This window comes from Manis pentadactyla, chromosome 10 (genome assembly GCF_030020395.1).
Source record: "Manis pentadactyla isolate mManPen7 chromosome 10, mManPen7.hap1, whole genome shotgun sequence".
Lineage (NCBI taxonomy): Eukaryota > Metazoa > Chordata > Mammalia > Pholidota > Manidae > Manis > Manis pentadactyla.
In genome coordinates, this window is record NC_080028.1 from 86494509 (window position 1) to 86638687 (window position 144179).

Below are 144179 nucleotides of genomic sequence, written 5' to 3' on the forward strand. Positions count from 1 at the left end.
TCAGAGCTAGAAGGGTCATGCTGGCCATACAATTTAGTGGTATTTCTTGTTTCTTCTGAAGGATCTAGGGATCCTTCTCTCATATTTGGGTAGAAACTTCTTTACCAGCCATTCTGAAAACTCTTAAGTCAGGGCTGATCACTCAGGGCTCTTTGTCTTCCCCAGCTGGGCGTGCTTGGGACATTGTTATTCTTCAAGGAAGAACAAGTGAAATGACCAAGTCCCCAGTAGGGAACAGTTTCCTTTGCCCCTTCTTAAATGCCATGTTATTTGCAGATAATTGAAGTATTTTTTTCCTTTATCTGTGTTTTCTATGCCCAAGAAGGTTCTCTCTGTATCTTCTAGTTTATTTATAGGCATGGAAGTAAAGACAAGCTTTCTCACATTTGTTCACACCTCCATAAAACATTGTCACTATAGGGAGCACATTTAAAAATAGGACACATTAATATTTCTGTTTAAAGGTATGTTTTCAAAGACATATGGTCACTTCCACAGCCCTATAGACAGTCCATTTTGATAGCTGCTCCAGGAAATTGAGCCTTTCCTGGTGGAAGAAGAAAGAACACTGCAGAGTGAAGAGCCCTTTTCCTATTTTCATCATTTGCCTCGTGTTCCCATATTCACTCAACATTCACCTATTTAATAAGTTAGCCACTAATGGCATTAGCATGATCCTGGGTAGTTCTTGAATAATTTCCTATGAACCCAAAAAGAGGAACAAAAAATTCTCTAAGATATAGTTCTTGTCATTAAATTACTTGCTGTCTCTTTGGAAGTTAAGTTCTAGATACAAATAAAAGTAAAAATTGTTAATTTGCACTGAAAAAATATTTAAGTAACACAAAGGTATGCAGAGTAAAAATATGAGTGAAGGAGTGTGCTAAGGAGGACTTACCGAGTCAAAGAATGCTTCCTGCAAGATGTGAGCTATACCTGAAAGACAAGTAAGGCTTAAGAAATTAGAACAACTAAGGGAAGGCCTTCTCAGGAGAGGGAACATCTAAAGCAAAGACAAGGTTGGAGTGTACATGGCATCTATGGGCATGACATCAAAATGGAACATGAGAATTCCCAGGTACTGTTCTTGACCTATTTCATAGATCTATGAATTCCTGTGAGTAGGCCAGTCTGGCTGGAATGAGGAGTCCAAAGTGGTGCACAGGGAGAGGCAAGAGTGACTGTGTGAAGTTAGGCCAGACCATAGAATCTTAAATCCCAAAACATTTGACTGGAACTTAGTCCTAATGACAATGAGAGTCAAACAGTATTTTGAAAGTGAGCTTAGTATCATGAAATTAAGGTTTGGAAAGAAATGATGGTTAGCTGAAAATAGAAGAACCAGAGGTGGACCAAGGACAAATGGCATATAGTTTCCCCCTATACTTCCAGCCCTAATCATTTGATAAATTTGTCTACAAAAAGAATGTTGATGTCATTGCCTAGATACGAAAGAATGTCATAATCAATTTGAGATGTTTGCTGTGGTCAGGGAGTACTGGAGGCACACAGGCCATGAATGAGTGAAGACCAAGAGATCCTTGTGAAAATGATTATGGCTGATAGCCATATCTTATCCATGACATCAAAATGGAACATGAGAATTCCCAGGTACTATTCTTGACCTATTTCATAGATCTATGAATTCCTGTGGTGACCCCAATTCTTTTTAGAAAGGTATCATTATTTGGGAAAATGGCTTTGCTTGGTCTGATTTATCTCAGCAGCCCAATGTTGCAGATTTGTGGCATTTTCTAAGTTAGAGATTTAGATTTTTATGGATAAGAAACTAAATACCAGGGAGGGAAAGACGGGGGCATTATCTGACCCAATTCTGTTTAAATCTAAACACATGAGTTTTGTTGACCTTATTGTGCCAAAGTACAGAAGGTTCAAAAGTACTTGTCAAGTTCAGAGGCACTTAGGCCAAGGTTTCCATAAATATATCAAGTTTATAAAATCTTTATTCCTTAACAAGGATTCTGATTTCTAGAGGCTTTGGGAGAAAATAGGCACCCCAGCTCACTAGATTTCTTCATATTTCATTAAATATTCTGGTTTATGATTTATATTGTATAATAAAATTCAAATAATCACAAAATCTGGCTTCAATAGGGATAGTTTCACGTGGGTTGAGAACAAAAACCTTAGACACTCTATCATACTACTTTTTACAGAGAGCAAAGTCATAAAGAGAATCCCAATTACTCAACTGTTACCAACCAAAAATACATTTATCACATAAGAAATCTATCCAAATATATGATCATCTCTAGGGTAAGAATCTACATTAAGAGTAAAACCATAATCTTTAAGAATTTCAAAGATTAAACCAGTGGAGCTGATTATTTGTGGGGGGAGTGTGTTCAAAACAAATAGTTTAAATTTAATCATATAAAGGTTTTTTAAATTCAATTCACCAAATCATAAATAGCAGTTTCTAAATTATAATCTGGAATCTGATTTACTAGAAAGTGTCTTCTCTGGATTCCCATTGAATACAGATTGTGTTGTCTATTAAGCCAAAATCAGATCCATTTCAGACTAAGAGCAGTAAATTCCAGCATATGGTCAAACTCGTTAACTGCATTATACTTTAATCCTAACTAGGTGTGTGATGTTGAAAGAAAAGCTAAAATTTATTTAGAATTTACTGTGTGTGACTGGCTAGGCACCTTCACATATCCGCACAGTCTTACAACTTTTCAACTATGTGATTCCTATTTTTGTATTTTAGAAACCAAGGCACAGAGAGATTAGGTGACCTCCAGAGGTCCACACAACCCTTAAATTGCAGGTCCAACATTAAAACCCAAACCTGTACGATTCTACATACGCTGAGAAAATCTGAAATAGTGCTATAACATTTATTTTATATTTTATCCTTATAAAAATTTTGAGAATCTGGACATTTTATATATGCCATTTTATAGATGAGAAACTCAAGTAATTTAACCAAGATTTAGAGGCTAGAAATGTTTTGAGTGAGGGCTCCTGCCTCCTAGGCTAGGATCCTTGGATTCTTACCCTGAGTGTGGCCTTTACCTGGGAGTTTGTTAAAAATTTTTTTTTAAAGTACGTTCTTGTCCAAGAATGGACTAACAGTTACCAAAGAGAAAAGGACTGAGGAGGATGGGTGGGAAGGGAGGGATAAGAGCGGGGGAAAAAGAAAGGGGGCATTATGATTAGCATGTGTAATGTGAGTGGGGGGGTAGCACGGGGAGGGCTGTACAACACAGAGAAGACGAGTAGGGATTCTGTAGCATCTTACTACGCTGATGGACAGTGACTGTAATGGGGTTTGTGGGGGGTACTTGGTGAAGGGGGGAGCCTAGAAAAAATAATGTTCTTCATGTAATTGTAGATGAATGATACCAAAAAAAAAAAAAAGTACATTCTTGTCCTCACCTTTATCCTTCTGAATCAGAATCCCAGGGGGGAAAGGGAAAGAGTGGGAAGGGAGAGAGAATAAGGTGGGAAGTAGGGAAGAGGTTGGAATCTGTGTCTTAAGCCCTCCTTCAGGGACCCTGACACAAGCTCCAATGTGAGAACCACCAGTCTGCTGCACATTAGGGGACAAAGGGCACTTCCAATGGAAAATCTATAGGAAGATCTGTCCCTTTACAAACTGAGGGTTGAGAATTAGCAACTCACATTTTAAAACCAAAAGGAAAGAAAGAAGTTTCCAAATTTTAAAATCATATAAACCATTCCCCTTTCCAATTTTACTAAATACATTTTTAGATCACATTTAACCTATTTTTCTCTAACTTAACAGTTGCCTCTTCATTTTCCTGTACATCACTTCTAATTGTTTATTTTACCATGTTTGAGTTCTGCAGTGGTTTTGCTTTTAAAATGAGCTGCATTTACCAATGAATGGCTCCAATGACACCATAAGGATGCCATCCTTCTCCCTTCTGTGACTGTTTTTGCCCATGTTGCTTTTATTCTTAGAGAGGCTCTTCAATTGTGATGGCAACTTTGTGGTGGCTTAGCAGAAAAAGAGCTTCTTTTTCTCAACAGTTCTAAATAATAGTCCTAAAACTGAGTCTCATTGACTTGACTTGGCTCACATCAGACCAGCCCTTTATGGAAAGTTAATAATCCTTAACACACCTGTGGTGATACCAGCATCATGGTGACACAGACATCCCTCTTTTTGTCCCCTCTTTTTAACAATTAATTAGGCAACCATCCGTGAATAAAAGTACATCTGCGGGAGTTGTGGGATCCAGCACCATACACCAAGGCCCCTGGAAGGAGTCTTGGGAGGACCTGCAGAGCCAACAGGAGCTTGTGAATCAGCCATGGTCATGGAAAACCAGAAGAGTGCTGACTTGGGCAGACACCTACAGATAAGAGAAACTTTGCAGAAGTACAGCTTTCCCAAGGAGAGATTCTAGTACTTTTTTGGAGCAAATATGTATATAAAGTTTGGACACATTGGAGGAAGTAAGAGAAACTTTGCCAGTGACACTCTTCCCCAAGGTGGCACATTGTAGGGCTGAACCAGCTGACATCAGCCTCTCCTATGAGGGAAAGGGAGGGCAGTGAATGAGTGCTGGCTACACCAGCTGTATGGGATGCTACTGGAGAAGACTGTTTCTCTACCACAGCACCTAGAGTATTGAAGTGGGGCCTCTAACTATGAGGAGGGAGGAGATGAGGAAAGAGACGGATACGAATATCAAAGGACATTTTAAAAATGTGGTTTCACTTGATTGTTTTCAGGACACCGGAAGGAAGCTAGCCCACAAGCCACTGGGAGAACCTCACATGAGGATCCCCCCACCTGGTCTGCAGGCACCCCAAATATCATGAATGCAAAACCCACACTTCCCCCAATTTGGCAGCTAGCTCCAATAAACAAGGAGTCCCTCAGAAAATAGACTACGATCTGTGGTCTAGGGAGAAACCCAAAATTTGACCTGTAGCACCACCTTCTGGAAAATAAGAGAGGTTACCAGCAACCAGCCTGATAGGCTGTAAAGACCAGAGAAGACATACAAGCTTAAGAATTCTGTTACAAGAGGAGGGGTTTTAATATGAGGTTGGAGAACATCCCAGATATAAGCAGATCTGTGAGAAATAGCTACCACCCAAAGACAACAAGAAAGATTAAGGAGGTGTCTGCTACTTCAAATGTAAAAAAAAGCAATGCAAAACTCCAAGGAACATGAAGAATCAAGGAAACATCATCACCAAAAGACAATCCTCCAATAACTGGATCAAAGACACAGAAATTGCAATTTATCTGATAAAGAAATCAAAATATCTGTTTCAAGAAAACAATGGCTAACAAAATACACATCCCAGAACAAACAAAAGTCAAAGAAGAAATCAAACGGGAAATAAAAAATATCTTAAAACAAATTAAAATGGAAATATAACATTCCAAAGCCTATAGGATGCAGCAAAAGCATTCCTTAAGGGGAAGTTTACACCAACAAATGCATATATTAAGAAAATAAAAAGATTTCAAATAAACAACCTAATATTATACAACAAAGAACTAGAAAAAGAAGAACCAAAGTTATCTCAAAGTTAGAACAAGGAAAGAAATTTAAAATATCAGAGTGGAGATAAATGAAAGACAGACCAGAAAAAAATAGAAGGGACCAGTGAAACTAAGCTATTTTTTAAAAGATAAACAAAATTGACATCCATGTAACTAGATGAGAAAAAACAGAGAAAACTCAAATAAATCAGAAATGAAAGAGGATACATTACAACTTATACCACAGAAATACAAAGGATCATGAGACTGCTTCAAATTATATTCCAATAAACTGGGTATCCTAGAAAAGATTGGCTAGTTTCTAGAAACAGACAATCTACTAAGACTGAATCTGGAAAACAGATAATCTGAAGAGATCAATAATGACTAAGGATATTGAATCAGTAATCAAAAACCTCCAAATACAGAAAATTCCAGGACCACAAAACATCACTGGTGAATTCTACTAGACATTTAAAGAAAACTAATGCCAATAACTCTCAAACTCCTACAAAAACTACAAGATGAGGGAACACCATGTACCAATGCCAGATGCTAAGATACTACAAGAAAAGAAAACTATAAACTGATACCCCTGTAAGATACAAATGTAAAATTCTCAGCGAAAGTCTTAGCAATCTGAATTCAACAACATATTTAAAGGACCATACACTGTAATCAGGTGGTATTTGTCTCTGGGATACAATGATGATGCAGCACAGACAAAATCAATCAATTTAACACATCACATCAATAGAATGAAAGATAAAAATCACATGATCTGCTCAATATTTGCAGAGACAGCAATTGACAAAAACAATGTCTTTTCATGGTAAAAACCTTCAACCTGTTGGGCAGAAAAGTTTCATAACATAATAAAGACCATATGACAAACCCACAGCTAACATTGTTCTCAATGATGAAAGGCTGAAAGCTTTCCCTATAAGATCAGAAACAAGAAAAAGGAACCCCCTCATCACTCTTATTCAACATTGTGCTGGAAGTCCTAGCTAGGATAATCAGCCAAGACAAAGAAATAAAAGGCATTCAAATCAGAAAGAAGGTAAAATTGTCATTATTTGCAGGTGATATGATCTTCTATATAGAAAATCCTAAAAACTCAACCAAAAAACTGTTGAAACTAGTAAACAAATTCTGTAAAGTTGCAGGGTATAAAATCAGCATACAGAAATCAGTGGCATTTCAATATATCAAAAATGAATATCTGAAAAATAAATAAATAAAACTATCCCATTCACAATAGCATCAGAAATAATAAAATACTTAGGAAAAATTTAACCAAGGAAGTGAAGATCTATACAATGAAAACTATAAGACTTTGATGAAAGCAATTGAAGAAGATACAAATGGAAAATATATTCCATGTTCATATATCAAAAGAATTAATATTTTTAAATGTTCATACTACCCAAAATAATCTATAGATTCAATACAACACTCATCAAAATTCCAATGGCATTTTTTACAGAAATAGAAAAAAAAGTCCTAAAATTTGTATGGAACCACCAAAGATCCTGCATAGCCAAAGCTATCTTGAGAAAGAAAGAATGCAAATCAGAACCACAGTGAGATATAACCTCACTCCTGTCAGAATGGTCACTATCCAAAAGACAAGAAATAGCAAGTTTTGGTGAATATGTAGAGTAAAGGGAACCCTCCTACACTGTTGGTGGGAATGCAAATTGGTGCAGCCACTATGGAAAGCAGTGAGGAGATTCCTCAAAAAAACTAAAAATAGAAATACCATATGACTCAGTAATTCCACTTCTTGGAATTTTCCCAAGGAAAAAAATCTCTGATTTGAAAAGATATATGAACCCCTATGTTTATTGCTGCATTATTTACAATAGCCAAGAAATGGAAGCAACCTAAGTGTCCATCAGTAGAAGAATGATTAAAGAAGAGGTGGTACATATACACAATGGAATATTATTCAACCATAAAAAAAGAAATCCTGCCATATACAACAACTTGGATGCACTTGGAGGGTATTATGCAAAGTGAAGTAAGCCAGGCAGAGAAAGACAAATACTATATGATTTTAATTATATGTGGAATCTAAAAACAGAACAAAATAAAATGAACAAAACTGCAGTGGATTCATAGATACTGAGAAGTGACTGGTGGCTACCATGGGGGAGGTGTTGGGGTGGGTGGGTGAGGTGGGTGAAGGGGATAAAAAGGCAGAAAACATCAGTCATAATATAAATTAGTCATGGGAATGAAAGTATAGCATAGAGAATATAGTCAATAGTTCTGTAACATCTCTCTATGTTGACGGTAACTACACTAGTTGGGGTGAGCATTTAATAATGTATAAAACTGTTGAATCACTATGTTGTATACTTGAAACTGGTATAATATTGTATATCAAGTACACTTCAACAAAAATATATTATAAATAAATAAATAAAATAAAAAAGAACAATCCTGTAGACTTCAGACTTCTTGGTTTCAAAATATATTACAAAGCTATAGCAATTCTAACAATATGGTATTAGCATAAAAATAGACACACAGACCAATGGAACAGAATAATAAACTCAGGCCCAGAAATAAACTCATGCATATAGGGTCAACTAATATTTGACAAAGAAGCAAGAGCACTCAATGGGAGAAAGATAATCTTTCCAACAAATGATGTTGGAAAAATTGGATAACCACATGCAGAAAAATGAAAGTGGACTCCTATAGCACCCCCGAAAATTAACTCAAATAGATTAAAGATTTAAACAAAAGACCATGACACCTTAAAACTTCTAGAAGAAAACATAGGGAGGAATCTCCTTGGCATTGTTCTTGGCTATGATTACTTGGGTATGACACCAAAAGCACAAGCAAAAAAGGCAAAGATCAACAAGTAGGACTATATCAAATTAAAAAGCAAAAAAGGCACAGCACAAAAAATCAACAAAATGAAAAGGAAACCTACAGAAAGAGAGAAAACATTTCAAACCATATATCAGATAAAGAGTTAATATCCAAAATATATAAAGAACTCCCTTTTCCTTTTGCTGCTGTGGCCACAGCCATGAGTTCACTCGGGCTTCAGTAGAGGCTTGCCTCCAATGTCCTCCACTGTGGTAAAAAGAAGGTCTGGTTGGACTCCAGTGAGACCAATGAAATCACCAATGCCAACTCACATCAGCAGATTTGGAAGCTGTTCAAAGATGGGCTGATCATTTGGAAGCCTGTGGCTGTCCATTTCCTAGATCAGTGCCAGAGAAACACCTTGGCTTGCCAGAAGGACACAGGTAAGTGAAAGGGTACTGCCAATGCTCAAATGCCTGAGAAGGTGGCCTGGATGAGGAGGATGAGAATTCTGCATCTGCTGCTCAGAAGATAATGTGAATCTAAGTAGATTGACCACCACATGTATCACAGCCTGTACCTGAAAGCGAAGGGTAATGTGTTCAAAAACAAGTGGATTCTCATGAAACACATCCATAAGCTGAAGGCAGACAAGGCCTGCAAGAAGCTTCTGGCTGACTGGGGTGAGGCCCTCAGGTCCAAGAATAAGGAAGCACACAAGCACCATAAAGAGTAGCACCAGGCCAAGAAGAAGGAATTCATCAAGACTCTGTCCAAGAAGGAAGAGACCAAGAAATAAAGCTCCCTCTCTCTTGTCTGTACATAGTGGCCTCAGCAATTACATAGATCAAGCATTCAATAAATCAAGTTGTTTCTGCCTACAAAAAAAAAAAAATCCATACAATTCAATGACAAAATAAATCCAATTTAAAAATGGACAGAGAAAGTAAATAGACATTCCTCCAAAGACATTCAAATGGTCAGCAGGTAATGAGAAGATGGTCAACATCACTAATCATCAGGGAAATGCAAATCAAAACTGCAGTGAAATATCAACTCATATCTATTCGAATGGCTATCACTAAGAAGTCAAGAGATAATGTTGGCAAGGATGTTGAGAAAAGGGAACTTTGGGCACTTTTGTTGGACTATAAATTGGTGCAGCCACTATGGAAAACAGTATGGAGATCCTCAAAAAATTAAAAATAGAACTACCATATGATCCAGCAATTCCACTTCTGGGTATTTATCCATAGGAAATGAAAACACTAACTCTGAAAGATATATGCTCCCCCATGTTCATTGCAGCATTATTTACAATAGCCAAGACATGAAAACAATCTGTGTCCATCAATGAATGAATTGATAAAGAAAATGTGGTATGTATATACAATGGAATATTATTCACACACAAAAATGAAGGAAATCCTGCCATTTATAGCAACATGGATGGACTTTGAGGGCATTAGGCTAAGTGAAATAAATCAGACAAAGACAAATACCCTATGATATCACTTATATATAGAATCTAAAGAAACCAAACATAGATACACAGTGGTTGTCAGATGGGAAGTGGGCAAAATGAACAAAAGGTACAAACTTCCAGTTATAAAATAAGTCCTGTGGATATGATGTACAGCCTGTTGATTATAGTTACTATTTGAAAATTGCTTAGAGAGTAGATCTTAAAAATTCTCATCACAAGAAAAAAATTGTAACTGTGTGGTTATGGATGTTAACTAGACTTATGTGGTAATCATTTCACAATATATACAAATACTGAATCATTATGTTGCACACATGAAACTAATATAATGTTATATGTCAATTATATCTCAAAAAAAGAAAATACCACCAAAAATTAAAATAGAACTACCAAACAATTCAGCAATCTTGCTTCTGAGTATATATCCAAAGGAAATGAAAACAGAATATCAAAACATTATCTGCACTCTTGTATTTGTTGCAGCAACATTTACAAAAGCCAATATATGGAAATAACCTTAGTGTCCATCCATAGATGAATGGATATAAAATATGTAAGATATATATATATATTTATAATAGAATATTATTCAGCAGTAAGAAAGAAGGAAATCCTGCCATTGAGATGACATGATGGACCTTGAAGCCATTATGCTAAGTGAGGTAAGTCAGACAGAAAGACAAATGACATCACTTACATGTGGAACCTAAAAATTCCAAACTTATGGAAATAGAGAGTAGAATGCTGGTTACCAGGATCTGAGGGTGAGGCAATTGAGATGTTATTTAAGGGTACAAATTTGCAGCCAGTAAATAAATAAGTTCTGGAAATCTAATGCACAGCAGATTCATTAGAGTCAACAATACTATATTATAAACTACAAAGTTGCTAAAAGACTATATTTTAATTGTCTCACCACAAAAAAGAAGTGATAATTGTGTCATAGAGATGTTAAAGCTACAGTGATGATCATATTGCAATACATAAGTATATCAAGTCAACACTTTGTACACCTTAAACTGACAATGTTTTATATTAATTATATCTCAATTTTTAAAAAATCCCCAACAAATACATTGAGCATAGGTTTAAGAAGAGGAAAACATTAGAAAATGTCATTTGGAAAAATTAAGGGAAAATGGAAAACAGCATGCAGCCATCAGTAGTGTAAGACATGTATTAGATGCTTCTGGAAAGGAGTAACACCTCCCCCCCATGTGATGAGCTTATTCATCAGCCATACAATTCCCTAACCCATTACACATCATTCATTCTCCTGTTCAATCTCTCTCTCTCATCTTTTCGTCTATTACCTTTCGTTGTCATTTTAATGGTCTGAATGTCCCCCAAAATTCATATGTTGAATTTTAACCTTTGGGAAGCAGAGCCATCAGGAATGGGTTTTAGTGCCCTTATTAAAGGAACCCAAGAAATCTCCCTTGTCCCCTGCCATCATAGTAGGACAATGATAAGGCACTGTCTCTGAACCAGGAAGTGGGCCCTCATCAGACACTGAATTTGTCAGTGATCTTGGATTTCTCAGCCACCAGAATGTGAGCAACAAATTTCTGTTGTTAATAAGCCACCCAGTCTATATTTTATTACAGCATCTCCAACAGAACTAAGACAGTCACATCTGAGAATTCTGCTGGGTAAGATCTCCTTTCTGAACCTATGCCTTCAAATTCAACAAGCCTACTTCCTACTGTAGAAATACTGCAATTCTCCTGACTGCACAACTCTTAGAAAAGTAGCAGTCTTCCCTTGTATTTGTATTCAGTCAACTGAGTGACTAATAAGCAAAGTCTAAAAGGTTACTGACTCACGGCCCTTGCATCTGGAACTCAGCCTGGGTGTTAATGACTTGTAGCTATAGTCTTAAGGGCTCTGCTCAACCTCCTTAACTTAGCCTCCATCTTGGCCTCTGTCTCAGGACAATATAAAACAAAATCCCAGAGAGAGGAGGCATTATCAATCTGTCTCTTGCCCACAGAGATATCAAAGAATTCTTCAAAACATTTATCTTACCAGTAGCATACAGGTATAATTACATGAGAGGAGATGGAAATGAGTCTCTTCTAGATCCCAATATCTTATCTCTTCTACTTTGCTTCCAGACTTCCTCCCTTTACTCTCCCAAAATTTTACTAGGACAAAAAAATCTGCCTTTCAAAACTGAAGACACAAGATTAGCTAATTTAAACATCTTGGATTGCTGGCCGTAGGCAAAAAAAGTCCTCTCTTGGCCAAGTTGAATATTCTTCCCTCTCTCCTTTTTTCAGATGAGCCAACTTAAACCAAAGCTGCATGTTTCTTGCAAGACATTCCATAAAGCTACAAGAAGTAGCCAACCACATGCCAACATCCTAATTTTTCTATCAACCTTCCTAAAATTCCACTCCCAGGTGACACAGAGTCTGAGATCTAAGATACTACAAAGGGCAGTTTATCAGCTTTTGGCTCAGCATAACAAATATTGCCAAGTTCCTAATCAATGAACATCTGTGTTGTTTCACAAGCTCTTCAGGAGCTTCCCAAGTATAATCTGAAACAATACCCCATAAGTAGAGGGCAGGGAGAGGCCAAAGAAAAAGGTGACTCAGATTGGTAGGCGGCAGCTTTGATAAGCAAGGGAACTTCCAAGGGCTTGTTTTGGGGTTGCTGTAAAATGATTAGATCTCTGCACCCACCCACCAAATCTTAGAAGTTTATATGGAGGCCTTAAGTAGATTCAGTCATGTATACTGTCCAGATGGTCTCAATACCACATCACTATCTCAGGTTATGTCCTTGAGGCAGGCCCTGGGAGCTAGGAAGGAAAGCATAACCCACATTCCAAGGAGAGGGAATCTCCAATTGCTGGGGTACAGCCCACAGGTCACCCAGTGGTCTTGTCTTCTTGATGACCTCACCCAACAAGTGGACTTGATGCTGATGAAGCAGAACCTTCCTGACCCAGGACTCAGTCCTTTTCCTGGATAGCATCTGTAACAGCTCCATGAGCCTCTTACTTTGGAGGTCTTGAGTTTTTTATTTTTCACCTTCTTCTGGGAAATCTTCCTTTCTTGACTTCCCCAGCTTTGTCAATCTTTGCTTTCTCTGAATTTCCATTCCCTTTAGAGACTATCCCTCACCATAATGAGTTTTTTACTACTGCTTGTATTGCTTTTTTATTATTTTTCACACTTGGATTTTAACATTATAGGAAAAAAACCCATGTCTTTTAACTCCTGTCTACAGTTCTGGTCACAAAATAGGCACTCAAACATTTGAAAAAGTTCAAGTTCCAGTTCTTCAACCTGCTGGCTTTGGGGCCTAGAACAATTTATTTAACTTCTCCCAGCATTGGTTTCCTCATTTGTAAATGGCAACAATAGTAAAACCTGCCTAATAAAATTGTAGTAAAGATTAGATAAGATGAAAAAAAGTGTCATGTTGCCTAGTATATAATAAGTAATCTATAAACACTCTCTTATTACTATATTTAATGAGGATTTCTTAAATGTCTACTGGAAACCATTCAAATGATGTAGACATACAAGGGAACTAACATTTGTTGAGCACCTAATCTGTGTCAAATATTATGCTGAGTACTTTACAGGTTTAGGTAAGAGCAATAACCGAATTTTACAAATTACAAGCCTGAAGGCAGAGAAGCTAAGTAATTGACCACAGGTAATATAACTCGGTAACTGGCTGAATTAGATGATAATGATAGCAATCAGAATACAGAAGAGACTCTAACCTTAGATCAAGACAGCCAGAATTCATTTTCTGTGCTTGGATTTTATTTTATTTCTTTTTTACAATTTTTTTTATTAAGGTGTTTTTTTCAATTTTTTAATTTTGATATCATTGATCTACAATTACAACGTTTTTTTTGGTTTTGTTTTTTTATAACCTTTTGAGTTTGCATAGGAAACGCATTCAAGGGTTTTTCAGCAGCAGAATAACATAGTTCAGGGGCCTTCCCAGCTGTCAGCTGCCTCTCTCCCTAATCTCCTAGAATCAGTCTTAATAATAATCTGTTAAGCTGTAGTTTGAACCTGATATTATAGTCCATGTTGAAAAATCACAAAGCTTGCCAGTTGAACACCACTGTTCTCCCCTAACTAGATGAAAAGGATCAGAGGAGGAACTCTGAGGAATGGAAAAGACCTACCCAGGAAACTGCCTGAGACTACTTAGAATATACCGTCAGTGAGGCCATAGCTCGGGGTTACAGTATGGTAAAGTGATTTGAGGCCTCCTTTAAGCTTTTTTTTTTTTTTTTTTTTTTTAGTATCATTAAGGTATTTCTTTTTTACAATTTTTTATTAAGGTATTATTATTAAGATGTACACTCTTATGAAGGTTTCACATGAAAAACAATGTGGTTGCTACATTGACGCATATTATTGTCCCCCCTCCATAGCCATTGCACACACTGTCAGTGTAGTAAGATGCTGCAGAGTCACTATGTGTCTTCTCTGTGCTACACTGTCTTCCCCATGATCCCGCCCACACCATGTGTACTAATCATAATACCCCTCAATCCCCTTCTCCCTGCCTCCCCACCCACCATCCCTCACCCCTCCCCTTTGGTAACCCCTAGTCCCTTTTTGGAGTCTGTTGCTGTTTTTTTCCTTCAGTTTTTGCTTTGTTCTTATGCTCCACATATGAGTGAAATCATTTGGTACTTGTCTTTCTCTGCCTGGCTTATTTCACTGAGCATAATACCCTCTAGCTCCATCCATGTTGTTGCAAATGGTAGGATTTGTTTCTTTCTTATGGCTGAATAGTATTCCATTAAGGTATGTCTTTTATACAATTTGTTTCATTGAGGTGTATATATACATCTTCTTTATCCATTCATCTACTGATGGACACGTAGGTTGCTTCCATATCTTGGCTATTGTAAATAGTGCCATAATAAACATAGGGATGCATGTGTCTTTTTTTTGCTATCATTAATGTACAATTACATGAGCAACATTAATGGTTACTAGACTCTCCCCATTATCGAGTCTCCACCACATACCCCATTAAAGTCACTGTCCATCAGTGTAGTAAGATGCTATAGAATCACTACTTGTCTTCTCTGTGTTGTACTGCCTTCCCTGTGCCCCCACCCCTACATTATGTGTGCTAATTGTAATGCCCCTTTTTCCCCTAATCCCTCTCTTCCCACCTATCCTCCCCAGTCCCTTTCCCTTTGGTAACTGTTAGTCCATTCTTGGGTTTTGTGAGTCTGCTGCTGTTTTGTTCCTTCAGTTTTTGCTTTGTTCTTTTACTCCACAGATGAGTGAAATCATTAGATACTTGTCTTTCTCCACCTGCCTTATTTCACTGAGCATAATACCCTCTAGCTCCATCCATGTTGTTGCAAACTGTAGGATTTGTTTCTTTCTTATGGCTGAATAATATTCCACTGTGTATATGTACCACATCTTTATTATTCATTCACCTACTTATGGACACTTAGGTTGCTTCCATTTCTTGGCTATTGTAACTAGTGCTGCCATCACCATAGGGGTGCATGTGTCTTTTTGAATCTGAGGTCGTGTTTTCTTTGGGTAAATTCCTAGGTGTGGAAATCCTGGGTCAAATGGTATTTCTATTTTTAAGTTTCTGAGGAACCTCCATAATGCTTTCCACAATGGTTGAACTAGTTTATATTCCCTCCAGCAGTGTAGGAGGCTTCCCCTTTCCCTGAATCCTTGCTAGCATTTGTTGTTCTAGTATTTTTGATGTTCACCATCCTAACTGGTGTGAGGTGATATCTCATTGTGGTTTTAATTTGCACTTCCCTGATGATTAGTGATGTGGAGCATCTTTTCATGTGCCTTTTGGCCATCTGAATTTCTTCTTTGAAGAATTGTCTGTTCATATCCTCCACTCATTTTTTAATTGGGTTATTTGTTTTTGGTTGTTGAGGCATTTGAGTTCTTTATATATTTTGGATGTTACCCCCTTGTCAGATACATCATTTCCAAATATATTTTCCCATACTGTAGAATACCCATTTGTTCTGCTAATGGTGTCCTTTGCTGTACAGAAGCTTTTTACCTTGATGTAATCCCATTTACTCATTGTTGCTTTTGTTTCCCTATCCCAAGGAGATGGCGTTCAGGAAAATGATGCTCATGTTTATGTTCAGGAGATTTTTGCCTATGTTGTCTTCTAATAAGAGTTTTATGGTTTTATGACTTACATTCAGGTCTTTGATCCATTTTGAGTTTGCTTTTGTGTATGGGGTTAGACTATAATCCAGTTTTATTCTCTTGCATATAGCTGTCCAGTTTTTCCAGCAGCAGTTGTAGAAGAGGCTGTCATTTCCCCATTGTATATCCATGGCTCCTTTATCATATATTAATTGGCCATATATGCTTGCATTTATATCTGGGTTCTCTAGTGCATTCCATTGGTCTATGAGTCTGTTCTTGTGACAGTACCAAATTGTATTGATTACTGTGGCTTTGTAGTAGAGCTTTAAGTTGGGCAGCATAATTCCTACAGTTTTATTCTTCTCAGGATTGCTTTGGCTACTCAGGGTCTCTTGTGATTCCAAAGAAATTTTAGAACTATTTGCTTTAGTTCATTGAATAATGCTGTTGGTATTTTGGTAGGGATTGAACTGAATCTGTAGATTGCTTTAGGCAGGATGGCCATTTTGACAATATTAATTCTTCCTATCCATGAGCACAGGATGTATTTCCATTTATTGGTATCTTCTTCAATTTCTTTCATGAGTGTTTTATGGTTCTCAGGGTATAGTTCTTTTACTTCCTTCACTAGGTTTATTCCTAGATATTCTTTTTGATGCAATTGTGAATGGAATTGTTTTCCTGATTTATCTTTCTGCTAGTTTATCATTAGTGTATAGGAATGCAACAGATTTCTGTGTATTAATTTTGTATCCTGCAACTTTGTTGAATTCAGATGTTAGATCTAGTAGTTTTGGAGTGGATTCTTTAGGGTTTTTTATGTACAATATCATGTCATTGGCAAACAGTGACAGTTTAACTGCTTCTTTACCAATCTAGATGCATTTTATTTCCTTGTGTTGTCTTATTGCTGTGGCTAGGACCTCTACAACTATGTTGAATAAAAGTGGGGAGAGTGGGCATCCTTGTGGCCATTATTATATTGAGGTACCTGCCCTCTATACCCATTTTGTTGAGAGTTTTTATCATGAATGGATGTTCAATTTTTTTAATGCTTTTCAACATCTATGGAGATGATAATGTGGTTATTGTCCTTCTTTTTCTTGATGTGGTGGATGATGTTGATGAATTTTCAAATATTGTACCATCCTTGCATCCCTGGAATAAATCCTACTTGATCTTGGGTAGTTTTTTTTATTACTGATTCACTTTCATTGCTGGTACTTGGTCTGTTTAGATTTTCTGTTTCTTCCTGGGTCAGTCTTGGAAGGTTGTATTTTTCTAGAAAGTTGTCCATTTATTCTAGGTTATCCAGTTTGTTAGCACATAATTTTTCATAGTATTATCCCACAATTCTTTGTATTTCTGTGCTGTCTGTAGTGATTTCTCCTTTCTTGTTTCTGATTCTGTTTATATGTATAGACTCTCTCTTTTTCTTGATAAGTCTGGCTAGGGATTTATCTATTTTGTTTATTTTCTCAAAGAGCCTGCTCCTGCTTTCATTGATTCTTTCTGTTGTTTTATTGTTCTTGATTTTATTTATTTCTGCTCTAATCTTTATTATGTCTCTCCTTCTACTGACTTTGAGCCTCATTTGTTCTTTTTCTAGTTTTGTTAATTGTGAGTTTAGACTGTTCATATGGGATTGCTCTTCTTTCTTGAGGTAGGCCTGTATTGCAATATACTACCCTCTTATCACAGCCTTCACTGCATCCCACAGATTTCTCAGTTTTGAATTATTTTTGTCATTTGTCTCCATATATTGCTTGATCTCTGTTTTTATTTGGTCATTGATCTATTGGTTATTTAGGAGTATGTTGTTAAGCTTCCATGTGTTTGAGGGATTTTTCATTTTCTTTGCATAATTTATTTCTAGTTTCATACCTTTGTGGTCTGAGAAACTGGTTGGTACAATTTCAATCTTTTTGAATTTATTGAGGCTCTTTTTGTGGCCTAGTATATGATCTATTCTTGAAAATGTTCCATGTGCACTTGAGAAGAATATGTATCCTGCTGCTTTTCAGTGGAGAGTTCTGTAGATGTCTGTTAGGTCCATCTGTTCTAATGTGTTCTTCAATGCCTCTGTCTCCTTACTTATTTTCTGTTTGGTTGATCTGTCCTTTGGAGTGAGTGGTGTGTTGAAGTCTCCTAGAATGAATGCACTGCATTCTATTTCCCCCTTCAATTCCTTTATATTTGTTTCACATATTTAGGTGCTTCTGTGTTGGGTGCATAGATATTTGTAATAGTTACATCTTCTTGTTGGATTGACCCCTTTATCATTATGTAATGTCCTTCTTTGTCTCTTGTGACTTTCTTTGTTTTGAAGTCTATTTTGTCTGATATAAGTACTACAACTCCTGCTTTTTTCTCCCTATTAGTTGCATGAAATATCTTTTTCCATCCCTTCACATTTAGACCATGTATGTCTTTGGGTTTGAAGTGAGTCTCTTGCAGGCAGCATATAGATGGGCCTTGTTTTTTTTTTCATTCAGTGGCTCATTGTCTTTTGATTGATGCATTCAGACCATTTACATTTAGGGTGATTATTGATAGGTATGTACTTATTGCCATTGCAGGCTTTAGAATTGTGGTTACCGGAGATTCAAGGGTAACTTTCTTACTATGTAAGAGTCTAACTTAACTCACTTAGTATGCCATTACAAACACAATCTAAAGGTTTTCTATTATTTCTCCTCCTTTTTCTTCCTCCTCCATTCTTCATATATTAGGTATCATGTTCTGTACTTTTTTTCTATCCCTTGACTGACTTTGGTGGTAGTTTATTTAATTGTTCATCTGCTTAGTGATTAATTGTTCTGCTCTCTTTACTGTGGTTTTGTTTCCTCGGGTGACAGTGATTTAGCCTTAGGAACACGTTCATCTATAGCAGTCCCTCCAAAATACACTGCAGAGACTGTTTGTGGGAAGTAAATTCTCTCAACTTTTGATTATCTGGAAATTATTTAATCCCTCCTTCAAATATAAATGATAATCTTGTCAGGTGGAGTACTCTTGGTTTAAGGCCCTTCTGCTTCATTGCATTAAATATATCATGCTACACTCCCTTCTGGCCTGTAAGGTTTCTGCTGAGAAGTCTGATGATAGCCTGATGGGTTTTCCTTTGCATGTGATCTTTTCTCTCTCTCTCTCTGGCTGCTTTCAATAGTCTGTCCTTATCCTGGATTTTTGTCATTTTAATTATTATATGTCTTGGCATTGTCTTCCTTGAGCACCTTGTGTTGGGAGATCTGTGTACCTCCATGGCCTGAGAGACTATCTCCTTCCCCAGATTGTGGAAGTTTTCAGCAATTACTTCCTCAAAGACACTTTCTACCCCCTTTTCTCTCTCATCTTCTTCTAGTACCTCTATAATGCTAATATTGTTCCATTTGGATTGGTTACACAGTTCTCTCAGTATTCTTTCATTCTTAAAGATCCTTTTTTCTCTGTGCCTCAGTTTCTTTGTATTCCTCTTCTTTAATTTCTATTCCATTTACCGTCTCCTCCACTATATCTAATCTGCTTTTAAATCTCTCCATTGTATGTTTCATTTCAGATTTTGTATTCCGTAATGATTGAATCTACATCCAGAATTCTTCCCTGAGTTGTTGAATATTTTTCTGAACCTCCATGAGCATGTTTATGATTTTTATTTTGAAATCTCTTTCAGGAAGACTGGACCTTTTCCTGGTATTTGTGGGATTTGGGTTTGAACCAGGTTCCTTTGACATTTCATATTTGTATGTGGCACCCTCTAGTGCACAGAAGCTCTACCCTCTGGAGCCGCTCAGCCCCTGGAGTGATGGTGGGAGTGTCAGAGGAGTGGCTCTGGTGCCTGGGGTAAAGAAAGAGATGTTTCCTGCTTCCAGGCTGCTGTGCCTGTCTCCACTGTCAGAACCAGTGGGCCAAGCACACAGGTGTAAGCCTCTATGCTTTGTGTTTGTAGCTGCCATAGGTGGGGCCTCCTTCTGGTTGGCATGACATCAGGGCAGGGGCTGCCAGTTTGTGAGCTGGTGTGGGCTGGCTGGGAGGAAGGTGTGGCAGGCTCTGTATCAGTGGGGGTCCTTGGAGCTGTGCAGCTAGCCAGGGGGTGGAGCGCCTGAAGCTTATGAAAGTTCCCAACCTGCTGGGCAGAGTGCACCCAGACAATTTTGTCCACCTGTCCTTTCTCCTGAGCAGTAAGCTCTGTAGAATCCTTGCCCCTTGAGCAGCCCTCTCACTGTTAGGAAGTCTCTCAGACTACCTGCATTTCTTTTTTCCCAGAGCAGCTAGATTTGGATCCCTGTTTTCCACAAATGGCTGGAATCTCAGTCTCTCCAGGTATTCCTCCTGTCTTACCTTTCAAACCCCACTAATTACCAGAGCACCATACCATGTAAGTTCATGCTCCTAGAGCAGATCTTCAGGGCTGGGAGTTCAACAGTCATAGCCTCCACTCCCTTCCTGCTCTGTTTCTATTCCTCCTGCTGGAGAGCTGGGGTGGGGGAAGGGCTTGAGTCCCGCTGGTTCATGGCTTTGGTCCATTATCCTGTTCCATGAGGTCTGTTCTTTTCTCCAGGAGTTATGCAGTCTGGTGTAGCCTTCTTTGCTGTTGCTTTTTCAGGATTAGTTGTATTAATTATATTTTCACATTATATGTGGTTTTGGGAAGAGGCCTCTGTCTCACCCCTCATGCCACCGTTTTAATCTCTCTCCACTCTGGATTTTCTTGATTACTGGTGTATGTATAAAAAGTCATTGTAGTTGGATGTAGGAGTTCTAACTATTTAAAGTGAGAGTGACGGTACAGCTGAAGATACAGAGACATCACAAAATTGGAAAGATTAACATGATGATAATGTTTTGGTTAGATTTAAATCAAGAGTCCAAAGCAGCTGTAATAATAATTAAGAACTATTTTTAATGATCTGGGTATAAAGCAGTAATTTCTTAATTTGGGGGGAGCAGGACCACAGACTTCTTTGAGAGTCTGAAGAAAGTCAGAATATCTCCCTGCAAAAACCTACATATACAATGTTGTGGAATTCAGCCCCCATAAAACTCTTTCCATACCAACCTTAGATTAAGAATCCCTTGAATCAGATTTAATGATCCAGACGGCAGAATCTGATGTCTTTCAAACCCAGTCCTTTGGTACTCAAAGCCCATGACCTCTTTTTAGTTTACTTAACCTTTTCTCCATTCAATAATCCTCTCTTTGTTCACCTTGGACAATCAAATGGAAACATGATTTACATTCCTCTTTGTACTCTGCTCACAGGTTCTTCTCTTACATTATTTCCCTGGGTTTCAGGATCATGATTGGGCCATGTTAGGGTGGTTATGGAGGGACCACATATTCATTGTAAAATCTACTATCAGTCTTCTTCTTTTTCCAAAGAAGTGTTTCTCACAACCTAGGGGTCTAGAACTGAATTTAAAAAACACTAAAGTTCAAAACTGATCATGAAAAGTCATCTCACAGCATAATAATGCAAAGATTGATGAGGGATAATCTACACTGGGACAGTCCTAGAATGTCCCAAGAAAACTGTGATGGGTTCTGGAATCAAGTTGTCTAGATCCACAGAAAAAACCCTTATTCATGAGAAGCATGATTAGAATGAACCCAAATGACATTGTAGCCTGAACACAAATCTTGTTATATAAAACAGGCCTATAAATGCCAAGACCTTATTAAGTATGACATGAAGGGAAAGACCACAAGCAAAACTCACATGTAACTCACCGTAAGAAATGCCTTGAAAGGACCATGGTAACCAGTCTTCAAAAATGACCCCCGTGAACTGATATTTATGCATTTGTGTAGTCTCCTCATACATTGAATCTGAGTTAGATTCTGACTTACTTTATCTAATAGAAAATTTTTAAAAAGTGATGTTCTGTGACTTCTGAACCTCAACATTAAGGTCTGGAAGCTTAAGATATGATAACCTGGGGGGTCTGTAGAAGTTATACACACTCCTGAAGTCTGTGAAAGTCCTTACACAAACAGAGAAGGGGTATTTGACATAATAAGCTGTTTAGTAAAGGATTAATCTTACATAAAGAAAGGTTTGGCCCTTTGCTGTGGATGCTGATAGGTAACCTTGTAAGTCCTTGGAATGTCCTGCCTGACACGTGAGTCCTTCTAATGATTTTTTGAATTGAGGGTGATCTTGGGGACCTCCTGAACTTACACATGCTTTCCCAAGGCCAAATTTCATAAACAATTTTACTATATCCTATTGTCTATGCTTCCTGATGTAGTCATGCTACTAATGTACACTATCTCAGGGCATTATTGGGGGCTGGGAAGAGGCAGGGAGGTCATTTGAGCAGAGATTTTGCTTATTAATGTGGCCACTGTCTTCCATTTTTTTCACATTTTTTATTGAAGTATAGTTGATATACACTCTTATATTGGTTTCAGGAATGGTTCAACAGTTACCCATATTATTAAATCCTCACCTTCACTCATGCAGTTACTATCTGTCAACATAGGAAGATATTACAGAATTATTGGCTATATTCTGCATGCTGTACTACCATTCCTGTGACCAACTTATAATTATAATTGAGAATTTTTGTGACCCTTTATCCCCCTCACAATCCCCACCCAGCCACCCAAACACCTCCCCCCATGGTAACCATCAGTCAATTCTCAGTGTCTATCAGTCTACCACTATTTAATTCATTTTGCTTTATTTTGTATTTAGATTCCACAAATAAGTGAAATCATATGGTATTTGTCTTTCTCCACTTGGCTTATTTCACTTACAATAGTACCCTCTAGGTCCATCCACGTTGTCACAAATGGCAGGATTTTTTTTTATGGCTGAATAATACTCTCTTGTGTATGTATATGTGTGACCTCTTCTTTATCCACTCCACTGCTGATGGAAACTTAGATTGGTTCCATATCTTGGCTATTGTAAATAATGCAGCGATAAACATAAGGGATTTTGTTTTCTTTGGTTAAATTCCTAGAAGTGGAATTACTGGGTCATATGGATTTCTATTTTTAGTTTTTTGAGGAATCTCCTTACTGTTTTCCATAGTGGCTGCACCAATTTACATTTCCATCAACAGTGCAGGAGTGTTCCCTTTTCTCCACATCCTCACCAACACTTGTCATTTCTTACCTTTTGGATAGTGACCATTCTGTCTGGTGTAAGGTGATACATAGTTGTGGTTTTGATTTACATTTTCCTGATGATTAGTGATATGGAGCGTGCATATACAGTCAGCTAATATAAAATAAGGAGCCATAATATACAATGGGGAAAAGATGATCTCTTTTTATGTGCCTGTAGGCCATCTGTATTCCTTTTTTGGAAAAACTTCTCTTCAGGTCTTCTACCCATTTTTTAACTGGGTTATTTCTTTTTTTGGGTGTTGAGTCCTGTGAGTTAACTCCTTATGTTAGCCCCTCATCAGATAAATCATTTATGAATGTATTCTACCATACTGATGGTTCTCTTTCTGTTCTGTTGATGGTGTCCTTTGCTGTACAGAAGCTTTTTAGTTTGATGTAGTCCCACTTCTTTTTTTATTTTGTTTTCCTTGCCTAGGGAGACCTTAGGTTTTTAATCCATTTTGAGTTTACATTTGTGTATGGTGTTAGACAGTAATCATTTCATTCTCTTGCATGTACCATCCAGTTTCCTCAGCACCAGTTACTGAAGAGACTGTCTTTTCCCCCATTGAATATTCATCATGGATCCTTTATCATGTATTAATTGGCCATATATGCATGGGTTTATATCTGGGCTCTCCATTCTCTTCCATTGATCTATGGGTGTGTTCTTGTGCCAGTACCATACTGTTTTGATTACTGTAGCTTTGTAGTATAGCTTGAATTCAGGGAGTGTCATCCCCCAAGATTTGTTATTCTTTCTCAGGGTGGCATTGGCTATTTGGGGTCTTTTTTTTTTGAGAGGGTATATCTTATATTTATTGATCAAATGGTTGTTAACAACAATAAAATTCTATATAGGGGACTCAATGCACAATCATTAATCAACCCCAAGCCTAATTCTCAACAGTCTCCAATCTTCTAAAGTATAACGAACAAGTTCTTACATGGTGGACAAATTCTTACATAGTGAATAAGTTCTTACATGGTGAACAGTGCAAGGGCAGTCATCACAGAAACTTTCGGTTTTGATCACGCATTATGAACTATAAACAATCAGGTCAAATATGAATATTTGTTTGATTTTTATACTTGATTTATATGTGAATCCCACATTTCTCCCTTTATTATTATTATTTTTTTAAATAAAATGCTGAAGTGGTAGGTAGATGTAAGATAAAGGTAGAAAACTTAGTTTAGTGTTGTAAGAGAGCAAATGTAGATGATCAGGTGTGTGCCTGTAGACTATGTGTTAATCCAAGCTAGACAAGGGCAATAAAACATCCACAGATGCAGAAGATTTCTCTCAAAACGGGGGTGGTGGTGAGGTTCTAAGCCTCACCTCTGTTGATCCCCAATTTCTCACCTGATGGCCCCCCTGCGACTGTGCCTGTCTTAGGTTGTTCCTCCCTTGAGGAATCTTACCCGTCTCTGGCTAACCAGTCATCTTCCGGGGCCATACAGGGAGATGTAAAGTTGGTAAGTGAGAGAGAAGCCATATTGTTTGTATTTGGGGTCTTTTATGGTTCCATATAAACTTTGAGATTATTTGCTCTAGTTCATTGAAAAATGCTGTTGGTCTTTTGATAGGGATTGAACTGCAACTGTGAATTGCTTTGGGCAGGATGCCATTTTGACAATTTTAATTATTCCCATCCATGACCATGGCATAGATCTCCATTTATTTGTGTCTTCTTTAATTTCCCTCATCAGTGTCTTATAGTGTTCAGAGTAGAGGTCCTCTCTGGTTAGGTTTCTTCCAAGGTATTTTATTATTTTTGATGCAATTGTAAATGGAATTGTTTACCTAATTTCTCTTTCTGCTAGTTCATTGTTAGTATATAGTAATGCAACAGGTTTCTGTGTATTAATTTTGTATCCTGCAACTGCTGAATCCAGTTATTAGTCCTAATAGTTTTTTGGTGGTCTTTAGGGTTTTCAGTATATAGTATCCTGTCATCTGCATATAGTGACCCTTTTACTTCTTCTTTACCAGTTTGGACGGCTTTTATTTCTTTTTCTTGCCTGTTTGGTATGGTTAGGACTTCAAGTACTATGTTGAATAATAGTGGTGAGAGTTGGCATCCTTGTCTTTTTCTTGATCTTAGAGGAAAAGCTTCCAGCTTTTTGCCACTGAACTGATGTTAACCATGGTTTGTCATATATGGCCTTTATTATGTTGAGGTACATAGTTTCCATATCCATTTTGTTGATAGCTTTTGTCATAAATAGATGTTGAATTTTGTCAAGTGATTTTTCAGGATCTATGGAGATGATCATATGGCTTTTATCCTTTTTTGTTAATGTGGTGTATCACATTGATTCATTTACAAATATTGTGTCATCCTTGCATCCCTGGAATAAATCCCACATGGTCATGATGGATGATCCTTTTAACGTATTTTTTTATTGGTTTGCTAATATTTTTTGAGGATTTTTGCATCTATGCTCATCAGAGATATTAGTCTGTAATTTTCTTTTTTTTTGTAGTTTCTTTGGTTTTGGTTTTGGTTTTAGAATGATGTTGGTTTCATAAAATGAGTTTGGAAGTATTACCCCCTCTTCTACCTTTTGAAGTACTTTAAGAAGGATGGATGTAAACTGTTCTTTAAATGTTTTTTGGTAGAATTCAGCTGTGAAGCCACCTGGACATGGGATTGTGTTTATTGGGAGATTTTTGATTACCAGTTCAATTTCATGACTGGTAATTGGTCTGTTCAGATTTTCTGTCTCTTCCTGTGCCAGTCTTGGGTTGTACTTTTCTTTTCTTTTTTTTCTTATTGAAGGGTAGTTGACACACAGTATTACATTAGTTTCAGGTGTACAACACAGTGATTCAACATTTATATACATGATAATTCTAGGTACCAGCTATCACCATACCAAGTTGTTACAATATTTTGACTATATTCCTTATGCTATACATTACATCCCGTTTACTTATTTATTTTACAATTGGAAGTGCATATATATATATATATATATATATATATATATATATATATATTGTGTGTGTGTGTGTGTGAGGGCATCTCTCATACTTATTGATCAAATGGTTGTTGACAACAATAAAATTCTCTATAGGGGGGTCAATGCTCAATGCACAATCATTAATCCACCCCAAGCCTAATTTTCATCAGTCTCCAATCTTTTGAAGCTTAATGAACAAGTTCTTACATGGAGAACAAATTCTTACATAGTGAATAAGTTACATGGTGAACATTAAAGGGGCAGTCATCACAGAAGCTTTTGGTTTTGCTCATGCATTATGAACTATAAACAGTCAGTTCAAATATGAATATTCATTTGATTTTTATACTTGATTTATATGTGGATACCACATTTCTCTCTTTATTATTATTATTTTTAATAAAATGCTGAAGTGGTAGGTAGATACAAGATAAAGGTAGGAAACATAGTTTAGTGTTGTACGAGAGCAAATGTAGATGATCAGGTGTGTGCCTGTAGACTATGTGTTAATCCAAGCTAGACAGGGGCAATAAAACATCCACATATGCAGAAGATTTCTCTCAGAACGGGGGGGGGTTCTAAGCCTCACCTCTGTTGATCCCCATTTTCTCACCTGATGGCCCCCCTGCAACTGTGCCTGTCTTAGGTTGTTCCTCCCTTGAGGAATCTTACCCGTCTCTGGCTAACCAGTCATCTTCCGGGGCCATACAGGGAAATGTAAAGTTGATCAGTGAGAGAGAAGCCTTATTGTTTGAAAAGGTTAGCTTTTTACTTCTTTGCATATTTATGCCCTGTGGCTTCTATGGCCAGTATTTGTCTTGAGGTGTCTTTACCCCTTGGAAGAATTATGATACTTGGTAAATTTGATATATGGCACAAATTCTATTTAAGGGTTGTAATTAGGAAGGAAGAAGAAAAGCTATAGAAGTAGCAGGTGGAAGAAAACCTGGGGAGATTGATTATTTCTTTGACGCATGTATAGTTTTTAAACTACTAAGTAAATTGTGCACGCACATTAACATAATAGGAGTACAGTTACGTAACCAAAGCATACCTGTAATTACCAGCCATCTCCAGTGAAACCAAGAAAACCAGTTAGGCACCTTAGGCATTTGTGAAAACTTATCTATGATATGGTGGATAATGTCCAACTGAACTTGAACAGTCTGAGAGAATTCAGATAAATTAAAACATTGGGTTGTACTTTTCTAGGAATTTGTCCATTTTTTTCTAGGTTGTCCAATTTATTGGCATATAATTTTTCATGGAATTCTCTAATTCTTTGTATTTCTGTGATGTCAGTTGTAATTATTCCTTTTTCACTTAAAATTTTGTTTATTTGTGTCCTCTCTTTTTCTTGATGAGTCTGGATAGGGGTTTGTCTATTTTGTTGATCTTCTCAAAGAAGCAGCTCTTGGTTTCAACTGATTGTTTTTCTGTTGTTTTATTTTTCCCTATGTTATTTATTTCTGCTCTGATTCTTTACTATGTCCCTACTTCTACTCCCTTTGGGTTACATTTGTTCTTATTTTTCTAGTTTCCATAGTTGTGAGTTTAGACTGTTTATTTGGGATTGTTTTTTTTCTTGAGATAAGCCTGTATTGCTATGCACTTCCCTCTTACAACCACTTTTACAGTGTCTCACATATTTTGAATGTTGTATTTTATTTCCTTTTGTCTCCATATATTGCTTGATTTCTTCTTTGATTTGTTCATTGATCCACTTATTATCTAGAAGCATGTTGTTTAGCCTTATTTGTCTGTGGAGGTTTTTTCATATTCATGTTATTGATTTCATTTCATACTATTGTGATCTGAAAAGATGCTCGATACAATTTCAAGCTATTGAGCTTATTGAGGCTCTTTTTTGTGGTTTTTGTCTTTGGTTACTTTGTTTTGAAGTCTATTTTGTCTGATACAAGTACTGCTACCCCTGCTTTCTTCTCCCTATTATTTGCATGAAATATCTTTTTCCATCCCTTGACTTTTAGTCTGTGCATGTCTTTGGGTTTGAAGTGAGTCTCTTGTAAGCAGCATATATCTGGGTCTTGTTTATACATTCTGCCACTGTATCTTTTTATTAATACATTCAGTTCATTTACGTTTAAGGTAATTATTGATAGGTATGTACTTATTGCCATTTTATTAACTGTTTTACGGTTGCTTGTGTAGCTCCTCTCTGATCCTTTCTTCCTTTTATACTCTTATTATTTGGTGGTTTTATTTAGTGTTGTGATTGGATTTTTAAAAATTTCTTGTGTACTTATTATAGGCTTTAGATTGTGGTTTACCATAAGGTTCATGGATAGTTTCCTAAATATATAACAGTCTATATTAAGTTGATGATCACTGTGTTTCAAACAGAATCTACAAGTACTCTTTTTTATTCTTCTTTCTCCTTCATACTTTATGTATTAGATATCATCTGCATTTTTGTGTGTATTCCTTTACTGATTTTGTGTATAGTTGGTTTTACTACATTTGTTTTGTTTTGTTTAACTTCATACTGGCTGGGTAAGTAACTTGTCTACTACATTTACTGTGGGTTTATTTTCACTGGTGAAAAATATTTAGGCTTAACATTTCCACCTGCAGAAGTCCCTCAAACATATCCTGTAAGGCCAGTTTAGTGGTAGTGAATTCCTTCAGCTTTTACCTGGGACAGTTTTATTCTCTTCTTCAATCCTGAATGATAACTTTGCTGTATAGAGGATTCTTGGTTGAAGGTCTTTTTGTTTCAATACATTAAAAACTTCATGCCACTCCCTTCTGGTCTGTAAAGTTTCTGCTGAGAAGTCTGCTGATAGTCTGCTGGGATTTCCTTTATAAGAATTTTTTTTGCCTCTCTCTAGCTTCTTTCAATACACTCTCCATATCCTTAATCTTTGTCATTTTAATTTTTTTATGTCTTGGTGTTGTCTTCATATGGTTCCTTTTGTTAGGAGCTCTCTATGCTTTCAGGACCTGGCATCTATTTCCTTTCCCAGACTGGGGACGTTTTCAGCAATTTTTCCTTCATTGAGACTTTCTACTCCTTTGTCTCCCTCTTCTCCTTCTGAGACTCCTATTATGCAAATATCATTTCAGTTGGAGTTTTCATACAACTCTTTTACTGTCCTCTCATTTCTAAAGATTCCTTTTTTCTCTCTGTTCCTCGGCTTCATTGTTTTCCTGTTCTCTAATTTTCATCTCATTGGCTGTCTTCTCTACTTGAGGCAATCTATTATTCATACCCTCCATTGAATTTTCATGTTAGATATTGTATTTTTCAGCTCTGGTAGATCTTTTTCAACTCCTCTATCTCTTTGTTGAAGTCTTCCCTGAAATGATCAATACTTTTCCGCAGATCAATGAGCATATTTATGACTATTTCTTGGAATATTTACCAAGAAGATGGGTGGTCTCTGTTTCATTGAGCCTTCTTTCTGGTGTCTTATCCTATAGTTTTCTTGGGAACATATCCCTCTCTCTCCTCATTTTTTCAGGGTTTCTGTGTTTTCTTCCTTTGTATTGGATAGTTCCACTATTCTTCCTGATCTAGAGAATGATGGCTTTATGAAGAAGTCATCCTGTGGTGACCAGAAGCTTAATACTCTTTATACACCAGTGCCTGGTTCTCCTCTGTGCTAGAGACCCAGTTGTAGTGGGCTATGGGCAGGGCTGCCTTTGTCTGCCAACAGTGGTTTCTGTCACAGAGGCACTTTGTGAGCCAAGCAGTGGTGCTTCTGCTCAGACTGTGGGAAAGGCTGCCCTCTGCCTGCCTTGCAGCAATGGCAGCACTACTGGGCTGTATGTGTGGGTAGGGTGAGTTTTCAGGGGAGTGAAGCATAGGGCTAGACCACCAGCAGGTAGAAAGGAGCCTAGGAGCTGGTTCCTGCAGGCACTTCCCAAGCTGGGCTGAGAAAGGGCCAAGAAAGTTGGGAAATACTCCCTCCACCTGCTAGGCAGCAAAGTCTGTCTGCTGCAGGGCAATGCATGCCTGGCAGGCATGTAGGTTGGTGTGCTGGGAGTGCTGGGAGTGCTGGGAAGCCCCTTAGGGCTGAGCCACCATGAGGAAAATGGAGTGTTTGGAACTCCCATAAGAGCCCATCCAGTTGAGCTAAGAGAAGGCTCAAGAAGCATCATCCACCTGTCCTTTCTCCTGTGGAGAGAGCTCTGTCCAGCCCTCACCCCTCTGGCATGCTTTCCACTGCTGGTAAATTTTTCAATCTGTTGCCTCTGTGTTGTGTCTCAGAGGGACCAATGGAGCATGCCTGTCCTTCACAAGTGTCATCTCCCAAAGTGCTCCAACTCTCCCTGGTATCCAGCCCTATTAATCACCAAAGCCCACTGCAATATGGACTGTATTCCCAGAGCAGATTTTCAGGGCTGGGTGTGTAGAGATCCTGAGTGCTTATCCCCTCCCCACTCCATTTCTGTCCCTTCCACTTGTGGGCTGGGATGGGGGAAGGACTTGAGTCCCAGTCATTTGTGGCTCTGCTCCTCTACTCTTCTACGTGTGGTCTTTTCATCACCAAGTGTAGAAGGACTGTTCTTCAGTCTTCAGGTCATTTTCAGGGTTAGTTTTCTTTGCTGTAGGTGCTTCCTTGGTGTACATGTGGGGGAAGAGGTTTCCACCTTGCCTTCCTACTCTGCCATCTTTTTTCTCTCCCAGCTGTGACTACTTTTTATGCATTAATTTTTTATGTATTAATATTTTATATATAATGCTGTGTACTTCCTTTGCCTTTACATCAAAAGGTGTATAATCTAAAAAAATGGTGTATAATGTCTAGTTGACTCACTTATACTGATGCTCAGATTAATCAGAGGTTCAGGTGGTATTAGTCTGCCCCTTTTATCATAAAGTTCCCCCTCAATCTTTCAACCCATAGTTTTGTTAACCACGTTGATATTCATTATTTCATTCATGGTTGCAAAAAAGTTATTTTCCAATTCTGTCATTCTCATGCATCAATTATTTCATCATTCTGAGATGCACTTTCTATCATTGATTATATATCAGGATATGTGGATTCTTTCCTCTTGTTGTCAGGCAATCTAATCTGGGGCAATCTCCCTGTCACCAGATGAGACCTCAATCTGTGGGAGGGTTCTTGACTCTGATTGAGAAATAATTCACTAATAGGTTGAGCAGATACAAGAGTAGTTTAATAAAGCAAAGTACACACTAGAGTCGAGAGTGCAGGCATACTCCAGAGGTGAGCAGGACAGTGGGGATTAGTTGAGTGGTCTTATAGCTAGATTTTAAGTAGGGGTGGAATATTCATCAGATTAGGTAGGGTTTTCTCAGAATAGGTTTGGGATATCTGAGAAATAGGGTGACACCATCTTTTTGTCCTTAGAGCGTCTTCCTCAGAACTGTAATGGTGCCAAGTGGTGGGATTTTAGTATGCTAATGAGTGTATAATGTACTTTGATGTGAAGTCAGGGTCAACCTGTCCTCCATGTCGGAACCAGTCAGTTTTAGCAGGTCTGGTATCTGTACCCTCCCTCCCCACATCCTGAGAGAACAGTTTACATGGAATATTTAGATACAAATAAGCATCTAACTCAATGTAAACACCAGCCAAAGTTCCCAACTCCCTCCCTGCTCATGTCTGCTATCCAACTATTATAACACTTTTATTTATCAAATTTGACTTGGTGCCCTAGGACTCTCCAAATATAATCAGTAAAATTTACTTTTAAGTACAATTATGAACTCATGGATTTTTAAGTATTTCATGTTTTTCAGTCCACTACAGTTACTCTTTTTAGCCTCATACAATCTCATCTTAGTTCAGTGGGAACTCCTTCAGATTGAGTTTTGACTTAACCCCATGAATCTTTAATAGCTCCCCTGATTTCTGACACAGATGTCCCTACTATAAAATCCCATAGGTTTCCTGCTCCAGACCTGAAGTCAGCCATTTCTCAAGTATCCTTGGTTCCTTTCAGAGAGAAATGGTATGTAGATATCACAATCTGGGTGCTTGGTATACTGATTGCTACTGGGTTGTCATTGCATCTAGGCTTTCTAGGAAAGGCTTTTTTTTCTGTTTTTTGAGAAAAATATATCATGAGTTCATACTGTATGAACTAGGTAGAGGCCTATATCTGCTCAACTTCAATCCCTGCCACTCTTCTCCTCACCATGTATTCTAACAATATTGGACTCCTGCTCATCATACTGTCTCTCACAGCCCAGCTCTCTTCACATATTTTCCTTTCTGCCTCAAATGCCCTCCTCACATCCCTTGTCCCTCTCCTCCCAAGCTAAGGCCCCTGGCTAGGGGCTATGTATTGATTAAGTTTCCTTTCTCCACAGTTAGTCACTCCTTTCTCAAGGCTTTCATTACCTGTGCTCATTTATAATTGTTTCTTTACTCACCTGTCCTTCCTAGACAGTAGGCTTTTTGAGAGTGGGGATCCCCTTTGGTTCATCTTTTTGCCCCAAGTGCTTAGCATAGTCTGAGTAAGTGTTCCATAACTGTTTGCTAAGAAAGAAGAAAGTGTTAGAATAATGCATTGATGAATTCTTTTTTTCCTAGAGTTCCCTCACCAGTAGCTAAGCTTTTTCAAGGGTCAAAGGTGACTGGCCACACCCAGATCTTGCCTCTCAAAATAGCCTATTGTTTTCTATTCCTCTAAGCAATTTCCAAACAAGAGCCTAATACATTTCCAGGCTATCCGAGAAAGCATCATCAAGCAGCCTGCTCTTGACCCATCTAACTCCTTTGTAATTGGCACACATAAATAAGTATGGATGCTGATCTTCTCTCCATCTCACAGATATTGAGATATAACACCTAAAATCATACTGAACATAAAAGTATACATAACTTTATCTTACAAGCTGCTGTGTGGGAATTAGCACATGTCTTAGCATGTGGCAATCTGATGCTTAAGTGCTTGATGAACGAATGGAGTTCCTTTGATTTTTAAGGCCTTGTCCAAAGCCTGAAAGCCCAGCAGAAAAGAAATGTAATAAAAACAGGAAAGGAAGATGGCAGCTTGAGTAGAGCAGCGGAAATTTCCCCCGAAAACCATATATATTTTTGAAAACACAACAAATACAACTCTTACTAAAAGAAAGACCAGAATACACAGGACAACAGCCAGACTACATCCACACCTGTGAGAACTCAGTGCCTCACGAAGAGGGTAAGATACAAGCAGTGGTCCGGGGGGACCCAAGCACCCCACACCCCAGCTCCCGGAGGGAGGAGAGGAGTCAGAGCGGGGAGGGAGAGGGATCCCAGGACTGCTAACCATCTGCACCAGAGCACAGACACAGACTGCATGCGTGGGGTGCTGGAAACTAGGGGAACAGTACAGTAAGACCTGTGAGTGGGTCCCCACAGCCGGTGGCCCTGGGACAAAGAAAAGCAAGTGCTTTTTAAAAATCTTAAAGAGAAAGGAACCCCACAGCTGGATGGAAGCATCCTGGGACACTTAGCCTAGCAGCTGGGAATCCAGGGGAATTCCGGGTGCCCTAAACCCCTGGGAGGCACTGCAGCTTGGAGGCCCCTCACAGAGATAAACAGCCTCCCGGCCGTTTCCCCTCCAAAATGGCTCTGCCATATCAGAGCAGCAGCCTGAGGCAGGCCCCGCCCATAGCAACCATGGAGCTTAACTCCACAGAAACCGCGGAGCTTAACTCCACAGCAACTGCAGAGCTTAACTCCATAGCTGCCAGGCAAGAGTCAGAAGCCCCATCTGTGCACAGCTTCCTAGCACAAGCCACTAGAAGTCACTGTTCTCCCAGGAAAGGAAGGCGACAAAACAGCAAGAAGGGACGTTCTCCCAGACGTCATACATGCCAGTTCCGCAAACTATCTTTATCGCTATGAAAAGGCAAAAGAATTTGATACAGACTAAGATCACAGAGTCAACCCCTGAGAAGGAGATAGACATAACCAGTCTTCCTGAAAAAGAATTCAAAATAAAGGTCATAACCATGCTGACAGAGCTGCAGAGAAATATACAAGAGCTAAGGATGATGTCCAGAGGGAGATTATAGAAATGAAACAATCTCTGGAAGGATTTATTAGCAGAATGGATAAGATGCAAGAGGCCATTGATGGAATAGAAACCAGAGAACAGGAACGCATAGACGCTGACACAGAGAGAGATAAAAGGATCTCCAGGAATGAAACAATGTTAAGAGAACTGTGTGACCAATCCAAAAGGAACAATATCTGCATTAGGGGTACCAGAAGAAGAAGACAGAGAAAAAGGGATAGAAAGTGTCTTTGAAGAAATAATTGCCAAAAACTTCCCCAAACTGGGGGAGGAAATAATCGATTAGACCACGGAAGTACACAGAACTCCCAACAGAAGAGACCCAAGGAGGACAACACCAAGACACATAATAACTAAAATGGCAAAGATCAAGGACAAGGACAGAGTTTAAAATGCAGCTAGAGAGAGGAAAAGGTCACCTACAAAGGAAAACCCATCAGGCTATCATCAGACTTCTCAACAGAAACCTTACAGGCCAGAAGAGAATGGCGTGATATATTTAATGCAATGAAACAGAAGGGCCTTGAACCAAGAATACTGTATCCAGCACGATTATCATTTAAATATGAAGAAGGGATTAAACAATTCCCAGACCAGGAAAAGTTGAGGGAATTTGCCTCCTCTACAGGGTATTTTAGAGGGACTGTTCTAGATGGGAGCACTCCTAAGACTAAATAGATGTCACCAGAGAAAACAAAATCACAGCAAAGAAAGGAGACCAACCAAATACTAACTAAAGGCAAAAAATAAAACCAACTACCCACAAAAGCAGTTAAAGGAAACACAAAAGAGCACAGAATAAAACAACCAACATATAAAGAATGGAGGAGGAGGAATAAGAAGGGAGAGAAATAAAGAATCACCAGACAGGGTTTATAACAGTTCAATAAGTGAGTTAAATTAGACAGTAAGATTCTAAAGAAGCTAACCTTGAACGTTTGGTAACCAACCACGAATCTAAAGCCTGCAACGGCAATAAGTACATACCTTTCAATAGTCACCCTAAATGTAAATGGACTGAATGCACCAATCAAAAGATACAGAGTAACAGAATGGATAAAAAAGCAAGACCCATCTATATGCTGCTTATAAGAAACTCACCTCAAACCCAAAGACATGCATAGACTAAAAGTCAAGGGATGGAAAAAGATAGTTCATGCAAACTACAGGGAGAAAAAAGCAGGTGTTGCAGTACTAGTATCAGACAAAATAGACTTCAAAACAAAGAAAGTAACAAGAGATAAGGAAGGACATTACATAATGATAAAGGGCTCAGTCCAACAAGACAATATAACCATTATAAATAGATATGAACCCAATACAGGAGCACCAACATATGTGAAACAAATACAAACAGAATTAAAGGAGGAAATACAATGCAATGCATTTATTTTGGGAGACTTTAACACACCACTCACTCCAAAGGACAGATCCACCAGACAAAAAATAAGTAAGGACACAGAGGCACTGAACAACACACCAGAACAGTTGGACCTAATAGACATCTATAGAACTCTACATCCAAAAGCAACAGGATACACATTCTTCTCAAGTGCACATGGAACATTCTCCAGAATAGACCACATACTAGGCCACAAAAATAGCCTCAGTAAATTCCAAAAGATTGAAATACTACCAACCAACTTTTCAGACCACAAAGGTATAAAACCAGGCAAGGACACCACAAAAAAATAAAACTACAGAACAATATCCCCAGTGAATATACATGAAAAGATACTCAACAAATATTAGCAAACCGAATTCAAAAATACATCAAAAGGATCATACACCACGAAAAGTGGGATTCATCCCAGGGATGCAAGGATGGTACAACATTCAAAAATCCATCAACATCATCCACCACATCAACAAAAAGAAGGACAAAAACCACATGATCATCTCCATAGATGCTGAAAAAGCATTTGACAAAATTCAACATCCATTCATGATAAAAACTTTCAGCAAAATGGGTATAGAGAGCAAGTACCTCAACATAATAAAGGCCATATATGATAAACCCACAACTAACATCATACTGAACAGCGAGAAGCTGAAAGCTTTTCCTCTGAGATCGGGAACAAGACAGGGATCCCCACTCTCCCCACTGTTATTTAACATAGTACTGGAGGTCCTAGCCATGGCAATTAGACAAAACAAAGAAATACAAGGAATCCAGACTGGTAAAGAAGAAGTCAAACTGTCATTATTTGCAGATGACATGATATTGTACATAAAAAACCCTAGAGACTCCACTCCAGAACTACTAGAACTGATATCAGAATACAGCAAAGTTGCAGGATACAAAATTAACACACAGAAATCTGTGGCTTTCCTATACACTAACAATGAACCAATAGAAAGAGAAATCAGGAAAACAACACATTCATAATTGCATCAAAAAGAATAAAATACCTAGGAATAAACCTAACCAAAGAAGTGAAAGACCTATACCCTGAAAACTATAAGATACTCTTAAGAGAAATTAAAGAGGACACTAGCAAATGGAAACTCATCCCATGCTCTTGGCTAGGAAGAATTAATATAGTCAAAATGGCCATCCTGCCCAAAGTAATATACAGATTCAATGCAATCCCTATCAAATTACCAACAACATTCTTCAATGAACTGGAACAAATAGTTCAAAAATTCATATGGAAACACCAAAGACCCCAAATAGCCAAAGCAATCCTGAGAAAGAAGAATAAAGTTGGGGGGTATCTCACTCCCCAGCTTCAAGCTCTACTACAAAGCCATAGTAATCAAGACAATTTGGTACTGGCAATTAATATTTGATAAAGGAGCCATGGACATACAATGGGGAAATGACAGTCTCTTCAACAGATGCTGCTGGCAAAACTGGACAGCTACATGTAAGAGAATGAAACTGGATCATTGTCTAACCCCATAAACAAAAGTAAACTCCAAATGGATCAAAGACCTGAATGTAAGTCATGAAACCATAAAACTCTTAGAAAAAAATATAGGCAAAAATCTCTTGGACATAAACATTAGAGACTTCTTCATGAACATATCTCCCCGGGCAAGGAAAACAAAAGCAAAAATGAACAAGTGGGACTACCTCAAGCTAAAAATCTCCTGTACAGCAAAGGACACCATCAATAGAACGAAAAGGTACCCTACAGTATGGGAGAATAGATTCATTCATAAATGACAGATCCGATAAAGGCTTGACATCCAAAATACATAAAGAGCTCACACACCTCAACAAACAAAAAGCAAATAATCCAATTGAAAAATGGGCAGAGGAGCTGAATAGGCAGTTCTCCAAAGAAGAAATTCAGATGGCCAACAGACACATGAAAAGATGCTCCACATCGCTAGTTATCAGAGAAATGCAAATTAAAACCACAATGAGATATCACATCACACCAGTAAGGATGGCTACGATCCAAAAGACAAACAACAACAAATGTTGGCGAGGTTGTGGAGAAAGGGGAACCCTCCTACACAGCTGGTGGGAATGTAAATTAGTGGAACTATTGTGGAAAGCAGTATGGAGGTTCCTCAAAATGCTCAAAATAGACTTACCATTTGACCCAGGAATTCCACTTCTGGGAATTTACCCTAAGAATGCAGCAGCCCAGTTTGAAAAAGACAGATTCACCCCTATGTTTATCGCAGCACTATTTACAATAGCCAAGAAATGGAAGCAACCTAAGTGTCCATCAGTAGATGAATGGATAAAGAAGATGTGGTACATATACACAATGGAATATTATTCAGCCATAAGAGGAAAACAAATCCTACCATTTGCAACAACATGAATGGAGCTAGAGGGTATTATGCTCAGTGAAATAAGCCAAGTGGTGAAAGACAAATACCAAATGATTTCACTCATATGTGGAGTATAAGAACAAAGAAAAACTGAAGGAACAAAACAGCAGCAGAGTCACAGAACCCAAGAAGGGACTCACTCACAGTTACCAAAGGGAAAGGGACAGGGGAGGATGAGAGGGTAGGGAGGGATAAGGGCGGGGAAGAAGAAAGGGGGTATTATGATTAGCATGTATAATGTGGGGGGTGGGGGAAAGGGAGGGCTGTGCAACACAGAGAAGACAAGTAGTGATTCTACATCTTACTATGCTGATGGACAGGGACTGTAATGGAGTTTGTGGGGGGAACTTGGTGAAGGGGAGAGCCTAGTAAACATAATGTTCTTCATGTAATTGTAGATTAATGATAACAAAAATAATAATAATAATAAATTAATTAATAAATAAATAAAAACCAGGAAACGCAATAATGCCCCCGCACTCCCGTCGCTGTTACCAAGAGGAAATGAAAGGCCAAAGTATGCGGGGTGATCGATGGGCTGCGGCTCCTTTTACGCCGGAGTGGGCGGGACCCTGCTTTTAGCCCCGCCCACTGTTAAGGCGATCTGCGGCCAATGAGAGGGACGGACCGGATGGAGCGATGCGTATGACGTGACTCTTATCGCTTTCCGGCCAGCGCACTGCAGGTTGCTCACCAGGGTAGTAGATTCGGAGGTGAGTGTTGGGTGCGCTCAGCAGCTGCGGAAGGTGGGTCAGCGTTGCGGGATGCATGAACTCACTATTAAGTGGTTGGGAAAGCAGTCCCGCGTCAAGGTCTCCCTCAATGAGAAGGACATCCCGGCAGCTCCGCCTAGGCGTTTGCCGCGCGAGTAGCCAGACTGTGAGCTGTTGGGGAGAGGCAGCCCAGCGGAATGGCGAGTAATAAGGGACGCCAGTAAAGGCCATTGTTATTCGCGCTGTTGAGCCTTACAGATAAATCCATAAAGCTCTCCTGTGAGTAGGACCTATAGTTACTTCCATTTTGCTTTGGGGGAAACTGAGTTTTAGGTTAAAATTACAGTTTTATAAATGGTATTAAGATGTGAGGTTGGGCAGTTAAGAAAATAATGAAACGTGTAAGCATTTCTAACGTGGTGATTCCAGAAGGTCAACAAAAGCTGTTTCTGAACTTGGTGAGTTCTAGTGACAGAATTGGCGAGTCATAACCAACGGAATGTTCAACTTTGAAATTTGTTTTTCAGGTGACCAAAGTCACATAATGTCAATAGCTCGTTCATCCGTCCATGCCAAATGGATCGTGGGAAAGGTGATTGGGACAGCAATGCAAAAAACTGCCAAAGTCAGAGTGACCAGGCTTGTTCTGGATCCCTATTTATTAAAGGTGAGGAACATCCCTGTTTTTAGGTGTCATTAATAAATCACCAACATATTCTGGGTTCTGAGCTGAAAAAGACTTCTCTGTCAGTGAGGATGCACTGAATATGTGCTGCGAACCAGGCACAGTACTGGTCTGTGGGTATAATAAAACGAATTAGTCATGGTTCCTACTCCCATTCTAGGGACACATAGAGTTAATTACAGTTTAGTCTGGTAAGTGCTGTAGTTTTATATGCGAAGTACTGTGGCAGAAGAGAGCAGAACATCTCATGCGTTCAAATTGCCAACGGAGAGCATCCTTGACTAAGAGACATTTGAGCAGAATCTCAAAAAGGATTTATCTGAAGGACCAGATTGGGGCCGGGAAAGTCATTCTGGCCATGATAAGTAGTTCGTGAAAATTTTTTTAGCCATGAAAGGGTGTGACATAGTACAGGAATAGCAAGTGGTTGGGCAAGGTTGAGCCCAAAACTTGGCACTAAGTAGGCACCGTTGTTAAATGAATACAAGAACAATTGGAAATGAATTGAGAAAGACCTTTTATGTAGGATTTTTTACTTCATCCCATAAGCAAAGGCAAAACAGATGAGGAGACAGGGCTAGAGGTCAGGAAGTGGGTAAGAGGCTATTGCAAAAGCTTAGGATGGAAATGATAAGGACTTGAACAGTCTTGGAGCATTGGGGTAGAGTGGGAAACATGGAGAAAGAAAGAAGGGATGGAGTCCTGGATTTGTTAGATGTGCAGGGGAGGGAGAAGGGAAGTGCCAAGGATGTTTCTGCATTCAAGGTTGAGCACACAGGTAAGTAGAAATGCTGTTTGTTATTTAGGATCAAAAACCCAGGAGCAAGTTGAAGTGATGGCATGATCATTGGACCTAGAATCAGAAAGCCTTAGTGTGAATACTGATTCTGTTGTTTACTATCTGTGCACATTACTTAACCTACCTGAGTCTGTTTTTCTAATCTGTAAAATGGGAATACCTGCTGTGGCAGGGTTGTTAGGAGGAACAGATGATTCTAGTTATCATCTGTGGCTTGTTTGCAATACTTTGAGCCAGGCATGGAGCTAAGTGCTTTATATATGTTATGGCATTTAATTCTCTTGATAACTTTAGAGGTTTATTTTATGATAGAAAAAAACTGAGCTTGGAGTGGGTAAGTGACTTATCCCAAATCCCACAGCTAGTACTCAGAGTAGTATGTTACAGTTTGGAGAGAAGGCTTCACTGGGAAGGAAGACCTTAAATAGTGGTAGAGAAGGGTGATAATTTATACAGCAAGGGTACAGAAGATAACAAGCTGGAGAGCTCAGGGACAGGATCAGCTCTGAAAAAGTCATTGCTAATTTCCATAAATAAAGCGGGTGATTTTTGTATTGAAGGCCTCCTTTAAATGTATTATCTTTCTCCCCAAGTCACAGCTGGTTTTCTGTACATTATTTTTTCATATTCTATACTGCACTAGCAGATCACGGATAGGAACTACTGATTTGTTCCTCTTTCTCGCAACAGTATTTTAATAAGCGAAAAACCTACTTTGCTCACGATGCCCTTCAGCAGTGCACAGTTGGGGATATTGTGCTTCTCAAAGCTTTACCTGTCCCACGAACAAAGCATGTGAAACATGAATTAGCTGAGATCGTTTTCAAAGTTGGACAAGTCATAGATCCAGTGACCAGAAAACCCTGTGCAGGAGCTACCTATCTGGAGAGTCCAGTCAGTTTGGAAACCACCTACCTAACCAAAAATCTGAAAGAACATGATAGCTCTTCAACACAGTGAAGGACGATTGGAAGAAGGAACCAAAGGGAAAGAGTTATAGGTTTGCTTTATGAGAAAAAATTTTTTCCTGAGTCTCACCACAAACTGTCGAATATCTCTCCTGGTATTTATGAAATAGCTGAAAGTAAAGGAAATAAAGGCTTTGTTACAATTTTTCATAAAGATTTATGGTCATGTTTTGGATTTTTTTTTCAGTGAACGTACTTAACTGTTACACTAAGTGTGCTTAGTAGTCCACTGTTCTATTTTGTTAGTGCACTATTTAGAAGGTGTACTTTTTTTTTCATTCAAAGCATCTTGAATTTATCTTAGAATCTTTATTTTGGGAGAAGAAACCTTTTGATACCATGAACAGATAACACATCAAGTGAATATTTATTTTTGATGGTATACATTCAAAAATTTAAATCTTTACTCTGATTTAACTAATTCCAAATGAAAATAAGCAGCATGCTTGAGGTCAGACTTTATCAGATTAAAGTCTGTAGAGAATGTTGACAGGTAGAACAAAAAACTAAGAATTTGTGTCACTTTTATTCTGTATCCCAGGCTAGATTAAATAATGAGTTCTTGTTCGTTATGCTTCAGAAGATTGGAGACTGACGAAAATTAGGCTTGGGGTGGATTAATGATTGTGCATTGAGCATTGACTCCCCTATACAGAATTTTATTGTTGTTAACAACCATTTGATCAATAAATATGAGAGATGCCCTCTCAAAAAAAAAAAAAAAAGTACACACTTCCAATTGTAAAATAAATAAGTAACTGGGATGTAATGTATAGCATAAGGAATATAGTCAAAATATTGTAACAACTTGGTATGGTGATAGCTGGTAGCTAGAATTATCATGTATATAAATGTTGAATCACTGTGTTGTACACCTGAAACTAATGTAATACTGTGTGTCAACTACCCTTCAATAAAAAATAATTATCTACAAATAAATAAATAAATAAATAAATAAATAATGAGTTCTTAAAATCTGATATATTGAGGAAGTTGTAGAGCTTCTTACAGGTGTATTTGAGTTGGAGAGTTTCAGTTTTGTTGCTATTCATTAATAAACTGTGATAACTTAGAGACTTGGAGCATACATACTTAAACTAATACATTGTATTAGTACAGGGTTTCAACAATGACCACAGGTACTGTCCACCCTCTCAGGGCTCATACTCTAAAGGAAGAGGTATGCATAGGGGCCTTCATGGCAGGGAAGGACATTCATGGGGGGAAATTAGGGTAACTTCCCAGAGAGATGAGATAGGGCTAGAACTGAATTTTGAAGAAAGTCTTCAGGCTAGTACGTGAGAGATGTGGAAAGAGCATTCCAAGCAGAAGGAAGAGAGTGTAAAGTCCTCAAAGTATGAGAGAGGAGCATAACCAAGGGCTTCAGGAAGCTGGTCAGGATTGCTGGGCATTTCATGAGAGGGGAACTCAGAGTAATAGACAGGAAGTACACTGTAAATGGTGGTGGGTTATTTAACATTTTTAAAGAAAGTGATGTAGATTCATATTTAAATAAAAGTAATAGCATCTGTGTCGAGAATGGACTATAAGAGGAAAGATTAGAGGGAGGGAGACAATGACCTGTTCGAAGACTGATCCTAAGACTTACAAACTGAATTGGTCAGGAAAGATGAAAAGTGGTTGAATAGGTGATGTACCATATTAGAACTCAGGGCTTGATACAAGAGAGGGTGAACCAAAGGGAAGCATGGAAGAGTGTCTAGGTCCCTGGCAGGTGGAGCTATCTGATACCAATTATCCTGGAAGGGACAGGACACCAAGACATCTCTAAAAGCTTTAATATTTTAAATGTTTGCATGTACTCTATAATGTATCATTTTTACCTAACATTTTTCCTGAAAATACTGGTGTAAAAACTACACTCCAGGAAGATGCCCCATATTTATTCTTGTGGCATTAAATAAACCACACACCTGTAAAATAAAACTCCCTAGTAAAAAGCACTGAGTTTATGGAACTCCAGAGCAAATGATAGCAGAATTAAAAATGTAGAATGAGAGGCCTAATACTAAATAACATGAAAGCAAGGTCAGCAAAGAAATGTCTGTCAAGTTAATATTTTCAGGAAAGTAGATTTGAAAGCATTTTTCTCAAGTAGAGCTGAAAAGTTCTGAGAATGTGTGAGAAAGTCCCAAGGGCACATTGACACCAGGACATCCTTTCTGCCCTGTAGAGAGCTCATTTCAACCTCCCTTTTGGATCTACAGCCTCATTAAGCATCAGCCACATACCCTCTGACCTGTCCTTGTGCCGCTTGACCTGTTCTCCACTGGCCTTTAAGTGAAAAATGCATCTCCCTGGTCTGGGGCAAGTCCTTGTTGCCACTCATTGATCTACAGGGCCCATAGAAATGTCTGTGCTCCCTCTTGGCTCCTTGCCAGATTAACATGGTCAACTACTACTCTAGTCAGAAAACTCCTATACCTCTTGAACCCTAACGTTTCGTTCACCTTCAAAATTGCCAACTTCAGAGAGCCCCTAAGTATGCAAGCCCAGTTCCTGTGCCACCTGTCCTGCAAAGACGTGCCTGGGTAACAGACCTCCCAGCTACCCAGTTATAATTAAGGTAATTTTCCTGTTGGCCTCTGCAGATTCACAGTGGTCTTGAAATGCTTCCCTTGGTGGCTGAGGCTTCCATTCCTTCCTGTTTCACCCCATTCTCTGTCTAGCTCCCTTTCTGCCCTGTATTGCAGGACAGTTTTTTCATGCTTACTTTTGTGCTGCTTATCTTACTGCAGGGTACATTTTCTGCAGACAGTGCCATCCTAACCCACACCTTTTAAGTTGTTTGCTCACTGGAGATGTCCTCCGTCTAACATTGGTCAACTCCGCATCCCTTAGGGCTGCGCTATTTCGCCAGCTACTGGGGGCTTAGCCTCCACTTCACAGCCACCCCCCAGTTACAGGCTCTCTTGTCCGTGCTCCCTCTCGACACATTCCATCCATATCATTTCACATCCTGCCCGACTTGACTGGGACAGCTTGAGGGCAGGGATGGGACCAGCGAAATGAAAAGAAACAATGTAGTACCGAGACTACGAGAGAACTTGTTATGTTTCCGTCCAAAATGATTTCATTAAAGTGTTTTTGGTTTGTTTTTTTTTAAAGGAATATACTCACATGGTACAAAATTCAAAAGGTATTGGGGGACAAGCCCACCTCCCAGCTTTGCCCCCCAAGACCCTGCATTCCCCCAGCAAAAATATTACTCTTCTTGCGGCTCTTTCCAAGTGCATTCGAGCCTTGCCCATGTTCCTTTGGTACACCCTGTTCCGAGCACCGAGACCCTCTCGCAGGACATTACTGTCATGCCACTGACCCCTCTGGGGCTTCCCACTCCTTTCTCCAAGCTGCGGGGCCTGCCCGCGCCGGACGTACCGCGAGCCGGGCCGTGGCGGCCGCGCACCTGCTCCCCCTGGCGGCAGTGCCCCGCGCTGCAGTGGCCGCGCGCCCCACCCCGCGCCAGCCTGGCGGGCCCGGCCGGGGGAGGGGTCGCGGCGGCGTCAACGGCGTCAACGGCGGCCCCGGCGGTGGGGGCCCAGGCTCCGGAGCAAGATGGCGGCGCGAGTGCTGCGTTCCCGCGGAGCGGCCTGGGTCGGCGGCCTCCTGCGGCGGGCCGCCCCTTGCAGCCTCCTACCCAGGCTCCGGTAGGCAGCGCCGCCCTTTCCGGGAGTGGCCGGGGAGGGGCTGCCGCGGGGCGCAGGGCGCCTGGTCTCGGCGCGGGGCAGGGCCGCCGGGGTGGCGGGGTCCGAGGCCGCGGTCGGCGGGGACGGTGCGGACCGGGGCACGGCGGGGTCGGAGCGCCTTCCCAGCCAGCGAGGCTCAAGGTCACGGCGGTGTCGGCGCCCTAGGCCACGTCCGCTCGCCATGCCGCGGCTCTTGGGAGACCTTGACCCGGCGCGAGTTGGGGTCGTGGCCGCCGGCAGGCATGCGGCTAAAGCCGCAAGCCGTGGACTTGGCCCGCCGGGTCCCGACTGCGTCCTGGGAAAGCTATTCGCCCGCGCAGGACCTAGGCGTCTGCATCTGCAAATGGCAGAGGAGATACCGGATCTCTCTTAGGTTGTGAGAAAGAAGAAAATAACGCCTCGACCGCAATGAGCCCTCGTTAAGGGCAGGGGGACAAGTGAGGAGGTCGGCACTAGGAATAGTATTTGGCATTCAAAAGTAGGTAATGGATCAAACGGTGCCTACGCTTATCATCATTAAATAGGCATTGGGTTCGTTTTTAAACTTTTTTTCTAACCTCATTGGACTTAATGTTAGGTTTTTTGACTCCATCATCTTGACATATTCATGTACCATTTTCAACACACAAAAACCAAAGTTTACTACCACAAGTAGATTTGCTTTTTCAGTTTCTTTACATTGGGTACTTTAAATGTTGTCTTGTTTGTTTTTACTTAACGAGCCTCTAGAAAATAACACTTGGCACTTAAAAACGAAAGTGCAAAGGAACTACCGTTAGTAACAGTCTCTTACTCTGGGCCAGGGAGACTTATATAATATGGCTTATTTACTTAATCCTAGTAGCAATCTTAAGTAAGTAATAAGATTTGCATTTTAGAGATGAGATGGAACCTCAAAGGACATTAGACACAGCTAGGGAAAGACATTTAAGCCCAAGTTTGTCAGATTTCAAGCTCAGCGCCCTTCCTAGGACTGATGCTCAACTTGTATTTCCAAATCCAGTGTTTATGTTTCCAAGTTAATTAAAAATCAACTTCCTTTTGTTTTTATTCTGTTATTGAGCATCTACTGTCTGTCTTACTTTTTTTCACACAGGTGATATGAACCCATGAAAGTCATTTTCTTTACAAAAAAGACAGCTAAGACTGAAGGTGTTCACCCAACATGTTCACTAAAGTGCCTAAAGTCAAGAAGCTAATAAACTGGAGATTTTCACCTGGGTCTCCCCACTTCCTCCTGAGGCACGTGCTCTTGACACTAGAGTCTTTATTTCCACCCAACCTGTTGGCTCTTGGCTCTCTCAGGTCCCTTGTACCTTCCTAGGCTCTAGTCTGCCTTAACTGTAGGTGTCCTTTAGAATATTCAGTATCAAATGTTGAATGTATATGATGTCTTTGAAGCCCTGTGAAACATAGCAGGAAGTTATGGCAGGGACAAAAACCCATATAGACTTACAGGTTGAGGTAGGTGCTGTCAGAGAATATCAGGGAACCTACCACATGAGATAATGGAAGGCTTTTCTGAAAAGGTGATGTTAAGCTGAGACCTGAAGAATCAGTGGGCATGAAAGCCCTGAATGGGAAGAAGTCAGGCATACTGGGAAACCCCAGAAAAATCTAGGAGGCTGGAGCACAAGAGTGAAGGGAAGACTGCCTAGAAGACAGGTAGCAAGGAGTGAGAGCCAGATATTTCCAGGCCTAGCAAGTCATCTTTAGAGAGCTTGGATTTTATTTCTAAGAGCTATGGAAGACACTTAAAAGTAAAAAGTCTAGTGTGACATGATCTGATCTGACTTTGGAAGGGAGACAGAATCAAGGGTAATGGGCAACTGGATGCTGGAGACAATTACTGAGAGGCATTCCATAGGCATATGAATGTACACCATATGCCTGGAGGTGTTGGGAACATCAGTGAATAAGGTCCTTGCCATCCTGGAGTTTACTGCTAATTCAGAAAAGGAGGAACAGTTATGGGAAGTGAATAGGTGGAGAGAACGGATCCAGAGCAATTTTAACCAGAAAAAGTTTGAGATGGCTATGAGCTATTCAGATAGAAAGGCCAAGTAGGTAGTTGGCCCACTTGACCTCAGTGGAAATGTCTGGACTGTAACATCTGGGAGTTGTCAGTATATAGGAATGCTACATGTTGATAGGTACTTGGGTTTCATTATACTGTTTTGTGTTTGATTTAAATTTTTCATAATAAACCATTTTTTTAAACCATAGGAGTGATTGAGATTGCTTGAGTAAAGAGTGTGGATAGAGAAGGCGCTGCGAAACAGTTCCTGGGATATGTTAACATTTACAGGCTAAATACAGGAAGGAGAGACAGCAAGGGAGGCTGGGAAGGAGCAGCCAGTGAGGTCACTGTTATGTGACTGTGCCCAGGGAGAGGTATTTCAAGGAGGGAGTGGTTAACTATGCGAGATGCTGCCAGAAGGTGGCTGACCTTGCAATAAATGTTTCAGAGGTGAAGGAGGAAGTCTTCCCAGGAAACATTTGCCAGCATCTCTTACTTGCTCAGCTCAGTTCCAGGTCTAGAGTTACAGCTGATAGTGGACATGGCTTTAGTGTCTTGCAGGTTCTTGAGACTCAGCTTATGTATTCAGAATTTAACTCATCTTCTTTTCACAAAGCCTGCTTGCCTCTCCTGGGTTCTCTGGTCATGAAGGCACGCAGCCCACACCCACCTGCTGCTCCCTCCCATCTAGTCAGTTACCAAATCTGTCAGTTCTGCCTCCAGCTGGTCTCAATTCTACCTTCTCTATCACTACTCCCCTAGTTCAACTCTTAGCAGCAATCATCTGGCCTCCTACAAGGAGGGTGGACTTGAACCTTTTGGTGAGGGGAACGACTTAAGAATTCTAACAGAACATTTTCTTATTAGAAAAGTATCAATGATATGAACTTTGGATTCTAACCTCTCTTCCCTCCAACCCTGTCCCACCCCACCCCTGCCAAGAAAGCTGTAGATGACATTTTGGGAACAATCGGGGACATATAAAATGGAGTGGATATTAGCATTATTATTTTCCTTAGATGTGAAAATAGTATCATGGTTTTGTCTTAGGAGATGCGTGCTGAAGTATTTAGGGATGAAGACTCATAATGTCTATACTCTACTTAAAAATGGTTTGGTAAAAAAGCAAAAATATATTTACAGAAAGATGAAAAATGACAAAACATTCATCATTTTTTCACTGATGCAGGACATAGAGGTCTTCATTATTCTTCCATCTTTTCTGTGTTTGAACTTTTTCATACTGAAATGTTAGAGAACAGCTTTCTATAGCAATGTGGAAGACAGATTTATTGGGGTCAGCAGTTGGGTGGGGTCAGCAGTTGGGAGGGGAGTTGGGTGGTTAACTACTCTAATGGAAGACACTTCTTTAGATCTGGCCCTTTGGTCTCCTCTGTTCCCATCCCTCCACCATATTTGCACACTCCTGACTTTGGCAGGCATAGTTCAGCTTCTTAGAATGTCCTTCCTCTCATGGGCATCTGCCTGACATATGCCTGTCATCTTGTAAGTCTTCAGCTCACCAAGTGCTTCTGCAGAGACCTGCTCCACGTCTCCCCAGGCCAACTTAGACTCCACTTCCTCTATTCCCACCCCTACCTTACATCTCCGTCAAGAAGCTCATCTCACACTGGGCTGTGATCATGTTTTTGTCCATCGGCTCCCACCAGCAAACAGCTCTGAAGTCAGGGCCGTGATTATTCATCTTTGTATCCTCAGCTGGCCCAGTACCCAGCACATGCAGTGCAGTCAGTAGATGCTTGATGACCAGGTGATGAAGCCCATTACACTACTGCTGCCTAATCCTGGGGTCTCAGTGTTCAATGCATTTACCGTCCGTGATTTGCTCCAGCTAAACTACAGTACCATCTTCCACACCTAATCAGGAACTGTGTCTTTTCATATCAGGATTATCTTTTAAAAGAATTCCTTCCCCGAACAAAATGACAGCAGACTCAGAGACTCCAAGAATGATTTAATGGTTACCAAAGGGGAGGGGTGTGGGAGGGTGAGTGGGATAGGAAGGAGAAGGGGATTGAGGGGTCTTATGTTTAGTACACATGGTGTGGGGGATCACAGGGAGGGAGTGTAGCACAGAGAAGGCACATAGTGAATCTGTGGCATCTTGCTGCACTGATGGACAGTGACTGCATTGGGGTATGGGTGGGGACTTGATAATATGGGTAAATGTAGTAACCACATTGTTTTTTCATGTGAAACCTTCATAAGAATGTATTATCAATCATACCTCAATAAAAATTAAAAATAAAAAAGAATTCCTTCCCATTCATTCCCACTGCCATCATTCTAACCCAGGACCATCCTTTGGTCCATCCAGTGACTATTGAATGCCTCCTGTGTGCCTGGTACTGCTAGGCATAACAGCCAGCAGGAGCCCAAGAACCATGCTCCCTGCCTTTATTGCTGCAGATCATCCCCCACACCACTGCCAGGCTGCTTTTTACACCTAGATTTTTTTCAGAAACTTGCTAGCATTGCACTATGTACAGGATAAAGTCCAACTGATGTGCACGGTGCACAAGAGCCTAATCACCCTGTCTCCCTTGCCCTATTATCTTTCTTGCCATCCTCCCACCCTGTCCTCCTACCTTAGTAAAGTCGTTGCTGTTCCAGAAATATGCCATACAGTTTCATGATTCCATGCCCCTGGACATGTTCCCTTTGACTGGAATAATCACCTGCCTTGTCTTGCTTGTCCTCCAAGACAGGGCCGGAATGTCTCCTCTGGAGTCCTCCCTTACCATAGGCCAAGCCTGTGTGTGTGTGTGTGTGTGTGCGTGTGTGTGCGTGTGTGTGTGTGTGTGTGTGTGTGTGTGTGTGTGTGTGTCCTCTGGAGTCCTCCCTTACCATAGGCCAAGCCAGTGTGTGTGTGTGTGTGTGTGTGTGTGTGTGTGTGTGTGTCTCCTCTGGAGTGCTCCCTTACCATAGGCCAAGCCAGTGTGTGTGTGTGTGTCTGGAATTATCACCTGCCTTGTCCATCTGTGTGTGTGTGTGTGTGTCTGGAATTATCACCTGCCTTGTCCATGTGTGTGTGTGTGTGTGTGTGTGTGTGTGTGTGTGTGTGTGTGTGTGTGTCTGGAATTATCACCTGCCTTGTCCATCTGTGTGTGTGTGTGTGTGTCTGGAATTATCACCTGCCTTGTCCATCTGTGTGTGTGTGTGTGTGTGTGTGTGTGTGTGTGTGTGTGTGTGTGTGTGTGTGTGTGTCTGGAATTATCACCTGCCTTGTCCATCTGTGTGTGTGTGTGTGTGTGTGTGTGTGTGTGTGTGTGTGTGTGTGTCTGGAATTATCACCTGCCTTGTCCATCTGTGTGTGTGTGTGTGTGTGTGTGTGTGTGTGTGTGTGTGTGTGTGTGTGTGTGTGTCTGGAATTATCACCTGCCTTGTCCATCTGTGTGTGTGTGTGTGTGTGTGTGTGTGTGTGTGTGTGTGTGTGTGTGTGTGTGTCTGGAATTATCACCTGCCTTGTCCATCTGTGTGTGTGTGTGTGTGTGTGTGTGTGTGTGTGTGTGTGTGTGTGTGTGTCTGGAATTATCACCTGCCTTGTCCATCTGTGTGTGTGTGTGTGGTGTGTGTGAGTCTGCAGTATCCATGACCACTGTGGCTGTTTGCTAATAGCCTTCTCTCATGAGACTGAATGAGCTAGGTATCTGGTTCATCTTTACATCCACACTGCGTGGCACATAGTGCTTATTCTATTTAATGTCTTGTGTTTTGTAGAATGTACTGTCCCCTATCCACCCTCTAAAGTGCCATACAACATATATATGATGTTACCGAGATAACTGATGGTGATGTTTGTGACTCTCAATAAAGAACCCCACTCATTCTTACCATCCTGGCAGCTGTTAGCATAGCTGCTTCTCCCCCGTTCCATGGTGCAGCTTGGACAGCTACATGCACTGAACATATTAGACAGCTTTGGTAACCTGACAGTCAGATTCCAGAGTTGGACAACCAACTGAGGGTAATGCTGGGATAGACTGCTTTTAACTTATCAAGACAGTGACTACCCAAGTTCTCAAGAAAACACCACTCAATGCAACAACATGGATGGAGCTAGAGGGTATTATGCTCAGTGAAATAAGCCAGGCGGAGAAAGACAAGTACCATATGATTTCACTCATCTGTGGAATATAACAACAAAGCAAAAACTGAAGGAACAAAACAGCAGCAGACTCACAGAACCCAAGGATGGACTAACAGTTACCAAAGGGAAAGGGACTGGGGAGGGTGGGTGGGAAGGGAGGGATAAGGGGATTAAGGGGCTGATTGGCACACATAATGTAGGGGGGGCAGGGGGAAGGAAGTATATATAGCACAGAGAAGACAAGTAGTGACTCTATAGCATCTTACTATGATGATGGACAGTGACTGTAATGGGTTATGTAGTGGGGACTTGATAATAGGGGAATGTAGTAACCACAGTGTTGCTCATGTGAAACCTGAGCATAAAATTGTATATCAGTGATACCTTAATAAAAAGAAAACACCACTCAGGTTTTTGTGTGTGTCCTGTAATGATGACTATTTCTTAGGCTCATCTTTAGTTCATGGAGCATTTCCATATCCCTTAATTCATTTTTCCCATCCCCAAGTAAATCCCTTTGTTGTTATTAAAATCTGGAACAAATGCTCCATTGTGGAGATTTGTGTACAGGAGACATTCCTTACTAATGAAAGTATTTTGAACTTTATAGTTAGATCTGGGTTCATATTTCATTTTGCCATTTCTTAGGTCCTTTAACCTCTCTGAACCAAGCTTTAAAATGCAATAATGCCTACCTTGCTAGATTGTTCCAAGGATTAAATGAGAATGACATAGATAAACTGTCTAATCTAGTGCCTAGCCAGAAGTATATTCTTAGTAATTTGTAATCCCCTTACATTCTAAAGAGGACAAGAAAAATTACTTTGGATTCCCCAGCCCCCAGATTTAGGCTGCCAATAATTCTTAATTCTCCTATTTTATAAGGTATTAAGTGTCATAGAAATTAAGTATCAATATATGCACACATGATATATGCTTGTCTACATTCCTGGAAGAACCCATTTAAAACTATTAGTAGTAGTTATTGTGGTATTTCTTACTTTAAGTGAAATTCCCTAGTGTTGGTATACACTTTGTACTTTCATTGTACTCCTTTCTTAAATTTAATGAACTTAAAATCTAAAATACAGAAAAAACAGGAATTATACAAAGTCTCATTAACAAGTCTTAAAACTTTCTTTTGTGTATCACCAGTTGTATATGCTTGCCAGTTTGCCTCATGATGTTAATAAGCAAATATCCCAAAATGTGGTATGTTTACAACACTTAAACAAATTGACAAAATTTTTTATTTTTGTTTAAATAAATTTTACCATGATTAATTTGGAGAACTGCCTTCTTCAGAATTAGTTTATTTATATATTCAAAGAGTGAATTGAAAACAAATAACATATGATTTTGGGTTTTGCTAAGGAATTAATAGCTTTTATGTAAAATTTTATTTTTAAAAGTTTGTTTTATTGAAAGAGTAGTTTTAAAAACTTAATTTTTACACCATTTGTCAAGTCTGTTTTAACTGCTTTAAGATATTTTACTATGGGGTTAAAAATGTACTTAAACATACACAGAAGTGAAAAGCACAGTCATTATAGACATTGTGTTAAGGAAAGCTGTTTCTCTTCTACCTTAACTCTTTGTACCTACCTCATGGCTCCCACCATTAATAACACTTAATTCTAAGGAGTTTTAACTTGTTAACTTACAAAAGCAAAATAGAAGAGTTTCCAACTTCTTTGTACAAATGCTGTTTAGGATTATGTATTTTTGTCCTGTGTGCTTAAAAAAATGGCATGTTTCTGGTATTGTTAATTTGTTTATGAGCTTGCTGCTTTTTGATCTTTGAAGGATCTGAAAAAACAGTTTCATATTTATTAATTGTTCATAGAAAACAGTTTGTAAATTTTGTATTTGAATATTTTATGTCTGTATATGCGTAAGTTTACATCATTCAAGTCTTTTTATCTGGTTTCTAGCTACTTGTGACAATAGCCTATGAATTTGGTTTTAAATTTAAAGAACATCTTATGGAGAGAAAGTTGCATTGTAGTATTTGTTCATTAAAGCAGCTAGTTTATTTTTTTAAGCAAAAAAAAAATGTTACCAATATAACATGTGAAATTTAGAGTACTATTAGTTCTAAACCACCATAGTTGAATAAGTATAGGAATTTATATTACTGTAATGTGGAATCCACATGTTCATCTCATGCGCAATGGTGAATATGCACTTTGTGAGAGTTTTTCTTGCCTCTTGTTTAAATTCCAAACCCCTGTCCCTAATACCTGGGGTCACTATCTCTTTTTCTCTTAATTTGCATGTGCTGTCTGTGTCCTTAAGGAGCCCTATAAACAGATTGGAAACAGTCTGTAGATAAATCATCTCGTGTTTCCATACAGATCCCCCAGAAATGGCTCATACTGACCTGTTAGCATACTGACCCTATTTTGAAGCACTGGATAAGATCCTGAGCATTTATACTGGCCATTGAAATCCCAGTATGTTACTCTAGCATGATCTAGCAAGGGACAGAAAAGATCACTTAATGTGTAGAGCAGTTAAAGATCAAAACTGTAAAGTATGCTTTAACAGCCCTGGCCAGCAATGATGGTCATCAGTTTGAAAAGGGATTGTGGAAAAAGAATGGGCACTGACTCAAAAAGGTATGTTCTGTGTGATTCCGTATATAAGATGATCTAGAAAAGGCAAAAAAGGTAGGAACATAGATCAGTGGTTGCTAGCTGTTGGGAATGGGGAAAAGCATTGATTACAAAAGGAGGAATTTGAGGGAGTGAAGGAGCTGTTCCATCTTATTGGGGCGGTAGTTACATTACTTAATGCATTTGTCAAAACTCAGAATTATATGCCAAAAAAAGTAAATTTTACTGTGTGTAAATTTGAGTTAATTGAATTAAAATGAAGATGAAGGGACATGGTTTGTCATTTGATCATGGTTATGTGAGGTTAGGAGAGGATGAATCTCAAGTGGGTTCTAAGTTTTTTTGATAAAGTATAGTTAGCATACAATATTACGTTAGTTTCAGGTGTACAGCATTGTGATTTGGCATTTATGTACATTACGAAATGCTCACCATGGTAAGTCTAGCTCCTATCTGTCATCATGCAAAGTTATTACATTATTATTGACTATATTTCCTATGCTTTACTTTACATCCCCATGACTTACTATTTTCTTATTTTCTAACTGGAAGTTTGTACTTCTTTATCACCTTTACCTGTTTCACCCATCTTTCCATCCTTTCCCCTCTAGCAACCCCTAGTTTGTCCTTTGTATTTGTGAATGTTTCTGTTTTTGTTCATTTGTTTAATTATAGTAGGTTTATTCACTTATTATACATATATATAAGTGAAATTGTACGGTACTTCTTTTTCTCTTATTTCACTTAACATAATACCCTCTAGGTCCATGTATGTTGTCACAAGTGGCAAAATTTCACCCTTTTATGGCTGAGTAGTATTCCATTGTACATATACATCACATCTTCTTTAACCATCCATCTATCAGTGGACACTTAAGCTGCTTTAATATCTTGGCTATTGTAAAAAATATTGCAATGAACAGGGATACATATATCTTTTCAAAATAGTGTTTTCGTTTTCTTTGGATAAATAACCAGTGGTATTTATCCAAAGTGGAATGACTGAATTAAAATGGTATTTCTAGTTTTAATTTTTTGAGAAACCTCCATACTGTTTTCCATAGTGGCTGCACCAATTTACATTCCTATCAACAGTTCATGAAATTTCCCTTTTCTCCGCATCCTCCCCAACACTTGTTATTTTGTCTTGTTGATACTAGCCATTCTGACTGGTTTGAGGTAACATCTCACTGTGGTTTTGATTTGCATTTTAGTGATCTTGAGCTCTTTTTATGTGCCTGTTGGTCATCTGTATGTCTTCTTTGGGGAAATGTCTGGTCAGGTCATCTGCCCATTTTTTAGTAGAATTATTAAATCAGATACATCTGTCAGATACACTTATTCTCCCATTCAGTAGATAGCCTTTTTGTTTGTTGGTTTCCTTTGCTGTGCAGAATTTTTTTAGTTTAGTTTGATGCGGTCGCGTTTATTTTAGCTTTTGTTGGCCCTACCTGAGGAGATAGATCCAAAAACATTGCTAAACTGATGTCCAAGGGTCTATTGCATGTTTTCCTGGAGGAGTTTTATGGTATCAGGTCTTACATACAGGCCCTTAATCCATTTTGGGTTTATTTTTGTGTATAGTGTAAGACGGTGATCCAGTTTCATTGTTTTGCATGTGGCTATCCAATTTTCCCAGCACTATATAGAAGAAACTATCCTTTCCCCATTGTTTGTTGTTGCCTCCTTTGTTATAGATTAATTGACCATATAAGCATGGGTAATTTCTGAGCTGTTTACTCTGTTCCATTCACCTATGTCTGTTTTTATACAAGTACCGTACTATTTTGATTACTTCAGCTGTATAATATAACTTGAAGTTTGGGAGTATAATACCCCAACTTTGTTCTTTCTCAAGACTGCTTTGGCTATTGCGGGTCTTTGGGGTTCCATATAAATTCTCCGATTATTTGCTGTAGTTCATTTAAAAATGCCATTGTTGCTTTGATATGGATTGCACTGAATCTGTAAATTGCTTTGGGCAGGATGGCTATTTTGACCATGTTAATTCTTCCTGTCCGTGAGCGTGGGATAGATTCCACTTATCTGTGTCGTCTTTAGTGTCTTTCATCAGTGTCTCATAGTTTTCTGAGTACAGGGCTTTCACCTCCTTGGTTAGGTTTATTCCTAGGTATTTTATCCTTTTTGATGCAATTGTAGATGCAATTATTTTTCTTGATTTCTCTTTCTGCTAGTTCTTTGTTAGTATATAGAAATGCAACAGATTTATGTATACTAATTTTGTATCCTGCAATTTTACTAATTCAATATCAGTCCTAATAGCTTTTTGGTGGAGTCTTTAAGGTTTTCAGTATATAGCCTTTCATATATGGCCTTTATTATGTTGAGGCACATACCCTTTTACACCCATTTTGTTGAGAGTTTTTATCATGAATGGATGTTGAATTTTGTCAAGTGCTTTTTCAGCATCTATTGAGATGATCATATAGTTTTTATCCTTTTGTAAAGGTGGTGTATCACATTGATTCATTTACAAATATTGTACCATCCTTGCATCCCCAGAATTAGTCCCACTTGGACATGATGGATGATCCTTTTGATGTATTTTTGAATTTGGTTTGCTAATACCATTGAGGATTTTTGCATCTATGCTCGTCAGGGATATTGGTCTATAATTTTCTTTTTTTGTAGTGTCTTTAGTTTTGTATTAGAGTGATGCTGGCCTCATAGAATGAGTTTGGAAGTGTTCCGTCCTCTTCTACTTTTTGGAATACTTTAAGAAGGATGGGTATAAACTCTTCTTCAAATGTTTCGCAGAATTCAGCTCTGTAGCTGTCCGGTTGTGGACTTTGGTTTATTGGGAGTTTTTTGATTACCAATTCAACTTTGTTACTGGAGATTTGCCTGTTGAGATTTTCTGTTTCTTCCTGGGTCAGTCTTGGAAGATTGTATGTTTCTAGGGATTTACACAATTCTTCTAGGTTATCAAATTGGCATATAATTTTTCATAGAATTTTCTTATAATTCTTTGAATCTCTGTGTTGGTTGTAATTTCTCCTTTTTCATTTCTGATTTTGTTTATTTGTGTACTCTCTTTTTTCCTTGATAAGTCTGGCTAGGGGTTTTTTATTTATCTTCTTGAAGAACCAGCTCTTGGTTTCATTGCTTTTTTTCCTGTTCTAATATTATCTACATTATTTATTTCTGCTCTGATATTATGTCCCTCCTTCTACTGACTTCAGATTTCATTTGTTCTTTTTTTTCTAGTTTCTTTAGTTGTGAATTTAGACTGTTTGTTTGGGAGTGTTCTTACTGAGGTAGGCCTGTATTGCTATGTACTTCTCTCTTAGAACTGCTTTTGCAGCATCTATATGGAAATAAATGTTTTTCTGTTTTCATTTGTTTGTACATATTGTCTTATTTCCTGTTTGATCTGTTCATTGATCCATTGATTATGTAGAAGCATGTTGTTTAGCCTTATTGTGTTTGTGGGGGGCTTTTTGTTTTCTTCATGTAATTGATTTCTAGTCTCACACCCTTGTGATCCAAAAAGATGCTTGATATAATTTCAGTCTTTCTGAATTTATTGAGGCTTTTTCTGTGTCCTAATATGAGCTCTGTCCTGGAGAAAATTCCATGTGAACTTGAGAAAAATGTGTATTCTTCTGCTTTTGGGTGGAACATTCTATATATCTGTTAAGTCCATCTGATCTAATGTGTTTTTCAATGTCTCTGTTTCCTTATTTATTTTATGTCTGGATGATCTGTCCATTGGTTTAAATGGGCTGTTAAAGTCTCCTAATATGATTGTACTGCTGTCTGTTTCTCCCTTTAGATGTGTTAGTATTTGTTTTATATATTTAGGTGCTCCTATTTTGGGTGCATAGGTATTTATAGTCATTGTATTTTCTTGTTAGACTGATCCCTTTATCATTATGTAATGTCTTTGTCTCTAGGTCTCTAGTTACTTTCTTTGTTTTGAAACCTTACTTGTTTTGATACAAGTACTTCTACTACTGCTTTTTTCTCCCATTTATTTGCATGAAATACCTTTTTGCATCCCTTCACTTTCAGTCTGTGTACGTCTTTAGGTCTGAAATGAGTCTCTTGTAAGGCAGCATATAGATGGGTCTTGTTTCTTTATACTTTCTGCCTCCCTAGGTCTTTTGATTGGTGCATTCAGTCCATTTACATTTAAAGGGAATTATTGATAGGTATGTACTTATTGCCATTTTACAAATTGTTTTTTGGTGCTTTCTGTAGTTCCTCTCGGTTCCTTTCTTCCACTGTTATACTCTTATCTTGTTATTTCATGGTTTTCTTAATATTATGCTTGGATTTCTTTTTTAAAATTTTCTGTTTATCTTTTACATGCCTTAGGCTTGTGATTGACATACGGTTCATAGTTTCCTAAATAAATAACAGTTTATATTAAGTTGATGGACATTGTTTTGAACACAATCTAAAAGTACTACTTTTTTATTCTTCTTCCTCCTGTGCACTTTATGCTTAAGATGTCATAATCTATATCTTTTGTGTATCCCTTGACTGATATTGATTTTACTACTTTTGGGGTTTTTTTTTAACTTCATACTTGCTTAGTTAAGCAATTGGTCTACCTTTAATGTAGGTTTATTTTCACTGATGAAAAATATTTAGGCTTAATAACATTTCCATACACCCAAATCCCTTTAGCAAATCCTGTGAAGGCCAGTTCAGTGATGGTGAATTTTTTTAACCTTTGTTTTTCCAGGAAACTTTTAATTTGTCCTTCATTCTGAATGATAATCTTTCTGGTAGAGGATTTCTGGTTGTAGGTTTTTCCCTTTCAGTACACTAAATATTTCATACCATGCCCTTCTGATCTGTGAAATTTCTGCTGAGTAATTTGCTGATAGCCTTATGGAATTTCCTCATTATAGGTAACTGGCTGCCTCTCTCTTGCTGCTTTTAAGATTCTCTCTTTATCTTTGCCATTTTATTTACTATATGTCTTTGTGTTGTCTTAGGATTCCTTTTTGTTAGGCATTCTCTGCTTCCAGGACCTGTGTGTCTATTTCCTATCTCAGATTGGGGAAGTTTTCGGCTATGTTTTCTTAAAAGAGACTTTCTATGCCTTTGTCTCTCCCTTCTCCTTCTGAGACCCCTATTATGCGAATATATTTTGTTTGAAATTGTCACACTTCTATCTTATCTTCTCATTTTTAGAAATTCTCCTCAGCTTGGTTGTTTTCCTGTTCTCAATTTTCCATCTCCTTGCTTTTTTCCCTCTACTTCCAGCAGTCTACTATTCATTTCTTCTGTTTTTCACTTCAGTAATTATATTCTTCAGCTCTGACTGGCTCTTTTTCAGATTTTTCTGTCTCTTTGTTGAGACTCTCACTGAGATCATCAATTCTTTTCCCCAGGTTAGTGAGCATCTTTGTAAGTGTTGCTTTGAAATCTTTATTGAGAAATTGGTGATCTCTCTTTCATTTAGCCTTTTTTCATATCTTGTCCTTTTTTGGGGAGTATATTTCTCTGCCTCCCCATTTTGTCTGGGTTTCTGTGTGTCTTTCTTTCTATTGGGTAGATCTGTTATGCCTCCTGGTCTATGAAGTAATGGCTTTTTGAAGAAGGCATCCTGTGGTGTCCAGAGTTCAAGACTCTGCTCACCAGTGCCTGAGTCTCCCTTGTGATGGAGCCTCATTTGTTGTTGGTGGGCAGTGAGCAGTGCCACCTTCTGCATTTCCACCAGCAGTGGCTGATGATTGTCAGCAGAGGCTGACAGCACGCCTCTGCATGCCCTTTGTGACTGTGAGGTGCTTCTGCTGGGATTCATTGTGGGCAGGCTGCCCTCCCTCTGCTGGTCGGGGTATGTACTATGGAGTGGGATGCAGGGATGAGTCACCAGTGAGGATATGGACAGTTTAGAGCTGTCTCCCTCAAGAGCCCCACCAGTTGAGCTGAAGCAGGCCTGGAAGAGTCAAGAAAGTGTCCTTCCAGCTTCCAGGAAGCAAAGTCTGACTGCTTCTGGGCCAGGCAAGGCAGGACATGGGGGCAGGGAAGCATGCTGTGGGGCTGAGCCACCAGCAAGGGAGATGGAGCGTTTGGAGTTGGCTCCTGAGATTGCCTGAGCACTTGGGTGGAGGGAGGGCTGTGGAAGTGTTGTCCACCTGCCCTTTTTCCTCCAGAGAGAGCTCCCTCTTACTCCTGCTCCTGACACACTTCCTATTGCTGGTAAATCTTTTAAAGTGATACCTCTGTTTTGGGTTTCAGCAGGACCAACAGAGTGTGCCTGTCCTCCATAAGTGACAGGAGTCTCAGCCTCCAAGAGTGCTCCACAACTCTGAGTAGCGTCAAGCCCCATGAATCCTCAAAGCCCAATGCAATGTGGACTCATGTTCCTGGGGCAGATCTCCAGGGCCAGGTGTACAGAGTTCTTGAGCATTTATCCCCTCCCCACTCCATTTCTGTCTCTCCTGCTTGTGGGCTGGGATCAGGGTAAGGCTTGGGTCATATTACTGGTAAATCAGTTGTGCTCTGCCACTTTACCCTTCTTAATATGGCCTTCTCTTCTTTTCCAGGTGTGGATGGTCTGTTCTTCAGTCTTCAGGGTTAATTGTGTTTGCTGTGGTTACTTCCTTGGTGTATATGAGGGAGGAGGTTTCCAATTTACCTTACCTTACTCCACCATATTTTTCCCTCCTTCTCTCTTCCTCATTCTTTTTAATGATTGCATTGTATTCTGATTTTGGATAGTCCCTAATTTGTTTGACCCCATTAATGGATATCCAAATTACCTGTACCAGGACAAATCTGGAGACAAGGCAGTAATGTTCTTATACATTCAACTTTGTGCACTTATATAAATATAGCTGCCTGTGGGATGTAGCTACAAGTGATTTATTAGGCTGAAAGGCCTATGCAGTTTTAATTTTGATATAGATAATACCACACTGCCCTCTAGGGAAGTTACACAAATTTGTAATCCCACTAAGCAAGCACATTTACTTAAAATTTCATGGTAAAAGTGCAATTTGTTACTTCAGTGAACTTTACCTCACTCTCTGACAGCATGTATAATAGAAATTCAGTTACATGATGAAAATTAGCAAATTATGCTTTAATAAAGTTTGTAATCCTAGGTTTTTGTGACAGTTAAAAGTCTTGATTCTAAATCGATTTAGTTAAGGGATGAAATGATTTTCTTTTCACATTTTTTATTGTGGTAAAGTACATGTAGCATAAAATTTGTCATTTTAATCATTTAAGTGTATATTCAGTAGTGTCTTTAAGTATATTGATATTGTTATACAACCATCACCACCATCCACCTTCATTTTCCCAAACTGAAAGTCTCTATCCGTTAAACAATAAGTCCTCACTGTCTTCTCCTCTGAGCCATTGGCAACCACCATACTACTTTCATTCACCACGATTTTGACTACTCTAGATTTCCATGTATATTTTTTTCTGTCAGAAATTGCTTTGGAAGAGGGAAAAACAAACAGTGAGAATTGCAAAGATACACACAAAAACTTTCTTAGGAGAGCCACGAATTACATATCTTACACTTGTTCCTGCTGTTGAGAGTGCACATTACCATAATGGAAAGAGGACATCTTATGGTACCCCAGGTTCTAGAACAGCTCCTGAACTAGGTGTTCAAGGTATGTTTGCTGGATGGATTGATGAATTTATGAAAGCAGTGTACTATATGGCACTACCTAAAGACACTGAAATCTTGGTACATCTGATGAGATTCACATTTTCGTATTTGTTATTCCATAGGACATTGACATCTTCTGATAACAGACCTCGAGAAGACAGCTGGTTAAAATCTTTATTTGTCCGGAAAGTTGATCCAAGAAAAGATGCTCACTCTAATCTTCTAGCCAAAAAGGAAACAAGCAGTCTATACAAACTACAGTGTGAGTGATAGGTTTGTTACTTTCATAGTTGACTTTTTTCCCTTTGTTTGTAAGTTTATCGTTGAATTTTCTTTTGTTTCAGTTCACAGTGTTAAGCCGGAATGCCTAGAAGCATACAACAAAATTTGGTGTGTATACCAAACTGTCCTTTACTTGGGGAAAAATAAGAATTTTAAAATTTGTTGGTTCAGCTAACACTTGATAACAGAATGAGATCTTTGATCCCTCTTCTCAAAGCTGAATGTTTAGAGGCTCTTCAATTGAGCTCTATGTGGGATTGCTGAGAGCATTTTGATTTTAAGCATTTATACAGTTAAATCATCATCTAAGCTATTAGAGTGTTTCTATACTATTAAGGTAGAAGAAACCTTGCAAGGCCATCTAGTCCATCTGCTGACTGCCTTTGCTTCGATACATTCATACATTTCATCTCTGAACAGCTTTGAGTGTTAGGAATTAGAACTCACATCCCTGTGACCTCCAGTTGTTTCCAATTTTACTCCAAAGTAAAACTGCCATGTGAAAGTGCCCTATGTATTAGAATGTGGCTGCCATTTCTTCCCAAGTCTTCTATTCACCAGGTTTCAAGTCCCTTAAGCAGATTTTCATATGAAAAGAGATCCTCTTACAGAATTTGTAAACTTTAAGACTAAAGAGAGAATTAAGTGTATTCTTAATTAAATTATTAACAGAAATGGCATTTTGATTATCAGTTTTGAGCAAATGTAATTAAAAAGCATTTTGTTTACCTTTAATATCTGCTACTTTCATGAGAAAGCAAATGATTTTGCCACCAGAATCAGCATAGTTTCCAGAAGCAGAAATCTGTTATTTTATTTTTGGAGGTGGTTCATGAAATGAATTACTAGCATAGAATGTCTTATTCACCTCTGCAGTTTTCTTTATTTAAAAACTCCCTAAAACAAAGCAGTTGCCTATTTCTAAATCTTTTTCATAAAATGAAATTTTTTCTCTATGCTCATGTTTCCCTGGATTCTCTTTCCTGTCCTATTTTTTTTTACTGTCTCTTCTGTCTCAGATTTCTGTCTATTCATATTTCTATATGGATGTCTTGCTCTCCCTTCACACTCAACATGTAGACCATTTGCTCTTCCAACTTCCTCATATGTGTAATTCACCATGATTTTATTGAACTCTTTCCTTCATTCTTTGTGATTAGTCAGCCACTAGGTTCTTTGTGATTAGTCAGCCACTAGGACTGTGGATTTTTCATTTGACATGTATTTTGGTTCATTTTTCTTGCTTCCATCTCCATCTCCTTCTCCCAGCCTGCTTAGCCCAATTTCCAAATATCTTCCTTTGTGACTGCCTTTCCAGGCTCAAAGCTTCACCCAGTCCTGCAGTCCATTAGCCATAAGTCTGTCAGATGGATCTGCTTACATTCTGTTTTCACTGTCATCGTGTTTTTCTTTTCTCTGAAACTTCCAGCAGCTCCCTGTTTCTAGTACATAAAGGCTTAACTCCTGCCTGGTTTTTATAACCCCAATAATGAGGTTCTGCCCAACTCATCTCATTCTGGATACAAGTACTATCTACCTTACAACCTCCATGCAGGTAAGGCCAGAGCTTCCAGGAGCAGGTTTGGGGCTCCCAGCAAAGAAGATTGTCTACAAATCCATATGACTTTGTATTGGTAAAAAGCTTAGGCCCCATTGTCAGGCGCCAGCTCCTTTCTGGACCCTACCTATACAAGCTTCCTTCTTCCACATTGGATCCAGTTCAGGATTGTTTACTTCCTGCTTATGTCATGTGACAAAAAGGAAACCCCCTTCCATTTCCCTAACATAATGCCTCTTTTTTCACCTCCAGTTTCCATCAATCTCTTATTATTTCTGCACATAAGTCCTTATGACCCAGTATAATGACCATACCCCATGTATTTTCTTAAGGGTAGCATTTACTTTTAAAATTAAGATCTGATGTTAAAAGTAAAGTCCACCCTTCAAAAAAAAAACATGGTGCGGTATTGTACTGGATCATAGAGGTGTATGGATTTTCAATTAAATATAAAACCATTTAAGCTTTTTTCTGAACTATGCATATATGCCCAGTCTTGGTGCCCCAGCATCTGGTGGTAATCACTAGCTTAATAAAGCTCACTGTCAACAAATAGTTTGAACAGATTCCATTTCTGACCCTTTATCCTTTTGCATCCATTGGTGAATCTGTGTTATACTTTTTTATCATAATTTCTCTATTCAAAAAAGTATGCAGGTTCTAGCTTTTCTCTTGGTATGGCAGTTATGCCTCTTCCCTTTGCCTTTCCCTGTACATTAGACTCTGTACTACAGGAAGGTTTCCATGGAACCAAGTTCTGACATCTCTTGGCTTTGCTACTACCATACAATCAATGGTAATGAACTAGATGGTGTGTTCAATGTGAGATTATATGATAACTCTCAAATCTCCTCAGCTATTTAATTTATGTTTCATGTTGTGTCTTTAATTAGTGTTTTTCTGCCACTTTCATGCCCTTGTGGACTGTTGGGATTAGGACTGTTGGAGTTGGGTTGCTTCCAGTCTGTTATGTTCTAATGCTGTCTTCCTCCTCCTTCCTTAAGGCCAACTTGTTCTCTGCCCCTGCTACCTCTGCCTGCTCATGCCACTTCTGTTGTCTCCCCTATCTGAAACACTTCTTTCTTCGTTCTTACTTCTTTCGTGTTCTTTTTGTACTCTTCCCATTTCTCTCTTTCTTCCTATCTTTGGAACTAGCAGAACTTAGCTTTTATAAACTTGGCCATTCCTAAGTACTTCTTTTTTTTTCTGAAATGGCAAATAATAGACCCAGTTCCTGGAGTCTTGGGACCTTTGGCTCTTCTTTATCATTTTTATCACTATATTTGAGTTGCTTACAACTGTTCTAGACAGTTGGGGTATCAGAAACCTACGCTTCTGATAAGTGGGATATTAGACTAACACAGAATTCAGCTAAAAGGTCAATTCTGCATGCCATTTATCATAAATACATTCTGAGGTAGTTGTTAGAACACAGAGGAGATGGCTTTTTTCCTGTTACTGATCGTGTGTTTTACACCTGGTATAATTTTGTTGGTTGTTTAATTAGTGTTGCTATTTCTTCTCTTTAAGTCAAGAGGTGTTGCCAAAGATTCATGAAGATAAACATTACCCTTGTACTTTGGTGGGGACTTGGAACACGTGGTATGGCGAGCAGGATCAAGCTGGTAGGAAGCAGAAGTCTTTGGAATAAACACTTATTCCTTAAGCCTTTACTGAAATGACTTAAATAAGTAGTATTTAATTTAATGCTTGTTTTGTAATCAAAGCTTTCCAAGTCTCAATCTAGTTTTATGGTTAAAGTAGTCTTTCCAGTAATTCACTGCAAAAACTACTTTTTTATTGTTTTTAATGTTTGACTCTATTACTAAAACTTTATGGTGTAACTCATAGACTGACACATGTCGCATTAGTTTTGTACTGTGTAAACATTATTCATATCTAGAATATTTTCAAGTTAAGAGTATCATGAAACTCTAAATGTGTATTATATTTTAAAATATATTTCAGTCCACCTCTGGAGGTATGAAGGAGGCTATCCAGCGCTCACAGAGGTCATGAATAAACTCAGAGAAAATCAGGTAATGATTTTGAAAACTGTTTACTTATTCAGACTAATGACAGAGTAGATGTTAGTACAGAATTAAAGGACTCTGCTATTGTCATTTTTTTTTAACATTTGCAAACTTTGTTATAGCAAGAATTTTATTATTTGGACTCATGAAGTTGTATTTAAACATTAAGTAACCAGTTATAATACTATCGAAATAACTTGTACTTTGAAACTGATAAGCTGGTACTTTTAAACCAGTAAGTCAGCATGGTAGACACAATCAGCCCTGGATTACCTCACATCGACCTGCTTCAGGAACTGCCAGCCACACAGTTTTTAGCTTGCGCTGACTTTATTCTCCTCCCCCTCCCTTCACTAATAGGTGTGGGTTAGTGGAGAGATTTTTAACAGCCATACATTATCAGGAAAGAAAATTTTTTATATAGCTTGCCAGTCCAAATATAAATTATTTTAGATTACAGGATGTTTTGTGCTGTCCATGTCACCTATTAATATGCTGTCAGGCACTGTTAGGAAAATCTAAAAACTTAAAAAATCAAATTTGTTTACATTGTCATTTAAATAATTAGGATGACCATGTAGTTTATCATCTAAACCTGGACACTTAAGAGAAGGGGAACGCTAATAGTTGTTACATTGGTTCAACAAAATGTCAACTGGGACTGTCTCAGCCAACTGGGACCCTATTTATAATAATAATCCATTATAGGAGGAACATAAATGCTACTAAAGTAGATTTATATATAAATATTAGAAGATTTCATAAGCACATTTTTTTCACTTAAAGGAATTTGTGGAATTCCGTAAGGCAAGAAGCAACATGCTTCTGTCTAGGAAGAATCAGCTGCTATTAGAGTTCAGCTTCTGGAATGAGCCTGTCCCACGGTCAGGACCTAATATATATGAACTCAGGTCTTACCAACTCCGAGTAAGTACTAAAATAGGAGTTAACTGTCATTCTTCATGAAAAAACATGAGCAACCCCTAATGAAAAGAAAAGTTAGATGTACATTATACAATATGTTTGTCGTTATATTTTGATTGGCTTGTTTTCTCCCCGTCCAGTTCTTCTCTTATTTCCTTTTTTTTTTTAATCTTCTTTCTTTTTCATTCCTTTTCTTCTGCAAAGCTCTTTTGTTTTTTATAATCTTGTATATAATATTTATTATTTGACATTTTTCCATATAGCATTTCTGTTTCGAAAGGAAAGGCCTAAAATGCAAGACTAGAAATGGTATATAGCATCTATTATTTATTTTTGTTTTTTAATTAATTTATTCTTTTATTTATCAAATGTACATAACAGTGGTTCAGCACTCCCCCCCCCGACTCCCCTGCCCCCATACGCTCCCCTCCACCTTGGTAACCACCTGTCACTTCTGTCTAATGTATAGCATCTATTATAATTGAATTAGAACAACCAATAAATATATGCCTATTCAATAAGTTGTACAGCATTGTAAGAGTAAAAGGGAATAATATTTTTAGACTTCCTGGTATTTCCCCAAGTGACTACTAGAGAGAAAGCCCCAGATAACAACATTATTAAAAGGAATACATATCAGTAGATCTCAGTGCTCTAATACCATTATACTGCAAAAATAAAGTGACATCCTTGTTAAGTTTACTTAAATTGAATTTTTTAAACATTTCATAATAAAGTCTGAATGGATATCAACAATTTAATGATCCCTTCAGTACATTTGGATGGTAGGCCTAAGTACAGTTTTGATAACCATAATTGGATGACTTAGATAATTGTCATCTTATATGAAGCCCGTTATGGGATGGATATGACCAAAGTGAATAATATTTTGTTACATTTTTTATTTGTTAACATCTCACATTAATAAAAGTTAATTTTTAAGTTAGTTTTGTCACTAGATATTTTTTATACTACTGTTTCCATATTTCTTCATAGAAAAACTAATAAACCAAAATTCAAATCTCTTTTCAGCCAGGAACTATGATTGAATGGGGCAATTACTGGTAAGTATGTTACCAAATGCTGAATTTGTTAATCTTATTACTAGTTTATTTTATGCCATAGTGTTAATTCTAGGAATGAAATATGGGTATAATTTAATACTACAATGTTGTTTTCTTAGATGTTTTTATTATGAAATTTTTCAAACATATGCAGAACTAGGGAGACCAATACTGTGGATCTCCACCCCACCTTTCTCATACCCTTTACTTTAGTAATCAACACAGGGCCAATCTTGCTTAGATCTAATTCCCATAACCCAGAAAATTTGGAAGTACATCCAAAACAATATACCATTCATCTATAACATTTTAGTATGTATCTCTAGGAGAAATAAGTACTTTTTTTTTTTAAACCATATCAATGTGGCATGAGATTATTACCTTTCCTGAAATGTTGCTTTCATTACATAAATGGAGCACCACATGATACTATTGCTTTTTTTTTTCTTCTTAGTTAAAATGACAAAATACCAATTTTTCCCAAAACTGATCTATAAATTCAGTGTAATTCCAGTGAGGCTCCCAGCAGGCTGTGGGAATGCACAGGACCTAAAAGAGCTAAAACCACCCTGCAAAAGAACAAAGTTGGAGGACTCACACTTCTCAATTTCAAAACTGATTAAAAAGCTGGAGTAACCAAGACAGTATGGAACTGGCATAAGATCAGGCATATAAATCAGTCTAACAGAATTGAAAGTCCAGAAATAGACTTTCACATTATGAGCAATTAGTTTCCAACAAATGATGTACCAAAGCAAATTCAGTGGAGACAGGTAGTCTTTTTGACATAGGGTACTGAGACAGCCAAACATCTTTGCAAAAAATAGATTCAGACTGCTACCTCATATCATATACAAAAATTAACCAAAAATGAAATGTAGACCTAAATGTAATTTACCAAATTTTTTCTTTTGTGGATCACAATTTTGGTGTTAATATCTAAGAACTTTTTGCCTACCCCAAGTTTGCAAAGACTCTCTCCTATGTTTTCTTCTAAAGTTTTATAGTTCATCAAAATGAAAAAGCTTTGTAATTCAAAGGATATTATTTTAAAAATTAAAAGACAAGTTGCAGATTGGGAGAACATCTTATAAATCATGTATCTCGTAAAGGGCTTGTATCCAGAATATATAGAGAAATACTACAACTCAGTAAGACTAATAACCCAACTAAAAAATGGCCAAAGAACTTGAATAGATAGTTCTTCAAAGATATGCAAATGGCTAAAAAGTTGAAAAGATGCTCAGCATCACTAATCATAGGAGAACCGCAAATCAAAATTCCAATGAGGTATTATCTCACATCCTTTAGGATGGCTATTATCAAAAGAACTGAAAATGACAAGTGTTGAAGATACAGAGAAATTGGAACCCTTGTGCCCTGTTGGTAGGAATGGTGTTGCCATTATGGAAAACAGTATGGAGGTTCCTCAAAACATTAAAAATAGAATTACCATATGATCCAGCAGTCCTACTTCTGAGTGTATATTCAAAAGAGGTTAGAAGAATAAAGTATATATATATAAAATATATGTATATTTTTTATATATAGATTTTATTTATATATAGTGGTTAAAGTAAAATATGTACGCATGCATTAATCTTGAAAACACCAAGTCAAGGAGAAATAACTGAAGAGGAATATGTACAGCATGATATCTTTTATATAAATTTTAAAAAGATACAGGAGAGTTATATAAACAAGTTAAATACAGCAAGAACTACATAAAAACATATAACTGTTGTTCGTGAATGCATATTAAGTAGAAATATAAAACCATGGACAGGAAGACTTGTCTTCAAAAGAGAGGTAACTGCTTCCTAAGAGTGTTAACTGATAGGGAAATTAGGGATGAGGAATACAAAAAAGATGTAAAGTATTCATGTCTTAAAAATCTAGGTGATTAGAATGTTTGAAATCATCATTAAAAGAAAAACAGTTTAAAAGTTATCTTAATGCATGTTCAGAAGACACCAGTTTTATTAGACACTAATTTCTGATTTTTAAAAAAATCAGAAATAGAGAATATTTAAAAATCAAAAATAGAAAATACTTTGAATCAGAAGTTGACAAACTTTTCTATAAAGGACTACACAGTAAATAAATACTTTAGGCTTTGTGGATGATACTACGTCCATCACAATTACTTAACTGCTGTTTTAGTGTGAAAGCAACTGTGGGCAATTTGTAAGTGGATGAGCATGGCTGTTTCAACAAAACCTTTATTTCTGGACACCTATATTTAAAATTCATAATTTTCATGTGTCATGAAATGATTACTGATTTTTTATCCAAGCATTTAAAAGTGTAAAAACCATTCGTAGTTCCTGGACCATAAAATAAAAATAAGCTGCAGAGGGTGAGATTTAGCCTGAGGGGTGTAGTTAGCTGGCCCTGAGTTAAATGATAAAACTACCATGTCTTCCATTTTAACAGCTACATTAAACAGCTACAAGAAGCATGCTCATTACCCACCATTATAACAACATACAAACTTTCATCATTATAATTTTATATTGTTTTTGGAAATCCTGACTAGTGTAACGAGAAAAAACAAAAGATCTAGTAATATAAAGCTTTAATAATAGGATACAAGAATGGATTATTGGCTATTAGTCAGCTATTGACCCTTGGTTTCTTTATCTATAAATGAGAACCTATAACTTTTTACTCACTTTCAACTTATATATATTCTCCTTTATTTCGTTATGAAATGTCTTGCTTTGAACTAGATAATTTCTAAGATCTAGCTACAAAAAAAACTGTTCTTTATTTTTAACCAGTCTTTTCTTCTTGGGTCATCAAAGGCTAAATAATGCAAGTTAGAATTTCTTTTATTTGAGAACTAAGAAATACAGGTTTAATTGTATACTTCTATATTATAGGCACCACTTTATTAAAGAATTTTTTTTAGGGAGGGGCCTTATACATATAATTTAGTTGCCCCTCAGAATAGGATCACTCATTAATTTTGTTTTTGCATCTTGCTAACTAAGACTTGCCCACAATGGAATCCACAAAGAAGTATTGAGGTCATTCTTCAATTGTTTTAAAAATTATTTATAAAGCCAGTTCAGCACTCAATTTATATTTTGGCACATAGGTAATTATTTAAGGTGGTGATCTCCTCTTCAGTACATACTTCTGCTTTTTACGAGGCTAAGGCAAGTATGTTTTCTTTGCCTACTATAACTGAATTAGAAAAATTCATAATGAAATGAATAATCCTGAATATTTATCACTATCAATACAAGATGGTTTTTCCTCCAAGTAGTTAGAATGCACATTAAAGTAATTTGCTTAATTTCAGTAATTTACCAATCAGATTTGTAAGTTTTGTGAAGATTTTGATCACTTAATTTTAAATATAAAGGTTAAAGAATTTAATATTGTTTGGGAGTAACTCATGGGGGCAATAGCAAGAGATCCCCTCCTTCACCACAAAAGAACCTGAAGGCTCGGGTCAGCCTCATGGAGCAGAGCTCATGGTGGACAGAGCCAAAGATGTACGTAGGGATCTTGAGGAGGTGAGCTTCCACATTCCCAGTGCAGGTTGCCCTGGCTCGAATTCAATACCTGCCACTCCTTAAGATATTCTGACTCAGTTATTCTGGGGTTTGCCTCCTGGAAGAGAATGCCCTAATCAAGCCAACTCAAGTATCTTGTCTCTTGAGAGTTGTAGCTCACTGTAGATATTAGTGGGTTAGTATCCTTGTTCATATGCCTCCAGCTCTTTCAAATGAATTCAAATGAATCCACCTTCCCAAGTCCTGTCAATTCTGATGGGACAGACTTCAGGCCAGAAAAGTATTTAAAGAGCCAGTACCTTTTGCAGTGGAAATCTTAAAAAGTTTAAGACAAGTGCCCATTTTTAACTAATTTATCACAATTTCATGTTATACACATAACACATGTATATACACATAGTATATAGTACATAGAGTCCAAGCATAGTATGGAATGAATGCTCTTTGGTACTCATTACCATTTGCTCTGGTAAGAACAAAACCTGAGGGGCAGCATCAGTTTGACAAATGGTGCATTACCAGGAAGCTCCACATTCATGGTTCTGTGTGCTGTCCATGAGGTTTGCAGAATCTCTGAAAGTTCAGAGAGCTCTCAAGCTTTTGAGGGTTCACTGTCTGCGACTGCTTTGAAGGTGTGCTCCCCTCGCCTCTGCTTTACACCCCATTTTCATGGGTGGTCTCAGTCTCCCTTGGATATGGTGCTTGTGGCATCTTGAGTGTTCTAGTATCCAGGTTTGCCTCTCTCTCTCTCAGCATGTTCTTGGAGAAGCAATTCTTTTTAAGTTGACAGGTCCTATTCTTGCCAGTTTCTTGATTTATGTCAAGAATCAGAAGTACAACCACATATTCTCACATTTTTTAGTTTGTCATTAATTATTGTCCTCAGAAAAATGACTAGTCTAGCTGTAGAAAGGTATATTTACATCTTAGATTAAAATACTTTCAATTGTATTTGATAATTAAAAAATAGTCTTCTGAACAGTTTGCTCTGAGTATGGAGGAAATCTATTGTTTCTTTTTAACATACCTAATTAAATATCTGAACTTTTTTTTCTTAAAGGGCTCGTGCAATTCGCTTCAGGCAGGACAGTAGTGAAGCAGTTGGAGGATTCTTCTCTCAGATTGGGCAGCTGTATATGGTGCATCATCTTTGGGGTATGTGGGGGGAGGTTTTCCTTCATTTTTGTGTTAAGTGAGATCTCAGAGTTCATTACCAAGTAAGTTGTACTAGCTGGTAAGCATATACCAAGCCAGTACCCTTAAACACTAGCAAATCTGAATGTCACAGATGGAAGGTAAGTTGCTGGACTATCTAGAATAAAAGAGGTCTGCAGTGAAAGGTCCATAGGCTCGTGACCTGTGAGTTAGCTGATAGCAAGAATGGAGATGATGGGAAAGAAGTAAGGAGTGAGCAAACATGGGAGGAGGAGGATGGGAAAGCCGGTGAGTGCATTGCATAGAGCAGTCCCAACCAACCTTCTAGACACATCCTTGCTCCCTCCTGGACAGTCCTGCAATTGCCTGGGAGGCACTTCCCCACATTTACACTCATTCCCACCTTGGGTCTGGTTCCATCATCCCACAGGCCCTTCTCCACTCACCTTTTCTGTCCCCACCCACTTTTGTTTGGTACCATCTTTGGCATCTTTCAGGGCCTAACTCGGATGTTCACCAACCCCCAAGTGACTGTCATTCTCCTCCTGAGCCCCCAGAGCCTAGTATTGGGCAGATTGTCACAGTTGTGGCTATTTTTATCTGTCTTCCTGAGAGAACAGGAACTGGTCTCACTCATATCTGGGTATATTCTGGGCACATTTGTAAGTGGCTATTAACGTTAAAAAGAAAAAAAGCATAACTCATTTCCAGACCATATTAACTAAGGTGTTGATATGACCTGTTTGGTCCCACCAGGTGCTGTATCCTGTCTATCTGCTGCTTATAAAATAAGGTGATAGGACTAACAAGGGCTAAAACAACACAAATGACATGCCACGAAGGCAGTGTGTGATCGATCAGTTACATAAAGAGTTACATTTCAGGTCTCCTTTCACTTAAAGGGATATAAAGTTACATATTTGGGGAAAATTAGTAAAGGTGAAATATGAACTAGACTTCAGGATCTAGATGGGTTGACAGGTAAAGTCAGAAGGAAGGGCTGAAACAGTCATGGAGGCACAGGAGATCATAAAAAGTGCTCAGAAAACTACAAATAGTGCAGACTGGCTAAATGGTAGGATGTCTGCTGGAGACCTAAGTCTGAATGGGTAAATTGAGGCCAGAAAAGAAGTTTTTACATTTTGCTCCTGGAACCCTCCCCAACAGACCTTCGGGTCTCAGGGAGGAAACCCCCATTCTCATACCCACCAGTCACTGCTTTGCCTGGGCCTCATCACAGCTGCACACACTGAGCTTCCCCAGCATTTAGGAGATTGAAAACTCTGCACCCTATGAGGGATGCTGCAAATAACCTCAGCTCCCCAGAACAGCAGAGGCAGCATTGTCCTTTAGTTTCAGTTTTCAGATGTAGTAGATTTGGAAACACATCTTTTAAAATGTGTTCTGTAGCCCTCCCTTTTGAGCTTATCCAAAATGTAGTTTAACCTTTATGGGTTTGAGATAGGGTAGTAGTAGTTTTTATTTTTATTTTTTTAAATAGTGTATGATCTGTCCAGAGGCTTAAACTGAGAAGTCAGACCTCTTCCTTTCTCTCCCCTTTCTCAGCCTGAGGGGCCTCTGAGGGTGGCTCCTGCATTCCAGACATCCTCTGGTGTGAGCATGGGGACTTGATGGGTCAGGATCACCACATGCTTTGGCTCACAGGCAGAGAGAGGACATGCCATGCATACACTTGGTTCACATCAGCGCCTGGATAGGGACTCCCAGGTGAAGGGCTCTGGACTTGCAGACAGGCATCAGTGGGTGTGAGTGGCAGTACTCTGACAGGGGCTGTGGGTAGCACAGAGTAGAGCCCTTACCTCTGCCCTGTGGGTGGGGGGAGCTTGAGGCTTCACAGAGCAACAGCAAGATGAGGAGGAGTCCACCAGAGTCCTCCTCCATGGAGACACACAGAAGCGAGAACATCTGAGGGTGGCCAGATTGCAGCACGTCTTTTCTTTGCGACTGCCCTTCTCTACCTGCTTTTTTTTGTCCCCATCAGTGTCCCAAGTGTCCACTGTCCACTTTCTACTTTATAGAGAGTATTGAGTTATGCAGAGATGAATCCTCATTTGCCTGCCCCGAAAACTAACTCTCACTTTTCCATTTTTTTAGAGAAAGAGAACCAACACTTACCAAGCATCTCAGTATGTTGATTATTTTATGAATCATTCCCTTTAATCCTTACAACTGCATACCACAGATGAGGTACCTTTGACTCATAGGTGGTAAATAAATCACCCAGGAGCCACAGCTGGTTAGTATCTGACCCAGGCTCAGACCTCGGCATGTCTGGTTTCAAAGCAGGTCTCTCCACAGCACAGCACCCCTTCCTTTTATCCTTGCACTTGAGGCCATCCTTCCCTGACCTTCCTTAAGACCTTCTCCATCAATTTGCTCCATCACCACCCAGCCTGTGGGCTCCTTCCCTCAGTATGTGAAAATGCTCAAGTGCCTCCCATCTTGAAAAGCCTCCCCAAACCCAAGTATCCATTGACAGGTGAACAGTTCAACAAAATGTGGTATGTACGTATAACATAACATTATTCAGCCATAAAAACGAATGAAATTCTAATACATGCTACCATATAGTTGAAACTTGAAATAAGCCAGACATAAAAGGAGAAATACTGTATGATTCCACTTATGTGAGGTACCTAGAATAAGCAAATCATTATAGAACAGAATGTAGAATAGAGGTTACCAGGGACTGGGAGACGGATGAATGGGAGTTATTGTTCCATTGGTACAGTTTTAATTTGGGCTGATGAAGGTTTAGAGATGGGTGGTAATGATGGTGGCACAGTGTGAATGTACTTAATGCCACTGAACATTAAAAATGATTAAAATAGTATATTTTATTATGTATATTTTACCACAGTAAAAATTGTTTTAATTAAGAAAATTTAAATTAATTTTTAAATAGGAACACAGGCATCTCCAGCCTGTGTCCCCTACAAGGGGGCGTCATCACACCATGCACTAGTCATACACCTGACCTCAGGGAGAACGCTGCTTCTTGTCATATGAATTTAACTGTTTTCTTCTGGGTAGTGAGAGATAAAAGTCTTCTTTTTCCTTCTGTTTTTCAGCATCTTCAAAACTTTATGGATAAATTTTTACACCGTAAGAGAATTTTTGTCATTTGATGGTTAAATTGTTAGGCCTGCAAGGTTAGATCTTCTCATAGGGAGAAGGAAGTCACATGGGGAAACGGGGTGTGTCCCAAAGAGAAAATAGCAGTGAGGGGGTAGCCCTGGGTCTTGGCCAATGCCATGTCGAGGTACCGAGGACACATTTCCCGGGTAAGTAGTTGGAAGTATTTTGCTGAGGTGGGAATCAAACCAAGGCACCTCAGTGACATATCTGTGCATTGTACCACATGACAGCAAGGAGTCTCTGATGCCTTTGACCATGTTCTTCCCTCCACCTGGAGTGCCTTTCTCTTCCATTCTTATGTCAGAAACATCCTCTTCAGCCTTTATGACCCACCTGGTCAAATCATGCCTTCCAGGAAGCTCTCCTGGTATCTTCCCTGGTCTCCTGAGGACACCTCAGTTTTCAGCAGGGGTTGACTTTGCCTTTACTTGTCTTTTTGTCCTCCTGCATTGAAAAGAGCCTCCCCAGATCGTTTTAGAGCTTTGTAAATGTTGAGCAAAATGGAATCTAATACTGCTTATCTATAGTCTGACAGTTTCTGGTTATGAATTTAACATTATTGAAGAAGTTCACTTGGTTTATAAAGGTATGTCTTGGATCCACTAGACTGTAAAACATAAGAATGGATTGTTTTGCTTCTCCCACAAGGCCTAACATACTTTTGCTTAGAATAACCAGCTCACAGTAATCCCAGCTTAATACTAAATTCCCAAAGTAGTTCTTTGAAATGACCAGCTGAATCAATACTTTATACTAAATAGAATGGCGGGCATTATGTTTGGTTTAAGTCTTGCTTCTTCTGTGTGGTTATTTTTAAGCTTATAAGAATCTTCAGACTAGGGAAGACATACGGAATGCGGTATGGCATAAACATGGCTGGGAAGAATTGGTGTATTATACAGGTAATATTTTAATAGGCATAAAACATTTCTTCTCATCTTATTGGTTTACATTTTTTCACCCTGAAGCTAACGTGTGTGTATATATATATAAAATTTTTAATGGTATGTTGCTCCATACATACCATTAAAGGTGAATAGTTACATGACATTGTTTCAATAAAGAATATTCTTTCAAGTATATATGTTGTCTGGTATAGTTTTCACACCCTTGTATGCTATAAATTTTACATCAATATCTTTTTTTGTGTATTTCTGTATTCTCTGAAAATTTATTACACAAATTTTTTTCTAAGCTTTCCTATTCCCATCAAAATTGTCCAGTCCCAAAAACATTACAATTTAATAGAGCAATTAAAAAGTAGTTTTGAAAATTAATTTGAAATTTAGACTCTCCATGTGTACATGTGTAGAGCTTTGTAATGTTGAACAAAATGCATACATATGTATTATGAAATCCTGGTTGCTTGGTTTTGATAAAACACAGACTGAATAAAACCCAGCAATACCAGTACAGGTAGTAGGTACCAACAATGTTCCATGTCAGGTATATTTAAGCCCATATACTACCAAGTAATCAAAGAGCAATTTGTTTGAGAAAATAAGTATTGTCTTTTAGTGCAAAAAATCCTTATACTCTCATCAGTTTCCAGAGTTTTACTTAGCAATGACGGTTTTTTTTGTTTTGTTTTAATTAAGGTATCATTGACACACAATTCTATGAAGGTTTCACTTGAGCAACATTGTGGTTACTGCGTTAGCCCATATTACCAAGTTCCCTGCCACACCCCATTGCAGTCACTGTCCATTAGCGTAGTAAGATGCTATAGAGTCGCTGCTTGTCTTCTTCATGCTATACTGCCTTCCCTGTGAGCCACCTACATTATGTGTGTTAATCATAATGCCTTTTAATCCCCTTCTCCCTCCCCATCCCCTTCCCTTTGGTAATGGCTAGTCCCTTCTTGGAGTAGTCCGTGAGTCTGCTGTTGTTTTGTTCCTTCGGTTTTCAGCAGTGACAGTTTTACAAATGTAGTATATCTGTTCCTTTATACAGGATACAGTCAAATATACCATTATTTGATTTTATGTGTACTTATTTTAGTTCAAAAAGCCTTTTGAGAAAGCACCGTTTTTCTCATAATATGGCCTTTCCTAATTTCCTACAAATGAAACACATCCCCAGACAGAATCTGTTTATTAACATCTTATAGGATGTTAGCTGGTCTATCATTAGCTTACATATTTCTACCCAAGATGAGTCCTGTATTTCCCAGTACTCTATTCTGATTTCAAATAGTACATCTTCTGAACATTCTCAGCAATCTATTTGTTATAATTAAGTGTATATTTACTTCCATGTGTTTAGAAAAGAACAAGCACAGTAATCTTGATCCTTGTTTTCAGTCCCACTTATTCAGGAAATGGAATCCAGAATCATGATCCCACTGAAGACCTCACCCCTCCAGTAAAGCTATGGAATTTAGATGTGCCTACATAAATTGATGTGACAAGTATTTGTCATAAGTTAATTTTAATTGTATATAAAGTGAAAAAGAAAAAAGTGTACACTGCTGTATATAGCTTATGAGAGAACCTCTTTTCTTTAAAATCTACATAATCACAAGAAAGGAAACTATTACAGTTTGGTTGTAACAGTGCTCTGTAGTCCTCTTTGAAACATCCCTGTGTTTGTCAAATATACCTTGTAATACTGAGCCACCACCCCTCCTCACCCTCTGGAAAAAAAGGGCCCAAATTAAAATTTGAATAATCTCCAAACAAGAATATAATCTTGGGGGGAAAAGTTGCTATTTCCTTATAAAAAGCAAATCTGTTTTATAATTACAGATTTTTAGACAAATTTCTTGTATCAGGAAGAAATATAAATTTTGTCATGTTTCTCTAACAGTCTTTCTGAGTCTCAGACTGGGAACAAATTATGAGTGTATGCACTACCTGAAAATGTTTTAATTCACTCTCATTTTTAATCAGTCAGTGTCCATTACTCAGCTGGTGTGGTTGCCAGGGTACATTTAATTCAGTCATCACAGTGTATTGTGATATCTCAGTATGAGGGGGGAAATGGCTTGAACCTGTATATCATGTGATTTTGAAGTGAACACCTTGAATAGCACTAATTTTTATTTGTAATATTTTTCTATAACAAAATGAGTAGCACTAGGAAAAGAGGTTTTATTTTGTAAACAATCATTTGTGATCTCAGACGTTCTCTAGTTAATATTTTAGTAAGCTCACAGCATATACTTCCAAAATCATGGATGAAGGGTGGTGCATGTTGACATTTAAATTGGCATAAAGCTGCATACTTTATCTAGCTGTTTGATTTTGTTTTTTAATACAGTGTGCCAATTTTGTGAATGTAATCATGTGAAAGTCCTGTTGAAATGAAAAATTATATATGACCCCAAATTAAAGAATTATGTGTAAATTGAATAAATCTCATCAAATGTCAAACTTTTACATGGGAATGGTTTTCTCCAAGAACATACAAAAGTCAATAAAATATTCTTAATTTTCACATGTTTGCAATCTTTTCTTAAAGAACTTGTGCTGAGAATGATTCTGTCAATCTTGAAAAATAGCTTGTCCCAGTTAAGTGAGCATATGTGAGTCTATAAATATATTAAATAAGGTCATTCGCCTTTTCCTTTGGCCATTCGGTAGGGTGTTATGGGGAATGTGCCAGTCCTGGGGTTTGAGGTTTGGGGTTCTCAGCACAACAGGACTTTGTAGTCAAGGCTGTGCTCCTTTATGAAGTATTTATCCTCTTGGCATTCATATCCTTAATCTATAAAATAGGGAGGTTGAATCCTAAGGCCTTTGAAGTCCCTTTAGCTCTGGATTTCTGTAACTGGCTCTTCTTGGTGCCATTGGGAGCAGTAGGAGAGAGTATAGTGAAAACATTTTAGCACCAGCAATTGTGATTGGATGCTCAGAGTATGTTTGTAGGATGTGAATGAAAGAACTATTCTATGAAACTACTTTCTAAAGAAAAATGATAGAATTAGTATTACTAGTAAAGTTAATCTAGCTATTCAGAACTGGAAAAAAAATTGCTGAGAACGAGAATTTTCACTTACAAAGTAGGTGGACTTGTAAATGAAATGAACCCTGCCCAAGTCAGGAATCTTCTATCATTTACTGGTATATTAGAGTTCTCCAGAGAAACTAAACCAATATATCTAGATGCAGAAACATATGAGGAGATTTATTATAAGAATTAGCTCACACAGTTAATGAAAGCCAAGAAGTCCTACAATCTTCCATCTGCCAGCTGAAGAATCAGAAAAACTAATGGAATAATTCTGTCCAAGTCCAGAGGCCTGAGTCAGGAAGCCAGTGGTATAACGCCCAATCTGAAGTCAAAGGTCCAAGCACAAGAGCTCCAGTATCTGAAAGCAGAAGAAGGATGACTCAGCTCAAGGAGAGAGTGAATTTTCCCTTTGCCTTTTCCATTCAGGCCCCCAGCAGATTGGATGATGCCTACCCACATTGGTGAGGGTGGATCTCTTTACTCAGTCTGTTGAATCAAATACTTACCTTACAGAAACACCCTTTCAAATACACCCAGAAATAGTGTTTCACCAGCTCTCAGGGCATCCCTTAAGCCAGTCAAGTGGACACAAAGTTAACTATCACAACTGGGCTCAAGGACCTCCCTAAACTGCTTCATCCACCAATTACCCATCCCCAGGCTATTCAGTATCTGGTGAGCAGCAGAGTGTCCAGGTGCCAAATAGAATATGTAAGAATGTTTTCCTTTAGAAATAGTTTGCATCTTTTTATTTGCTTCCTTAAAGGATCTTTTTGTTCAGAAAAGGATAGAGCAGTGAACTGAATCACTAAAATGGAATTCTTTCAGAGTACACCCTACTTTAGGAGAAAGAATTTCTGTCCTACTTAAGTCATTGGATTTCACAAGTCAGCCTGCCTCACACTGGGCTTTAGTCTTTATTCAGTTCAACAAATACTAAGTTTCTGTTATGTACTATAAGCACTAGGCACTTGGAACAAAACATGATCCCTGCCCTTGGGAAGCTTACCGTCCAGTGAAAGACTGGCAATTAAAATATAACACTGTAAGTTATATGATACGGTAGACGTTGATAAATGCTACAGGGGAAGACAATAAAACAGGGAAATGGAAGTCAGGAATCTAAGGGTGGGCTGGGAAGGGCAGTATGTTGTACTAAACATGTCAGAGTTGGCCTTGATGAAAAGCCGAGATTTAGGCAAAAAAATTGAAGGAGATAGGGAAGTTAGCCAGTCTTGGGTCGGGGTGGGGGTGAGAAGGTGGATCCTTCCATGGAAGGGAATGGCTACAGGGCCCTAAGGCAGGGTCATGCCTGCTGGGCACTGGAGCAGCAGAGACCGCTGTGGCTAGAAGAGGTGAGAGGGACAGCTTGGTGGAAGAAGAGGTCAAGGGGGCACAGGGCTGGATCAGTAGGGTCCATTGGGAAGACCCTGGCTTCTACTCTTAAGTGAGATGGGATATATGGGGAGGTTTTAAGGAGAGGATGGTATGATCTGACTTAGTTTTAAATGGTGGCTTAGACTAGGGATAGCAGTACAAGTAGAAAGAATGGTCCTATTCTAAATATAGTTAGAGCCAACATGGTTTCAGTTGGAACAATTGATTGTGGAGTGTGAATGAATGAAAGAGAATCATCAAAAGTGACTAAGTTTTTGGCCTCAGCAACTAGAAGGAGGCGAAGACTGGAGGGAATGAAGATCAGGAATTCTATTTTGCTCGTGTTGAATTTGAGATATCTATGCAGATAACCAGGTAGAGATGTCAGGTGGGTAGTTGCATATATGAGTCTGAAATTGAGGAGAGGGGCATTACGTAGTATTAAATGTGTCTGGTCCAAGTTGGCACATCTATGAATTGTCTGCATGTAGGATTTAAAGTCTCACAGGGAGTGAGTGTATGTAGAGAAGAGGACCAGGGTGAGGAGGAACCAGGAAGAAGGTGAGAAACCACCAGGGAAATAGGAAGAAACTCAAGGAAGTGGATTATCATGAAAGCCGAGTAAAGAAAGCCCATCAAGGATGAGGTCACCTGGGTTAGTTACTGTGAAGCTGGGTTAGATGAGGTCTGAAGATTCATCATTAATTTGGTAACATGGGGGACACTGGCAACTTTGACAGGAACATTCTATTATTAAACTATCAAATGATCACTTTATTTTAGCTATTCTTGCCAATATGTCAAGTCCCTTAGTAGAATGAATTGGGTTATTTTGTCCCACTATTAATTTTCACAGGCAGTAATCAAAATTCCTTACTTTCCATTCATGGGGAAAAGTCTGGTGAATATTACTTCAACAGCCAATTCATGTTTATCATTCACCCCTACTACCTTTAAAAGCTCTCTTGGGCCCACACTTTGCTTCTAACTAGCACTTGATAAAACCTGCTTCTTTTCCTTATCCTCATAGCTGCCTGTGAAAGATTCTTTTCTTCAATTGTACGTTAGCCTTCTTTATTTCTTATTAATCTATACTTTGAGTTTCTGTCTGGGGCATAATAGATGCTCAACAATATGCTTGGTGAAGAAAGAGAGGGGGAAATAAAAGGGAGGGAAAAAGGGAAGGAGGGAAAAGAGGATGGAGACTTGTCAGTTCTAGTGATAAAATACATGGGACCCTCAGCAGGACAAGTGTCTTTATTCATAGTGTTTTTGATGCAAGTTCTAGAACTCCTAAGAAATTAATAGGATATGCCTAGATAAGCTCAGTAAAAACAATTCAAAAAACTATGAACACATACAGAAATATGCTCAGAGTTTGAAACCATGATCAGCAAAATACTAAACAGTCCTCTATTAACTAGTTCTAAAAGTAGTAATTTCTCCAGAATTGACTATTTAAAATGAAACCACTTGCAGTTTTTGCAAAACTTGCCCTTCCATCCTCAGGAGTAAAATTTCCTATACTGTATTAATATACATTAACACATGTGATCAAAGTGTTAATAAGTATTAGCTTTAGGTGGATTCTCCTGGCCCCAGTAAATTGTTAACTCTCTAGTAATGCATAAGATAAAGAACGCCATGGAAATCATTGGCTTGGATTCCAGCTCTGAAAGTGACCTTGTAGCAGTCATTAACTTGTATGAGCTTGTTTCCCATCTGTTAAAAAAGAAGACAGAGGTATCTATACTGCTGACCTCAGGGTTGTGAGAATCACATGAGGAAACACGTGAAAACACCTTGGAAAATGTGGAAATAAGCAGTGTGACTTGTGGTCATATCCCTCCCCAAATTTTCTGAACCTGATCATAAAGATTCTGAGGGTCATAGAGGCAAAAGCCATCATGTTTATGCCATCACTTCCTGAGCCCACCCACTTGATTCTGGAATCTCTTGCTTACTCCTACCCCAGGACTTGAATGCTGTCCCTCACTCTTGGGGTGGCAGCTGGGTGAGCCTCTGTAGATGTCATGGAGAAACATTTGTCTCCAGTAGAAGAGAGAGAATCACTATGACAGCAGCCAAACCAGAAAGGGGTTGGTGAGGAGCAGCTAAAGGCCATAGGGTTGTCTTTTTTTTTTTTTTAAGGATATAAAAGCTTTGAGAGATTTCTCTTTCAATTACTACCATGACAAATTTCGGTTCTTAAATTATGACCCCAATTCTTAACTTTTTCTGTTTACGTAAATGTTCATATCAGACTGAAAAGTGGTGACACAAGGATAGGCAGCCATGTAACACCACCACCACTTTCTGATCCTGTTCCAGCGCAACCATGTCCATAACTTCTGGGGAGCCGTTCTGTCACTGGGTCAAGTTCAGAATTATAAAAACATGAAAGAGGTTAGCACAGTTCCCCAACACAACAAAGAAGGATTGTGCATGCTGTCTTTGCAGCTTGCTGCGAGCTGGGCAGCCTATGGGCCAGAGGGGTTGTATAAATGGTATAAAAGGTTCAAGGCAGGTATCACCATTTCTCAGCAGATCAGACTCCTCTGAGCCAAATTCAACATGCACTTCCTGCCCAGGCCATTGCCCAGTGGATCGCAGGCTCTGACATCCTCCACCTACCCGCAGGCAGCTTGCTCCAGCTCATGCACACTGGGCGATGGCCAAGGCAGAGGCAGTTGGGAGCACTCTCAGACCTGGTGTGCCTGGTGCTGCCAGAGCACAGCATGGACAAAAGTACAAACATCACAAAACCACTTCTAGGAGAGTTGCCAGTGAGCGTTCATGGTCATGAAACAGCCACCTCATTGTTTGTGGTCTCATTTAAATGTTGCCAAACTTATTTCATGTCTCTCCTACAGAAGGAAATATGATTCATCTGATTTGATTAATTTGACCAAGTAATTACCTGATTATTTGGCCAAATTTGATTATTCGGTTCAATTATAAATTTTTCAAATAATTTCCAATATTAAAGCCTCCCAGCCTTTTCTACAGATTTATCCAACAGTACCCACTGCATTCCTCTTCCTGAACTCTTTATCCTCCCCCACTGCTCCACCATGGAGGATATATAATCTTATACTTTCAAAGCATGTTCTGAAATTCCCTTCTTAGCACTGCTCAGAATAAAAATGAACCTGGCTTTCAGGTCTTTCCAAGTCACCTTAAGAAAGAAATGGTTCATAAATGCTATTAGAAGTTCTTAATTGATTTAGGGGAAAATGCTTTTTTCATTTGGGATGAGTAAAGTTTTTAGTTCTTTTACTTCAGGTAATGATCAATATCCATATTTGTAAGGCCAGCACATTTGTTTAAGGCTCCTTTTTTCTTAAGCCTTGGGAACATTCTCTATGTTGTGGTTCCAAGTGGTAATAAAAGCACTTCCATCCCCCTAGTCCAGCACTGCACTCAGAGCAAAAGTTGGTGGGTACTTGTGATGAGTACTATGTCCTGTGCTCAAGGGAATCTCAGCTCCTTATTTCCTGCCAGGAGGTTGTTTCCACTCAAACACTTAGAATACTTAAAACATTGGATACTGAAATACATGATAGGCAGAATTGAAAACTCCACAAATCTGCTGATACATAAACTTTTATTTATATACCAGAGGGCAAACCAATATTCACTTGAAGCTGCCTAATCCATATTTCCAATAGCGAAGGTATTTAATTTATGATCTACCTTTAAAAGGCTTCAAATAAAATACAGTTAGGCAAATACATAACAAATTCAGATTATAAAACTCTCCTCTCCAGGTAATTAGTAGTCATAATAATACTGGAACTACAGTTTAAAAAAGCTTAGAATAGTCATAATAATACTGGAACTACAGTTTTAAAAAGTTTAGAAATTTTCTAGGAGCCCTGACTCTTGTTTACTTGGAAGTACACATACTCAGTACCAAATGTATACATTAAGGTGTAATAGGCAATTGCAAGCAAACAGTATCAAACTGTACAATTTTTAAAAATTAACCTTAAGTTGTTATGAGTTATATAAAAAGGTGTATTATTCTTCTAGTTCTCCCAAAAGCTCTGCAAAATCAGTGATGTACCATTCCGCATTTTCCTTCACTTGCTGCCTGATCACATTTCCTCCAAATCCAACAAAAACATCCTAAGGAGGAAAAAAAGGAATTACTTTTTTTTTAAAGGCACAGCAGCAGCCTGGGGCAGTAAATGTTTGAAAGAATAAACTGCAGATAAGTGAGCCAGGCTCCCCTGTGCCTCCCCAGCCTTCCTGCCTCTTCCTGCCGGTGAATGAATGACTCAATGCACTGAGTCCTGGGCTTCAAGGAGAGTTTAAACCCTCGTAAAACCAATACAATTGCTTACAAAGACAAAAATCACACCAAGTGGTAAATATCTGAGTTCTGTGTATGATGCAGTCACCCCCGGGCTGGGCTGTTGCCAAGAGGGAATATCAAAGAGAAGCCTGTGGTGCCTCAGGAATCCCCCTGACCAGGCATCAGGACCAGGGCAGACAGCTCAGAGCAGTGCCAGGGCGGCCCTGGTGGCCCTGGGTGCCCAGGGAGCTGTGCTGTTCTGGCCTGAAGGAGAGGACAGCCCCAGTAATTTTGGCAGTACTCTAGTTTTCATCATTAAAATTACCCAAAGTTGCATTGGTTCATTAATTTCTATTAAGTGATACCTTCTTTTAGTCAATGATCTTTTCAAACAGTATTTTGTCTTTTCTGCCAGGATATAAACTGTATATATGTATATACACACACACACACACACACTCTCTAATTTTGGAAGGACAAATTCTCTTCCTCATCCTTTTTTTGCTTTTATATTTTCATACCACACACAGAGAAAGAAAAACTAGATTCCCAGTTAAAATTAGCTTCCTAACTGAGCTTCCTGCCCCTGTGGCTGAACTTTCTGCATGCCAGCGCCAATTCGGCAGTCCTAACACTTTGACTATTTGCTTCTCTGTCCAGGAGCCTTCCGGGGCTTCCAGGACCTAAAGGAAACATGAAACTGTCTGGCAGGCAGGTCTTCAGCAATTGCTGGAGAGAAAGCCCACTCCTGCTCATCCTTGTCCACTGACCAGTCCAGGACTACACCTAGTTCACCCTCACTCTGCTCTGCTGCCTCCCCACCCTCCAGAAACCTCCTAAATCTTGCCAGGCCTTCACATGGTGGCTAACCTTCCTCTACATCACACCTTCCTCTGACCATCTTCAAGGGTTACACACCTGCGTACTCACCACTTTTCTCAGTTCGGCCAGGCCGTGTCAGCTGACTGGTATGGTCATCTAGAGTTTATAACTTTGTCATTTCTTGACATCGAGACGGGCTCTGCATTGTATTTCTATGTATTCCCCATTAAACCAGCCCTATGTTCATTACTTAGTCAGCCTCAGAGTTGGTTGCAAATCATCTAAGAACATGTCATTTTGAACTGACTCAAGTAATGTTAAAAGGATTCAAAAGATTCTTTAACCACATATAATTAGTCATTTACAAAGGCAATTACTATTTTTAGATCTCAGGAAACTAGGTAACAAAAAGTTCACCACTATATTTTTGTTTCAGTTTTTCTTAAGTTAGAATGAGACAATAAAAGCAAAGTCTTATGTGAAATGAACACATTTGATATTTAAGACACTGACTGCATAGCATTTGTTTCCTGCTATTCTCAGAAAACAACATTAATTCAGAAGAATAAAATGGTACAGGTACCAGCCTCTGTCTCCCATTCAGTAAAAAGGAGAAGATAATATTTTACCTAACAGGCTATTATGAGAATTAAATGAGATAACATATGATGAAATAGTGTATCAAATACAAAAGAACATGAAAATTTCTGTTGCAGTTGTTAAGAGCTGTCTGTGATATTATTTGGGGAAATGAAGCTGAACTTTGTTGAGCAAACACCTGGGCTAAGAGGTGGCAGCCGTGCTACAGGTACAGGGGTTGTAAAGTTTTAAAGGTTTTTTAGTTCCCTATTCACAACCTTTCTTGGCTTTGCAAAAAGTCACTTGACTTATTGAAATTGAATTTATTTATCTTATTTTTTATTTTACAATGATAGTTAGATGGTTTTAACTCTCACCAGTCTTACTGAGTTCTAAATCAACTATCTAAAACAAAAGTACAATTAGAAAAAACAGCATGCTTAATACATACAGCAGGAGGACAGGCTTCCATGTCTGTGGCTCCATCTCCAATCATGACTATTTTCTTAAAATGAAATTTGTCCTTTAAAAGTTTAATAACTTTTCCTTTCCCACCAGATTCAGCTGTTGGCTGCATCTCATCAAAACCTGCATATTCACCTTAAAAGGGCAGTTAAGAAAGTGTTAAGGATTCACAGAATTTTATCCACAGGGCCGGGTCTTTGCAGAGATGATATCCTCACTTAAATGTCACTAAAAATGCCCTGTGTAAAGTGACACAGCCTGGACTTCCACACCTATTCTTCAGAATGCACAAGCTTTGCTTTTAAATTAAAAATACCTCTCCTCAAGCTGCCTCCTTTAGGTTATAAGTACCTTGGGGTAAATTAGTGTAGTAATTCTCAAACCTTGGTGAGGTGGCAGAATATCATGAACAGTTAAAATAAGTTCATTTTTAATTTTTTTAAAATAAGTTAATTTTTATTTAATCTAAGAGGAGATTCTAACTTATATTTGATCAGTCATTTTAATTCTTACAGTAACCACCACACTCATTCTCTACTTCTGTTTTTAATTATCTCTATCTATTGACCCTTCAAAAGTGCTGTATGAACATAAATAAAAAATTTCAAATTAATATTATTTGGTCTTAAGAATGTCAGCCACCCCGTGATGTGACTGTAGACATCTTGAGATCACAGAAAACTACAGCTTCTGCTGTGTGGTGGTCCAGAGGGGCCAGGAGGCACCTCCAAGGCCAGCTACAATGTAGTGACTCTGGTTCAAATACATGAGAGCTCTCATAAAGCTGAAATACAATGAATAACAAAGTAAGTCATGTGGTGGTTACATAGGAATTAGCATTTTACAAAGTGCAGACATTTACACACAGAGATGGTTGTGTGGACACTAAAGCTAGAAGAGATGATGACCTTGTCAAGCAAAAGATGTCAATCAAGAGAATCCTTTAGCTCAATGTTTTACTCTGATGCCACTTTGGTTAAGTTGCATTCTAAGAGACATTACCTAGGATATTTGACACTAAAATTATTAAGAAAGGGAAAATGTTACCATTAAAGTCTTACCATTAAAGTAGAACTTCAGCCTATTGGCAAATACATTGGTTGATGGGATATTCAGCTTTGAAGCAACATGCTCTACAATGCTCCTAAAACCACCAGATATTAGGAAAACCTGAATGTTTCGCTCTTGTAGGCTACTTACTAGCTCCCTGCAAAAATGAAATATAGAGTACAAACACTGATTAGTATAAAAGAGGAAACATGAAACATGAAAAGGAAACTAAAATGTTTGTTTTTCTCCTATATATATTTGCCCGACATACATTGGACAAGGTGTACTGCCTGGTAAATGTTTCAAATGTTTTTCTAAATGTACTTAGAAATTAATGGGTGGAGTTTGACTGCTTTAGGAAACCATTCCGTGGCTCTGTTCTGCCCATGGGCCAAGAAACACTTGATGATGGGGAGTCTAGCTTTCCCGGGGTAGAGAAGGAAGGCAGACATGGTCAGGACCAACCAACCAGACAAGACCATATGGAAGTGCTGAAATGACCACACAGAGGGGAGCACTAAAGCAATGGTGACACACACACCCCAATGCAGGCACTGCCAGATGACACCCAGACAGTGCTCTTACCTTATGCCAGGAGTTAGGTGTGGGGGGTGCTCTGCTAGGAGCCTTTGCACCTGTTCCCTGGAGGGCTGGATCAGAGCCAGGCGCTCGGTGAGGGCAGCCTTGAAAGGCACTGCCCCACCCATGGCTCGCCGTGTCCTAGGAGGAAGAGCTGACTGTCAGGCCATCCAAGTCAGTTGTCCTGGGAGCTTACCTGCTTGACCCCCCAACTCCTTCAACAGGCACCCACGCAGAAGGGGCTGCCTCAAACCGCACTGCATGAGTGATAAGCTACAACGCCATGAGGGCTGGGCTGGGGATAAGCAACTGAGAGTTTGCTTGAGAATCACATTACTATTTTGGGGCCATGTCTCACACCAAATGCAGCTGAACATGAAATGGTCCATGGCCTGGTGACCGCAGGCAGCACTAGGGAGAGGGGGGAGGAAGGGCATCTACCAAGAGACCGAACCAAAGCTAACTTCCCAGCAAACTGCCTAAGCCACATTTTCAACCATGACATGAAGCACTGGATGAAATGCAGGACTTGGTGACCCCTCCAGATCATCTTCTTTGGTTAGTTATGCTCACCATTCCCTGACCAGGCTAACAGCATGTCACCCAGATTGGTTTGTCAGAGGCAACCATTTTTTTGCCATAAATATTTATCAAAGGGTGGATTGGATGATATACACACATTCAGTTCTAAGAGACAGAAGAAAAAGCCTAGTGCCCATGTTTCATAGCCAGGGACTGAAAATGAAGGAATTGTGTCTTTGGTTCTGCATGTCATCCAAAAGTCACTCTCCTTTGCCATTCTGTATCATTAAAGTGAATAAAAATTGTTCCTACATTTCTGACACAGCATCCTCAACTCCACAGAATTTGGCCAGCTCATCAATTCCTTCTTCTCTGATGACTGTGCTGTCAACATCAAAGCATACAGCATCAGCAGAACAGAAAAGTTTTCTCAGCTCCGAATGGGATACCATCCTTGGAAGAATTTTCCTCCTACAATAGCAAATGATAAATATATTTAAATAACCATGATCATAAAAATGTCCAACACTGCCTACTGATACCAAAGTACTTTGATCAGTATCAAAGTCAGTGTAATCCACATTAACATGTACCCATGGACTCTCATTTTTTAACACAAATTAAGCACCTTCTATATGTCAGGCTCTGGGACCAAAAGATGAACAAGACCAAGCTCTGTTCCCAGGATCTTAGTGTAGTGAAGGCACCAACCTGTAAATACATTTATGTTCACCAATGTTCAACTATTTTTGACTAATAATTATAGCAAAAACAGAAATGTGCATACTACTATGGGCATACAGAGAAAATGTTTAACCTTATCTATGAAACAGGGCTTCCAGGAGGCACAAGCGTATAAGCTGAATCTTACAGGGTAAGTGGCCTTCTGAGAGGGATCTCAAAGGGCAGGATATCAATTTGGTGTTCTCTGGGAGAAGGGAGAGAGATGGAGGCCAGAAAAAGAGGGTAGGGGTGGCAGAGAGAAGAGCATGGGAAGAGTGGTGAGAAGGAAGAATGAGGGGTGACATGCTGAAAGCTACCTCTGGGCTTAGTCCAGCTGTTGGGCAACACACAGAGAGTTCATCCCAAGTAGGGCCTTGAGCCAGGCCAAGGCCTTAGGATTTTAACTTCTGGGTAGTGGGAAATCTTGGAAGGTTTTATGCCTTAGAAGAGAGGTCAGCACTAAAAAACGTACTTTTTGTTTGAGGGCGTGGTCCACAGAAAGTCACCAGAGAATGTGGAGAGAGGGGAAAAAGAAGAAGGTTGAGGACTGAACTTACAGGAATTGAAACTTCAGGTCAGGAGCCTGGGAAAGGAAGTGAAAAGGAGAGGTCACAGGAGGAGACTCGGAGAGACCACAATATTGCAGAAGCTGTAGAAGACAGAGTTTCAAAAGGAATTTTTAGGGTACTTTTTATTTTTAAAGGAAATCATTGCATGAGAATCATGGAGGTGAACAGGATCCAGAGATCGCCTAGACTAGTCCCACCCAAGAGACTAACAGGTCATGTACAAGGCCACACAGGTGATACAAATAATCTACATTTAGAATAGACATTGACTGAAAACACGCTCAAAGAAGCTGGCCAACCCACTTCACAGCCGATTCCTAACTAACCTGCATTTGACAGAATGATCCAATTCTACACTGACCTAGAAAAAAAGTCTTTTAAACCAAGGGTTGGCAAATATAGCCTGTAGGAAGAAATCCAGCCTGTCACCTGTTTTTGTAAGGCCTATGAAGTAAGAATGACTTTTACTTTCTAAATAATTGGAAAAAATCAAGAATAAAATACTGTGACACAAGAAAATTACATGAAATTCAAAATTGAACATCCATAATAAAGTTCAAGTAGAACACATCCATGTTCATTTGTTTGTATGTCTATAGCTGCTTGCCCACTACAACAGATGAGTTGAGTAGCTACAACACCACTGTATGCCCTACAAAGCCTAAAATATTTACTATCTAGCCCTTTACAGAAAAGATTGCCAACCCTTGTTTGGAGCTCTTACAAGAAAGTATTCCAAATAGGAAAATATGAGTTTCATTGGATACCCACTAAAAAGGGGAAAAAGAAGGTGAAATTAATAAATTCAGTTAAATAATATCATCTCAAATGCTGCACTAACATTATCAATCTAAACATGAAAGAAGTTTCCATTTAATAGAAAACTATTTTAAAAAACATGAATATGAAATATATATGCTACTGGTTATCTACAATCTGTAATTTTCCTCCATCATCATGCTCTTGTTCAAGCTGATCCCTCAACTTAGAGGACTGACTTCGCAAGTTCATATATTGTCCCCTCTCTGAGACTGAGTTCCATTGGTTGGTTCTCTTCTGTTCTCTTAATGTTGCAATGACAGCCAGATGCAAGAGATGCACTGAGTAAGGTTATGTAGGAAAAGGCTTAGAGCTTCCATGCCCTCTCCAGACATGCCACTCAACTTGCACCTCCATGCAAGGAAGCTTCCAACCTGAAGTTCTCCAAACCCGATCCTTTTGGGATTTTTATGAAGGCCTGGTTGATTAAATCACTGGCCATTGGTGACTAAACTGAACCTATAGCTCCTCTGAAAGTTTCAACCCTCTAATACCTGGTTGGCTCTCCCAGCAAACAGGCACCATCTTTACTGTGATCCAAAAGTCCCCTCAATAACATAACAAGAGACACATTTATCGCTCTCATCACAGGAAATCCCAAGGGTTTTAGGAGCTGGGTGCCAGAAATGGGGACAAAACCAAGTATGTTTTTTTTTTTTTTTTTTTTTTTTTTTTCACAAGTAACAATGGTATTTACTGAGAAACCTTGAAAAGGGTGAATATTCACACAGATACTTTTTTTTTTTTTTTTTTTTTTTTTTTTTTTTGAGGGCATCTCTCTTATTTATTGATCAAATGGTTGTTAACGACAATAAAATTCTGTATAGGGGAGTCAATGCTCAATGCACAATCATTATTCCACCCCAAGCCTAATTTTTGTCAGTCTCCAATCTTCTGAGGCATAACAAACAAGTTTTTACATGTAGAACAAATTCTTACATAATGAATAAGTTACATAGTGAACAGTACAAGGGCAGTCATCACAGAAACTTTCGGTTTTGCTCATACATTATGAACTATAAACAGTCAGTTCAAATATGAATACTGATTTGGTTTTTATACTTGATTTATATGTGGATACCACATTTCTCTCTTTATTATTATTATTTTTAATAAAATGCTGAAGTGGTAGGTAGATACAAGATAAAGGTAGAAAACATAGTTTAGTGTTGTAAGAGAGCACATGTAGATGATCAGGTGTGTGCCTGTAGACCATGTGCTAATCCAAGCTAGACCAGGGCAATAAAACATCCACGTATGCAGAAGATTTCTCTCAGAACGGGGGGGTGAGGTTCTAAGCCTCACCTCTGTTGATCCCCAATTTCTCACCTGATGGCCCCCCTGCGACTGTGCCTGTCTTAGGTTGTTCCTCCCTTGAGGAATCTTACCCGTCTCTGGCTAACCAGTCATCTTCCGGGGCCATACAGGGAAATGTGGAGTTGGTAAGTGAGAGAGAAGCCTTATTGTTTGAAAAAGTTAGCTTCCCACTTCTTTGCATATTCATGCCCTGTGGCCTCTATGCCCAGCATTTGTCTTGAGGTATCTTCACCACTTGGAAGAATTATGATACTCGGTAAATTTGATATGAGGCACGAATTCTATTCAAGGGTTCTAATTAGGAAGGAAGAAGAAAAGCTACAGAAGTAGCAGGTGGAAGAAAACATGGGAAGATTGATTATTTCTTTGATATATCTTCTTGTAGAGTAACTTCAGCATGTATATGTTTTAAGCTACTACTTAAATTGCACACACACATTAACATAATAGGAGTACAGTTACACAACCAAAGCATATCTGTAATTACCAGCCATCTGCAGTGAAACCAAGAAAACCAGTCAGGCACCCCAGGCACCTGTGAAAACCTATCTATGATATGGTGGATATTGTCCAAATGAACCCGAACAGTCCGAGAGAAATCAGACAAATTAAAACAACCCATTCCTGGGGACTGTTCACATGCCATATGTTCTTTTATCAATAAACAGTTTGTAGTTGTAAGACTTTGGAGCGCTACAATTTGCACTTCTCCAAATTCTTGGTTGAGTTCAAACAGTATAGATCCAGTCAAATTTGTTGTTTTACTGTATGCACAGGCCAGCTTAGATATCTCCTTCCTCATTCCCATGGCAGGTCCAGGAACCGGTGGGATGAGTGCATCCACAGCTGTAGCAGTGCGTGGATCCCCGTTGGGGTTTTTTGATGACCATCTTCCGGCATGAGTCCTCCAGAGGGTGCAGATGTTGGAAGTTCTTTTTCATATCATATCTTAGTTCATTTTCGGGGTAGCCCAATTAGGCTTTGATCCTCTGTATAAACACAAACAGACCCTTTGCCTACTCTTTTATATGCCCTTTATACCCTTGTGTAGAACTCGTTGGAGGTTACCACACAGGAACTGCCCTTTTTTTTTTTTTTTTTTTTTTTTTTTTTTTGCTATCACTAATCTACACTTACATGACGAATATTATGTTTACTGGGCTCTCCCCTATACCAGGTCTCCCCTATAAACCCCTTTACAGTCACTGTCCATCAGCATAGCAAAATGTTGTAGAATCACTACTTGCCTTCTCTGTGTTGTACAGCCCTCCCTTTTCTCCTACCCCCCCATGCATGTTAATCTTAATACCCCCCTACTTCTCCCCCCCTTATCCCTCCCTACCCACCCATCCTCCCCAGTCCCTTTCCCTTTGGTACCTGTTAGTCCATTCTTGAGTTCTGTGATTCTGCTGCTGTTTTGTTCCTTCAGTTTTTCCTTTGTTCTTATATTCCACAGATAAGTGAAATCATTTGGTATTTCTCTTTCTCCGCTTGGCTTGTTTCACTGAGCATAATACCCTCCAGCTCCATCCATGTTGCTGCAAATGATTGGATTTGCCCTTTTCTTATAGCTGAGTAGTATTCCATTGTGTATATGTACCACATCTTCTTTATCCATTCATCTATTGATGGACATTTAGGTTGCTTCCAATTCTTGGCTATTGTAAATAGTGCTGCGATAAACATAGGGGTGCATCTGTCTTTCTCAAACTTGATTGCTGCGTTCTTAGGGTAAATTCCTAGGAGTGCAATTCCTGGGTCAAATGGTAAGTCTGTTTTGAGCATTTTGATGTACCTCCATACTGCTTTCCACAATGGTTGAACTAACTTACATTCCCACCAGCAGTGTAGGAGGGTTCCCCTTTCTCCACAGCCTCGCCAACATTTGTTGTTGTTTGTCTCTTGGATGGCAGCCATCCTTACTGGTGTGAGGTGATACCTCATTGTAGTTTTAATTTGCATTTCTCTGATAATTAGCGATGTGGAGCATCTTTTCATGTGTCTGTTGGCCATCTGTATTTCTTTTTTGGAGAACTGTCTGTTCAGTTCCTCTGCCCATTTTTTAATTGGGTTATTTGTTTTTTGTTTGTTGAGGCGTGTGAGCTCCTTATATATTCTGGACGTCAAGCCTTTATCGGATGTGTCATTTTCAAATATATTCTCCCATACTGTAGGGATCCTTCTTGTTCTATTGATGGTGTCTTTTGCTGTACAGAAGCTTTTCAGCTTAATATAGTCCCACTTACTCATTTTTGCTGTTGTTTTCCTTGCCCGGGGAGATATGTTCAAGAAGAGGTCACTCATGTTTATGTCTAAGAGGTTTTCGCCTATGTTTTCTTCCAGGATTTTAATGGTTTCATGGCTTACATTCAGGTCTTTGATCCATTTTGAGTTTACTTTTGTATATGGGGTTAGACAATGGTCCAGTTTCATTCTCCTACATGTAGCTGTCCAGTTTTGCCAGCACCACCTGTTGAAGAGACTGTCATTTCGCCATTGTATGTCCATGGCTCCTTTATCAAATATTAATTGACCATATATGTCTGGGTTAATGTCTGGATTCTCTAGTCTGTTCCATTGGTCTGTGGCTCTGCTCTTGTGCCAGTACCAAATTGTCTTGATTACTATGGCTTTATAGTAGAGCTTGAAGTTGGGGAGTGAGATCCCCCCTACTTTATTCTTCTTTCTCAGGATTGCTTTGGCTATTCGGGGTCTTTGGTGTTTCCATATGAATTTTTGAATTATTTGTTCCAGTTCATTGAAGAATGTTGCTGGTAGTTTCATAGGGATTGCATCAAATCTGTATATTGCTTTGGGCAGGATGGCCATTTTAACGATATTAATTCTTCCTAGCCACGAGCATGGGATGAGTTTCCATCTGTTAGTGTCCCCTTTAATTTCTCTTAAGAGTGACTTGTAGTTTTCAGAGTATAAGTCTTTCACTTCTTTGGTTAGGTTTATTCCTAGGTATTTTATTTTTTTTGATGCAATTGTGAATGGAGTTGTTTTCCTGATTTCTCTCTCTGTTGGTTCATTGTTAGTATATAGGAAAGCCACAGATTTCTGTGTGTTGATTTTGTATCCTGCAACTTTGCTGTATTCCGATATCAGTTCTAGTAGTTTTGGGGTGGAGTCTTTAGGGTTTTTTATGTACAGTATCATGTCATCTGCAAATAGTGACAGTTTAACTTCTTCTTTACCAATCTGGATTCCTTGTATTTCTTTATTTTGTCTGATTGCCGTGGCTAGGACCTCCAGTACTATGTTAAATAACAGTGGAGAGAGTGGGCATCCCTGTCTAGTTCCCGATCTCAGAGGAAATGCTTTCAGCTTCTCGCTGTTCAATATAATGTTGGCTGTGGGTTTATCATAGATGGCCTTTATTATGTTGAGGTACTTGCCCTCTATTCCCGTTTTGCTGAGAGTTTTTATCATGAATGGATGTTGAACTTTGTCAAATGCTTTTTCAGCATCTATGGAGATGATCATGTGGTTTTTGTCTTTCTTTTTGTTGATGTGGTGGATGATGTTGATGGACTTTCGAATGTTGTACCATCCTTGCATCCCTGGAATGAATCCCACTTGGTCACGGTGTATGATCCTTTTGATGTATTTTTGAATTCGGTTTGCTAATATTTTGTTGAGTATTTTTGCATCTACGTTCATCAGGGATATTGGTCTGTAGTTTTCTTTTTTGGTGGGGTCTTTGCCTGGTTTTGGTATTAGGGTGATGTTAGCTTCATAGAATGAGTTTGGGAGTATCCCCTCCTCCTCTATTTTTTGGAAAACTTTAAGGAGAATGGGTATTATGTCTTCCCTGTATGTCTGATAAAATTCCGAGGTAAATCCATCTGGCCCGGGGGTTTTGTTCTTTGGTAGTTTTTTGATTACCTCTTCAATTTCGTTGCTGGTAATTGGTGTGTTTAGATTTTCTGTTTCTTCCTGGGTCAATCTTGGAAGGTTATATTTTTCTAGGAAGTTGTCCATTTCTCCTAGGTTTCCCAGCTTGTTAGCATATAGGTTTTCATAGTATTCTCCAATAATTCTTTGCATTTCCGTGGGGTCCGTCGTGATTTTTCCTTTCTCGTTTCTGATACTGTTGATTTGTGTTGACTCTCTTTTCCTCTTAATAAGTCTGGCTAGAGGCTTATCTATTTTGTTTATTTTCTCGAAGAACCAGCTCTTGGTTTCATTGATTTTTGCTATTGTTTTATTCTTCTCAATTTTATTTATTTCTTCTCTGATCTTTATTATGTCCCTCCTTCTGCTGACCTTAGGCCTCATCTGTTCTTCTTTTTCCAATTTCGATAATTGTGACATTAGACCATTCATTTGGGATTGCTCTTCCTTTTTTAAATATGCTTGGATTGCTATATACTTTCCTCTTAAGACTGCTTTTGCTGTGTCCCACAGAAGATGGGGCTTAGTGTTGTTGTTGTCATTTGTTTCCATATATTGCTGGATCTCCATTTTGATTTGGTCATTGATCCATTGATTATTTAGGAGCGTGTTGTTAAGCCTCCATGTGTTCGTGAGCCTCTTTGCTTTCTTTGTACAGTTTATTTCTAGTTTTATGCCTTTGTGGTCTGAAAAGTTGGTTGGTAGGATTTCAATCTTTTGGAATTTTCTGAGGCTCTTTTTGTGGCCTAGTATGTGGTCTATTCTGGAGAATGTTCCATGTGCACTTGAGAAGAATGTATATCCCGCTGCTTTTGGATGTAGAGTTCTATAGATGTCTATTAGGTCCATCTGCTCTACTGTGTTGTTCAGTGCTTCCGTGTCCTTACTTATTTTCTGCCCAGTGGATCTATCCTTTGGGGTGAGTGGTGTGTTGAAGTCTCCTAGAATGAATGCATTGCAGTCTATATCCCCCTTTAGTTCTGTTAGTATTTGTTTCACATATGCTGGTGCTCCTGTGTTGGGTGCATATATATTTAGAATGGTTATATCCTCTTGTTTGACTGAGCCCTTTATCATTATGTAGTGTCCTTCTTTATCTCTTGTTACTTTCTTTGTTTTGAAGTCTATTTTGTCTGATATTAGTACTGCAACCCCTGCTTTCTTCTCACTGTTGTTTGCTTGAAATATGTTTTTCCATCCCTTGACTTTTAGTCTGTACATGTCTTTGGGTTTGAGGTGAGTTTCTTGTAAGCAGCATATAGATGGGTCTTGCTTTTTTATCCATTCTGTTACTCTGTGTCTTTTGATTGGTGCATTCAACCCATTAACATTTAGGGTGACTATTGAAAGATATGTACTTATTGCCATTGCAGGCTTTAAATTCGTGGTTACCAAAGGTTCAAGGTTAGCCTCTTTAGTATCTTACTGCCTAACTTAGCTCGCTTATTGAGCTGTTATATACACTGTCTGGAGATTCTTTTCTTCTCTCCCTTCTTGTTCCTCCTCCTTGATTCTTCATATGTTGGGTGTTTTGTGCTGTGCTCTTTCTAGGAGTGCTCCCATCTAGAGCAGTCCCTGTAAGATGTTCTGTAGAGGTGGTTTGTGGAAAGCAAATTCCCTCAGCTTTTGTTTGTCTGGGAATTGTTTAATCCCACCGTCATATTTGAATGATAGTCGTGCTGGATACAGTATCCTTGGTTCAAGGCCCTTCTGTTTCATTGTATTAAATATATCATGCCATTCTCTTCTGGCCTGTAGGGTTTCTGTTGAGAAATCTGACGTTAGCCTGATGGGTTTCCCTTTATAGGTGACCTTTTTCTCTCTAGCTGCCTTTAACACTCTTTCCTTGTCCTTGATCTTTGCCATTTTAATTATTATGTGTCTTGGTGTTGCCCTTCTTGGATCCTTTCTGTTGGGGGTTCTGTGTATTTCCGTGGTCTGTTTGATTACTTCCTCCCCCAGTGTGGGGAAGTTTTCAGCAATTATTTCTTCTAAGATACTTTCCATCTCTTTGCCTCTCTCTTCTTCTTCTGGGACCCCTATAATACGGATATTGCTCCTTTTAGATTGGTCACACAGTTCTCTTAATATTGTTTCATTCCTGGAGATCCTTTTGTCTCTCTCTATGTCAGCTTCCATGCGTTCCTGTTCTCTGATTTCAATTCCATCAATGGCCTCTTGCATTCTATCCATTCTGCTTATAAACCCTTCCAGAGTTTGTTTCATTTCTGCGATCTCCTTTCTGGCATCTGTGATCTCTTTCCGGACTTCATCCCATTTTTCTTGCGTATTTCTCTGCATCTCTGTCAGCATGTTTATGATTCTTATTTTGAATTCTTTGTCAGGAAGACTGGTTAGGTCTGTCTCCTTCTCTGGTGTTGTCTCTGTGATCTTTGTCTGCCTGTAGCTTTGCCTTTTCATGGTGATAGGAATAGTCTGCAGAACTGGGACGAGTGACGGCTGGAAGGACTTCCTTTCTTGTTGGTTTGTGGCCCTCCTCTCCTGGGAGAACAGCGGCCTCTAGTGGCTTGTGCTGCGCAGCTGCGCGCAGACAGGGTTTCTGCTTCCTGCCCGGCTGCTATGGAGTTAACCTCCGCTGTTGCTGTGGGCGTGGCCTGGCTCGGGCAGCTACTCCAAAATGGTGGAGTCGCGTTGGAGCAGGAGCTGCTGGGAGGCTATTTATCTCCGTAAGGGGCCTCCCTGCTCCCTGCAGCCCAGGGGTTAGGGTGCCCAGAGATCCCGGATTCCCTACCTCTGGATTAAGTGGCCCGCCCTGCCCCTTTAAGACTTCCAAAAAGCACCCGCCAAAACAAAACAACGACCACAAAAAAAAAAACAAGAAAAAAAATTTTTTTAATTAAAAAAAAAAAAAAAAATTTTTAATTATAAAAAAAAAAAAAAAGGTGGTCGTTCGTTTTTCTTTATTCTCCGGTGCCAGCCTCAGGCCTCTGCTCACCGGTCTTTCTGCCCTGTTTCCCTAATATTGGGGTCCCTGTCCCTTTAAGACTTCCAAAAAGCGCTCGCCAAAACAAAGCAGCAAAAAACCAAAAAAAAAAAAATGGTCGCGCGCTTTTCTTATGCCCTCTGTCGCCCAGCCTCCAGTGCCTGCTCACTGTTCTTGCTGCCCTGTTTTCCCAGTATCGAGGGCCCTGCACTCTGGCCCGGATGGCTGGGGCTGGGTGTTCGGCAGCCCTGGGCTCCGTCTCCCTCCCGCTCTGCCTGCTCTTCTCCCGCCGGGAGCTGGGGGGAGGGGCGCTCGGCTCCCGCGGGGCCGGGGCTTGTATCTTACCCCCTTCGCGAGGCGCTGGGTTCTCTCAGGTGTGGATGTGGTCTGGATATTGTCCTGTGTCCTCTGGTCTTTATTCTAGGAAGGGTTGTCTTTGTTATATTTTCATAGATATATGTTGTTTTGGGAGGAGATTTCCGCTGCTCTACTCACGCCGCCATCTTCCGCCCCCAAGTATGTTTTTTATTAACAATATCATAATGACACCCACACACTTCCATCTTCCCTCATATCTCAAAGCAAATCATATCATTTCATACAAAAATATTTCAGTATGCAATTTATAAAAGGTAAAGACTTCTTTTTAACATGGTCATTTGCATTTTAATTTTAACTGTACTATATCTGCCTGTATTCAGGTCTGGCTGCTGAGGATTCTAGAATCAAATCAGGTTAAAACTTAATGATATCAGATCTTACGATGCCCTTGCCAATCAAGCTGATCCCTCAACTTAGAGGACTGACTTCACAAGTTCATATATTGTCCCCTCTCTGAGACTGAGTTCCATTGGTTGGTTCTCTTCTGTTCTCTTAATGTTGCAATGACAGCCAGATGCAAGAGATGCACAGAGTAAGGTTATGTAGGAAAAGGCTTAGAGCTTCCATGTCCTCTCCAGACATGCTCAAACTCATACATACTCAAAATTCTCACCCCATCATTAGCATATATAAATTAGCATAATGTCTCTGTTATTCAGTTTGTGTATATGCCCTTCATGATTTGGATCCTACCTATTTCACCAATCTATTCTCATTGCTCTTCTCCCCCTACAAATACGCACATACTCACACAACTTATGCTCAAGGAATACAGAAGACTTCTTGTTCCTTAAATGCGTCATGGTTTTTCATTCCTCTAAGTCTTTGCAAATGCTGTTCCCTCTGCCTGAAATCACCTAATCCCTCATGTCTAATGAGCAAAATCATATTTATTTTCCAAATTAAATGCCCTTCTCTGTACTACACTATTTCCTTCCTATGCCCCCTTACTCAGAGAATCAATTAATCAATCACTTCTATTCCTCTCCTAGGATGTGAGTTCCTTCAGGATAGGGACCATGGCTGAATTATCCATCTCATTTTCCAGCACTCAGTAGGTGTTAAGTAAATGTTTCAAGAAATAGAGCTGAATCTAAGCAGTTTTTGAAAACTCACCATGGAACTGAGTAGATTATCATCCTCAAGAAAATTCCAATTTAGTGTCCTGTTAGCCTGAAATTAAAATCCTTAGCCAGTAATGATGTACTATACTAAAGAAACAAAATCAACATCATAGATCTTGAAGTTGGAAGAAACAAAGCCATCATGAGTCTGATCACATGCCTTTCTGCAAGAATGATACTAATGTACCCATTTCACAGATTACCTAAAAGAGGTATAAGGAGTGAAATGCTTTACCCAAGAGCACACAGCAACTAAGTGATGGCTAAAGGACAAAACTTGAATCTCAAATGCATGAGACAGCATAAAAAAGGTGGATAAATAGAGCAGAACTAAATAATGTTAAGCATTGATAAGAACCTAACACAGATCCAGGAAATGTCAGATTTTCATCAAGAATTCAGACCAAAGTTCTGCAAGCTGGACAACACTAGATGATGATTCACTAACAGTGAAAGAAGAAAGTCTGCACATTCTTTGGGAGACCAGCAGATAGAAACAGATTTCAAAAATCTTCACATTCCCAACCAAGGCAGGGAACTCCAAGGAGTTCATGTAATACTCTCTCTCTCTGTGGCTCAGAAACCACCTATTTGGCTCTGGCCCAGAAGAAATCAACCTAATTCACATTACATGGTTAGGCAGGCTCACCTATAAAAGCCTAGAAGACCGCAGTCTATCAGCAGAGAAGCAGTGCTTAATGTAATGCAATTCCACTGAGCACAGACCCTATGTAAATGTAGAGAAAGCCAGGAACAGACAAATGATGTACGAGGAGCTAAAGTGAGATAAACAGGATCGGCTGAAGAATCTTTTAAGAATGTGCATGAGTTAATACAACATAACAAAGATGGGCAATTTTCCTGCGAAGACTGACAGGCTCCCGGAGCCTCAACATTAGTAAGAAAGCACTGCCAGCCCATGCTGCCACCTGTGCCTGGCACAGAATCTGAGAAGTACAGAACGGTCACCATCTTCAAGAGGTTCCCAGGCTCACTGAGATGATCAGACAAATCACTATTGCCCATGTTGAAAAAGTGACTTGAGCCTCTTTCAAACCACTGATACCAGCTATAGTTATAACCAGACATCAGCCTCGAATATGAAAGGGAATGCACATTTCCTCAAATAAAATAAGGAATGATTTCCATCTCCCCCAGTGAACACTAGTGGCCTGCTCACTCATGACCCAGAATTGCCAGCACGTGACTCCTGAGCTGCACTGTGGTTCCTAAGGCAAAAAAAATAGGATGTTCGAGAGAAACATTACATTGGACTTACTTGGAAATCCGATACATTCTCCACACCCTTCCTAAGAGACAGAACTGGATTGCATGACCTTAACTTTTACCCACGAAATGCTCATTGCCAGGAGATATGCCCTCTGCCCCTCCGGTGACTCAGATTCCAACCCCCTGCTTAGACATCAAAGAAAACTCATCCTTAGTCTCTTTCAGCACTTCCCAACCAGCACTGCTACACCTTCTGCCTCTGTTCACTTCTGGGTCCCTCTTTTTCCCATGTTCTCCACCAGGAGTGACTCACAACTCATACATACTCAAAATTCTCACAGGTCCAGGGGGAAAAAATCTGTTGAGTAAGTTCAGTTGTTTCAAAGTAAATTGTGTACATAAGAATTTCACACAAAGAAAAATCTTTGCTAGAGAATGGACTCTGGATCCCTCACATCTGGCCCTTGGGGGCTGGGGGACAGGACTAGGGGTGGAAGAAATCCTGGTAGAAGGGCCTGTGCTTAGACATGGCAGCTCTGAGGCCCCATTCCGACCTCTGAACCACTGCTTTCAGTGGCTCACAACAGGACTCTTGCCCGCTGGGCACCCAAACTGGTCCATCTTAGGAAAGCAGAAGGCCAAATGGTAGAGAAACACTGCTAACCACCCCTTCTCGCCCCCAGCTCCAGAAGTAAAAAAGTAAGTTTTCCTCCAGGGGCCAGTCTTAGAAGGTCTGATTTTAGATAAAAGGACAAAACCTCCTCACCCAAATTCTCTCTTAACTTCTCTATCTACTGTACCTCACAAGCAGCATGATGGAATCTGAGAAGCTTCTAGATCAGAGAAGAGTCAGACAGCCTCCCTGTAACTAGGACTAGGGTTCCTAGCCAGTACATTTATTAAACATTTTATGATTAAAAAACAACAGCTATTCTTTGGAAAACCTGAGATTATGTGTATGCCACATAGGTTACAGTGATTTTTTTTATTCAGGTGAAGAGTAAACTGCTAACCAATGGACATATAACAATGACAACCACAACAGCAAAAGACAAATCAGACTCGTGTTTCTCCAGTGCTGGACACCTAGGAGATGATGCCCTGTTCCTGCTTCTTCCCTAAATAAAAATGTAGCATCAAGTTCTGACTATAAATTTCTTTTGAAAAGATCTTATGAGTTCTGCAAGAGCAATAGCCTAGAAAGAGAGAATGAGGAAATGGATATCAGGATCCAGGCAAATGAGAAGAGGGAAACTGTCTCCCTCCTAGAAGGGCTGGTATGAGGAAGGGTCAGATGCAAAGTCCCATTAGACCACTTCCCCTGGGAAACACTTGGCTTCTGTGTCCTTCAAGCGCAGCAGAGGAAGAAACACACTCTTTTGTGGCTTTAATTCTGTAAAAGCTTTAGGTCTGACAGGAAATCAGCTACACCTAGTTAGCAGAGCACAAAGGAAAGGGAAATGGAAGAGGATCCATTGGGAAAATTAAATGCAAATATAGAGAAGCCACTCAGGTCCGTTACCGACTCTACAAAGCTGTCCGTGCTGTCTTCAAAACAAGGGGACAAAGTCAAAGACGCTCCCCAAACAGAGAAGTCCTGCTGCCTGATAACAAGGGAACAAAGCCAGTAACTTTAAACTATGATCCTGATAATTAAAACTGTAAATATAAGTGGATAACAGTGCTAAATCTCAGAAGAAAAATAAAGATAAAATAGTTAAGGACATGAGGCAAGAAAAAGCAAACTAGACATTGAAAAGAAAGGGAGCCAGAATAGAAATAAATAATTCTCAAGGTTCAAATGCAGTCCATTCTGAACTCAGAAAAGGTTCAATGTACCTTTTTCTCACCATGTCACACACGACAATTCTCCTGTGAAGGAGGAACAGTATGAGGAGGTGCAAATCCAGCATTTCATTCCCACTCTTTTGGGCATCGCTGACTTCTGCAGGTGTTCTGAATCCCACCCCATCACCAGCCAGAGAGAGCTGCAGCCCAGAGGCGCCACCCCCAAAGCTGCTGCTGCTAGGAGAGAAACCACTGTCCAGAATAACAGGATGTGTTTCCAATTTGCTTCTTTAATACAGTTCACTCTACCTCCTTGGATGCCATTTACATCTAAGAGATAATTGTTTTAATTACAAAGGCCTGCCCTATTTCTCTTCTACTTGGGAATTCGTACATTGCTACTTGGCTTCTTTTCAATCAGGCATGTATTAAATCATTTGAAAATTTAAGAAGTTGTTTTGTTTCATCAAAATGAAAATGACAAGACTATAATCATTATTATACTGAAATCATACCTGGTAGTTGTAATAAAATGTAGAAATCTTCGCATTTACATTCTTCCCTAACTTGCAGTCCAATGCCAAAAATGCACTCGAAATGAATCAACCTAAACACAAAAGCTAAAACTATAAAATTTCTGAAACACAGGAGAAAATTTTTACAACTGTGGTAGGCAGACTCTAAAATGGCCCCCAGTGACTGGCCTCATGGTGTTCCATCCCTTCTGTGACCTCTTGCCATTGACTGTGAGCTGGATTTAGTGACTCTCTTCCAGTAAATAGAATGATGCAGAGGTGATGAAATATCACTTGCAAGATTATACTGTGAATCAAATAAGTGCATGTATAACTGTGCTCTCTGAATAGCTCTATGGATTGTGCCAGTGTCAGTTCCTTGAGACACTGGCCTCAGGGAAAGGGACATGGGGGAAGGAGGAGTGCATGAGACTTCCCTTTATATTTCTTTCCAATTTACTATGAATCATTAATTTTTCAAATTATTTTAAAATAAAAACAGCTGCTTTTTTTTCAAGTGAATTAATCTCAAAAACAAAACAAAAGAAGAACATGGCTTCCATCTTGTCCACCGCTCTCACGCTTTGCTCTGAGGGAAGGCAGCTGCCATATTGGTAGCTGCCCTATGGAGAGGCACATGTGGCAGAACTGAGGGGGCCTCCAACAAACAGCCAGTGAGGAACCCAGGCCCACAGTCCAACAACCCACAAGGAACTGAATCCTGCTGACGACCATGGGAGTGGGCTAGGAAGCAGATCCTCCCCAATGAAGAATTCAGAGAAGTTGATCTTGGCCAACTGCAACCTCTTAAGAGACTATAAACCAGAACCACCCAATCAAGTTGCTCCCAGTTTTTGACCCAAAGAAACTGAAAAAATAAATGTTTGTTGTTTTAAGCTGCTAAGTTTTGGGGTAATTTGTCATACAGCAATAGAGAGCTAATGTAACAACCTTGAGGTAGGCAAAATTTTCTTAAAGAAACCCAAAAGGCATGAATAATAAAAGGAAAAAGTGATAGACTGGACTTCATCAAAATTTTAAACTTTTGCTCTTCAAAAGATACCATTATGAAAAAAGAAAAAGAAAAGGCAAGCCACAGAATGGGAGAAAATGTTCACAGTATGAGTATTTGTAAAAGGACTTGTACTCAAAATAAAGAACTCTTACAACTCAATAATAAGACAACCTGTTAAGACATGAGCAAATGATTTAAATAGACATTTCAAAAAGATTACAAAATAAACTCAAGAATGACTTAAATAAAAAAAGATTGACAATATCAATGATTGGTAAGGACATGGAACAATTGGAACTCTTCTACATTGCTGGGAATGTAAAATGGTACCAAGGTTTGGAAAACAGTTTGGTGATTTTTTATAAAGTTAAACATATACTTACCATAAGACTCAGCAATCTCACTCCTGGAGATTTATCCAAGAGAAATGAAAATATGTTCATAGCAGCTTTATTTGTGATAGCCCAAAACTAGAATGCCCATCACAGATAAATGGATAAACAACATGTGGTATATCCCTACAACAGAACTCAGCAAAATGGAATGAATTACTGATACACTTTATGATATAGATAAGTATAAAAAACATACTGAACATAAGAAGCCAGACTTAAAAGAGTGCATAAAATATGATTCCATTTATATGAAACCCTAGAAAATACAAATAAATGCTATAATAAAAAAATCAGGTCACTAGGGATACGGGTGAGGAACCTGACTATACAGAGGCCCTAGGAACTTTCAGGGGTGAAGGAAGTGTTCTATTCTGGTGGTGCTTATAGGTGTGCATAAAATTGTCAAAGGTCATCAAAACGTACACTTAAATTGGGTGTATATTACTGCATTAAATTACACATCAATAAAACATCAGCTTAAAAAATGTTGTTAGGCAGGACACTAACAAATGGAAACTCATCCTATGCTCTAGGAAGAATTAATATTGTCCAAATGGCCATCCTGCCTAAAGCAATCTACAGATTCAATGCAATAGCTATCAAAATATCAACAGCATTCTTCAACGAACTGGAACAAATAGTTTTAAAATTAATATGGAACCACAAAAGACCCCGAATAGCCAAAGCAATCATGAGAAGGAAGAATAAAGCAGGAGGGATCTCACTTCACAACTTCAAGCTCTACTACAAAGCCACGGTAATCAAGACAATTTGGTACTGGCACAAGAACAGACCCATAGACTAGTGAAACAGAATAGAGTCCAGATATTAACCCAAACATATATGGTCAATTAATATACGATAAAGAAGCCATGGACATACAATGGGGAAATGACAGCCTCTTCAACAGCTGGTGTTGGCAAAACTGGACAGCTACATGTAAGAGAATGAAACTGGATCATTGTCTAATCCCATACACAAAAGTGAATTCGAAATGGATCAAAGACCTGAATGTAAGTCATGAAACCATAAAACTCTAAGAAAAAAACATAGGCAAAAATCTCTTGGACATAAACATGAGCAACTTCTTCATGAATATATCTCCCCAGGCAAGGAAAACAAAAGCAAAAATGAACAAGTGGGACTACATCAAGCTGAAAAGCTTCTGTACAGCAAAGGTCACCATCAATAGAACAAAAAGGCATCCTACAGTATGGGAGAATATATTCATAAATGATAAATCCGATAAAGGGTTGACATCCAAAATACATAAAGAGCTCATGCACCTCAACAAACAAAAAGCAAATAATCCAATTAAAAAATGGGCAGAGGATCTGAACAGACACTTCTCCGAAGAAGAAATTCAGATGGCCAACAGACATATGAAAAGATGCTCCACATTACTAGTCATCAGAGAAATGCAAATTAAAACCACAATGAGATATTACCTCACACCAATAAGGATTGCCACCATCCAAAAGACAAACAACAACAAATGTTGGCGAAGATGTGGAGAAAGGGGAACCCTCCTACACTGCTGGTGGGAATGTAAATTAGTTCAACCATTGTGGAAAGCAGTATGGAGGTTCCTCAAAAAACTCAAAATAGAAATACCATTTGACCCAGGAATTCCACTCTTAGGAATTTACCCTAAGAATGCAGCAGCCCAGTTTGAAAAAGACAGGTGCACCCCTATGTTTATCGCAGCACTGTTTACAATAGCCAAGAAATGGAAGCAACCTAAGTGTCCATCAGTAGATGAATAGGTAAAGAAAATGTGGTACATATACACAATGAAATATTATTCAGCCGTAAGAAGAAAACAAATCCTACCATTTGCAACAACCTGGATGGAGCTAGTGGATATTACGCTCAATGAAATAAGCCAGGCGGAGAAAGACAAATATCAGATGATTTCACTCATCTGTGGAGTATAAGAACAAAAAACAAAAACTGAAGAGCAAAACAGCAGCAGACTCACAGAACCCAAGAATGGACTGACAGTTACCAAAGGTAAAGGGACCAGGGAGGATGGGTGGGAAGGGAGGGATAAGGGGGCGGGGGAGAAAGGGGGCATTATGGTTAGCATGTATAATGTGGGGGAGGGGCACAGGGAGGGCTGTACAACACAGAGAAGACAAGTAGTGATTCTACAGCATCTTACTATGCTGATGGACAGTGACTGTAATGGGGCATGTGGGGGGGACTTGGTGATGGGGGGAGTCTAGTAAACATAATGTTCCTCATGTAATTGTAGATAAATGATAGCAAAAAAAATTGTTAAGCATATATCAAATTATTTGAAAGTTTAAAACATTCAGACTACTTTATTTCACCATCATGAAAGTGACAGGACTATGATCTTTATTATACTGAAAACATACCAGGCAGTTGTAATAAAGAGAAATCCTGATTTTATTATTTTCTTCTCTGATCCTCATTTCAGTACCGGTCAGTCAAATATTTAAAGTGCAAACTACAATGCGCAACTCAGATGTAAGAAAATAAAGTAAGTAACTTTAATGAATGAATGATTTCTCTAGTTGAAGATGTTTACAACAATGTATCTGGTAAGTACTTTTGGAAATTCTAATTGAAAAGAAGATAACAAAATCAGACACTCCAACTCTAAATTTCGGAGATACTCCTAATCTCATACTAATGCAGGATTGCATCATTCATTCATGCTGTTTGGTAACAGGCAGCAGTGGAATAAAACAAGTGAAAACTACTCAGAAGTAAGTCGATAAAAAAGCCTTGAAGTCCCGTGAAATAGTTTACCTACCCCTATTAAGACAAATACATGTAGAACCACAGAGGCCCCCGGGTGTGGGAAAGGCAGACGGTAAATCAGAAAGTCGGGTGTTTGGAGATAAACGCATGCCCGGACTTACCCGGGCGCTACTCCTTCCTGGGCCGCCGTCACCGCCTCCAGCGCCCCCGCGACTGCAACCTTCCGACTGCAGGGCCGCGGTCCGCCGCGACGTTCGGGCGCGGAGTTCCGAGGGCGGCGACTTGTGCAGACCCGCACAGCCTTTACCAAACAGGAGCAGGAGACCTGCTGATGAGTGCGGCGGCTTCTGATCGGTTTTGCAAGTGCTTTTCTAACCTAGAGACTGCAGATCTTCGCTCTGCAGAGCCAAGCTGGGAAGAAGCCTGGGCCCCGCCCCGGGGCCGGGCTCACTGGGCCCGCCCCATCCTCCCTCAGGGATTCGGGCCGGCCGACCGAGACGCGCTGTCGACTGAGGTCGCGTCATGGCAAAGCCGCGATCGCACCTCCTCAATTTAGCCAAGGAGCAAAAGCGCTGCGGACCTTCAGAAGAGCCCTCTACCGCCCCCACCGCTGGGGGTAAGGATAAGTGAGAGAAGCTACGGAACTCTCCGCTGATTTTGCAAGTAACGAAAGCCCCTGAGGTGCCTTTTTGAAATCCACGTTTGACATTACGGTCTTATAGAAATGTATGTCCCAAGAGAACCTCAGAAACTACTTATATTCGCAACTAAAATGCAGATAACCATGAGTGACAAAATGAGTCTTTGCACACACACACACCCTTTTCTGTCATCTTTTTTTTTATAGGTTCATTTGCAGAGCTGCTTTAACGTCGACTACAGTAAATAAGGGGTGATTGCCCCCAAACATTTATTTACCTTTGGGTGCAGCGGCTGGAACTGGGCAGTGAAGTCCCACCCTAACCCAACCCTGCAACCTCAGATGCTGCCAATTAGCTCTGTAGACTCCCTCCAAGCTGGTTCCTCAGGCTCTGGAGATGCAACTGCTGGAACAGGGCGCTTGGCCGCAGCACCTGCCCTCTGTCACAGAACCTCAAAAACCACAATTCTATCAGGAAACAAGAGTCCTGATGCTCTTTGGTCAGATGTACCCTTTGCAGTTCAATATTCTCAGATTTCACTAGTAAGAAAATGGTTGCGGGTTTGGGGCACAGCCAGTTTAATTTCTCCCAGATATGCCAGAGTATTCTGATGAAGGATAGAGGAGAAATTTTGATGTTTGAAATATAAGGCAAAACATTAAACAATTAATAGGGGAGGGAAAACAAGGGGGTCTGAAATAACAATCTAGTCATGAACTTCTTGTATTTCGTAGTAATTTAGAAACAAGTATAATAAAGGAAACAAGATGTTAAACACCAAAAGTTAAGTATAAATGGTAATTGAGAGTTTATTTCAATGGGAAAAAAAACAAGTACAATAAACTGAAAGAGTATAAAAGTTCATTTTTATTATTCATATTTCACAGATGTTTAATATTAAATTGATTTCAAATAAAAAATTTATACTGAGCAAAATCTTGTCTGCTACTCATGGTCCTTGTATTCACCTCACATTCACACGTGTACTTACCCATGTGGGCTCCAGGTGGCAGTGTTGTAAATGCTGTTTACCTAGAGCACATACCACATTTTTTAAAAAGTCCAAAGGAAGCTAAATAGGTGGTCACAACCACTTGTAACTAACAATCAGGAAGTAATCTTGCCAGACAAGGCATAACTACATAAACAAATTATAATATGCTTCGTTATTATTCTTCTGGAATAATGTTAAATAGTACACATGAATCAAATACAATGCAGTAAAGTTGTAATAAAAACATTAGCAAATTATTCTGCAAATTTTATTCATAATTAGCTATAAAAAGTAATACAGATAATACTTATGTTCCTGAAGGTTTTCTGTAGATAACATTTTTATAAGCTAACAAATTTTCTAATGACTATGTTAGACCAGATACTTTTCAAAAAAATAATTCAGTGTTGATAAAATAGCCTTCTAAAATACAGTAATTAGAACACTGTACAAAAAAATATGGTATTATTCAGTAACATTGAACATGCACATTTTTATGACTCAGCAATTCCACCTCAGGAATGCACTCAAAAGAAACTCCTGTACATGAGTAACAGGAGTTGTATACAAGAATGTTCACAACAATAAGGTATACATACAAATAGTCATTAATAGGAAATTTAAAAAGAATATCATTTAATATAAAATATAACAACATAAATGAATTTGGTAGTACTTCTGCAGACAGTAAAGGAAATGAGTCTGGGAAGAAATTTAATATATAGAGTTCTTTAATGGTGTTTATAATGCTCCTTTAAGGCCAGTGGGCATACAGATCTTTTTTGATCTGTCTGTATATATATTTTATAATACATTAATATTTTATATCAGTATACCAAAAAACAATACACCAAAATATCATAAATGTTTTTAAACACTATGTTAAGAAAAATACAATATAAATATTGACATTCACAGTAAGTGACACCATGGAAATATGTCCATGAATAAAGCAGGCTGCAGAACAATATATATAGTTTAATCCCCATTTTTGAGAAAAGAAACTCTTTATATGTCTGTATACATGTGCAGTATATGGTTATGTCTTTATAAAATAACTTTTTATATATCTTTATAAAAGGATATATACCAGATTCAATAGTAGTTAATTCTGGGGAGCAGTTAATCCCGGGGAATAAAAGGAATGAAGAATTTACCTTCCTACTTTATTTGATTTCATACTGGTTGAGGTTTGTTTTAAAACATTTATTACTTTGCTATGATTTACAAATCAAAAATAAATGTCTCACAGGTGAGGTGTGGGCAAACTAGGTGAAGGGTACAAACTGCTAATTATAAAATAAGTTATGGGAATATAATCAAATGCAAAAACTCAGTTTCTTCCTTTTTATACAGGAAAAACCTAGTTCTTCTGTACTGTCTCTTCTTTACTAGTGACACAAAACATGTCACTTCTGGTCACCAAATGTGTAGGGTTTCTTCTCTGTATCAAGCAATTCTCTGCAACACCAGCTGGACATCCTATAATTTAATTCAACTGTGATACTGTTTTCCCAGAGCATCAGATCCCAAAGGTTAAGGACTCAGTCCCACAAAACTGCCTGCCTGCCCCCCACTGCCAACACAGACACACACTTCAGATGCCAGTCTCAAGCCCAGGTTATCACTTGTGCTTCTGACCAATCAGCTACCGATCAGAGGTTCCAATGACCTCCTCCTTGGGGTCAATTAATTTGCTAGAATGGCTTACAGAACTCAGGGAAGTACCTAAGTTACATTTACCAGTTTATTAAATAATTCAGATGAACAGCCTGATGAAGAGATACACAGGGTGAGGTCTGAGAGAGTCCCAAGTATAGAAGCTTCTATCCTTGTGGAGTTGGGATAGAAGTATAATAAAAAAATCTCTGTGTCATCCTCTTGGTCTTTACTGACCTGGAAGCTCTCCAAACCCTATACCTTTGGGATTTTATGGAGATTCATCACAAAGGCATGATGGATCATTAACTCCGTTTTCAGCCCTTCTCCCTTCTCACGAAAATGGGAGGTGGGACTAAAAACTCCAAGTTTCTAATCATGGCTTGGTCTTTCTGGTGACAAGCCCTCATCCAAGAGTCATCCAGGAGCTGACCCAGAGTCAGCTCATTAGAATAAAAGACACTCCTATCACCCAGGCAATTATAAAGATTTTAGGAGCTCTGTCAGGAACAGAGATCAGAGACCAAATATTAAAACAACAGATGTTCCTAGTGCTCTTATCACTTAGGACATTACAATAATTTTAGGAACTCTGTGCCAGGAATCAGGAGCAGGGGCCAATATATATTTTCTATTACCTCACAGCAATGTACAGTATGGTGATTATAGCTAATAATACTGTAGTGCATATTTGAAAGTTGCTGAGAGCAAATGTTAAAAATTCTCATCTCAAGAAAATAATTGTAACTACGAATGAAAATAGGTGTTAACTAGACTTATTTTGGTGATCATTTTACAGTATATTCAAATACTAAATCATTAGGTTCCATACTTAGAACTAATTTGTAGCTCAATAAAAATAACATCTAAAGAAATAAATGCCTCAGACTCCTAGTCAAATGATTACATATTTTAAAAGTTATCTAAAATTGCTAACTGGTCTTGTTATACTAGGTAGATAGCCATATATGAGTAGCGATGGAATTGAGGACTTTGGTTGGTGGTTACATATGGTTAGATGCTTGTTTGTATTCTAAACATCCTGTGTAAACTGTTCTTAAGGGATGTGGGGAGTGATGGTATAGATAACAGAGCAGTCAAAACTGACTGGTTCCAACACAGAGAAGCTGACTCTGATTTTACCTCAGAATACATTATATGCTCATTGGCAGCCTAAAAATCATACCCCTTGGTGCCATGACATTTCCAAGGCAGACCATCTAAGGACAAAAACAGGGTGTCACTCTATTTCCCAGAAATCTCCTCCCTCTTCTGAGAAAGCACCACCTATCCCAGTGAATATTCCACCCCTTACTTAACTTCTAGCTACTCAACCAAACCCGACTGTGCTGCTCACCTCTTGAGCATGCCCACTCTCCTTCCTTGAGTGTGTACTTTGCTTTATTAAACTACTCTTTGCTAGTACCTGCCCAACCTGCTCATGAATTCTTTCTTGATCAAAGTTGAGAACCCTCTTCCAGATTGAAGTCTCACCACATACACAGGGGAACCTCCCTGAATTGGATTTCCCAACAACAGTATTGGCCATTTATGAAATCCTGTTCTCCAGCTTCCCTTCAAGTCAGTGATGCTGGGGTTCTTGTTTGTGGAGTTGAAGAATAAATTTGGCAAAAACCCAAGGTAGGAGAGCCAGGGTAGAGGCTTTTATTTAGAAATAAAGTGAGAGGAAAGAGCTCCTGGCTCACCCAAGAGAGCCCAGGGTGGTGCATTGTCTAGGAGATTTATAGGTGGTTGAGGATTTTGGGGAACTGAGGGCTTAAGGTGTGGACTTGTACCACCTGACCTGCCCCTAAGGTGGGCTGGGTTGTTGTCTGTTTGCTAGGGCTATTTACAGTGAAGTCACAGGTTATGCTGAGATACCCTTATTTATTTGCAGACACTCAAACATTCCAGGCCAAGTTGCACCTGGCCTTTTGACCTTTATAATGTGATCTTGACTTTGCATAATGCTTAACACAGAGTTTCGATAGGGACTTCTTTACATTGTTACATTGCTTTGACTGTAAATATCCTGCCTTGCTTTTTCCAGAGGCCTTCACCCTGACTACACTCAAGATCTCCATCTCATTAGGGTGACCATGCACTCCTGATTGACTAGTGAGATTCTGACAGAAACATGCAGAGGAGGTTGCTGGGAAAGCTTTTTCTTTTCTAGTATGAGCAGAATAACATTATTGGCCTATTCCCTTTTTACTTCTTCCTGTGTTCAATATCAATGAGAAGACTAAGGGTAGAGCAATCCCCTCACAGCCAGGAAGAAAAAGCAGAAGAATAATAGCAGCCCAGCTACAAAACTATTATACCACTGATCCCAATACCAGTAGCCATCCATCTGTAGATTTCTTTTTTTAAGAAAAATAAACTCTTCTTAGTTTAAGCCAGTGCAGTTGAGCTCTCTGTTATTTACAGGTGGAAGCCTGAAAAAAAAGGTAAACAGATTTCAGCTGTTGCCTACAACAGAGTAAATAGTTTATCATTGGAATCCTGCCAAAGTAGAGGGGTTTGGTATAGATCTTAGGCTTTCCACTAAAACCCTAGAAGGCCCATAGCTTAGGAGTAAATATTATGTCCCATAACAAAGGATTTGCATTAAAACAAAGAGCTGAGGCTGAAACTATGGGACCAAAGCCTCACTGGATTTGTTTGAGAGTTCAGAAGGGAGCAGGAAGTAGGACAGACATGGGTGTTGGGCTCAGCTTAGAAAGGTGGGCCCAGAGTGGTTGAACTTCCAGTGTATATCCCAGGCAACCCCATGAAGCGTTCTCAGGGCCTGATAGTGACCTAACAAAGCATAATATCAAAACACCACAAGTACAAGGCAATCAGCCAGTATTTTAATTTCCTGATAGAATAAATGTGAACACTCTTCAGTGGAAGATTGCAGAATATAAGGCCATAAAATGTATCATCCAAAATGTCCAATATACAATAAAAAATTGAAAGACTTCCTAAGAAACAGAAAAATATAACCCACAGTCAATGGGGTAAAAGGCGATCAATAGAAATAGACCCCAAGATAACAGAGATGTTACAATTACCATACAAGACTTTAAAGCAATGAGTCTAAATGCATTCAAGATCTAAAGAAAAACAATCATAATCATTGCCCAGATGAGGAATCTTGGGAGAAATGGGAAATTTTTAATGGAAAATATGGGACTGAAAAATAAAGTATCTTAAATAAAAATTCACTAGATCAGTTTAATAGGATATAAGAGACTACAAAGGAAAAGGCCAGTGAACTTGAAGATATATCAATGAAGAACAGAAAGGAAAAAGAGTAAAAGAAACCCAAAACAAATAGAAGGAAGTAAATAATAAATATTAGAACATAAATTAACATAATTGAAAACAAAAAATAGAGAAAATTTATAAAACCAAAAGCTGGTTCTTTCAAAGATCAATCAAATTTATAAAATTCTAGCAATACTGACAAGAAAAAAAAAGGAAAGACACAAATTTCTAATATAGGAATAAAAGAAATATCACTAAAGACCTCACACATATCTAAAGAATAGTAAGGAAATAGTCTGAATATACTATACACGTAAATTCAACTGACAGAGACTAATTCTTTGAAAACCACAAACTACCAAACTACCCAATAGGAAGAATATATAACCTTGATATCTCTATATTAATTTTTTTAATTTAATCTGCAGTTTTTTTTAAGAAAACCTTTTGAAAAAAATTTCCAGGCCAAATGGTTTCACTGAAGAATTCTACTGAACGTTTAAGAAAGAACTAACATTCTTTTCACTCTCTTCTAGAAAATAGATATGGAGGAAACTGATCCCAGCCCATTTTATAAGGCCAGTATTACTCTGATGCCAAAACTAGACAAAGATAGTACAAAAAACAAAATAAAACAAAAAAGCAAAAACAGAACAAAACTACAGATCAGTATTCTCAGGAACTTAAGCACAAAACTGCTCAATAAACTATTAGCAAATCAAAGCAATTAAATCAAGTAATGTAAAGAAATGTATTGTACATCATGATCACATGGGATTTATTCCAGGTATGGAAGACTGGTTCAGCATTAGAAAATCAATCAATATAATGCACTATATTATCAGTCTAAAGAAGGAAAACCACATAATCTTATCAACTGATGCAGAAAAAAATTTGACAAAATTCAATATCCATTCATGATTAAAGCTCTCGGCAAAGCAAACAGAGAAGAAAACTTCCTCATACTGATAAAAGGCATCTACATAAAACCTACAGATTACATCATATTTAATGAAGAAAGTCTGAAGACTTTCTCTCTAAGATTGGGAATAAAGCAAGGATGTCCACTCTCATTATTCCTATTTAACATTATATTGCAAGCCAAGGCAAGGCAGTAAGGCAAGAAAAAGAATAAAACTGTCTCTTTCTTTTTTTAGACATGATTATCTATATGGAAAATACCATGGCGTCTGAAGTAACAGAAGAATACCAACTCCTACAACTAATAAGTAAGTTTAGTAAGGTCACAGGATACATGGTCAACATACAAAAGTCAATCATATTTCAATTAATAATTTGAAACAAAAATTTTAAATATAAGACCATTTACAATATCTTTTTTTAAAAAAGGAAATGTTGAGGTATAAACTTAATAAAACATGTTCAGGTCTGTAGTCTGAACATTTAAAAATACTGGTGAAAGAATTCCAAGACCTAAATAAATAGAGATATACAATATTCATGAATGGAATTATCAACATAACAAAAGATGTCAGTATGTCCAAAATGATTGATAGATTTCTTGCAATTTCAATCAAATTCCCAACTGATTCTAAATTTTGGCAAGAATAAATAGGCAAAAAAAACTAGATTAGCTATAATAATTTTGAAAAGAATAAAGTTGGAGGAATCACAGTACATGATTTTAAGACTAACTATACTACTAAAGTAATCAAGACAGTATGGTATTAAAAAGGGTAGACATATATCACTGAAGCAAAATAGAATAAAGAAACACACCTTAAAAATATCACCCATTTTTTACAAAGGTGTTAAGATAATTCAGTGGAGAAAGGATGTCTCTTAACAAGTGGTATTCAAACAACTGGAATTTCATATGCAAAAAAAAGCAAATGAAACTTGAAGTCTTATACTTCATACCTTCCATAAAAATTAACTCAGAATGAGTCATAAGTTTAAATAAAAATGCTGAACTATGAAAGTTTTAGAAAAAGTTCAAGAGAAAATCTTCATGACTTGGCATTAAGCAAAGGAGTTCTTAGACAAGACACAACAACCACAATCTAGAAAAGAAAAGGAAAAACAACATGATAATGGACTTCATGAATATTAAAAGCTTATGCTCTGCAGTTGTTTAACTGACACAGAGATTCAGATTTACAATAAGAAAAAATCTGGATATTGTAAGGTTGTAGGCACTGGGGGGAAGGGTGAGCATGTCGGACACTGATGACATGCCAAAGTCCCTGGCTGCTGCCCCCTCCCAACCTGAAAAATGTGCCTTAGGCTAGCCAATCATCATGCCGCTGTAAACCTAAGCTCTGCCTCCCCCTACCTTCTTTAAAAACTCGCTGCCTGCCCTGCTGAGTGTGACTTCCCTGGCCTGTGATAACCAGACCAGAGAATATCATCCTGGAATTGCACTCAAATAAACTGCCTGGCCCTTTGTTGCCTCTCATCGCCTGCTTATTTCAGTTAGAATTTATCTTACAGATATCTGTTACCCTTAACAGTGTGAATATACATAGTACCACTGAGCCATATATATAAAAATGATTAAGATTTTTAAAAAGGTCATATGGGATTTTTTTGCCACAAAAAAGATTTATGCTCTGTAAGAGACAGTATTGGAGAATTGAAATAAAAGGCACAGAGATGAAAATATTTCCAAATCACAAATCCAAAATGTGTAAAGAACTCTCAAAACTCAACAATGAAAAATGAGCAAAATATTTGAAAAAACTCTCACCAAAGAGAATATACAAAAGATAAATAAGAATGTGAAAAGATGTTCAACATTAATCATTAAGGAAACAAAAATTTAAAACATGATGAAATAAAACTACACATCTATAAAGTTGGCTAAAATAAACAAACCTAAAAAACCAGCTAATCAACAAGGTAGACAACCTAGAAGAAATGAATAATTTCCTAGAAACATACTATAAGAATATAGTAATTTATCCTCTATCTACCCTATGGTCCCAAGGTGGTGAAAATCATGCCTGGACTTGCCTGGGACTTACCTGGACTTACCCCACCTTATTTCTAAACATTCTGACCCACCCCCAAGGCAACAGGCCAAGTGGTACTTTTCCACTCCACCCCTACAAAAGACACAACATTCTGCACCATGCTGCTGCTCTCTCTCTCTCTAGGGGCAGCCACTTTCTCTTTCAGATAATAAAATCTCCTGCATGGGTGTTTCCTGAGTCATTCTGGGTAAGGAGGGTCATGGCGAGATACCCTTTCATTGGTGCTGTGTCTCGGATGAGGTTCTCCCATTGACTTTGCTCTTCCTCTGGGAATCTGAGCTTCTTTGGGAACCCTCACTGCCTGATCCTCCTCCATGGACTCACTGTCCAATTCCCCGGTCACTCATCTTCTTGCCCAACACTGGCCTTCAATTTGGTGAGTCTCCCTTTCATGGTTGACTTAAATGTCCCGTTGGAACCTGGGAAGTGACCGTTGAGTGTCTGGCACCCCTAAGGGCTCCTCTGGGACAGGGGCACCCTCAACCATGACTTTCAGAGTCACGGTTGATCCCCATAGTTGACCCTTCTCTGCCTCCTCATGGTGAGAATCCTCATTCACTGAGGCCCAGTCTCCCTCTTTCTACTCGTAAATTCCTGGTACCAGGTACTGAGCCTCTTCAGTGTTTTTGCCTCAACCCCTTGGTTAGAGGTGGTGACGACCCCTTAACTGTGTCTGGTCTTCTCAGTGACCTTCTCAATTACTCTGGGACACCTCAGCAACTTGTGAATGGTCTCATTCTCACTATGAGATCTGGCCCCTCCGCTCCTGCAGATTCACCGCTAGGGTACTTACTCAATAATTTAAAACCCCTCCACCTCACTCAAGACTTCAAACCTTTTAAGCTTGTTCACTGCTATAATGAGATCTGGTCACAATATCCCTTAGACAATCAGTCTAAATGGCCCCCCAGTGGCTCTTTAGATCCTAAAATTCTCCATGACTTATTCAACTTCTGTGAGCACACAGGAAATGGAAAGAGATCCCATATATCCAAGTTTTCTCCTACCTCCGAACCAAGCTCTCTCTCTGTCTCCCCTGCAATCCTAAACACCTACTGCTTGCCTTAAAGTCCACACCCCTAAGCTTTTTTCACTTTCCCAAATATCCTCAACTGCCTATAAAACCCTTAGACAATGCACCACCATGGGATCTCTTGTCCCCTCCTGTCTGTCCTCTCACTGTATCATTACATCTCAATCTGTATGTTTGTGTGTCTAAGTGTATAAATGAAATGTATTTTTCTACCTCTGGATGGTATTAATAAAAATTTATTTAAGACAAGTGCTTGTGAAAATTAAGCATTCTAACACTTCCAGAAAGTTATAATAGACAAAATTAAGCATTAATGCTAATTTAAGTTGAACTGAAATAGACATGTCCTTATAGTTATCAGCTGCCTAAGTTTTCTAAAGTCATTTTAGTTAATGATATCTGTTAACTCTTCCAAAGAAAAATGCTTAAAGTGTAGCTTTGTCTAATGTGAGTAAAATATATTTGTTGGGAATTAATAAATTAAGTGTAGCAAGTGAATGTCTTAGTAATAGTGTGTTACAGTGTGTATACCTACAAAGAGTCTGAGAATCTTTGTGGTAACCTAAAAGCTTAATGTTTTGCTAGGTAGACATATTTTGTGCTTAAAGATTGTGCTGTAAAGCACATAGTTCCAGAAATTATAAAGTGTGTTCATAAATTTTTAATCTAAAAATGCTAATGTAATAGTTTACAATAGAGCACTTCTCAGGGTTCACTGAAAATTAAAGTTCCTAATAGTTTTAAGTTCTAATTAAAACTACTTAAAATAATAAAGAAAACATCTCTGCTTGCTAAAAAATGGTTTGTGTTTTAATAAGAGAAGGTGTAAGGAATAAAAATTCATTTTGTTGAGTGTAAAAGGTAACTCTTCTAAAGTAAAGCTGTTTATTTAGACAGAGAGAACACTGAATGTAAAAAAGAAAGTTGTAGAAAGTTTGTGGAAAATTGATATAGTCATGCTATGTGAAATTAAAGCAAATAAGTCTCGACATCAAGTACACAGCAAAACTAGAATTTTTTGTTTGTTAAAAGAACAAAGATTTATTAGTCAACCGTTAATGTTGAAAGATTACAAAGGGTTTTCTAATTGTTTTATCAAAGCAGTTTCTCATGCTTAAAGTCTCAGTGAGTTGTCTGAGTATTTAAGAAAATGAGATCATAATATTAAAAGGACTAAAAGCTAAGCTTTGCTAAGAACTGTGTAACCTTCTGTATTTGCCTTTAAAGTCTTTTATTGTCATTCTGGTTAAATAGATAAGTATTGTTTCATAGTAACTTATGATTCTATTTAGGCTATTTAGGCAAGTGCCTTAAAAACTTTAACAGCTTCCCAAAATCTAATTCAAAAAGATGCTTTTTACCTCTAGTTCACTCTGATATTTTCCAGGGGGCCCATGAAACATGTCAGAAAAATTTTTTCTCCTCATTGAGAAAAATATTTGGCTAATATGGCTTATTTATCTGATACATATTAACAAAAAGCACTGTCAAAAAGAATGATGCTAAACTTTGTTACTGAATGTTTTATGTTACAGAAATATCTGAATTTCCTTATGTCAACCGTCTGACAGTAAGCTCTCATCAGATCTTTAACCATTGTCATTTGTAAGTCTTTTGTCACTTATACTCACTGTTTTATTACTCTTAAACTAGTAAAAAACTAAATTCCAGCAGAACAAATATCCTAAACTAGTAAAAACTAGATTTCACCAGAGCAGGTATTATTACATAAAATTAAGCAAACTGAAGAAAATGATTTTGTGACTTTTTGTTTCAAATGTTGTTGATAAAGTGTTTTAAGCTTTTCTCTTAAGCTGAGAACAGTTTAATAAATAATAATACCTTCATAAACAGAATTGAACCATTTATCTTTCTACCTGACCCCTCCAGAATCTAAAAAGTTTCAGTGAGTACTTTTTATATTTCATGGCAGTATGTTTATTTGCATAAGCATAATGAGAATCTGCTTTCCTTGTAACAAGACCAATTAAAAACACTGGCTATATTACCAAGGCTTTGACTGGAATGTTATACCTGAGAGACACATGCGTAAATTCTGATATGAACAGACAGCTTAAAGGAACTAAGGTTTACTTTATAAAGCCAACAAAGCCCCACTTGGAAGAACTGGCCTGGTACCTTGTGTACAGAGTTCCCAGCAGCCTTACCAGGTGAGTAAGGAATGTCACTTCCTGGCAGGTGCAGGAACCTCAGGAATGTCTTGGGAACCTCAAGAAGAGAGGAATTCACCCAAATCTACAGGTACTGCAGGCACAACCTGATGGCAAGTCTGGTTTGGCTGTCTGGCCTCAAGAAGCCTTTAAAAGTCCAATCTGAAATTCCTTAAAGAAAGTTCTGGCAAAGCACATTTAAAAGATCATATGCAATCAATTACTCTTCTTGCTGCACTTATGCAAATAATCAAGCCAATTGTTAATTATTTTCTTAATATGGCTACTTCTAATAAAAATAAGGGTGATTTTAGAGAAAAGTATTGTTTCAGTAATGTAGTCTTATCTATACTAAATCCTAATACTAGTCATTGAGATGTAAACTTGATCCAGAATTCTAGTTTCCCCATGATACCTGGCTATGATTCTCAATTAAACTCTTCATATTTCTAGTTCTCATATTCAGCCATGCATTCTTAATCTCATCAAGTTTGTCCTTCCAGAATGGAAAATCCAACTCCAGATAACCTAATAACACTATTTGTTCTATCTTGCTTAGAAGCCATAAAACTGCAACTAGTAATAGTAATAGAAATGGAACCCAGAATAGAAGCACCAATCTTCTGAGGCCCTCTCAACTGACCAGTGATGGAGACCTAACTGCACCCTGTACTGTGCCCCCTCTCAGCATGAAGCAGCCAGAGCGGTCATCGAGTCCTTTCCCTAGCAGCAGCTAGGGTTTCTATCTGTAGAGGGGTGAATGAGACAGGGACCATAGGCTTAGACAGAATAATATGAGAGCCTCTGGAAAAAGCAAGGCAGAATATTTGCAGTCATAGCAATGTAACTACATGCTAGGAAACCGCCCCTACTAAAACTATGTTGAACATTAAGCTGTAGCATCATTCTTCAGTGAGATCAGTTAATGTTCCCCAGATAAAGAAGAGTAGCACATGTTTTATTTTGCTAATAAATTATTAAACTTTCTCTCAGAAAATAGCTATCAGGTCTCACCCTCCAAAGTTCAGCTGTCTGCCACTCAGGTCACATACCTGGGAGTTCAGCTCTCCCCGGGCTACAAGGCCATTACCATAGACAGGAAAAAACTTCTCCAAACATGCCCATTCCAAACAACAAAGACACCATCCCTAACTCCCAAATGGCAAAGACCATACACAGAATCCTTTCCACGCCAACTACAGTTAAACTCCAGGGTCTTCCCATTGGTTGCACAACTCCCACCTTAAGCCGTTTGTCTCACCTTATTCCACTCCCACCAAATCTCCCACAGGTTCCTACTCCTCCACCCTGACCGGACATCTGACCTTCCATATTTCACAATGCCCATCTCCACTTCCACTCATCACTGAAGAAGTTTCTGCCAGCACGGAGTCCTAAGACCTCCCTTACAACCACCATGCATCATGCTTCAGGATTGTTAACACTGGTCTCAACACTTATTCTCTCACCAGACCTATCTTCCCCAATACCAGCCCTTTCTTCTCTTTCAGACTGTCCAAAAGATTACACCATCAAAGATTCCCTTTGCCCTACAAGTTGCTTTTCTGCCTACACTTATGTCCCCAAAGAATGCTATAATTCAGCCACCCTATGTAAACATAGCAATCAGCCCAAATGCAAAAAATTTCTGACCAGACATTTAACCAGCTTATATTACAGGATTACCAACCCCTCTCCAAAGATGATGATCCTTCTTAAACCTGGAACACGCCATCACCACTTCAGACCAAGGGCTCATCCGAGGACCAACCCCCATCAATACAAAAATGAACTTCAACGCCCCTAATCAGCAGGAAGCAGTTACTGAAGACTGACCTCCACCCCTTCCCAAGTCCTCTACCACTTATAAAACAGAAAAGGGAGGAATATAAGAATATAGTAATTTATCCTCTATTTGCCCCATGGTCCCAAGCACATAAACCAGTGAAAATCATGCCTGGACTTTCCTGGGACTTGCCTGGACTTGCCTCACCTTATTTCTAAATACTCCAACCCGCCCCCAAGGCAACAGGTCAAGCGGTACTTTTCCATTCCCTCCCTACAAAAGACACAACATTCTGCACCACGCTGCTGCTCGCTCTCTCTCGCTAGCGGCAGCCACTTTCTCTTTCAGATAATAAAATCTCTTGGGTGGGCCTGTGTCTCCTGAGTCATTCTGGGTAAGGAGGGTCATGGCGAGATACCCTTTCACAGAAAATCTTCCAAAATAAATCATAAAGAAATAGAAAATTAAATACTGATTACTAGTAAGGAGATTGAATCAGTAATCAAAAACCTTCCAACAATGTAAACTACTTCAACCATTGTGGAAAGCAGTATGGAGGTTCCTAAAAAACTCAAAATAGCAATTCCATTTGACCCAGGAATTCCACTGTTAGGAATTTACCCTAAGAATGCAGAAGCCCAGGTTGAAAAAGACATATGCACCCCTATGTTTATCGCAGCACTATTTACAATAGCCAATAAATGGAAGCAACCTTAGTGTCCATCAGTAGATGAATGGATAAAGAAGATGTAGTACATATACACAATGGGATATTATTCAGACATAAGAAGAAAACAAATCCTACCACTTGCAACAACATGTATGGAGCTAGAGGGTATTATGCTCAGTGAAATGAGCCAGACAAAGACAAGTATTAAATGATTTCACTCATCTGTGAAGTATAACAACGAAGTAAAAAGTGAAGGAACAAAACAGCCACAGACTCACAGAACCGAAGAATGGACTAACAGTTACCAAAGAGAAAGGGACTAGGGAGGATTGGTGGGAAAGGAGGGATAAGGAGGAAAAGGGGCATTACGATTAGCACACATAATGTAGTGAGGGGTCACACCAGAAAGGCAGTATACACAGAGAAGACAAGTAATGATTCTATATCATCTTACTATGCTGATGGACAGCGACTGTAATGGGGTATGTGGTGGGGACTTGATAATACGGGGAGTTTAGTAACCATGTTGTTCAAGTAATTGTACATTAATGATACTTATGCAGGGGTTCTTGTTCATGAAGCCAAAGAATGAGCTTCACAAACACTCGAGGTAGGAGAGCAAGGTACAGGCTTTTATTTAGAAATAAAGTGAGAGAATAGAGCTCCTGGCTCATGACAGGAGGGGAAAAGAGAGCCCGTAGTGGTGCATTGCCTAGGGAGTTTTATAGATAGTTGAGGATTTTTTGAGAACATGAAAAAACTTAGGGGTGTGGACTTGTTAAGTGGTCCCTGAATATTAAAAATTAACATAAGGAATTTCCTGCCTTGATTTCTCTCTGGGACACTGGCGCCTTGGTCTGGGAGCACATCAAAAGTCTGCCTGCCCAGCCCCCAAGGTGGGCTGAGGTATTGTCTATTTGCTATAGAATCCTGCCTCTTGAACTTCCTGGGTATTAAAATGCAATCTTATCTTTAAGATGGAATTCTTCCTTTCTTTTACCATGTGTCTACAGCTGGGTCTGCATGCTAAGTTAGTTGCTCGGTTTGCAAAATCACCTCATCAGATCTGAAGGAGAAAAGACAGCACATATGTTAAAGTGACTCTTACACATGGTTACAAATGATTAGCATAATAAAACACGTGCTACTTGTAAGGCTGGAGGCACTGGAGAGAGAAAGGCAAGGACAATGCAGGCAGAGCAGAGACAGCACCAAGTAGCTCTGTGCCATATGGGGAAGGAACAAACAGCTCTTCCTGGATTCCAGTCCCATGACATGCCGACAAACCCCGGATGCAGACCCCCTCCATCTGGAAGGAGGAGACCTCTGGCTGTCCATCACCCAACCCTGAGCCAATAAAAAATTCCCCACATACCCCTAGCACAGCCCACTTCCCCCTCCCTTCCCTGTTCTCCTAAAATCTCCCTACCTTTCCTCCTGGGCGCAACTTCCCCAGCCTGTGTTTCAGACTGGTGAACTTCACCCAGGAATTGTGCTCAAATAAACTACTGACCCTTTGTTGCCTCTCGCTGCCTTCTTATTTTGGCTAGAATTTATCTTACATTTGGTGCTGAAAAAAACCCAGGAAGGAGCGTGAGCATAGGGCCCCAACCAGCCACAGGTGGCCCTGCTCCCTCCTTCCATGACCTGGGACCTCAGCCTGCTCTCCCCTGCATGGACTATTTTCTGGTGAGTCCCTCAGTTTCCCCTGGTCTGTTTCCCTTCCTAACTCCATTTCACCTGGTCCATCCAAAATCGTAGCTATGTCCAGGTTTGTGCTGCATCCACTGCAGGCATCCAGGATACGCATCCCTGGCCCTGCAGTGTGGGAGATGTCCCTCACCCAGGCCATCTCCCCTGACCTGGCACGCTTGGGACACTGGGCGCTCCTCTCAGTGGGATTAGTTGGGAAGTGGTGCAGACATGGGGAACCAGCCCTCAAAAGCAGAGGCTCAGACCCCACTGCGGTGTCTCATTTCTAATTTGGCTACTCTATATTTGTCCTGGGAAGTTTGCAAATGGAAGCTAGTCTTTCTTTGCTCTGAGGCCGGGCCATAGTATCCCTTGGACAATCAATCTCACTGGGCCCCTGAGGGAACTTTCAATTTTGGCCTCCTCACCGACTTGACTAATTATTGTCACTGGAGCACAGAGTGGGGTGAAATCCCATATGTGCAGGCTTTTTGGATTTAGCACTCCTGCCCAAACCTTCATGTTAAGTGTTCAATGACCCAGGTTCTCCTGGACCGATCTCCAGTTAAAGATTGTCAGCCTCTTACTCTGCCCAGCCCTTCTTCCTTTTTAGATCTGCCTGAGGACCTTAGTCTCCCACCTCTCTCAGCTCACTAACCCCACCCCTCTCCACCACCATCTTTAAGTTCTTTGTCCTCCCCCATGTTGCTGCCATCTTAAAGTCCTACATTCTCAATCATGCTGTCATCTTGCTCCTCTCCTCTTCCGGTGACTGCACCACCCTCTCCCCATCTCCTTCCGCCTTCACCGCCCTCTTCCCCACTGGAACATGCTCCTCCTACCCTCCAGTTCTGGAAGCCATGGACAAGAGCTAAAAAGAAAGAAAGCAATTAAATATTGGTAACTCATATCTTTATTCCAGTTTGTCTGTCTGTGTATATGTTTTTATATGAAAAGTGTTGCTAACTGTAGTCATTATGTCTCAATTTGTATGTTTGTGTGTCTAAGTGTGTAAATGAAAAATATTTTCCTACATCCGGATGGTATTAATAAAAATTGATTTAAAAACAAGTGCTTGTGAAAATTGGGCATTCTAAAACTTCCAGATAATTTAATAAAAAATATTAAGCATTAATGCTAATTTAAGTTTAACTGAAATGGATATGTCCTTATAGTTATCAGCTGCCAAAGTTTACTTAAAGTCATTTAAGTTGATGTTATCTGTTAAACATTTCAAGAATATGCTTAAAGAAAAGCTTGACTTTGTCTAATGTTTGGTAAAAGTTGTGTAAGTAATCTAGCATGGTTGCTAAAAATAAGTAAACAAGTGTTGCAAATAAACATCTTATTAATGATACTGTATTAATGTATAACAGTGTGTATATATGCAAACAGCCTGAGAATTTTTGTGGTAACCAAAATTCTTAAAGTTTGATAAATTACATAGACATATTTTGTGCCTAATGAGAAATTGTGCTGTAAAGCACATTTCCAAAAATGATAATATATGTTCATAGATGTATCAATCTGAAGAATGCTAGTGTAACAGTTTACAGTGACCTATTTTTCAGTGTTCACTGAAGGTTAAAGTAATGGTTTTAAGTTCTAATGAAAACCACTTAATATAATAAGGAAAATATTTCTGTATGCTAAAGATGTGTGTTTTAATAAGAGAAAGTATAAATAATGGAAATTCATTTTGTTGAGGGTAAAAGAAGGTAATTGTTCTAAAGTACAGCTATTTATTTAAAGGGGAAGAACACTGAATGTAAAGAGAAAGTTGTAGAAAGTTTGTGGAAAAATTGATATAGTCATGCTGTGTGAAATTAAAGCAAGTGAGTCTTGATATCAAGTACACAGCAAAGTTAGAATTTTGTTTTCAGTTAAAAAGACAAAGTTTTCTTAAACTGTTAGTCTGCTCTTAATGTTGAAAGATTACAAAAGGCTTTCTAATTGTTTTATCAAAATAGTTTCTCATGCTTAAAATCTCAATGAATTGTCTGAGTATTTAAGAAAATGAGATGCTAATATCAAAGGACTACATGTTAAACTTTGCTAATAACTGTGTAACCTTCTGTATCTGCCTTTAAAATCTTTTATTGTCATTCTGGTTAAATGGATAAGTATTTCTTCATGGCAACCTATAATCCTATTTAAGCAAATGCCAAAGAAACTTTCTTTTGACAACTTTCCAAAATCAAATTCAAAAAAGTGCTTTTACCTCTAGTTAACTCTGATATTTTCCAGAGAGCCCCTGAAACATGTCAGAAGAATTTTTCTCCTCATTGGGAAAAATATTTGGCTAATTTGGCTTATTTATCTGATATATATTTACCTAGAAAGCACTTTCAAAAGGAATGATGCTAAACTTTGTTACTGAATGTTTTGTGTTACAGAAATATCTAAATTTCCTTATGACAACTGTCTTGCAGTAAGCTCTCATCAGATCTTTAACCATTGTCATTTGTGTGCCTTTTGTCATCTATACTCACTGTTTTATTACTCCTAAACTAGTGAAAAACTAGATTTCAGCAGAACAGGTGTTAGTTAGATTAAGTAAACTAAGGAAGATGATTTTGTAGCTTTTTGTTTCAAATGTTGTTGATAAAGTGTTTTAAGCTTTTTTCTTAAGCTGACAACAGTTTAGTAAATGACTGCCTTTATAAGCAGAATTGAAACTTTATCTTTTTCTCTATCTAATCCCTCCAGAATTTAAAAACTCTCAGCGACTATTTTTGTATTTCATGGCAATATGTTTATTTGCACAAGTTCAATAAGAATCTGCTTTCCTTGTAAGAAGACCAATAAAAAACACTGGTTATATTACCAAGGCTTTGACTGGAACGTCATATCTGAGAAACACGTGTGTAAACTCAGATATGAACAGAAAGCTTTAAGGAACTAAGATTGACTTTATAAAGCCAACAAAGCCCCACTTGGAAGAACTGGCCTGGTACCTTGTGTACAGAGTTCCCAGCAGCCTTACCAGGTGAGTAAGGAATGTCACTTCCTGGCAGGTGCAGGAACCTCAGGAATGTCTTGGGAACCTCAAGAAGAGAGGAATTCACCCAAATCTACAGGTACTGCAGGCACAACCTGATGGCAAGTCTGGTTTGGCTGTCTGGCCTCAAGAAGCCTTTAAAAGTCCAATCTGAAATTCCTTAAAGAAAGTTCTGGCAAAGCACATTTAAAAGATCATATGCAATCAATTACTCTTCTTGCTGCACTTATGCAAATAATCAAGCCAACTGTTAATTATTTTCTTAATATGGCTACTTCTAATAAAAATAAGGGTGATTTTAGAGAAAAGTATTGTTTCAGTAATGTAGTCTTATCTATACTAAATCCTAATACTAGTCATTGAGATGTAAACTTGATCCAGAATTCTAGTTTCCCCATGATACCTGGCTATGATTCTCCATTAGACTCTTCACATTTCTAGTTCTCATATTCAGCCATGCATTCTTAATCTCATCAAATTTGTCCTTCCAGAAGAGAAAATCCAACTCCAGGTGTTGCTACTTAACCTAATAACACAATTTGTTCTATCTTGCCTAGAAGCCACAAAACTGCAAATAGTAATAGAAATGAAACCCAGAATAGAAGCACCTACCTTCTGAGGCCCTCTCAACTGACCAGTGATGGAAACCTAGCTGCACCCTGTACTGTGCCCCCTCTCAGCATGAAGCAGCCAGAGCAGTCATCTCCCCATTTCTCTAGCAGCAGCTAGAGTCTCCATCTGTAGAGCGGAATATGAGACAGAGACTTAGACAGAATAGGCTTAGACAGAATAAGCTTAGACAGAATAAGGTGAGAGCCTCTGGAGAAAGCAAGGCAGGATATATGCAGTCAGAGCAATGTAACTACATGCTAGGAACCCCCCCCACATGATGCCCCTTGTGAGCCAGAAGTAGCCAGATCGAGTTGTTGCCCATTATGACCAAAATGCTGGAATGTAAGGCTGGAGGCACTGGAGAGAGAAAGGCAAGGACAATGCAGGCAGAGCAGAGACAGCACCAAGTAGCTCTGTGCCATATGGGGAAGGAACAAACAGCTCTTCCTGGATTCCAGTCCCATGACATGCCGACAAACCCCGGATGCAGACCCCCTCCATCTGGAAGGAGGAGACCTCTGGCTGTCCATCACCCAACCCTGAGCCAATAAAAAATTCCCCACATACCCCTAGCACAGCCCACTTCCCCCTCCCTTCCCTGTTCTCCTAAAATCTCCCTACTTCCCTCCTGGGCGCAACTTCCCCAGCCTGTGTTTCAGACTGGTGAACTTCACCTGGGAATTGCACTCAAATAAACTGCCTGACCCTTTGTTGCTTCTCGTTGCCTGCTTATTTCACCTAGAATTTATCTTAACACTACTCTTCTTTATCTGGGGAACATTAACTGATCTCACTGAAGAATGATTCTACAGCTTAATGTTTAACATAGAGTTTCAGTAGGGACTTCTTTGCCCATTGTTACATTGCTCTGACTGCAAATATGCTGCCTTGCTTTTTACATATGCCATCACCCTATTCTGTCTACACCCATAGTCCCTGTCTCAATACCAGAATAAAAACAAAAACAGAAACAAAAAAATCCCAGAAACCTTCCAACAAAGTCCAAGACCAGACAGCTTCACTCAAAGAAAACTTAATAACTATCTCAATTATTCCAAAAAAATTGAAGAGGAGGGAAAGCTTCCAAACACATTTTATGAGGCCAGCACTACTGATACCAAAACCAGACAAGGACACCACAAAAAAAGAAAATTACAGTCTAATATTCTTGATGAATATAGCTGCAAAAATCTGCCACAAAATATTAACAAAACAAATCCAACAATACATTAAAAGGATCATATACCAAGATCAAGTGGGATTTATTCCAGGGATGCAAGATGATTCAATATCCACTGAAGAGAAAATGGATTCTCACCTGACCCTGGTCTGCTTGCCCACTGAGCATGTGCAATACTCACAGGTGCAGGCTTGCACACGTGTGGGCAATAAGTAATTACTGACTCTATATAAAAAGCTCCACCCAGTGCTCTGGGGCTGCAGGGGTGTAAAGACACAGAGAGGGCTGGAGGCAGAGGCTTGCTGCCTGCAAACTTGCTCTGAGGCAGATGGGATTCTAGCACTTGACCTGCCACCATAAAAAGAAATCTGGGTATAAACTGTGTTACCTGAAAAACATTCTGTTATTTTTTGGTCTCACTAAATCCAGAGTGAACTTGCCTGGAGGTGAAACCCTCGGGCAAGACACCCACTGTGATAAATCACATTAACAAAATAAAAGGTAAAAAATCTTACAAGAATCACAGTGAGACAGGGACCATGGGTTTAGGCAGAGTATGGTGAGGTCCTCCGGAGAAAAGCAGAGCAAGATAATTACCATAAGATCAATATAGCAATGTGCAAAGAAGTCCCTATTGAAACTTTGTGTTAAGCATTATGCAAAGTCAGAGTCACACTAATTCTTTAGGGTAAAGATACCAGACTAGGAATATAGAAGTGTCTCAGCATAACCTGTGACTTCACTATATCAATTTAGATCATGACACTGTAAAATTTACCTTAGCCTGCTAAAAGGCCCAGCTTATTTTAACCATACCTATGTGCTGTATTTCCTTCTCTGATCCTAACCAAGTAATCTGCAACCCAGGAAAAAGACTAATTTAGTAAACAAGCCCAACTATAAACAGTGCAAGAAGTTAAGAAGTAAGATTCTTAACACACTTCAGCAAACAGGCAACAACCCAGCCCACCTTGGGGGCAGTGTAGGCAGGCTTAATTGACATACTCCCAGAGGGAAACTGCTGTCTTGAGAAAGAATCAGAGCAGGAAATTTCTTCTATTACTCATCAAAAAAGAGCATTCTGGGACCACTCAACAAGTCTGCACCCCTAGCCCTTTACCCCTATTCCTGAAAATCCTCAACCACGCATAAAACCCCTAGACAATGAGCCAACCACGGACTCTCTTGTCCCCTCCTGATGTGAGCCAGGAGCTCTGTCCTTTCACTTTATCTCTAAATAAAAGCCTGTACCTTGCTTTCCTACCTTGAGTGTTTGTGAAGCTCATTCTTCGGCTTCGTGAACAAGAACCCCAGCATCAACAGTAGATGCAAAAATACCTTTAACAAAATTCAACGGCTGTTTATGCCCCAGGGAGTGGAAAAGATGGGAGTAGGAGGGCAAGGCAGAAAACTCCTCCCAAATACACACCAAGGACATAACTACAGCAAATAAAACTAACCCTGCAAACCACCTAAAGACTGCAGAACAGACCGTCTACACCTGGTGAAGAAGAGAAGACCACTTTGAGAAGGGGAAAGTGGCAGATTCCATAACTGATCCAGACACAAGCCCTTCCCCCACCCCAGCTTACTTGTGTGAGGGAGAGAAATGGAGTGGGGAGGGGATAAACGATCAGGAATCCAGCACACCTAGCCAGGGTGACCTGCTCCAGGAATATGAGTCCACATTGCATTGAGCCTTGGTGATTAATCGGGCTGAACACCAGGGAGCATTGGAGTACACTGGGAGGCTGAGACTCCCATCATTTGTGGAGGACAGGCATGATCTGTCAGGCCCAAAGACTCAACATAAAGGAAGCAGTTTGAAAGAGTTACATGCAGCTGGAAGTTTTCCAGAGGGGCATGGGTTGGAGGGAGGTCTCTCCAGAGGAGAAAGGGCAGGTGGATAATGATTCCACAGGCCTCCCTCAGCCCAACTGGTTGGGTGCTCATGGGAGCCAGCTCCAAAAGCTGCATCTCCCTTACTGGTGGCTCAGCCCCATTGTTCCCCTGCACAACTGCCCTGCCCACCTGCAGGACCCAGAAGTCTAACTTGGCTGACTGGCAGTGTGGGTAAAATTGTAACATTTCCAGAATATCTCACATAGCTTTAGTATATCTGCATATCAGTAGGCATTCAGAGGTGGAAACAAGTATGGCTTTAGTGCATTTGCATCATTCCTCAGGGGTGGAGAGAAGTCATCTCCATATCAATGGGTAATTACCTGGGCAACGGAGGGTGTGTCTGAACCTGAGAGGTTAAGGGGTTTGCTGGCTTCTCCAGAGCAGAGGAGAAAGACTTCCCAAGACTGAAGTTTGTGAGCAATAAATGGATTTTAAACTTTATTTCTCCCTTTGACTGATTTCACTTTTTAGAGGTATTTTTCCCCAGGATTCCTCTCCCCAGATGAACAGGCAGGTAGAGAGGGGATTTCCTGGCTTTCCCAGCCGTCCTTCAGCTCAACTTGTGGTGAGTTTGTAGGAGCTAGCTCTAAACTCTGCAACTACCTCCCTGGCAGCTCAGTCCTGTGATACTCCCTTTTGCACCTACCCTGCCAGCCCACCCAGCCCAGTAGCAGCTGTCATTCCCATGGGTGACCTGTGCACAATGCTCCCAGCAGTAGCACCTCTCATCACACAAAGGGCACACAGAGGCAGAGGTGAGCCATCGGCCTCTGCTGACAGAGATCAGCCATTGCTGACAGACAGGAATAAAGGCAGCCCTGCCCACAGCCCACCAATAGCAACTGCAGCTCCACCACAAAGGAGAAACAGGATAGGAGAGCAGAGTCCTGAGATTCTGGGCACCACAGGATGCCTTCTTCATAAATCCACTACTTTCTAGACAAGGAGGCACAGCTGATCTAACACAAAGGAATAAACACAGAAACCTTGACAAAATGAGGATGAAGAGGAATATGTTCCAAACAAAAGAACAAGAAACCAGAAAGAGAGCTAAAGGAAATTGAAATCACCAATCTTTGTCATAAAGATTTCAAAGTAATACTCATAAAGATGCTTACGGGCCTGGGAAAAGAAGTGAAGAGTTCAGTGAGAACTTCAACAAACAGACAGAAAATCTGAAAAAAAGAGCCACTCAGAGCTGAAGAGCTAAAGACTACAATAACTGAAATGAAAAATACAATGGAGGTAATGTATAGGTAGACTATTGGAAGTAGAGGAAAGAATCAATAAGGTGAAAAATAGAGAACAGGAAAACAACCTAGTTGAGTAACAGAGAGAAAAAAGAATTTCTAAAAATGAGAAGATGCAAAGAGATCTGGGTGACTACTCCAAATGAAAAAGTATTTGCATAATAGGGATCCCAGAAGAAGAAAGAGAGAAAGCAGCAGAAAATCTCTTTGAAGAAATAATAGCTGAAAACTTCCACAATCTGGGAAAGGAAATAGACTCCCAGGTCCTGGAAGCACACAGAACCCTTAACAAAAGAAACCATAAGAAGAAAACACCAAGACATATAGTAATTAAAATAGGAAAGATTAAAGAGGGAGAATCTTAAAAACATCAAGAGAGAGGTAGACAGTTACCTATAAGGAGAACTGCAAAAGTCTATCAGCAGATTCCTCAGCAAACATTACAGACTAGAAGAAGCATCATGAAATATTTAATGTATTGAAAGGGGAGAACCTACAACCAGAAGTCCTCTACTCAGCAAGGTTATCATTAGAAATGAAGGAGACATTAAAAGTTCCCCTAATAAATGAAGGTTAAAAGAATTCACTAATACTAAACTGGACTTAAAGGATATGTTAAAGGAGCTTCTGCAGATGGAGATGTTCTTAAGCCTAAATATTTTTCATCAGTGAAAATAAACCTACAGTAAATGTAGTACAGCAATTACATACTAAGCAAGTATGAAGCTTTAAAAAGTAGTGAAATCAACTATCCACAAAATCAATCACAAAAGATATAGATTATGATATTTTATACATAAAGTGTGGAGGAGGAGGAAGAATTTAAAAAGTAGTACTTTTAGAAAACAACATAGGCAAAAATCTCCTGAATATAAACATGAGCAACTTTTTCTTGAATGCATCTCCTCAGGCAAGGGAAGCAAAAGTAAAAATGAACAAGTGGGACTACATCAAGCTAAAAAGCTTCTGTACATCAAAGGACACCATCAGCAGAACAAAAAGCCATCCTACAGTATGGGAGAATATATTTGTAAATGAGATATCTGACAAGGGGTTAACATCCAAAACACAGAAAGAACTCACATGCCTCAACAACCAAAAAGCAAATAACCCAAGTAAAAATTTGGTGGATGATATGAACAGACAATTCTCCAAAGAAGAAATTCAGAAGGTCAACAGGCACATGAAAAGATGCTCCACATCACTAAGTATCAGGGAAATGCAAATAAAAGCCACAATTAGATATCACCTCACACCAGTTAAGATGGCCAACATTGAAAAGACTGGCAAGGATGCAAAGAAAGGGGAAGCCTCCTACACTGCCGGTGAGAATGTAAGCTAGTTCAACCATTGTGGAAAGCAATATGGAGGTTCCTGAAAAAACTAAAAATAGAAATATCATTTGACCCGGGAATTCCACTCCTAGGAATTTACCCAAAGAATACAAGTTCTCACATTCAAAAAGACACATGCACCCCTATGTTGATTGCAGCACTATTTACAATAGCCAAAATATGGAAACATCCTAAGTGTCCATCAGTAGACAAATAGATAAAGAAGATGTGGTACATATACACAATGGAATACTATTCAGCCATAAGAAAGAAACAAATCCTACCATTTGCAACAACATGGATGGAGCTGGAGGATACCACACTCAGTGAAATAAGCCAGGCAGAGAAAGACAAGTACCAAATGATTTCCCTCACTTGTAGAGTATAACAATGAAGCAAAACTGAAGGAACAAAACAGCAGCAGACTCACAGACTCCAAGAAGGGACTAGTGGTTACCAAAGGAGAGGAGTGGGGGAGGGTGGGTAGGGAGGGAGGGATAAGGGGATTGAGGGGTATTATGATTGGCACACATGGTGTGGTGGGGATCATAGGGAAGACAGTGTGGCACAGAGAAGGCAAATAGTGACTCTGTGGCATCCTACTACACTGATGGACAGTGACTGCAATGGGGTATGGCGGAGACACAATAATATGGGCAAATGTAAAGATGCTTACAGGTTTTTTCATGTGAAACCTTCATAAGAGTGTATATCAATAATATCTTAATAAAAAATTGTGTAAAATAGCACTTTTATAGTGACTCCATAGCATCTTTCTACAGTGATGGACAGTGACTGCAATGGGGTGGAAGGGGACTTGATAATATGGGTGAATGTTGTAACCACAATGTTGCTCATGTGAAACCTTCATAAAATTGTATATCAATGATACCTTAATAAAAAAAACATGTATGCAAATGCAAACTTAAAAAGAAGTAGTAATTTTAGACTGTGTTTGAGTGACCATCAATTTAATATAGAGTGGAAACTATCTATGAACCTTATGGTAACCACAACTTAAAGCCTAAAATAGATATACAAAAAAATTTTCTAATAAACCCAAGCATAACACTTAAAAAAAAAATCAAATAACAACAGTATAAGAAAGGAGCTACAAAAACCAGAAAACAACAAAATGGCACTATCAATAATTAACTTAAAAGTAAATGGATTAAATGCTCCAAACAAAAGACATAGGGTGTAACAATGGATAAAGAGGACCCACCTATGTGCTTGTTTCAGACCAAAGACATACATAGCCTGGAAGCAAAGGGATGAAAAAAGATATTTCATAAAAATAAAAGAGAGAAAAAAGCAGGAATAGCAGTACTTGTATCAGACCAGATAGACTTCAAAACAAAGAAAGAAACCAGAGACAAAGAAGGACATTACATGATAAGAGATGAGTCCAACAAGAAGATACAATTGTAAATACCTATGTACCCAATATAGGAGCACCTAAATATATAAAGCAAATACTAACACACCTAAAAGGGAAAATAGCAATATAATCATATTAGGGAAACATAAAACCCCACTTATATCAATGCACAAATCATCCAGACAGCAAATAAATGAAGAAACAGATGTGTTGAATGGCACATTAGACCAGATGGACTTAACATATATATACAGAATGTTCCACCAAAAAAGCAGCAGGACACACATTTTTCTCAAGTGCCCATGGAATTTTCTCCAGAATACATCACATACTAGGCCACGAAAAGAGATTCAGTAAACTCAAAAACATTGTAATTGTATCAAGCATTTTTTCAAATCACAATGTTATGAAACTAGAATCAATTACATGAAGAAAATAAACAAACAAAAGACCCCACAAACACATGGAGGCTAAACAACATCCTTTTAAATAATGGATCAATGAACAAATCAAAGTAGAAATCAAGTAAGACAGGGAGACAAATGAAAACAAAAATAAAATGGTTCAAAATTTCTGGGATACTGCAAAAGCAGTTCTAAGAGGGAAGTACAGAGCAATATGGGCCTACCTCAAGAAATAAGAACACTTCCAAATAAACAGTTTAACCTCACATCTAAAGAAACTAGAAAAAAAAAAAGAAAAAATGAAACCCAAAGTTAGTAAAAGTAGGGACATAATAAAGATCAGAGTGGAAATAAGTAACACAGAGAATAATAAAACAACAGAAAAAATCAGTGAAACCAGGAGCTGGTCTTCAAGAAGATAAACAAAATAGACAAAACAAAATAGAAGAAAAAAGAGAGTACACAAATAAACAAAATCAGAAACAAAAAAGGAATAGTTATAACTGACACCACAGAAATGTAAAGAATGATTAGAGGATCCTATGAAAAATTATATGCCAATAAAGTGGACATTCTGGAAGAAATGCACAATTTCCTAGAAAAATACAACCTTCCAAGAGTGACCCAGGAAGAAACAGAAAATCTGAACAGACCAATTATCAGCAATGAAATTGAATTGGTATTCAAAAAATTCCCAACAAACAAATTTCCAGAATCAGATGGCTGCACAGCTGAAATCTACAAAACATTTAAAGAGCTAATGCCCTTCCCTCTTAAGGTATTCCAAAACTTAGAAGAGGAGGGAACACTTCCAATCTCATTTTATGAAGCCAACATCACTCTAATTCCAAAACCAGACACAGACACTACAAAAAAAAGAAAACTACAGACCAGTATCCCTGATGAACATAGATGCAAAAATCCTACAAAAATACTACCAAACTGAATTTAAAAACATATCAAAAACATTATCCATCATGACCAAGTGAGATTTATTCAAGGGATGCAAGGATGGTACAATATTCACAAATCAATCAGTGTAATGCACCATATTAACAAAAGGATAAAAACCATGTGATCTCAATAGATACTGAAAAAGTATTAGACAAAATTCAACATCCCTTCATGAGAAAAATTCTCAACAAAATGGGTATTGGGGTATGTACCTCTATGTACCTCAACATACAAAGGTCATATATGACAAAGCCAACCAACATCATACTTAACAGTGAAACACTGGAAGCTTTTCCTCTATGATCAGGCATGAGACAAGGATGCCCATTCTCACCACTTTTATTCAACATGGTACTAAAGGTCCTAGACACAGCAATCAATCAGACAACATAAAGAGATCAAAGTCATCCACTTGGTAAGGAAGAAGTTAAACTCACTATTTGCAGATGACATTATATTATACATAGAAAACCCTAAAGACTCCACCAAAAACTATTAGAATTAATAACTGAATTAAGTAAAGTTGCAGGATATGAAATTAATACACAGAAATCTGTTGCATTCCTATATACTAACAAAAAATTAGCAGGAAGAAAAAACAGGGAACAACTCCATTTACAATTGCATTAAAAAAAAGAAAAATACCTAGGAATAAACCTAACCAAGGAGGTGAAAGAACTGTACTCTGAAAACTATAAGACTCATGAGAGAAATTAAAGAAAACACCAAAAAATGGAAATCTATCCCGTACTCATGCATAGGAAGAATTAATATTGTCAAAATGGCCATACTGCCCAAAGCAATTTACAGGTACAATGCAATTCCTATCAAAATACCAACAGCATTTTTCAGTGTACTAGAACTAATAGTACTAAAATTCATATGGAACCAAGATAGCCAAAGCAATCCTGAGAAAGAAGAACAAAGCTGCAGGGATTATGCTCTGTAACTTCAAGCTCTACTACAAAGCTACAGTAATCAAAACAGTTTTGTGCTGACACAAGACAGACCAATAGATCAATAGAACAGAATAGAGAGCCCAGATATAAACCTATGAATATATGGTCAATTAAAATATGATGAAGGAACCATGAATATACTACGGGGAAACAACTGGTATTGGGAAAACTGGAGAGCTACATGTAAGACAATGAAACTGGATTATTATCTAACTCCATACACAAAAGTAAACTTAAAATGGATCAAAGACCTGAATGTAAGACATGAAGCCATGAAACTCTTAGAAGAAAACATAGGAAAAATCTCTTGAGCATAAGTATGAGCAGTTTTTTCCTGGACACATCTCCTTGGGCAAGGGAAACAAAGTAAAAAATGAACAAATGGGACTACATCAAACTAAAAAGCTTCTGTACAGCAAAAGACACCATCAGCAGAACAAAAAATCATCCTACAGTATGAGAGAATATATTAAAAAATGACTCATCAGATAAGGGATTAACATCCAAAATATATAAAGAACTCATACACTCAACATCCAAAAAACAATTAACCCAATTAAAAACTGGGTGAAGGAACTGAACAGACATTTCTCCTAAGAAGAAATACAAATGGCCAACAGGCACAAGAAAAGATGCTCCACATCACTAATCATCAGGGAAAAGCAAATCAAAACCACAATCAGCTACCACCTCACCCCAGTTAGAATGGCCACCAATATAAGATTGTACATCAATAATACTTCAATTTTAAAAAATGAACAAACAATATAAAATAGAAACAAACTCACTGATAGAAAGAATAGACTAGTGTGTACCAGAAGGGAAGGGGGTAGGAGGTGTGAGTAAAATGGGTGAAGGGGGTATGGTGATGGATGGTAACTACACCTGTGGTGATGATCAGTTTGTAGTGAATACAGATGTTAAATAACAAAGCTGTATACCAGCAACTTATGTAAATTATTAAATTAACATATAAATAAAAACTAAAAAATGTTTTGATAACCCAAGTACAAGCAAGCACAAGAAGCAACTGAAGGGGGAGGAGCGGAAGATGGCGGCGTGAGTAGAGCAGCGGAAATCTCCTCCCAAAACAACATATAGCTATGAAAATATAACAAAGACAACCCTTCCTAGAATAAAGACCAGAGGACACAAGAAAATATCCAGACCACATCCACACCTGAGAGAACCCAGCACCTCGCGAAGGGGGTAAGATACAAGCCCCGGCCCCGCGGGAGCCGAGCGCCCTTCCCCCCATCTCCCGGCGGGAGAAGAGCAGGCAGAGCAGGAGGGAGACGGAGCCCAGGACTGCCGAACACCCAGCCCCAGCCATCCGGGCCAGAGTGCAGGGCGCTCAATACTAGGAAAACAGGGCAGCAAAAAGAGTGAGCAGGCACTGGAGGCTGGGCGACAGAGGACATAAGAAAAGCGCGTGACAATTTTTTTTTTGCTATTTTGCTGTTTTGTTTTGGCGAGCACTTTTTGGAAGTCTTAAAGGGATAGGGACCCCAATACTAGGGAAACAGGGCAGAAAGACCGGAGAGCAGAGGCCTGAGGCTGGCACCGGAGAATAAAGAAAAATGAACGACCACCTTTTTTTTTTTTTTCTTTAATTAAAAACTTACTTTTTTTTTTTTTAATTTAAAAATTTTTTTTCTTTTTTTTTTTTGGTGGGCGTTGTTTTGTTTTGGCGGGTGCTTTTTGGAAGTCTTAAAGGGGCAGGGCGGGTCACTTAATCCAGAGGTAGGGAATCCGGGATCTCTGGGCACCCTAACCCCTGGGCTGCAGGGAGCCCTTACGGAGATAAATAGCCTCCCAGCAGCTCCTGCTCCAACGCGACTCCACCATTTTGGAGTAGCTGCCCGAGCTAGGCCACGCCCACAGCAACAGCGGAGATTAACTCCATAGCAGCCGGGCAGGAAGCAGAAACCCTGTCTGCGTGCAGCTGCGCAGCACAAGCCACTAGAGGTCGCTGTTCTCCTAGGAGAGGAGGGCCACAAACCAACAAGAAAGGAAGTCCTTCCAGCCGTCACTCGTCCCAGTTCTGCAGACTATTCCTATCACCATGAAAAGGCAAAGCTACAGGCAGACAAAGATCACAGAGACAACACCAGAGAAGGAGACAGACCTAACCAGTCTCCCTGAAAAAGAATTCAAAATAAGAATCATAAACATGCTGACAGAGATGCAGAGAAATACGCAAGAGAAATGGGATGAAGTCCGGAGGGAGATCACAGATGCCAGAAAGGAGATCGCAGAAATGAAACAAACTCTGGAAGGGTTTATAAGCAGAATGGATAGGATGCAAGAGGCCATTGATGGAATTGAAACCAGAGAACAGGAACGCATAAAAGCTGACATAGAGAGAGACAAAAGGATCTCCAGGAATGAAACAATATTAAGAGAACCGTGTGACCAATCCAAAAGGAACAATATCCGTATTATAGGGGTCCCAGAAGAAGAAGAGAGAGGAAAAGAGATGGAAAGTATCTTAGAAGAAATAATTGCTGAAAACTTCCCCACACTGGGGGAGGAAGTAATCTAACAGACCACGGAAATACACAGAACCCCCAACAGAAAGGATCCAAGAAGGGCAACACCAAGACACATAATAATTAAAATGGCAAAGATCAAGGACAATGAAAGAGTGTTAAAGGCAGCTAGAGAGAAATAGGTCACCTATAAATGGAACCCATCAGGCTAACGTCAGATTTCTCAACAGAAACCCTACAGGCCAGAAGAGAATGGCATGATATATTTAATACAATGAAACAGAAGGGCCTTGAACCAAGGATACTGTATCCAGCACGACTATCATTCAAATATGACGGTGGGATTAAACAATTCCCAGACAAACAAAAGCTGAGGGAATTTGCTTTCCACAAACCACCTCTACAGAACATCTTACAGGGACTGCTCTAGATGGGAGCACTCCTAGAAAGAGCACAGCACAAAACACCCAACATATGAAGAATCGAGGAGGAGGAACAAGAAGGGAGAGAAGAAAAGAATCTCCAGACAGTGTATATAACAGCTCAATAAGCGAGCTAAGTTAGGCAGTAAGATACTAAAGAGGCTAACCTTGAACCTTTGGTAACCACGAATTTAAAGCCTGCAATGGCAATAAGTACATATCTTTCAATAGTCACCCTAAATGTTAATGGGTTGAATGCACCAATCAAAAGACACAGAGTAACAGAATGGATAAAAAAGCAAGACCCATCTATATGCTGCTTACAAGAAACTCACCTCAAACCCAAAGACATGTACAGACTAAAAGTCAAGGGATGGAAAAACATATTTCAAGCAAACAACAGTGAGAAGAAAGCAGGGGTTGCAGTACTAATATCAGACAAAATAGACTTCAAAACAAAGAAAGTAACAAGAGATAAAAAAAGGACACTACATAATGATAAAGGGCTCAGTCCAACAAGAGGATATAACCATTCTAAATATATATGCACCCAACACAGGAGCACCAGCATATGTGAAACAAATACTAACAGAACTAAAGGGGGATATAGACTGCAATGCATTCATTCTAGGAGACTTCAACACACCACTCACCCCAAAGGATAGATCCACTGGGCAGAAAATAAGTAAGGACACGGAAGCACTGAACAACACAGTAGAGCAGATGGACCTAATAGACATCTATAGAACTTTACATCCAAAAGCAGCGGGACATACATTCTTCTCAAGTGCACATGGAACATTCTCCAGAATAGACCACATACTAGGCCACAAAAAGAGCCTCAGAAAATTCCAAAAGATTGAAATCCTACCAACCAACTTTTCAGACCACAAAGGCATAAAACTAGAAATAAACTGTACAAAGAAAGCAAAGAGGCTCACAAACACATGGAGGCTTAACAACACGCTCCGAAATAATCAATGGATCAATGACCAAATCAAAATGGAGATCCAGCAATATATGGAAACAAATGACAACAACACTAAGCCCCAACTTCTGTGGGACACAGCAAAAGCAGTCTTAAGAGGAAAGTATATAGCAATCCAAGCATATTTAAAATAGGAAGAACAATCCCAAATGAATAGTCTAATGTCACAATTATTGAAATTGGAAAAAGAAGAACAGATGAGGCCTAAGGTCAGCAGAAGGAGGGACATAATAAAGATCAGAGAAGAAATAAATAAAATTGAGAAGAATAAAACAATAGTAAAAATCAATGAAACCAAGAGCTGGTTCGTCGAGAAAATAAACAAAATTGATAAGCCTCTAGCCAGACTTATTAAGAAGAAAAGAGAGTCAACACAAATCAACAGTATCAGAAATGAGAAAGGAAAAATCACGAAGGACCCCACGGAAATGCAAAGAATTATTGGAGAATACTATGAAAACCTATATGCTAACAAGCTGGGAAACCTAGGAGAAATGGACAACTTCCTAGAAAAATATAACCTTCCAAGATTGACCCTGGAAGAAACAGAAAATCTAAACAGACCAATTAACAGCAACGAAATTGAAGCGGTAATCAAAAAACTACCAAAGAACAAAACCCCCGGGCCAGATGGATTTACCTCGGAATTTTATCAGACATAGAGGGAAGACATAATACCCATTCTCCTTAAAGTTTTCCGAAAAATAGAGGAGGAGGGATACTCCCAAACTCATTCTATGAAGCTAATATCACCCTAATACCAAAACCAGGCAAAGACCCTACCAAAAAAGAAAACTACAGACCAATATCCCTGATAAACGTAGATGCAAAAATACTCAAAAAAATATTAGCAAACCGAATTCAAAATTACATCAAAAGGATCATACACCATGACCAAGTGGGATTCATCCCAGGGATGCAAGGATGGTACAACATTCGAAAGTCCATCAACATCATCCACCACATCAACAAAAAGAAAGACAAAAACCACATGATCATCTCCATAGATGCTGAAAAAGCATTTGACAAAGTTCAACATCCATTCATGATAAAAACTCTCAGCAAAATGGGAATAGAGGGCAAGTACCTCAACATAATAAAGGCCATCTATGATAAACCCACAGCCAACATTATATTGAAGAGCGAGAAGCTGAAAGAATTTCCTCTGATATCAGGAACTAGACAGGGATGCCCACTCTCTCCACTGTTATTTAACATAGTACTGGAGGTCCTAGCCACGGCAATCAGACAAAATAAAGAAATACAAGGAATCCAGATTGGTAAAGAAGAAGTTAAAATGTCACTATTTGCAGATGACATGATACTGTACATAAAAAACCCTAAAGACTCCACCCCAAAACTACTAGAACTGATATCGGAATACAGCAAAGTTGCAGGATACAAAATCAACACACAGAAATCTGTGGCTTTCCTATATACTAACAATGAACCAACAGAAAGAGAAATCAGGAAAACAACTCCATTCACAATTGCATCAAATAAAATAAAATACCTAGGAATAAACCTAAACAAAGAAGTGAAAGACTTATACTCTGAAAACTACAAGTCACTCTTAAGAGAAATTAAAGGGGACACTAACAGATGGAAACTCATCCCATGCTCGTGGCTAGGAAGAATTAATATCGTTAAAATGGCCATCCTGCCCAAAGCAATATACAGATTTGATGCAATCCCTATGAAACTACCAGCAACATTCTTCAATGAACTGGAACAAATAATTCAAAAATTCATATGGAAACACCAAAGACCCCGAATAGCCAAAGCAATTCTGAGAAAGAAGAATAAAGTAGGGGGGATCTCACTCCCCAACTTCAAGCTCTACTATAAAGCCATAGTAATCAAGACAATTTGGTACTGGCACAAGAGCAGAGCCACAGACCAATGGAACAGACTCGAGAATCCAGACATTAACCCAGACATATATGGTCAATTAATATTTGATAAAGGAGCCATGGACATACAATGGCAAAATGACAGTCTCTTCAACAGGTGGTGCTGGCAAAACTGGACAGCTACATGTAGGAGAATGAAACTGGACCATTGTCTAACCCCATATACAAAAGTAAACTCAAAATGGATCAAAGACCTGAATGTAAGCCATGAAACCATTAAACTCTTGGAAGAAAACATAGGCAAAAACCTCTTAGACATAAACATGAGTGACCTCTTCTTGAACATATCTCCCCGGGCAAGGAAAACAACAGCAGAAATGAGTAAGTGGGACTATATTAAGCTGAAAAGCTTCTGTACAGCAAAAGACACCATCAATAGAACAAGAAGGATCCCTACAGTATGGGAGAATATATTTGAAAATGACAGATCCGATAAAGGCTTGACGTCCAGAATATATAAGGAGCTCATGCGCCTCAACAAACAAAAAACAAATAACCCAATTAAAAAATGGGCAGAGGAACTGAACAGATAGTTCTCCAAAAAAGAAATACAGATGGCCAACAGACACATGAAAAAATGCTCCACATCGCTAAT

The 144179-nt window shown here is 39.0% G+C and overlaps 3 protein-coding genes and 1 pseudogene across 8 annotated transcripts; 3 read left to right on the plus strand and 1 right to left on the minus strand.

The window, feature by feature from the left end:
* Positions 1 to 8552: 8552 nt before the first annotated feature.
* On the plus strand, positions 8553 to 9146 carry LOC118923603 (60S ribosomal protein L19-like; annotated as a pseudogene).
* Positions 9147 to 38488: 29342 nt separating this feature from the next.
* MRPS17 (mitochondrial ribosomal protein S17) lies at positions 38489 to 41175 on the plus strand. Of its 3 annotated transcripts, none has more exons than XM_036907954.2 (3): positions 38489 to 38602; positions 39097 to 39236; positions 40744 to 41175. In XM_036907954.2, the coding sequence occupies exons 2-3, from the start codon at positions 39114 to 39116 to the stop codon at positions 41011 to 41013; spliced, it is 393 nt and encodes a 130-aa protein (XP_036763849.1). In that variant the 5' UTR covers positions 38489 to 38602; positions 39097 to 39113; the 3' UTR covers positions 41014 to 41175. The 3 variants fall into 3 exon arrangements, with proteins under 3 accessions (XP_036763849.1, XP_057343174.1, XP_036763850.1); XM_057487191.1 differs by having other exon boundaries at positions 38542 to 38569; XM_036907955.2 differs by lacking the exon at positions 38489 to 38602 and adding an exon at positions 38647 to 38848.
* Positions 41176 to 44531: 3356 nt separating this feature from the next.
* NIPSNAP2 (nipsnap homolog 2) lies at positions 44532 to 78229 on the plus strand. Of its 2 annotated transcripts, none has more exons than XM_036907953.2 (10): positions 44532 to 44689; positions 61212 to 61351; positions 61434 to 61479; positions 64460 to 64554; positions 64898 to 64968; positions 65749 to 65889; positions 66919 to 66950; positions 71538 to 71632; positions 75610 to 75693; positions 77095 to 78229. In XM_036907953.2, the coding sequence occupies exons 1-10, from the start codon at positions 44598 to 44600 to the stop codon at positions 77157 to 77159; spliced, it is 861 nt and encodes a 286-aa protein (XP_036763848.1). In that variant the 5' UTR covers positions 44532 to 44597; the 3' UTR covers positions 77160 to 78229. The 2 variants fall into 2 exon arrangements, with proteins under 2 accessions (XP_036763848.1, XP_057343172.1); XM_057487189.1 differs by lacking the exons at positions 75610 to 75693; positions 77095 to 78229 and adding exons at positions 73748 to 73779; positions 74725 to 75595.
* A 5481-nt stretch (positions 78230 to 83710) lies between these two features.
* Positions 83711 to 120807, minus strand: PSPH (phosphoserine phosphatase). Of its 3 annotated transcripts, none has more exons than XM_057487190.1 (6): positions 120639 to 120807; positions 88752 to 88910; positions 87924 to 88058; positions 87350 to 87495; positions 86275 to 86423; positions 83711 to 84253 (listed from the first exon to the last, which is right to left on the minus strand). In XM_057487190.1, exons 2-6 carry the CDS (start codon positions 88889 to 88891, stop codon positions 84146 to 84148), a joined length of 678 nt encoding a protein of 225 aa, XP_057343173.1. In that variant the 5' UTR covers positions 88892 to 88910; positions 120639 to 120807; the 3' UTR covers positions 83711 to 84145. The 3 variants fall into 3 exon arrangements, with proteins under 3 accessions (XP_057343173.1, XP_036763841.1, XP_036763846.1); XM_036907946.2 differs by lacking the exon at positions 120639 to 120807 and adding an exon at positions 108054 to 108294; XM_036907951.2 differs by lacking the exons at positions 87924 to 88058; positions 120639 to 120807 and adding an exon at positions 108054 to 108300.
* Positions 120808 to 144179: the final 23372 nt, after the last annotated feature.

What these genes read in the sequence shown, in the direction of transcription:
- NIPSNAP2 (XM_036907953.2), top strand. Translation starts at nt 44,598, where the DNA reads ATGGCGGCGCGAGTGCTGCGTTCCCGCGGAGCGGCCTGGGTCGGCGGC. An exon ending in ATAAACTCAGAGAAAATCAG is followed by an intron (nt 64,969 to 65,748) that starts GTAATGATTTTG and finishes TTTCACTTAAAG; the next exon opens with GAATTTGTGGAATTCCGTAA. An exon ending in AGAATTGGTGTATTATACAG is followed by an intron (nt 75,694 to 77,094) that starts GTAATATTTTAA and finishes CCTTGTTTTCAG; the next exon opens with TCCCACTTATTCAGGAAATG.
- MRPS17 (XM_036907954.2), top strand. Translation starts at nt 39,114, where the DNA reads ATGTCAATAGCTCGTTCATCCGTCCATGCCAAATGGATCGTGGGAAAG. An exon ending in TGGATCCCTATTTATTAAAG is followed by an intron (nt 39,237 to 40,743) that starts GTGAGGAACATC and finishes TTCTCGCAACAG; the next exon opens with TATTTTAATAAGCGAAAAAC.
- PSPH (XM_057487190.1), bottom strand. Translation starts at nt 88,891, where the DNA reads ATGGTATCCCATTCGGAGCTGAGAAAACTTTTCTGTTCTGCTGATGCT. An exon ending in CACCTAACTCCTGGCATAAG is followed by an intron (nt 87,496 to 87,923) that starts GTAAGAGCACTG and finishes TCATTTTTGCAG; the next exon opens with GGAGCTAGTAAGTAGCCTAC. An exon ending in TGGAAGCCTGTCCTCCTGCT is followed by an intron (nt 84,254 to 86,274) that starts GTATGTATTAAG and finishes TTTCCTCCTTAG; the next exon opens with GATGTTTTTGTTGGATTTGG.